At 41.5% G+C, this 111,043-nt stretch overlaps 10 protein-coding genes across 14 annotated transcripts; 9 read left to right on the plus strand and 1 right to left on the minus strand.

The window, feature by feature from the left end:
• Nucleotides 1–10,860: 10,860 nt before the first annotated feature.
• On the plus strand, nucleotides 10,861–18,707 carry samsn1b (SAM domain, SH3 domain and nuclear localisation signals 1b). The gene is made up of 17 exons (XM_026373196.1): nucleotides 10,861–10,864; nucleotides 10,962–11,055; nucleotides 11,487–11,511; nucleotides 11,781–11,915; nucleotides 12,359–12,402; nucleotides 12,514–12,554; nucleotides 12,882–12,962; nucleotides 13,157–13,242; nucleotides 13,758–13,884; nucleotides 13,977–14,371; nucleotides 15,689–15,769; nucleotides 15,920–16,039; nucleotides 16,670–16,802; nucleotides 17,085–17,236; nucleotides 17,567–17,755; nucleotides 17,860–18,010; nucleotides 18,340–18,707. Exons 1-17 carry the CDS (start codon nucleotides 10,861–10,863, stop codon nucleotides 18,519–18,521), a joined length of 2,040 nt encoding a protein of 679 aa, XP_026228981.1. The 3' UTR covers nucleotides 18,522–18,707.
• Nucleotides 18,708–18,861: 154 nt separating this feature from the next.
• Nucleotides 18,862–35,069, minus strand: gdpd5a (glycerophosphodiester phosphodiesterase domain containing 5a). 3 transcript variants are annotated; one of them, XM_026370015.1, is made up of 16 exons: nucleotides 34,769–35,069; nucleotides 29,891–30,065; nucleotides 27,100–27,203; nucleotides 26,890–26,983; nucleotides 26,737–26,796; nucleotides 26,540–26,638; nucleotides 26,292–26,385; nucleotides 25,393–25,538; nucleotides 24,552–24,634; nucleotides 24,102–24,252; nucleotides 23,295–23,516; nucleotides 22,910–23,055; nucleotides 22,122–22,269; nucleotides 21,693–21,775; nucleotides 20,866–20,978; nucleotides 18,862–20,375 (listed from the first exon to the last, which is right to left on the minus strand). In XM_026370015.1, the coding sequence occupies exons 2-16, from the start codon at nucleotides 30,005–30,007 to the stop codon at nucleotides 20,284–20,286; spliced, it is 1,752 nt and encodes a 583-aa protein (XP_026225800.1). In that variant the 5' UTR covers nucleotides 30,008–30,065; nucleotides 34,769–35,069; the 3' UTR covers nucleotides 18,862–20,283. The 3 variants fall into 3 exon arrangements, with proteins under 3 accessions (XP_026225800.1, XP_026225798.1, XP_026225799.1); XM_026370013.1 differs by having other exon boundaries at nucleotides 23,286–23,516; XM_026370014.1 differs by having other exon boundaries at nucleotides 23,286–23,516; nucleotides 34,764–35,069.
• Nucleotides 35,070–39,355: 4,286 nt separating this feature from the next.
• Nucleotides 39,356–42,853, plus strand: serpinh1a (serpin peptidase inhibitor, clade H (heat shock protein 47), member 1a). Its single transcript, XM_026369949.1, has 5 exons — nucleotides 39,356–39,540; nucleotides 40,676–41,291; nucleotides 41,378–41,476; nucleotides 41,745–41,977; nucleotides 42,074–42,853. The coding sequence occupies exons 2-5, from the start codon at nucleotides 40,694–40,696 to the stop codon at nucleotides 42,374–42,376; spliced, it is 1,233 nt and encodes a 410-aa protein (XP_026225734.1). The 5' UTR covers nucleotides 39,356–39,540; nucleotides 40,676–40,693; the 3' UTR covers nucleotides 42,377–42,853.
• A 1,610-nt stretch (nucleotides 42,854–44,463) lies between these two features.
• acer3 (alkaline ceramidase 3) lies at nucleotides 44,464–51,745 on the plus strand. Its single transcript, XM_026373326.2, has 11 exons — nucleotides 44,464–44,748; nucleotides 47,108–47,218; nucleotides 47,433–47,485; nucleotides 47,703–47,755; nucleotides 47,985–48,066; nucleotides 48,162–48,197; nucleotides 48,753–48,811; nucleotides 48,934–49,035; nucleotides 49,440–49,544; nucleotides 49,657–49,702; nucleotides 49,818–51,745. Exons 1-11 carry the CDS (start codon nucleotides 44,646–44,648, stop codon nucleotides 49,869–49,871), a joined length of 804 nt encoding a protein of 267 aa, XP_026229111.1. The 5' UTR covers nucleotides 44,464–44,645; the 3' UTR covers nucleotides 49,872–51,745.
• Nucleotides 51,746–55,517: 3,772 nt separating this feature from the next.
• On the plus strand, nucleotides 55,518–62,226 carry LOC113170590 (interstitial collagenase). The gene is given in 10 exon segments (XM_033326338.1): nucleotides 55,518–55,654; nucleotides 57,129–57,385; nucleotides 57,839–57,987; nucleotides 58,070–58,195; nucleotides 58,561–58,722; nucleotides 59,521–59,663; nucleotides 59,666–59,930; nucleotides 60,059–60,218; nucleotides 61,444–61,544; nucleotides 62,045–62,226. Coding segments are annotated over 10 exon segments (1,632 nt in total). The 5' UTR covers nucleotides 55,518–55,522; the 3' UTR covers nucleotides 62,182–62,226.
• Nucleotides 62,227–63,754: 1,528 nt separating this feature from the next.
• Nucleotides 63,755–66,466, plus strand: LOC113168900 (collagenase 3-like). Its single transcript, XM_026369963.1, has 10 exons — nucleotides 63,755–63,880; nucleotides 63,991–64,238; nucleotides 64,327–64,475; nucleotides 64,552–64,680; nucleotides 64,774–64,935; nucleotides 65,063–65,183; nucleotides 65,270–65,403; nucleotides 65,517–65,676; nucleotides 65,795–65,898; nucleotides 65,997–66,466. The coding sequence occupies exons 1-10, from the start codon at nucleotides 63,782–63,784 to the stop codon at nucleotides 66,098–66,100; spliced, it is 1,410 nt and encodes a 469-aa protein (XP_026225748.1). The 5' UTR covers nucleotides 63,755–63,781; the 3' UTR covers nucleotides 66,101–66,466.
• A 4,045-nt stretch (nucleotides 66,467–70,511) lies between these two features.
• Nucleotides 70,512–73,849, plus strand: LOC113169375 (collagenase 3-like). Of its 2 annotated transcripts, XM_026370739.1 has the most exons (11): nucleotides 70,512–70,620; nucleotides 70,731–70,760; nucleotides 71,449–71,663; nucleotides 71,752–71,900; nucleotides 71,978–72,106; nucleotides 72,201–72,362; nucleotides 72,490–72,610; nucleotides 72,687–72,820; nucleotides 72,934–73,093; nucleotides 73,212–73,315; nucleotides 73,414–73,849. In XM_026370739.1, the coding sequence occupies exons 1-11, from the start codon at nucleotides 70,522–70,524 to the stop codon at nucleotides 73,515–73,517; spliced, it is 1,407 nt and encodes a 468-aa protein (XP_026226524.1). In that variant the 5' UTR covers nucleotides 70,512–70,521; the 3' UTR covers nucleotides 73,518–73,849. The 2 variants fall into 2 exon arrangements, with proteins under 2 accessions (XP_026226524.1, XP_026226523.1); XM_026370738.1 differs by lacking the exons at nucleotides 70,512–70,620; nucleotides 70,731–70,760 and having other exon boundaries at nucleotides 71,341–71,663.
• On the plus strand, nucleotides 71,382–98,731 carry LOC113169373 (collagenase 3-like). Of its 2 annotated transcripts, none has more exons than XM_026370736.1 (10): nucleotides 71,382–71,448; nucleotides 96,485–96,699; nucleotides 96,788–96,936; nucleotides 97,014–97,142; nucleotides 97,236–97,397; nucleotides 97,525–97,645; nucleotides 97,732–97,865; nucleotides 97,979–98,138; nucleotides 98,257–98,360; nucleotides 98,459–98,731. In XM_026370736.1, exons 2-10 carry the CDS (start codon nucleotides 96,542–96,544, stop codon nucleotides 98,560–98,562), a joined length of 1,221 nt encoding a protein of 406 aa, XP_026226521.1. In that variant the 5' UTR covers nucleotides 71,382–71,448; nucleotides 96,485–96,541; the 3' UTR covers nucleotides 98,563–98,731. The 2 variants fall into 2 exon arrangements, with proteins under 2 accessions (XP_026226521.1, XP_026226520.1); XM_026370735.1 differs by lacking the exon at nucleotides 71,382–71,448 and adding an exon at nucleotides 96,212–96,341 and having other exon boundaries at nucleotides 96,452–96,699; nucleotides 98,459–98,730.
• On the plus strand, nucleotides 75,890–78,614 carry LOC113169372 (collagenase 3-like). Its single transcript, XM_026370734.1, has 10 exons — nucleotides 75,890–76,055; nucleotides 76,151–76,398; nucleotides 76,487–76,635; nucleotides 76,942–77,070; nucleotides 77,171–77,332; nucleotides 77,467–77,596; nucleotides 77,707–77,840; nucleotides 77,922–78,081; nucleotides 78,176–78,279; nucleotides 78,454–78,614. Exons 1-10 carry the CDS (start codon nucleotides 75,957–75,959, stop codon nucleotides 78,561–78,563), a joined length of 1,425 nt encoding a protein of 474 aa, XP_026226519.1. The 5' UTR covers nucleotides 75,890–75,956; the 3' UTR covers nucleotides 78,564–78,614.
• Nucleotides 98,732–100,957: 2,226 nt separating the features above from the next.
• On the plus strand, nucleotides 100,958–103,747 carry LOC113169370 (collagenase 3-like). The gene is made up of 10 exons (XM_026370730.1): nucleotides 100,958–101,123; nucleotides 101,222–101,469; nucleotides 101,558–101,706; nucleotides 102,013–102,141; nucleotides 102,242–102,403; nucleotides 102,538–102,667; nucleotides 102,778–102,911; nucleotides 102,993–103,152; nucleotides 103,247–103,350; nucleotides 103,543–103,747. Exons 1-10 carry the CDS (start codon nucleotides 101,025–101,027, stop codon nucleotides 103,650–103,652), a joined length of 1,425 nt encoding a protein of 474 aa, XP_026226515.1. The 5' UTR covers nucleotides 100,958–101,024; the 3' UTR covers nucleotides 103,653–103,747.
• Nucleotides 103,748–111,043: the final 7,296 nt, after the last annotated feature.

The following is a 111,043-nucleotide window of genomic DNA, read 5'->3' on the forward strand; positions in this document are numbered from 1 at the left end:
CAGGTCTCAGCACCCATGTTGTTTATGTATGGGGTCAATATGGGCCAGTCATTTCTGGTGGGGTTATCCATTTTGAGCTGCCCTCGTTCAGCTTTAATAGCTTGATTCGTTTGCATAGGAGCAGAGAAGAGGGTACTGCAGTGGTGAACTATGAAGTATATGAGGTTATGTTTTGGAAGAGAGTCAGCTTTTAATACACTTATCAGAAATGGTAAAATATTGCTTTGAGAAAAAGAATAAATATGCAGCAGTCAGTCTAAGAAGTGGGATGAAAAGGGCATTTAAAACAATCAAATGCAAATTCAGATACTGAATTTAAATGACATGCTATCAGATCTAACAATACTGGTTGTACCAGTACTGTTAAGAGGGTCATTCTGCAGATTAAAACATCAAGCCAACATTCCAGTTTCAAGCTAAGATACATATTCATTTGCAGGATAAGTCTGGCGGTTTTCTGTATTTTTCCAGCTTTTAGCAAATCCCATGACACTCTACCCAACAACAGTTTGAGTATTATGTAGAATCAAAGCATGATTCTTTACCAAGCAGCACTTCAGATTTACCTATAACACAGCAGGAACTGAGTGTGTGCAGAAGACATAGTACAACACCAGGTTGTTTATGACCTCTTGAAATGTACAGTAGGTGTTACATTTGACCTCTGAGTCACGCTTGACTCCAGTCTCCCCTATGACAACATATAATCTACCCTCAGACTCTGGATCCAGCAGGTAGCCATCAAACCATCTACTGGCCCAACGCTTTTCATTAGATGCCACTAATTGGCAATTTGGTTCTGACCTTGGGGTCCCCAAATGAATTCATCAATTCATGCTGAGCATACCACAAACATCTGAATCAAATTTCATGGCAATCTCACACATTCACCTAAAACCACCACTGTCCATGTAATAGTGGAAGGAAAGGGGAAAAGTCAGCAGGTTTCACCCTCTGGAAACCACATATAGAACATTTCACGGCAATCCATCTGATAGATAGTGTTATATATGAGTCTCAAGCAAAGTGGTTTACCAGGCAACAAATCAACATCTCCATCATTACATCCTACCACGATGAACTCGTGACCACAGACAGTTTTGTCCTCCTTGCCACAGACTAATGCACATCTTGGTCAGCCTCACTCAATTTAAGTAAGGAGTTTGCTTTGCTTTGATGGTAGTGAAGCTCCATTAAACCTGACATATATCAAAGCAAAGCACCATCTGCTGTGATGCTTTTTGTGAGCTTTGCGCTCTGCTCTGGCACCCCAGTGGAAAACATTCCCCCCTTCCATGAGGCTCTGATAACTTCTTCCTGTAAGAGCGTTCAGGGCAGGCGCACGTTCGTTCTCGGCTGTCAGCTCAGAGAGACTGGGCTAAACATGCTTCAGTCATGTCTAGTAAGAGTTTTGGGAGCTGCACAGCCCATAGCATAGTGTCAAGGCCGATTCACTGGGACGCTGACAGCAGAGAGTTTAGTCAGTGGCAGACTTTAGGTTTCTCCTTTAGCTTATAGGGAGAACATGTTCCTGAGTGGTGCAGGGTCACCCTGATCTCTGATGACTCTCCTCCTCCTCCTGCTCTCTTCCTCATTCTCCCTCTCCTTGTCTGTGTGTTTTTTTTTTGTGATGTTACCTTTTCACTCTCCTCCCACTCACTGCTGTTCCCTGAAGCTGTCTCAGGGATGAACGCCTCATTGTTTTTGTCCTTGCACTGCTTTCCAAAAGTGCATGGGATGTTGGACACACTCTGTTTGCCCTTTGTTTTGTTACTAAAAGAGGGCAGGTCATGTCTAGGCCAATTACACTTTATGTAATTATACATTTCCCTTTGTAAATGTCCAAATTCAGTTTCCTTAATGCTGTTGATCACTGGAGACTGTTACCAGTCCATAAACTGTTCACATGTGCTTGTTTGTCTTCTCTTTTCTCTGTGAAATCAAGACACACAGCAGCCATGTTTAGGTGTCTGGCTACATCTTGTACCCTTCTACCGCATCCAGTTGTCACGCAGTTATCTGTCACTGTACAAATGCTACTTTATGGGAACGTAGTGTATGTTTGTAAGGACGACTTACAAAGCACCATATTGTTTTAGACAACTTTTGACAACTGCCAAGTTACTAATCAGCTGCCTTCCAGTTGTTACGTGTTCTCAGAAGCCGTCTACCATCGCATGTTGAGGCGCTATCCATCTGTTTACCCAGGTTGTCTCTGTTTATTTTCTATTCTGATCATGCACGGCTCAGAGTTTCACACAAATCAAGTGCACCTTCAGATGCCGTTTCTCCACAGTGGGCTGAGTGATCGAGGAGGAGACGCGGTGCCTCCTCATGAGGGCTCTGAAATTGATGTGCCCTTTTGGCTCCAGTGAGGGTGACCTTAAAAATCAGAAACACTCGGCGAGCGGCACAGCCACTGTCTCACTGCTGATCAATCTCAATCCTCCACTTAGCTCTCCTCCACGCTATTCAGACTGCGGAGCAGTCAAATACCAAGAGCTCATGTGCTTAAATTCCTGTTATGTGCGGGCAGGTTGAAAGAATGCTATACAGCCGTGAAGTCAGATAGTGTGCGCTTTGTTGAATATTGAGTGAACGTCTTGTGCATAACTACATTATGTCAGATAGAGAGACAGCTGTGATGGAAAAGGTAAGCTATTAGAGAGGATGTATGAAGTAGCAGATGGTCACAGAATTCAAATGTGGCAGGCCCTGACTACGAGTGACACACTACAAGCATCTGACATTGTCTCCGACTTGGTGAGTTAGAACTTTGGGAGAAAAATCTCTTTTAATCTGAAGCAAAGGACGCAATCAAACCTCGTATCAGTGATAGGCCCGGGAATAATTATCGGCTTTGTGGTTAGTTATTTGATAATTACTGTTGTCCCGGGAGATTTCCCATTATGGTGTTGACCTTGGGGAGGTGCACGCATCAGTGACATCTTAACTAAAGCCTGAACATGCTTGCACAATGCACATGCAGGGACACTCTGATCGCATTGTCCGCTGAGGGCCAACTGGAGCGGAAAAGGCAGTGGAAGTTCAGGAAGCGTGGATAAAAAACTGAATGTGATGAAATGCTGCAAGGGCAAGACATCTTCAATGCCTACCCTCCCACTCCCTGCCACCCCACCCCAACAACAGCACACACGCACACACACAAGCGAGGACTTCAAACGCCAGGACTTGCACACATGCTCCCCATAGCCCATTACCTCAACCTGCCTCTGCAGCTCCCCCTGACCCTGTCATCTTGTCCTCCCCCGTCCGACTCATTACTCCCTCACCGCCTATCTACCGCCGCTCTCCAGCCCTCCACCTGTTCTCTCCCCTTGTCTCGTTCTCGCTCGCTCCCCGCAGGTCGGCTCTCTGATGATGTCAAGGTAGGCAACATGGTGAGTAATTCTCCCAGTGATACCGGGCTCCTGACCTTTCATTGCACCTTAAGGAAAGAGGGATTTTTCTCCAGCATCACTCCTCATCGGCTGTGACGGCTCCCGGTGCATTGTGGGGCTTCGGCGCGGCCCTGGACTGGGAGGAAAAAAGGGAGCGGGGAGGGAGGGATGCGGTTGGTGGGGAGAGCTTGTGCTGTCACGGCGCAGAGTGTCAGGCCTGACCCCCCCAGGTGGCCTGCAGGCTGACAGCAGACAGGCCTGCTATTTGTTGCCCGAAACACCTCTGAGGAAGATGTCAGGCAGCATCGTGGGCAGCACATCACCTGCCCCCGAGGCCTGTCTATACACTCCGCCTTCACTTTTATGAACAAGCGCCATCCAAACACTGTACAAGTGACACACGCATCACATCCACTGTGTCCATACAGCTGCCACCAGCTTTGAACAAGGCCCTTATTTGGCACTTGATCGAAAACCTTTTCCATTCTGCCGCAACCGATTTCTGTTTGAACGTCCCTTCCAGAAAGCCGAATGGCAAAATGATCACGCACGCCTCTTTTAGTACAGTCGGAAACCTGTGTTTCATCTGAGCTCACCTGACAGTCAGCACTGTTTCTTTTTTCCTGTGTTCTTTGGTTTGCCATGAGGGAAACTGTTTGATTTCCACCCGTACCACGAGCTGTAGAAAAGAAAAAAAAAAACACAAAGCCAGCACACACATTTGATAACACATCACGTGGGATGAGGACGAGAAGAGGATTCTCTTGCTGAAACATAGAGGTGTGCGGGGAGCATCAACAGCTGCAGCACAGTTCACACGGAGGTCAGGGGAATCGACAGTGCTCCAGTCTAAGTCACGCTAGTTATAAAATGAACCAGGGCTTAATTTGAGATCCCGTCTATGTCCTCCCCTCACTCCTGCAGCCTTCAAAGCCTCTTTTCTGCAGGCTTTTCCTAATTTACACCGAGCTGGAAGAAAGGCTAATTGCTGACCAGAAAACAGGTTTAGTTTTTCTATCCTATTAAAAACATACGTGGTGACAATGTCCTTCCTGTGCCGCCACGCGATCAGAGAGGCAGCACTAATGCTCTCGGCTTCGCACACTTCAATGCACAAGTTGGAGTGGGAATCTCAAAATTAGAAGTGGGATCACACCGGTGGTATAACAAGCGACAGCTCTCTCTTCTTTGGCTTTGAGGAGGGCGTTGGCTCTTGTACAAGCCTCATGCTCAGGAGGCCTAGCTCCTTCATGGTCTCACAGTAACAAACCGTTTGTCAGTGTCGGGGGCTTTGTAGATATTTACGTGCCCGGGGGAGAGAATTTATTTTATTATTATTATTCCAAACAATGGAGCTCACACAGGGACAGAAATGGGTCACAAATGGATTATCTCGTTTTGTGTTTGTATTTTGACACCACTTTCATTGCGTTCTATATTTAGATGTTGTAAGGAAGCGTTTCTTCTTTTTCTTTCTTTTTTTTTGGGGGGGGCTTTGATAAAGTGCTGGCTGAGTTGTGCAGCTGCAGCGCAAAAAGGACCGCTTCCAGTCGTGAAATATAAAAAACACAGAAACTCGTCTGAGCCGCAACAGAGTTTTAACTCACTCACTCAGTTGATGTTAGCCTACTTAGAGGAAGACACTGACTGACAAAAACATTACTGTGTACCTATGTGCATGTGATTAATAAGCTAACGTTCTGTCATAAACTGCACTGTGTTGCAAAGAGGTCATCTCTTCCATGGCCAGAGGCTTCATGTTTTTGGGTTGTCTATGTGTCCGTCCCCTTCCTGTGAATACAACACCGATAAAACCAACAATACAGGACTGTCTGGTTTCCAACATCATTTATAGACGTACTGTTATGTGTTTTTTCAGGTCTTAAATGTTATACTGTGTACTACTCATACAAAATCATATTACAGATAAGGTATGTCACTTTTTTTGAATATTTTTTTACTACAAATCTACAACACTATGAAATAAAAGCTGAAATGTTGATCTTTGGCCTCATACTCATTCGTTTTGAAGTCAAACCCTTCAAGTTTGTCAGTCTAAAACAAAAAACAAAACAAAAAAAAACAGTTCTCCCTGTTCCCATACTTTTGGAGGGGACTGTATTTTCTAATTCTGCATTAGTAATATTAAATACATATGCCATCATTGTGAACAGACTGTGTATCACATTCATGCATTCATAAATTTAAGACCACACTGTTTCCAAAGCAATTTTTCTCCCGGCAGTCGTGTATTGGACAAATACATTTCATTTACATTTACATTTACACGATGAACACTGAAGTTGTGCTGTTGCATGCTCACCGTGCCCAAACTGCTTCACAATGCACTGTCACTCTTGAGTGCTTCGCTACAATATTTCAAGCCCTCTACCCTGGCTACACTCTTATTGTTTTAGCTGATAAACAAGGCAACATCTCCTAACACCAGAAATACTAGTTTGAAACCTTGGTTCCACCAAAAATAATAGCAAGAAAGACGCTGGTGAAAGTAACATAGTAACAGACAAGTAACATCTGCACACACCGATGTCTGAACTGTGTTATTTTGTGTGCATGTGCATGTCCTTGTAACTGATCGGACAACCAACAGAGGTGGAATGGAAAAGTAAATGTGGAAACAATTGCTTAACCCAAATGGAATCTGATTTTCTTTTTTAAATCCCTCATTTAATTGTCCTTTTATAGGTTCAACAGCAGTCTTTAGTGGTGACTTCTTCAGTTTAACTGTCTCCAACCTACACCATCTGTTCAGTGATTCAATTCTAGATTCCTTCTAATGTGATTCACTTACTGATAGAATCAACATAATGATCTCGTGCTCTTTAACACTGTAATAAAACATCTCTTTATTTTGATATTAAGATATTACCTTTTTCTGGCTTCTACTATCTTGATGTGTTGCTTAACTTACACTGTATTCTTTAAAAACTGTAGAAGACACAAGCACCAGTGTCTCACTAAAGAGCAGCAAATTGTACTGTGTCATCCTACAGCCATAACTGGTTTTATGGCTCTCACGGGGAGACCGTGTGGGTAATAAGCCTGGCCGTCACCACACCACTGGGAATGAAAGGGCACTTCATGACCTCTGGGTCATATTGGATCAAAGGTCACTTTAGGGCCAAAGGTAAGACCAGTGAGCACACGTCAACAGTGCACATAAACACACAGCGCAGCTTTCACAGATCCACTGAGCCTCATTATGTTGCTCAGTGGATCTCTGAGTTTAACCACGTGCAGTGACACAATGGATTATGTAAAAGCGGAATAAACAGCGGCCGTAGAGAGCCGCAGACGAGGTCTGGCTGCCCTCTCCTCTTTGCTGCACTACTGTAAGGTTGAAGGGTGAATGTGGCCCCGGGGACGCGAGGCAGTGGATGGTGATGGGCTTAGTGACATTCAAGATAGAAATGACATCAAGTGTGGCACTGCTGTGCCCTGTGGCGAGCCGCCACACAGAGGCAATGTCAGCATGATCTGACTTCACCTCAAAATGCTGTGGATCCCCCGCTTCTCCGTGCGTGCACACACACACACACACACACACACACACACACACACACACACACACACACACACACACACACACACATACACACACACACATACATATCTCTTACACATGTCAAATGCATGTCATGTCAAGTGACAGTTAACAAGATCTGCCACCTTCCAGATGTGGATGTGCCATTTTCGCCTTGGGGCATATTTAGCTGCATGAGATTTATTTGAAATACACAATAAAATATTCCATGTTTTCTAGCCTTGGGAACATTAAAGCTAAATCCTTGTAACTGTGTTTTAGAAACATGTCTATATTCAGCTGTATTCAGCTCAATGTGAGCAGGAGACTTACTATACCAGGAGTGTTTTAAAAAACAGATTTCATAACACAGCTGTTGGGACGAGTAGCTGCATCATCACCCTGTAAGCTCTGACTATCAGCAAGCCACAAAACCCAATTATCTTAGTCATACATGGCACATTGACCTTTGACTTAACACTCAAATGGTCAATTTCAGTAGACTTCACTAAACCACAGGAGGCATGAAAAACTGTTTTTCCTTTTGCTGAGAGCTTATCTTGAACTGCGGCTCTATTTTATGAGAGATCAGCTTTGTGTCCTACATAAGTCATCAGAACTACAACTCCCAAAGATCATGAAGATCAGATAGGGAGGTCTGGCATCAAGGACAGGGAAGCCATTTAAAGGTGACACTTCAGTCAACGCAGCAGATGCTGCCAATCTATCTTTCCTGGCTTCTATGTGCTGCCCTCATTCTACATCCTCATCTCTTTCTCTCCTGCTGCCTCTAACATCTCTCTTTCTTTTTCTGGCTTTCTTTTGCTTTTCTCCTCTTTCTCATTTCGCTCACCCTCCCCGCCCTCCCCTGCTCTGTGATGTGCTGACGAGGCAACGGGGAGGAAGCGGTGTAATAAAAGGAAGCGCTAATGAAAGGTTGAGAGGGGTCAACATACTCACATACCTTTGCCGGACAAGGGCACCGGAGGTCATTTATTCCAAGGGAACAAACTGTTTCACTTTTTGACTCGGGGGTGTTAAAAGTTCAAAAGGTCGCAATAAAGGGTGCCAGGTCATAGCCTTCGGGCTGAGATTCTGTGCATCCTGGGGTCAGAGGTCAACACAGGAATGCTGGGTAAACGAGAGGTTGGGAGCGGGGTCAAAGGTGTAGTCTCCATCCCCCATTGAAGGACCATGTAGGAGGGAGTGAGAATTGTACTTTTACCTGAGACTGGAGGTCAAACTTTACCTACAGCAGCAGCAGATTTAGGCTGAAGCTGTAACTGTGATTTAATATTATAATTACACACAGTGGAAGGCTGTATAATGGGAATTGGTGGATTATATTACATTTAGACTGTCAAAAGAAGAATTATAGCATTTAATTAAACTTTTCAAGGATAACTGTTGCTGCATTGGGTAAAAAAAAATTATGCAAGTAATATAAAATCATAGTGTGCTGCATATTGTGACTTTATTAGACTGAAGGATATTCAAGAATTTAAATAAACACATGTAGAGAATTTAACATTCCAGGAGATAAAACTTTAAAATGTCAGTTTGCATAAATTCCTCCGACACCCTCTTATGACATTATTAATATGAAGTGCTCGTATACTGTAGCACTAAGCCGTAAAGACATGGGATGAGCTCAGAGCCACTTTAAAATCAGTAGGTGTGACACTGCCATCTACAGGATCGACGTCAAAAAGCTGGAGTTACGTCAGCAGTACAGTGTTTTTAGAGCACTACATTTCCAAGAAGAAATACAGTGGATTGTTTTTTTATTTCCAGTGCACTAAGGTGCAGTTTAATCAGTGCACACTGTGTATTACTGAATGGTGGCAGTCAGTGGGGACATAGAGTCAAACAGCTCGTGATGTGTGTGATGTTACACTGTGAGACTCATCTCATCTACTGCATGTGGGCACAAAAGACAACATTTATATTATTACTTTTCTCATTGTTGGTTATTAGGTTGGAACATTCAGGACTACTTAGTGTGTGAAGTCATAACCCTACATTCTCAACCAGTCCCAGTAGGGGGCAGTACCAACAGCATGACACTGGCTGAAAGTGACATTTTCTGCAGGTTTATGTTGTGTTATCTGCTTGTAGTGAAACTGCTCAACTTTAACACAGGGTGTTTAAATGTTGCAGTTTTATCTTTCAGGGCATATAAATTTATGCATTTGTCAGCAATCATCATGCTTTTGTCTCCATTTAAAGCTACAGTAGCTAAAATTCCACCGTGTAAAAATACAACATAAACATTTTGCATTAATTATTAAAAATATATAGAAAAAAATATAAAATATATATAATATAAAACAAAAATAATGGTCATATAAAAATGTCAAAACCATATGTCCAAGGACTGTATTAAAGCATCTTAAACTGCAAGGCTCAAAGGTTCTTTGAATGGTGGGGGCGCTTCACTCAAATACCTTTACCTTCTGAAATGACAGCAGCTTTAAATGAGCTCACCTGTGATTTGGTACAGTTTGGTGCAGATAGTTGTGTAGGTGAAGGTTGTGTTTGTTTTTCTATAAACTAGTGATTCTTGCACTCAACTTGTGCAATTATTATTTTCTGTTGACGTCAGTCCTGACATAATGCATGGGCTGGGGTGTGATGATCATCACTGTCATTGCAATGTGTATCTCTATGGATTTAAAAATAATATAATAAAAAAAAAAATTTGATTTAATATGAATCATGAAATTAAAAAGCATCTGAACCAGTTGAGCATTTTTTATGTGTGTGTCCCTGTACTGTACATCTTTCACTAACACTAAACTAAATCAACAAAACATGATTAACTTTACATGATTAACAATAAACTTGAGCCAAAAGTGATTTTTATGATGGAAAAAGTTCACTGACAAGGTGGAGTTCTGATGCAGCCCGGAGATGTTTTGGAGCTTGACATACATCATCAGCTGAGTTTTGGACATGGCTCAGTTGGGCTGAATTAAATATGATGAATTGTCAACATGTGAGACATGAACTACAATGAGCTGGTCGGCAGTGTTTAGCCCAGAGGCTGGAGGGTAAGTCACTGCCACTGCTGAGGTGCCTTTGAGCAAACCAGTTAATCCCCAACAGCACAGCACTTCATTCATTTGTGTCATCATAGAGAAAATGTCATGCATTTGCTCTCACTGCTAAATCCACATAATTTCCCCTAAAAACATTTCGAAATAATGGCACTATTAAAGTACTAATTGTATATTCCTGACACGCAGTAGATCATTCAACACATCTGCACGGATAATAGGAAAAATCTGTTTCTCTCTGTATTTGACCTGCCTTTATCATGATCATCATCAGACACATGCTAAACAAAGCCGGCCTGTGCTGGTTATTGTCGCTGCCTTGCTCCTGCCAGTGCTGGACAGTGATGGCTCACTGCATTTATTGGATTATGCGAGGGATTTGAAACTAGGATTAAGCCTCGGGCTGTGGACAGCATGGGGGCTGCATGAGCCTTCACATCATAGGGGTGCATCAGGGTGCATGAGTGTTCTTGAGTATTTGTGGGTGGCAGGATTGGCGCCCTGTAAGAGCGTGTTTGTGTGTCCCCCAGAGGCCACGGCGTGCGGCTCATCTCTGTTTGGCTCCACTGTCGCTGACGCGGACCTTTAAACATGAACCTTTTCTGCTTCACGCTGGTAAGATCCATCCTCTTCTCAAGTCGACCTGTGCATTTTAGGTTAGTCTTTCAGCAGCACTCGTTCTGTCGCCTGCAGCCTCAGAAGCAGAGGAGACGCACTGCGCTGCTGTGGGAGACTGGTGATACATGTGTTGTTGACAAGGATCTGAGGGAGCTCTCTGGGGAATGACACAAAGCTACAAACAACTGTCCTTCTTTCTGACATTCATTTGTTCCTTTGCTGAGCTTTTCTGAGCTACATGGGTTAGTTACAGCTGTAAATTTAACTTCTTACTGAATAATGGTTTAATGATCCTGTTACCATGACACTTAACTGTGTTCCTGTATTTTATCCTGACAGTTCATGACTTGTTTGTTACTGTACCTGTTAATGACAGTTCATGTGACTATGCGGGTATTTCGACTCCGTGCCTGATTCAGGGCGTTACTCTTAGGTAAAACAGAGCGAGATGTCAACATGCTTTTAATCTCAAAGGTATGATAACAAAAAAAAGTTATTTCCGTTGTGTGGTAAAGATCTGCAAATTATTAATATGGAGACATTCCAAAACAAAAAAGTCACAGTTGGGGGAAGAAATTTGTAACATGAGCATGAGGTTCTGGGTGCAGAGAGAACGCCACTCGAGAGTTAATAATAATAACCAGAGATTACACAGTGGCTGATACTACTACTACAGAACCTTCAGATTCGTATGGAAGAAGATCTGAGGTTGAGGAAGCCACGCACTACAAATATCAGTGACAAGCGAAGTTTGCTTTAAAAGTTCGACTCTTCTAACTTTCCAAGCACATACTGCACACATAACCTTACATAATCCAGCATTTGTTTAATTTTTATTTTGGCTGAGTCTGTGTGCCCATGCAGGCTGCTGACCTGCACTATTCTCAAAGTGAGAAAATGAAGCACAGAAATGCACATCAAAGTGTGATGGGCATTGATCAGAGCAGTTTGATTGACACACCGGACATGCAGAGTAATTAAACTATTGCAGAGGTCAAACTATTAGACTGCGGTACAGGTTTGGCTTCCTCTCATGCAGGGCTTGTCATTGATTTCAGGACGGATGGTTTGTTCCAGACAATTCCTCCTGCAAGGGAAAGTTCAAACAGAGTCAATCAGTGCTGTCACTATTCAAACTGAATATGTTTTTCTTTTCAGGAGGGCTCCACAGAAAGCATATATGAACCGGCCTGCAGCCAAACACTCAAGGAAGTTCTGCCTAAGTACCAGTGCAGCCCTGCCCTTCTGAGACAAAAGCCCGAGTGGGGGGGCTCAGATCCATCCATCAGTTCTGTGAGTTTATTGTCTTTCAGATCTAGAACAAATTAAACACTGGTGTTGGGTAAAAGGAGCAATTTCCAAACCAGTTTCAAAACGCTGAGCTAAGCGTCTGGAGACAGATCAATACCAGTCCACACAGAGAGTGTCAGAGTGGTACAGGATCAAAGTTTTATCCTGAGGGGAAACCGAAAAACATTTAACTCAAACCCCCCGATGTAAACATGATGGTGGTGTTGGGAGAAGCCATTACACAGTACATCCTCTGAGTACCATCAATATTCAGTGTACCAAATGTCGTACCAGTGCGTCTACTAGACGATGATGTGAAAATGTTGACCTGTTGACCTGTTGACCTGTTGACCTGTTGCTAAATGAAAAGTTGCTTATTTCCCAGACATCAGCAGACTTAGCTGTTTGCAGATCACTTGACCAACTTCTTTTGCTTTTTATTTCAGGATCGACCTCAGAATGGAATGAAATTCAAACGGAACAGCAAATGGTAGGTTACAGTATGTCGGCTCATATTGTTCAGCCGATGCATTTTAAACTTGAATGAAATCATTTTGCATTCGTAAATTAAAATGTGTGCCTCTTCTGTTTGTTATTTCAGGTTATGTGTATCGACCTCAACTCTGGATCATCAAAAGTCAGGTAGGTACAAATCAATCACAGTTACTGGTGTGTTTGATCTGACAGAGTCCTGACTGGCTACGCTTGCATTACACCTGGCGGTTTATTTATTTATAATTATATAACAAGAGGAACAAAATGAATTGGATTAACAACCTTTTATTCATTTGCTTGATTCCAAATGGGCCACCCTTCTAGGAGTGTGTGCCCCTGGGCCCCCGTTAAAGTGGTTCTAGAGCCGCCCCTGCTCCCGCTGCTGATCTTTGTCTTACATTACATGCTCAGCCCTCCTGTACACAGCTACAGTGTGACAGCTTGTCATCTGCTTCGGCGCCTTGTCTATTGCAGAAAAAAGCATTAATCACGCCTGCTGGATGTCATGTGCTGACAAAAAGGACCTATCTCATCAAAAGAAAACCCAGAACAGAGGTAAAGAAACATGTCTACGTGAGCAAAACCAAAGTACTTGTCCCAGCAAAGTATACCTGGGAGATGCTCAGAGTGAGTCAGACAGATGCAAAATAATGAAAGAAGCTGGTGCTATTTGCTTTATATTTAATATTTTATATGTGCATTAAGGAGGAAATACAGAATTATCTGACCTGTGTGTATTGATCCAACAGAGACGAGTAAAGGTCCCTGTCAGAACATCAAGATGACAAATAGAGAAAGGGAGCTGAACTCTGACAGGACAGATCTAACAGCTCAGGTAAAAAAATACAAAAAAATCACACTACTGTCACGTTACTAGTAGAATCTAGTGAAGAACCATCTCTAAAATATTAGATTTCATATGGTTTTTCCACACTTCATTTGAGAAGCTCCTGCCACTCACACGTGGCCACAATCACTTCAGCAGCACAAATGATAATTATTTGCAAAGCCGTGCAGATGGCGGAGTTTAGTCTTTTGTAATCCTGCTCCCACACGACTGCGTGACACACAGGAGTGTAGATGCCGTACCTGGCATACCTGGATGTTTGTGCACGTGCCGACACGCGTGACTGGGGTTGTTTGTCTTTGCTTCTTGTATTTCCACGCTCTGCTTGTGTAACAGGAGAAAACAGTGAGTAGATTAGATCAAGTCCGGTCAAGCTTTTATTTATTCAAAGTGCACAGATTTGTCTCAGTTAAGAACCTGACAAATGCCACATTAGGCCATTATAATCAGGTGATTTTTAAACATGTAAACTTAGAAATCTGTCTTTTGTTTCCTTATCACAGGACAGTGAAGCTGCAGCTGAGTCAATGCGAACAACAGAAGGACTAAAGAGGTTCCAGAGCCTGGTGCAGGCTGGGAAGGAACACTGGAGTGGAACTGGGAAACTGAAGAACACACCTGAGAACAACGGTGTGTTGTTGAGGTCGATGTTGTTCAGCCTGTCAGAGAAGGCGCTTTATTAGTTCCTGTGGTTATTGAAAGTCCTTTTTCTTTATCTTCAGATCATTTAGCAGATGTGTTGAGTAACAGCAACCCGGTGTTAACCTGCATCGGCCTCAGGAGGAGAACGAAGACGCCCTCTGAAAATGGCCCGTCGCCACGGCAGCAGCAGGCCACACACCATCAACAGTCAGAGGAGGAAGATGGCTGGAGCCCGTGTGTTGCAACTCACCTGTGGAGCCCATTTGAATTTCCACAGCCCTGGAGTCCCTTCTACCACACCTGCCACCAGGCTCGACCCGAGCTGTGGGTCTGTGGCGGAACCTTGTCGCTGCCGCGGGCCACAGAATGGGACCGCTTCGAGAGTTTGATACAGGAGCTGGACAACAAACAGTGCACTCCATCTCCACCGCAGATGATCCGCTCCATCACAGATCTGCACCTGTCCCAGAACATGGTAAGATATGTCTTATTATTACTAGTTGTCTGTAACTGAAACCAGATTGACTGTCTCCACTATATCATCCTTTTTCTGTTGAAGCATGTTGAAATACAACACACAGCATCTTTAAATAGGTTGGATTTTAGTTGTGTGGCATTTATGTTTGAATAGAAACTAACAATCTATGGTGTCTAAGTCTTTGTGATATTACAGTTTTTCTATGCAGCCCACTCCCAGATCTCCACGGTGTCATTAAATTGTGCTGTGCTGAGCCCGACTTTCTAATTGCACCTCTGAGCTTTTTAGGAACATTTAGATTAACTGAACTGTAATTCAAATTTGGAGCTAATATTTGTTTTCTAAATAGCTTTTATCGTATTCTGAATGAAAGCTCTTAAAGCTCAAAACAGCTAATGGCTCATAACCCTTCTCTTCTGTGGCTCCAGATGAGCTTTGTCAAGTCTGAGGAAATCCTTTAAGTTCAGTTCAGTCTCTCAGATTAGGCTTGGAGACCCTCACTAGGAGATTAATCCACAATATCTTAAACAGTCTACAGTCTAAATCACTGGTCTACAAATCATAGACTCAGCATTCAGTCAGTAACTCTTCTCTTTTTACTTTGCTACAGTAAAATAGTTCAGTGCATTTCTTATTGACCCCATGCTGCACATTAGAGGTGATGGAGAGAGAGAGCTCCCACAGTGAGTAATAGGTGAAGCTCCTCAGTGTGTGTGTGGGGGGGCTTTTCAGCAAATGGTCTGATCTTTGATCTGCTCCTTTTTCAAAAACATCACAATTATTGTTAATATGGATATAATTGTAAATCATCAAAATGCACCAGACACAGTAAAACCACCTATGATAGGAAATAGTTTTAAGTAGAATGGATCATGTTAAAAAGAAAAAGAGGGGCCACAAGTTGAAAATGATGTGAGACTCAGTGTAACAGATGTTCTGAGAGCAGCACTTGGTGACTGCTACACTGAAGCTAATGGCCAAACAGCGCTATCATCCTGTATACCTAGATCCAGAGGTAATAAGAACGACATCTGACCCTCCCCCCCACATGATACTGAATTCACGTTTTTAACATAACACAGTAGATAATAAAAGATCAACATTACAGTATTTTAAATCAGAATGGAAAACATATTGCCACAGAGCTGTACTGCTGCCAGGGTTTAACCTAATTTCAGAGCACAAGCAGGTAAAAAACACAAACTGTTTGTGTTGAGGTCAGAGGGAGAATCCACACACACACACACGCCTGCAGATAACATGCCCATCTGTCACTAGAAAACACACATTTTAATCTCTCTTTTACCCAAACAGTGGTCCAGATTTGGGAGATTTGACGCCTTCAGACAGCACCCGCCTTTAATGAAACCGCGGGATAATGAAAGCTGCTGTCTGGTAAGAAAACTGACATGCCCAATCTGCCAGATCCACCCAGGAACTGAGCTTTCTCAAACCTCCTCCACCAAATCCGACGCTCAGAACTAAATATGTACCACTCTATTTCTATTTATTCAACACGGCATGAACTGTGTTTTGTCTTTAAAGCAAAAGCAGGAGCGGAGTGGAGATTCACCCCGACCGGGCCAACAGGGAAGGCAAACAGAGGCTGCATCACGGAGTGACAGGAAGCACGGCAAGGCCTCGCCAGAGCTGACAGCCATCATCGTATGTCACGCACCCAATAAAGCTGATGTTAATCAACCAGCTCGAAGTTCACGGCACCATGGATTTGCTTGGTTTGCACATAATGAAATAACATCTGTTGCCAAGCAACACAGCTGTCAGCCAGGCACCTGCTCTGCTAGAAGCTGTAAACTATCAATCAAAGCAACATTTATTATTTTCCACAAAGAGCTTTACACAGAAGTTCAGATTAGTACTGAGGGTGGAGTAGGGACTGATGGACCCGACTCATAATATATCTGCTTAGTCAGGTTCAACAATCAGCATGGCTCTAAAACACAAGTTAAAGCGATAGTGTCACTATAGTGTGAGCAGCACACACATAAATACTGTGTATGAGAAGTTAAAAGGTGAACTCAGGTAGCATGGGATTATGTTTATCATGCACCGCCTGAGTCTATTAAAAGCAAGCTAACTCTTGCTGGATTAGGTGTTTTGTTTTTGCCAGGAGCTGCGTGTTGCAGCGTAAACAAGGATGCTGAGCTGCTCCTGGTTCAGCTCTGTGGTTGGTTCGTTTTGCCTTGTGTTGGCCTGTAGTGAGCGCTGCCAGGTGACCCAAAAGCACATAAGACGGAATCAAAATGTGACTCAAACTGTGTTTTTACTCTGTAGAATGGAAACAGAAAGATAAATGAAGCACCGAAACGGGAGATAGGCGATGGGCGACCGTTTACCAAAGGACACAGACTCCTCAGTAACTCTCTGGAAAGTCTCTACAGCCTCCACAGTGGACAAAGCTCCTCAAGTAAGCACCTTGAGGCACAGACCCAAGTGCACTCTTTACACCACCATCTGATGAATTATGCAACCCCTACTTGGAAGCTCAAGTATCATGTTACCACCCTACAAATGCACTAATTAGCAGAGCCACACTAACCTCCAACAAACCCAATCCTTCACTCAGACTCTGTCAGACTCGTGCTGTCTTGTTATTGACGTGTGAACAATCAGAATGTGGTAGAACTGAACACGGTGATTAGCTTATCCCGCACTGAACCCTGCTGTTTGTTTGTGTGCTATTTTCCAGGTGGAGTCACCAGTGGGTCAGACTACTCCAGTAACAGAGGCAGTCTGAGGCTGGAGGATGATCTATTGTACGCGAGACACTTCTGTGGCAGAGCTCGAGTCCACACAGATCATGTGCCGAGTCCATATGACACAGAGTCCCTCAAACTCAAGGTAAACAAGAAACAAATAAATAAATAAATACATTTACTTTATTGTACATGGGGGCTGCAATTAGCAAACCTTAGCATGCAAACACACTAAAGTGAGATGATTGTCATGGGCAGTGTGATACCTGCAGCACCTGAGCATTGTGCATGTGAGCATGTTGGCAATTTGTTTTGTTCTCTGCATTTTAAACTTGTTTTAGTATCATATGCATATTATGCATTGTCCATACATACTTGGTCAGGAACTGCCGATGGAAAGTAAAAACCAGCCCAATAACACTGGTTTGAAAGATTTATATCCCAAATAAATAAATATAATAGAGTTTTCATTTAGGTGGGAGATGTGATTGACATCATCTCTAAGCCCCCCATGGGAATATGGACAGGCATGCTGAACGGCAAAATAGGAAACTTCAAGTTCATTTACGTGGATGTGCTGACGGAGGAGAGTATCGAGACACACAGTCACAGAATGAGACACAAATCGACTGTCCAGGAAGTGTTGAGGCGCCTTAGTTTGGAGGTATTTAGTTCTTATTTGATCCAGACAGATTTAATGTATTAAGAATCATCTTCCAGGTGTGAGGGTGTTGTAAATTATGTTTTATTTTCTATTTACTTCCTCAGGAGTACTCCTCATCTCTGCAGCTTAACGGTTATCAAACAGTGGACGATTTGATAACTCTGAAGGAGCATCACCTGATGGAGCTGAATGTGACAGATCCGGAGCACAAGCATCGCCTGCTCGCTGCTGTCGACTGCCTGCGGCAGCTCCACCGTGAGTAACAGTGACACGAAATGTCATGGAGGACGGCATCATCATCACGCACATTTCTGTGACACCATAAAACCGGCAGGAAAAAAAGGTGACATTACACCTGGGAGGGTATCTGGGTCTTAAAAGGTGAGCTAAAGAGGTTGAGGATAACAGGATAACCCCGAAGAGTGTTTCTGAGAATAGAGCAGGACACACAAGGACAGCAGCGGACAGACAGGCCGTTCAGCCTTAACGCACAGGAATAATATCTGTGAAGGATTACTTTGTGCTCATCTATTCAACTCTCTAAAGGTACATCCAAGCCAGACCTTCCTCTTTCTGCTTTACAGCTGATAGTCAGTCGGAGAATGAGGTCAATCAGGAGGCCGAGACCCCCAGTGAGAGCACGAAGGCGCGTATGAATAACTACCCAAGAGATTTGAGCTGCCACACGCCATCTGACAGCCCCGACAAGAGCGCACTACACATGCACCATGAACACCCTCCACCAGCAGAGACAATGGTTTCTTGAGAATAATCCATTCTTTCTTGACGGCTGTTTTTTTCCTTACTGTGCTGTTGAGAACCTGATTTAAAAGCAGTTTTTTTATTTCTTGCTACTCTAGAAATTCTAATTACACACAATAAAATGTCCATGTCGAGGCTAACCCTGCTAACCCTCCAATCGCACCAGTGGACACTGACACTGTAAATGGCAAGTTACCTGGAACTGAAATAAAATTTCTGTAATTTGTTTCCTGAAATTAAACATTTTGTGAATTTATTCTTTTCAAAATGTACAAAATGAGGATGACTCCACTGTCAGTAACTCATGATTTATTGAAATCACACTTTTTAAAATAGCACACATGTCTAAAGATAAGTTACTTGCAATTATTCAGTCATTAGAAGATAAAATAAAGTGTAAAATAGTATACATGACATAAAAAATAGTAAAGCAGTATATGTACAAACAAATAAAGAGGAATGTACTATGCAGTTTTACTCAGCATGTAATAATGTAGTTATAATGATAGTAATAATAATAATGATAATGATTACTCTTTAACGGTATGCTGCTCTGGACATACCTTGAGACTAACACATAGTCTACTGCTGAAGTTGTGTGCTGTGCTAACATGTCAATGTTAACCAGGTCTTGTGTTTACCATGATTTTACAGTAATTTAGCATACACATCACAGCATTTACTGCACTACATTGTACAAAAAACACAAAACAGTACAGCTTTAGTGTAATCAGGCTAATGGGAATGTCATTTCAAATCCATCCAGCAGGAGAGATGTTTCAGTCTTCACCAAAGTAGTGGACCCAGCAGCTGACACTGCCGTCCACATAGGCTTTTTACAGTCTTACATTTGTAAGCACACTGACAGTGATGTACTGTAGTAGCACTTTTACATTTGTTTTTTTCTTTTTTTTTTAAATAAAAATGTATCCATAGAAGGCAACCAGTACATTTTTCAAAGACCTGTTTTATTGAGCAGGTGATGTCTGTCTGCAGCTACATAGTAATGATTAAAAGTGGAGTTGTAGCTTGAAACGTGTTCCCCTATAATTAAACTGAACGACAAAAAGCATTCTGCAATATCCCACCAATTCATTCATTTAACAAAAAGGCAGCCATGTGAAAGTTGTAATAACTGCTACAACTGTAAAGTAAATCAATCATGGCATGACAGAAGAGAGGCAGAAAATATACAGTACTCTCAGTCCCCCTAGAAACACCCTGATCCCACCAAACTGCCACAGTACCCTGACCAGTCTGTCATACAAAACACAATCATAATGAATGCAAAGAGAAAAAAATACAGTTCCAAACGGGTGACAATCCTCTCAGAGGGAAAAAGTAAAAATATGTAATCTGATATTTACATCATGTATCATACAGAACGCCACACAGCTCATCTGCCCTTTTATAAAGCAACAGTGAAGTAACAGTACAGCTTTGTCATCTGATCTGTTGAGGTCACTCAATATAATACCACAGAAATCCTTTTATGGTGTCATGGTTAGCGGGATTTTAGCTCAGTAACCACACACTTCACCAAGTTCAGCTAATAATGTGGACTGAGTGGATGTTACAGTTACAAACAGGAGGTTTCATTGAGTTTCTATGGTTGAATGTGGTGTGAAGACGTTCTAAAAGCCCAGTCTGGCATCTGTGCCACTCTCATCACTTCGAGCATGGGTTGACTTGAAGGTCAGTCTCCCTCGACGTTTCTTTTTCTTTCACTAACGTCAAGACTTTCCAGCTGTGGCTGTGTATTGCTTTCAGCGGCTGAGGCCTCCGTGAGAGTATCTCGCATAACCGTTCTCTGGATACAGTGAAAGCTCCTCTGTACTGCTGAGCCCATTGTTCAGTTCTGGAAAAGATGACAGAGAACATAGTAACTTGTAATATATTAAGTGCAAACTCAAAAGTCACAGTAATTTCTAAACAATACCATAGCATTATTATTCAGAACTGTTCACATTACTTAGGAGGAATAATGTGTTTTACTAGAGCTGCTGTGATGTGACTGTGAGTTCATTTTGAAGCAGGAGTGATGCTCTTGAAGTGATAAATCACATTTCATTTGGCATATTTGAGCCATATTTGTATGTAGGCCACTTCAAGTTGACATCCTCTTTGTCTAATCAAGGAGGAAGACCAGTAGTGCCACATCACACATTGCCAGAGGTGGCCCACATCTGTATGCTACGTGGGTTAGTGTCTCTTTTCAAAGTCTGACCTCTGAAGTAGGAGCTTAGAACCTCAAAGCTACCACGTGATTCACACGTTATACATGTTTGCTCTCTCTAGTCACAACCACACCTATGTGTTTCCTGGTGTGAATGTAGCCGGAGCTGCACCTGAGAATATGAGCTTCTCCTTCATGATGTTGACGTCCCGACTGGACTGTCGTGTCACAGCGCTCAGCATTATCTGTTCTGGGTTACAGTTCTGCATCCCGTTTATCCTCCACCTATTACAGCGCACACAGATATTTGCACCTTTTAATTCAGCAGTAACGACACATTAAATGTAGTTTTTAAAAAGAATTACATAGATGAACAAAGGGAAAGTGTTAGTTAAAAAAGGAAAGGATCCGCTTCGGGGTGTGGGGCAGAAAAAGCACAAGGAGGACAGACAGGAGGCGGAAACAAAGGCCAAAGCAGTCGTAGCAGTTACCTGATCATATGATAGCTGACAGATGCCAGGGGGCAGTGGAGGGAGGTTGCATGCAGATCAGGCAGAGCACAGGACAAAGTAAGAAGACAGGTTGTAGCACGGAGAAGAAACATGGAAACATTTAGAAGACAAAAGACACAAAGAAAGATAAAGGAAAGAGAAGAGAAGACGAGAATGAACAGTCAGTGTAGAAGCAGCACACTAGATAAGACCAATACTCTGCTCAGATACAACCACACTTTAAGTATTAAACACGGAAGGGCTGGTAACGTACTGTTTGTTCAGTATGAGCTGTTAGTCAACATTTAATATTTAATACACAAGCTGCAGAGAAACACATTTTCTGTGTGTGTTTCTACAGGACAATAAACCTGTGTTCACTCGAACATGATGATGCTTTATTAATTAACAGTGTTCAGCCATAACAGGAGACTTCTCCCTGCATGATGAAAAAACGTTCTGCACTGCCAGTGTATATGTGCACGGTCCCAGATCAACCTGTACTTACTTCTGAAAGCAGAAAATCCCAATGACTATGGAGAAGGACACCAGATCTGAAGTGATCCAGATGAACTTGTAAGCATTCTGGCTCTGCAAGACAAGAACAAGAGAAAAGCAGTTTCTAGCCAGTGCCACTGGAGGTCACTATCAACATGCACGTATCCAGACACTGACTGAGACAGAAAAGCTGCGAGACAGATTCAGATCTGTGCCCTTGTCTCTGACTCTTTCCCAGGGTCTTGTTGTTTTCTCTAACGCCACACTGAGCTCCCTCATATTTCCTCTACGTCCTTGCCCTCGAGTCTTGCTGGGCCCTCGTCAGTCTCTGTCCTCTCTCCTGCTGTCCTCTCGTCTCACTGCGTGACCTTGTCTGTGCCTGCTTATGTGTGTGTGTGTGTGTGTGTGAGATGCCAAATGAGAAAGTGGAGCTGTTTACCATGAGCCAGATGGGGTAAGGCACCTTTCGCAGGACTTGGGGGGCATCAGAGGACACAGAAGGCACCCCGCTACACCACAGAATGGAGTAGAGCCAAGGCTCATTCACTGGGTAGACAGTCACGCTCACATTATTGGCCAGATACTCCCTGGGGAAAGAAAAAAAAAAAACAAATGTCAGCGCTGAAAATAAAGGTTTTCTTCCCGTCGATCTTTAGCTCATTTTACTCTCCACTGTGAGACGTATAATATTTCAAGCATAAATGTTACAAAGGTTTGAGACACCCAGTGAAGGCAAAGGTGTGTGTTTAAAGCATCATAATTTGAAGTGCATGGATTTAAATATATGAATTAAAGACTCCGATTATCATTGATCTGAGGCTGTAGCTCCAAGCAGAAGCGATGTGAGGTGGATTATAGCAGTGTTGAGGTTTGACCATGCTTCTTGTGGAGGATGCTACCCTTGCTCTGGCCAGGCTTGGGAGTATGTGCAGGGTTTCTTTGTCTTTGTAGGAGATCTATACTTTACCCTTTTACCTTTACCATCCACACAGCTAGCTGAAGAACAAGTCAGAAGACAAGAGCACGTGCATGCTAGAGCATGGACGATACCTGGCATCAGTCCATGAACATGAAAAGGCTGGGTTGGATGAGAACATGAGGAACTGTTCACCAGAATCTGCCAGACTATGCTTAAAACTATGACTAAAGCTATTCATTATCTCATAATGTCATAATAGATAGATAGATCACAACACTTTTTGCCTAGCAGCAGATGTTTGATCTTACTGTATGTCGTTGTAGCTGGCCTTGCTGTAGTGGAGGGTCAGGCTTGTAATTCCCCTCCTACTTATCTCTTCCATTGACAGCTTCTCATTTGCGGCCTGCTGAAGCCCTCGCACTCTTCCCCTGTCGGTGTCGGGGGTCCACGTCACCTAGCAAAAACACATATGACATGCAAAAACCCTGGTCAGGCACAATGCAGCATATGCATGTGCATTTGTTTTTGTTTTTTTGCTTCTTGTAGAACTGAATAAATTAACTGGGATTTGTTGCACAATAACAGTAATCACAGGATAGGCAGTGACAGGTGTTAGTGACCTCACGATTAGGGTCAGGACACTGTACATTTAGGTAATCAAAGGGTTATTATGAAGGTACCTACAGTCCTCACCCTCTTCTGTGAAATCCCTGCTTTCTGCACAGCCCACAGTGTGTCCATGAACCAGCTCCGGTAGCGTGGGTGCTCTGACGGAGGTCTGCGGATATTAAGCAGTGCAGAGCTGTTGGCCCTTGCCGCCAGACGCAGCATCTCCACCAGGCTGCAAACCGTTTGGTTGCCTATTCTGCTCCTGTCCCTCGATGTCAGGGTTTGTACTGTCCAGTAGGGGTCACTCTGGAAACAGAAGAAAACCAACAGACACTGAGCTTTTGAAACTCTAAAGATGAACACCCCACTGTCCTGCACGATGGCTAATGCAAATATTTTGCACATTTTCAATAAATTTATATGCAGCCCACATATGCTATTCTTCATACTGTGATTATATCACAGATAGTAGATGTTCAGGTTGTTCATATATATCTTGTCATCACAATTTTACTAATAGCTTTTGCATGCAGTATTTATTTCCATTGCATTGAATTTGTATTTTGGAGTGGCAGCCCCTTAAAGGGAACAGCCGAAAAGAAAGAAGAAGAAGCTTGAGTTTGTATTATAAGAATTTGGAAAATGTGTTTATGTTTATATGTTTTTATGTTATATGTATATTTTACTACTGTTACTACTACTTGTACTTATACTAACACTAAAACTTTTTACACCAGATATTATTTACACCATATTAAAATAAACACTATTTCACCACTACATGTAAGGGAATAAAAGCGCATATGTGGTGTATTTCAGGGAGAAATCCATTTTAAAGCTGTGATGTGTGGACAAAATGTGAGTGAGATTAGGCAAAGTGCATTTCAGTACCTCCAAAAACCACTGGCCAGCATTTAGAGAGCGAATCTCTGTCCAGTTGAAGAGAGAGGCATCATCAAACTGTCTGGCTGGAAAAACCTTACTGACATCTGTGGTTCGCCTCAATGTGCGATCTCTCATGAGGAAAGGAACCCCATCCACACTGTGAAAGAAAGTAATGTACTTTAGAAATGCAGCTATCATTTCATCTTCAGCACAGCTGTTCCAACAAGGAGACCTAGACATTGCTGGTATCTCCACACAAGGTTGTCTAAGACTCATACTTTCTACTATTAATTCATGCATTTTGTTGTACAATGTGTTATTAAATGTATTCATGTCTACCAAACATGCTATATCTCAGTTGTGGGACCTATACTGTATGTGGAATTTCAGAGTGCACAGAATTGATTAAATATGAATAACCCTGGATTAAAATGTTATGAAAGTGTGATTAATAACCTGATAGCGACATCGGCCTCCAGGGAGTCGGCTCCCTGCTGCAGAGCCCTATTAAAGGAAACCATCGTGTTCTCTGGAGCCAACTGCAGAGAGAGAAGAATAGCTTTAATAAATACTGTGTTTACAGGACTGGTTAGTGATTTTACCAAATAAAACAGTATATATAATATAAAACTTAAAAACAGCCTGTCTTTTTTATGTCTGCACATTATTCAATGCGCCCGAGGTGATCCTATCATTATGAGGACATTTGTCTTCAAAGAACAGTTTGAAGGTAAAGACTGGGTTTTAGAGTGATGGTTGGAATTAGATTTAGGCCAGTGTTAGGGTAAAAGGTCTGAGTAAAGCGTTTCATAGTAATGGATACTGTACTGTAAGGGTTAAGGGGCTGGGGGATGCATTATGCATTGCAAACGGTCCGGCTGTGTGTATGTGGGTGTGTGTTCCTCACAGCACTGAGCTTCACTGTACATGTGTTCCTAGCTAGTCATCTGGAATAGTATGTGCCTGCCCAGCTGTGAAATGACAGTTCAGTGCGGTGCTGAGTCTCATGCTCTCAGAGCCTGACAACAGTGGGCTGCTGTACTACAGCTGCACACCATTGAGCTGTGGAAATTACACTGCTGAGTGAGACAGACATTCAGCTTATGAACTCAAGGATACATGAACTGATCTATCAACGTGGCATATTGGCATAAGATTTCATCCAAGGAAAAACACTCTCCTGGTTTTTGCATGTTTTACACTTCTCTCCCGTGCATCACCCTGACAGGTCTTGGCTATCATCCATTTGAACAAGTAACTGAACCGGACAGTGAGGTCTGGCAGAGCACCAACTTACCATAGGAGCTCCTCGTCGACCAATGATGTCTGGCCGAGGTTTGAGGCTGTCGCGGTCCATGATGCAGGGGCAGGTGAATGTGAGAGGTGCTAAATACACAGCAAGAAGGGTGACGATGTAGACCAGCAACACCATCACCTGGAAATCTAGAAAGAAGGTGTAGGAGCTGCTTAATTTGACTGTGAAAGCAAACTCATTTCAAATTCATCTGTGCTGGTCCATAGAACTGTCAGTCAGTGCTTAGGAAAACATCAGCACCTTGTACTGGAAACAGTGTTAATACTGTATTAGGTGGTGTGGTTTAGTTTAAAACAACACTTTTAATGAAATCTCTCGATATCTCTATCACCAGGCTATATTTCTGTTGAAGAAGAGATGAATGACAAACTGTTTATCAAAGAATCTAACAAAGTAATTGGATTGAGTGGCTGCAGTGCACAAATCTTTGCGCACTAGAATCATCTTAACAGTGACTCTGCAGAAAAGCAGTGCAGCTCGTGAAAGTTAAAGACATCATGATTCATCTCCTTTTCCCTGCAGTTCAGTGTTTTATACCTGTAGTATTTTTATTTTTATTCCACACATCTAGTCTGCTAGCTAGTTTTACCTTAGTTATGTGCTATTAATCGCATGACCTGACATTTTTATTTCATCCTAACATAAGATTAATTCTTATTTGAGAGCAGTTTGCTGTAGTCTGACAAACTTGCTCATTGTTTGTCTTGACAAAATTAACTCACTAAAATGTCAAGTAATCATCAAGAAACTTAAAAGTAAAACAATATTATTTAGGATTAAATAATGACTATTAGTTCCTTTTACTCATTGTGAGGCAGAGACATGGAAAGCACACACTGCACATAGATGATGAAGGGACTTTACTTGAATTGAACACTTACTGGTTCTGTCTCTGCGAACCACATATCCAGCGACCAGCCAGCTGACAGCGGTGACTGTGACCAGGACTCCAATGTGCAAGAAAGGTGCCGTGGACTGGCAACAAAAAGCAAATACAGAACACTGGTGGTTAAAGAGAGACAGAGACAACGTAGACAGGTAGCATCTGCCAGAAATATACTTAGTGACCAGAGCTTCTTCTCTGTGTGTTAAGTATGACACAGTCATATCATTCTGATTGGAAACCAACCTGCAGTGAAATGAGCAGGATGCCCCACTCATCTCCCCATATGTCATTAACAGAGACCACGCCAGAGATAGTGGTGAGCAGTGTAGCCAGCACACCAATCTGTAAAGATGGGAAGATGCACAGTGATGAACTCATAATTTCAAAAGTGTGTGTGGGAGCAAATGAGTTTCAGCAATTGAAGACATAAATCACACCACCTTGTGGAGCCAGTAGAGGTTCAGCTGCTGGCCCAGGGATATATGGAAAAGTGCTAAAATCTGTAAAAGAACCCAGATTTAGTGAGTCACAGCTACACTCAACACCCAACAAGCGAGTATGTAAACACGTAGTGGTTTGAACAAGGCTCTTACCAGTAAGAATGTAATGTAGCTGAAGCACACGATGGTGGATGCCAGGATGGGGATCGTCTCATCTCTCCATTCTCCAGAGCGGTTGTATACTGACCTGGTTAGGAGAATAAGTAAAAGTCTGACTTGTTTGCTTAGTTCCATGCAAGTGAAGCATGCTGGCCATAAACAGCATTAAACAGTGTGACAACAACGGCGGGAAAACCGACTCACAAGTTGAACTCATTGAAATCATTTTGAGCCACCAACCAGAAGTAGGCCCAAAAGAGAAGCAGAAGGAAAGAACTGCACAAGAGGATGAACCACGTACACACCCACTGCAAAAGAAAACACAAACAACAGTACGTCTTTCAGACGTCATACTCTTTAAGCCTGTATGGATCTAGTTTATCATCCACTATGAAGGGTTTGCTTCTTTACTCTGTACCAGGAATGAAAGAACAAGCTTAGAGAAACAGATTTAAGCCCCTATAATCAATATGTTTGTGTCAACAATGGATCAAGTAATAATGGAGTCTATTGCATTTAGTCAGATAATTACCACCCAACTGAGTTTAAACTGGACGTCACAGCAGGTCACTGACAGGTTAGAGTGCAGTTATTGAAACTTCACTCACTTCACTTCACAAATTGCACGTTTCGTTTGTGGTGGTTTCGCAGATAATTCACTAATGCAAATGCAACAACATAAGAAGTAAACATGGAGGATGCAGCTGTATTTAAATGAATCCAGGCTTGATAAATCTCAGATGGTAATCTCAAATGCTCAAATTTGTATATTTGTATTTTCTCCTCACTGTATTATGCAAACTTAGGAAGGCAAAGGCCTTCAGTGTGCACTAATTTGCTCGTTTGCAGTGCGAAGCCTTAGTAGATCCGCTCGTGTTGTATTTTGCACTTCTTGTACATGCAAACTTAATAAATAAATAAATCAGACTCTTATTGCTGTTTCCAGACGCAGCTGCTAACTGCAAATGCTCAAGCATCAAATGCACTGAGCTCTGTCTTTCAGCTTAACACGTGGGGTTAAAGTACACACAGGAGCATGTGCAGCACTCAAGGACTCTTCCTTTCAGTAGTTAATAGGTTTAGCAGCAAATGCCGTGTAAAGGGAGGTGTAGAGTATGATAGGCCGGTCCACACATCCTGCTGAGCATTGATCAGATTTGCACTACACCATGCCTGGACTCACCATTTCCAGAGACTTATATAAGAGGCCAGGGGATAATTAGATGTGTGTGCAGGTGAAGAGCAAAAGGCTCTACGGATGAATGTGGATGCAAATGCTTCAGGGCAGCTGCCTGGAGCCGTGAGGACTGTACAGTCACACAGATTCTCATTGTATATATACAACGTTGCTATATTACTATTTGTGGTATAGGTAGTTCCCTACATGTCTGTCAAATGTTCTAGTGTTTAACAGGCCCTGTTAAGGAGCCCTGTGTCTGACGCCTTCTCCTCCACACTACCAGGTTCCTCCATCACTTCAGAACGACTTCTACCCTTGTCCTGATAGCCCCATAGGACAAACCGGTCCATCCTTCTTTCTTCAGCTGGTTAATACAGAACGGCTCGTATCTGACAGTGTCGGTGTCAGCTGATCACACACACTGATAAGGCCAAAGCACATCAGGTTATTTCACCACTTGTATTATACGTTGCATTACATCCATTATTGATATTAAAGGTTCCTGCTGTTTTAAGTGGTCATGCACACATATTATGTATTTATATAATAATGTAAACTTTCTGGGGACCATTAGTGCTGTACACTGACTAAGTGTATGTAAGTTCCTGATGTATTGATGATTCGAAAAGAGCACTAAAACTGCAACACACAAAAGCCTGGAGGTTGAAATCCATCCTGGATTAACACACGGATTGTCCTTCATAATAAAACCAGTCATACATCACTGGACTGCAGCATCAACAGTTTTAGTGTATGAATGCTGGCCTCTCTGCTCATGTCTCTGTCTCACTGTGTGTGTGTTACTACATGGAGCTTTGTAAATGGAGACAGAGAGGGGATAGAGGCATCTGTGGGCTTGTATTTTTCCTCTTGGTCAGCACATCATCAGTTCACACATTCAGCAAATGGGTTAATTTATGGTCGAGCCACTGGCTCTTTGTGATAAGACATCCAGCAACAGTAGCTGTGACTGCACTGTGGGTTTCCAACCCAGCTGGGTGTCTGGCCCTGTTTAACACATCCAAACACTGCACTGCTTCTGTTGCTCGGTTTACTGCGGGGATCGTACTCCTCAGTTACCAGGACCCATTCAAAAAGTCCCTTCAGAATTTAGGAAAAACAAAAACAGGAAGACAGGGGGATGTCTAATGATTTGTTTTAGAAGCAGTCACTCTGGATTATTAAAGTGAAGCACAAGTCATGTAAAATATATTGAGTGGGGCTGTCACAGTGGCCAAGAGCCCTAAAACATGTCAAATAAAATGCTGTTCTCATCATTTAAACCGATGCTCTGGCAGCACTGCAACTTTTGATTTGTGCGGGAGTGTAAATGTTGGTTGGGTTGGACACACACACAGATGGTGGTGGAGCTGCCACGCAGACCATGGATCTCATCAGGAGCAACTTTCAGTGAGTCAGTGTTTTGCTCATGAACACTTTGACCAGAAGAGCTGAGGATCGACCTGCTGACCCTGCGATTACTGGACAAACCCATCTACCTCCTAAACTGCCCCATTTCACAGATGCACTGTAATTATTGTGGCTGCAGCATCTATGGTTAACTCCACACCCATGGTTATGATTCTGTGTAATGCCTGAGCCACTTTAGAGCTACAGTGATGGCTTATTTGACCACATTGGTGGAAGACAAATGAAGCATGACGGACACATAATGCTGTATATTAAAGGGAGAATGAAAACAGTCGTACACAACAATGGCTAATCTGGTATACAAGTAGAAGTAATAGCTATGTTTTTATTAGTATTGTATTTATTATCATTTAGTACTGATGGAGAACAGAGGTATTATCTTACCCTGGAACTGTTGTCTTGGGAACGCTGGTAGCGTTTCCAGCGGCAACCATAGATCCCAGTGACAAAGGACACAAAGACCTGCTTCTCATAGACCTGTAAGGGTTGGTGTTTCACCATGCTCCTTCAGCCTCAACGCACCACCAGTCCATGAACATCCCACACAGGACTGGGAACCCTGGAGAAGACCGACGTGTTACTACACAGGACAAACTTTCAAAAACACAGCTCATTCTTTGTACCTACAATTACATTTTACATCAACACGCCATGCCCAGTCATGTTGCTAAGGTATATTTTCCCAAAACAGCTCGAATATGTTGACGGCCCTGTGCCTTGTTTTCAGTAACAACATCAGTGAGAGGAAGTCAACAGACTATTCAATGGTGAGTCATGTCTGCGACAGACATAATAACATGGTATATGCTCTACAGACACTGAGCCTTTACCCATCCGTGGACTTGTGGCAGTGGAAAAGTGGCCAGTAGGGACTGGTAGGTACAGGTAGATGGCATCTATCTATGGATATGACCTGACCGTCACTACTAAAATAAATCAACTGGAGACAGCATGCTGCCCAATTTATTTCGGCCTCAGAGAAAAGCTTGTTGCCTTGGTGGCAGGCAAAAATGTCTTGGCACAGAAGGTGTTGTTTTTCATGGTCTCTCTGGTAGCGATGGTGCTTTCTCTTTTTTTTTTTTTTAGGCTCCTTTATTACTCCATGAGGTCTTGTGTCTTTTAGTTTTCTATATTCTGATTTGTAGCTTATTGAGAAAACTACGGAAACGTGTAATATTAGCTCATGTGACTGTAAAGTACAACATATACTGTCTGTGTGTCCTATTTACATAGCACTGTCCAAAGCTACAGCTGGATACTAGGAACCATGTGACCTTCAGGGCCTTTCTGTTTCTAAAACACATTGATGCTCTGGTGTGAGACTAATTTTCAAAAAAAAGGAGTACAGGGTTTCTCAGGTGGACAATACATAAAATATCTCGACAGGAAAATATCTACAAGTATTATTAGAGGGTTTGCTACAGATACTTGTCCTCCCCAGAGGACAAATCCAGCTGACCTTTCCTCTGGGGCAACTATAAGGTCGACAAATGCGATTCAAATAATTAGTTGTCATGTAAAAATGAAACACATTTCCATAATACTTAGTCAGTGCTAATAAGCATATTGTGTCTTCTCATGCATGTGCAGGAAGTACATGGTAGCTGCCTGTTGGCTCGAGTCTTTGTGGTGTATTTAGGTGCCATGTTTTGACCCAGAGGAAGGTGACGAGCTTTGTCCCCACTAGTTCTTTCACGTTGGCTTGGTGCGTCTCTGCTCTTATGGTTCGTATTCATTGATTTGAATCCATTGTTTTACTTCTTATCTGAGGTGAGTTCCACTGGTTCTGACGGTCACACTAAAAACTGATTTTAAGTATGTTTTTGGATAATCCGATACTCTGCAACTCTGTGTTTGGAGATCTCTATCCCCACCTATAATATAGATTACATGGCTCACTCCCAACACTATAGAGGGACTTCCTTAATTTTCTTTGTGTCGAACTGCAGTTGGACTGGCAGCTATACAGTTTTTTGCAGTTTGGATTTAATTAATGTAGCTTCAATTTCTTCCAGTTCTTGGTCACTGAGTATTGTATTCTGGAACCTAGCAGTAAATTAAATAAATAGAGGTCTAAATAAAAAAATGGGTGACTGTATGCTGGACAGCAGGCCATAAGAATGTTTTCAAGCAAAGTCATACTACGCCTGGTGCTCATTGGGTAAACAGCACTGTTTGAAGCAGCTGCAAGTGTCAGTGTTGACAACGGCTTGACTCCCTCAAGGTAGTGTTTTACCCACATGACAGAAGAGGATGGATGAACGCTTAATGCTACAGTCAGGACAACAATGGCACAGCATCAGGAAATCAAGGCTTCCTCCTTTCATTTCTCTGTGACCCCTGTGTCTGTACAGCATGACTGGAACTGATACTGAAGAGTCGTTGGGGCAATGCAACAAGCTCACCTCCTAAATTAAACACAATGGCCTCTGAAAACAAATGCTACAATCTTATTATATATTTCTTTCATGAAAGGCAGCAATGAAAGGCAATTTCCTCGTGAGATAAGAGAGAGTTTCCTGGTCAACACTCGTTAACAAACCTCACTGGTCCTTTGTACTTATCTCTGAGCAGAGAAAAAACGTGGCAGGGAGATCACGCTGAATCAGCGTCTGACTGTATCTGAGTGCAGCTCACACTATTTCCATAACATTTTCTATAAATGAAGAAACTGAAACAAACCTTAAGATTTGATCCATGCACAAATATCAAGTTATTCTACTGAATACCTGAAATCTTTCACCTGCTGCTGGTGTTAGGCAACAACGCACCAATTAAACTCATCAGAACTGATCCAGGTCCACCAAAAGATTTTTGAAACACAGAAGGACTGACGTCAACCTTTATGCTAGAGAAACCACGAGAGGGTCACTGAATTAAGGACCATGAATCTAAGACCACATCTCATATCGAGCCAGTCAATAATTCTAAACCAAAGTGTGTGTGTCTTAACCATTATTCTTATGACCTTGACAGCGAGGCTGGACATTTTGCCATGCTCTTATGCACAGATCTTCATCCTATCACTGTTGACTGGTCATTATAAGAGCACTCCCAGAGGGAGCCTCTCTATTCCAGCCAGGTTGGCCTTACTGTCTGTCTGCGGCTTCTACCATGGTCCTACCGTCACAGAGCTGTGGTCACCATGAGGTAAAATGTCCAGTCATGGTTGCCACACTTCAATCTCTGTTTGCTTTGTGATGTTAAGCTTCTTAACAGTGAACTGAAACAACTCCACATAAAAGATGTCTGGTGTCTATTGAGTAAATCAATGCAGTTATGATAGCTGATTTAGGCAGAGATTGCTCTCAGTGTTTTCAAGAGGTAGTGGTAAGTGACATCACAGCTAATACCTTGATAGATGCTTTAATGCAGCAAAGCTCCTTAGGGAACAAAGACAACAACGCTTGTTGCAACTCAAAAGACTAAACCATAAAAGAGACACAAGGAAAGAGGGATAGATCTGTAACTGGACACTTGACATCAACATGCTGTAAATGAGCGGTGGGTCTACAAATATTTTAATCTAATCTTGGGCCACACATGAATGAAATGAATTAAAGGGTGTTACGTTTAAATTTAGCCTCAGATATTATAAACTGTCACTTATATGTGTCATATAAAATAAAATGATTGTTCACTGTGGAAAATGCCAGATGCCCAATTTCTGAAATAATAAATAACTGTCTCTGTCCACCTCTGGTCATACTGGTCAACACAAACCCTATTTACAGCATAACCATTATGAGTAGCCGCTTATCAAATGAAAATACACTTTCGACATATTGTAATCGATTATTTCTCTGTTAGGAGTTTAATGTGCTTCATGTTGCTTCACTATATCTGCTGTTATGAGTCAGCAACTACTAATTGGCTCAGCTCTAAAGTCTGTATTAATTTTTAATGCAAATTCTATTGTATCTTATAGCTTATGTTACATACTGCGTGTAGTATAGGATCTCCACTGGTCAGGACAGGACCAAGAACTGCACATTTAAAATGGATTTCTGTGGCATTTACACCATGTGTTTAACAGCTCTCCATTACTTTAATTCAAACGTATGGCTTGTGGCCGTTTAGATGACTTCAGCCAAGTGTCCTCTCATCAACCTGAGAAGACCTCACTTCCTTGCCAGCCTCCTGAAGTTACTTGGTTAGAGCTGTCATGTACCTGAGGCTGCAGGAACCTCACAGTTAGAGTTAGAATTATGTGCTCATTGAGTAATAATACAATAATCCACTAAATCGCAGCCAACCAACTGCCACAAAGCCTCTGTCTCAGCCTATGTCTATTATTAGCCTTTTATCTCGGTCACTGTCGCCTCTTTCCAGGCTTCCATCATTCACTCCTTCATGAAATTTCTATATGCATGCATTAATAATATCTTTAATCTTTCATTGGATTGAGCCAAAAATAGAGTTTTCATTAATGGGACTTGCTCATTATCCCTCCACAGGGACGAGGTATGAGGGCACTGACTGAAAACAAAGCTGCTGTCAAAGCCAGTGAGCTTGTGTTCATCAGGTGGTCAGAAGACAGGGGCTTCTGCCGGCTACAGGGAGACGCTGCTCCTTTCTGCACTGCGCATCATCAGCCAGACGTCACCTGCCAGTTGTGATAAAGGCTGATTCATTAAAGATGGTTTAAGTCCAACAGATAACGTAAGTGGTGCTGCAGGAAGGCCGGGATGCAGAGATAAAAACTAGTCAGATATGTCTTGTACTAATCAGGTTTGGGAGGACACACGAGCAGAGCAATTGAATTAAAGCTTGATTCATTTGCTTCACAAAAATGGTGATGTTACCACTCAGATGTGACATAAAGTATCTATCTATATATCTGTCTATCCTCTGCAGGGTTAGATTGTAAAAATGCTGTAGGTCACGCTGCCTTCATCACAGTCAGTGAAGAAACTATACTGTAAGAAGTATAGAAGGATACTCATTAATAGTTGAATTAACCAAAGACAGTTCACTTTACCATGTGAGAAAATCTCCCTGACACAAATGTTGAGTGCATGATGGGAGATGGAGTAAGAGCTACATGTGTTAGTTAATAAGAAACTAGTTGTTTCTTTATCTCATATGAGAATTAAACTGTATGAGAGAAAGAAAAAAGGAAGCAGGCCTTCATAGAAAATAAAGGAAACACTGATATAGTACAGATCAGCTCATAATTCCACAAACAAAACACAGTCCTAAGACAGTTACACAGATTATATGAAGATAATCCGATAAAGTGCGCACAAACACTTACTGTACCTCCACGAGAGTGTGTTGTATGTCCCACAGCGCGCACCGACTGGAGCTGCTGCTCAATCAGTTATTTCCACGGATGTTGACATGACATCTCTTCATTGTTGGACTTCATATCTGGAAAGTTACTTTTCGCATCAAGTGTGAGACAAATCGAGACAGCAGACTGCTGTGTCCTCACAAAACGCTGCTTTTTACGCGCAGCGCAGCTGCAGCAAATAACGGATGTTTCACTAAATGAAATAGAAATAAATAAATATATATGTACATATATGTATGTATCGTGGCTCCTTGGATTAAAGGCACCTTCAGCGCTCACACAGCAGAGCTAAAAACTGCAATCCGGCAGACTGGGCGTGGGTGGAGCTGTGAGCCCCACTGCGCAAAATATCCAGTCTGGACAGGGTTTGGATTCACCACAGCACTAACGGGAGTTGGATTTGGATATTCTTTATAGTGTGCACACAGACAGTTAAATGGACTTCAGTGGCAACGCTGCAGTTTTACTACAGGTGGACGCTGAAGAGACAAGTTTATTCAGGTTGCTGTCTCTTTAGTGGTGTGACATGTGAGCTTTATTATTCCACTCAAAAGATAAAATAAAACTCCAATAAATAATTAATTAATCATTAATAAAACATTTAATTACAGCTGGCATAAAAGGAGACCTTTTTTTTTGGTAACATACTGCTACAACATGAAAATATCATCCCAACATTTCAGTATGTGTGTGTATGGGCAGAGGAAGCATCATGATTTGAGGTTGGCTTTACTGCCTCAGGGGCACAAACAGCTTCCAGTTGTGGAGGAGAAAATGAATTCCCAGGTTTATGAAGGTTTCTTGTGAGGGTGACTGTCTGCAAGCTGAAGCCCAGGAGAAGCTGAGTGATGCAGCAGAACAATCACCAAAACATCAGAATACAAGCTACAATATAATAGTTGATATGTGTGAAGATCAGGTCACATTTCATTATGCAGAAATCTTTTTTTTCTCTTATCAACTTACCTGCACAAAAAACCTAAAAGAAAGTGTGTATGTTAAAATGTAACATAACTGCTGTCATCTCTAAGCCATGTTTCACTAAAAACATGGTTTGATTAGAATGGAATTAAGATTTTTTAAGTAAGGCAATATTTATATTAGCTTAATGTTAGAAAATGCGCTTTTCCCCAAGTTCGGACAAGATTTTAAAACTGATTCAGCATCTGTAATGATGTTATTTACAGAGTTTGCCATAAACTCGTCAGTTTCAGATTAGCATTTTCCAGGTAGAACTTTTAGTTTGGTTGAGTTTGGAGGAAAACTCTGAAACCTACGCAAAATATGAACTCAACAACCGCTTTGTGTGACTTTTGGGTAGGGTGTGTGGAGATGTCAGGATGGTTTAAAGTGGGATGGAGATAATTTCATTAAACCTCTCACTGGGAGGCCTGAAGTCATCACGAAGGGTCGGCTGGCTTTGGTCCCATCAAGGAAATGTTAGTGTTAGTGTAGTTAGTGTTTCCAGGAATTGTCCAAGCAGACGTACAAGAGAGGCGGTAAGGAGGTTTACAGAGTACAACACTGTCAGGGACTTTCCACAAAACATGAGCTTGAAGCTCATACAACAGATGACATATACAGTAAGTGTGTGAAGAGGGGAGGAGATGTCACAAATCATGGAGTTGAATGAGATATGTACAGTACCTTTTATTTCCATGGATTCCTGTTTACTGCTACTACAGCTTGTAAAATGGTTCTCTATGTGCCACAAGCTGCATTTCAGGTTTCAACTGGTCCCATATGACTGGTCTTCATCTTACATTTCCCTGTGTTGCTTTATATTTCTTACAATATTTTGAAAGGGTTCAAAATCAGCGTAACAAGAAAGATGAGCAGGGATGTGCACAGACTGAAAGTTGAAAAATTCCAAATGTCTGTAAACTCAGAGGTTTGATGCACCACTAATAGAGCAAATGTGGCTAAGATCCCAGAGGATTAATTAATGTTGAGGCAACACTTTGATTAATTTGGGACAAGGGCTGGAGCTTGAGCCCCCCTCCTCCTGCACATGCCTGTTATATAACACTCAACTGTACATCACTACACCAGGTCCAGGAGGCCATGTGTTGCCAACACTTGCAAGAGGTAGAGCAGATGAGTACCATCTTGTACGAGAGCTATTCCAGGCCGAGCAGTCAGAGATTAACCCTTGGCTTAGGACAATTACGTCACACTTCTTTAATCCCAAACTAATTAATAGGGGCAGTAATGGTTCTGCAACCAGAACCTCTTCAACAGGGCAGTAGCATTTGGTAAACCTGTGAGAGCACACCTGTGAATTCATAAAATAGTTTAGTGAAATGTGGAGACAATTTTTGGAAATTTCCAGTCTTCATTACTAGTTTCAATTCATATTATAGTATTTACTCAACTCAAAATATCCCACTGTGACTAAAAACATTTCAGTCCATTGTTTTGCCCTCTTGCAGTGGTGGAAGTGAGACCAGCTCTAATGCTGACAGAATGGTATAGAGTATAGGAAAAGTTATTTACTGCTTCTGGACAGCTCCTTGACAACCTCTGGTGGTCATAGGAATTACTTCCACTGTTCAAATGACAGTTACAACTTCCTCCAGCAGAGGTCATGTGTTACTGGGCAGGAGAAACTTGAACTGAACTGAAACTAACTGGCAGCTGGGAAAAACAGAACAAAAGAAAACTGAAAAACCTGGTGTGTACATATTATTGTATTTGTATTTTTGTGTTCAGATACTTCTGCACTTATAGTACATGCATGTATTTACATTTGGCTCTTTGCTGAACGCTTTCTTCTAAACACGCTCAGACTCCATAGCCTACAGACCAAAGTAACAACCCTTCTCACTGTGCCAGGGGGCACTGATAACAACTAACATCAGCACTGTTGAAGATCAGCAAGACGCCGCTGCTTGTACTAACTATAGTGTCAATCGTGTCAGAGCTGATAGCTGAGACACAAAGTTCTGCTCTCTCAAGAATACAGAGAACCAGTTCATGTACACAACACGACTTATCCTAAAAATCACAGGAACAAAAGATCCTGGCTTTCTTCGAGAAATGAGGATTGAAAAGGTGGAGAACCATGGTTGCAGAGGGTTCCTCTGGGGATTTACAACAAAAGCAACAACAGCTAATTGTACTTCTGCATAAAAGCGGCTTCATAATTCCGTGTGGAAACAATTGAAATGAAAAGTATGATATACATGTTCTCATAGTTATGATCAAAAGCTCTACATGTAGGAAATATTGCTTTTTAATCAATTTCATAACAATACATTCAATTACAATAGGAACAGGAGCAGTGTCATACCGGACATGCATCCGTTCCTTCTGTAACTTCCTGCCGCCTGCTCCACTTCTCAACACAGAGCAACTCCCAAGAAAGGCGGGGGGGCATACACATGACACCATAAAGAAGAGAAGGCATTCATGGGAAAACATGCAACTAGAGCAGTCGTTCCCACAGTCCCTAAACACATGACATTCACCAAACTGAATTACTGTGGCTGATCTTTGTCACTGTAGACACTCCAGTGGCTGCTTTGACTACTGTAGAAGACTCTTAGATCAAATTCAAACAGCCCAAACATGGGCATGATGTCATTACGAGGAGGGATCAAGCAGAGGCTGTGTGTCATCTTGGCCGCTTCTTGAGTGTCTTCACAGTGTTCTTGGAACTGATTACAAAAAACATTATAACTCTGCAGAATTAATAACTAATAAAAACATAATATGTAAGTGATGCCTACACATTTAATTGTGGTCAAACCACTTCTCAGACCCAATCAGACCTGTGCGTTATGTAACACCGGTCTTGTTCATGTTACTGTCCATTCCACTGCGGCTAACAAAATGTGACCTGAATTCCTCTACAGAGGTCTTGTGTTTAAAGGGGCACTCCACTGATTTTACACATGACAGTAAATGTCATTTTAGTCACAACCAAACAACCTGTCCCCTAAGTATGTCCTGTTCTTAATGATGTCAGTGTGGATTTAGGGAAGACACGATTTAGACTTAAACACAGGGCACATGTATGCAACTAAAATCAAGGTCACTACCGCATGATATTTCATACTAAGTAGCATAATTCTAGGTAAAGAACTGTGTTATTATCATTACTCATGAGCACCAACATTTAGCTTGCACCCGAAATACCTCTGGGCTCAAAGAAGGGACAATGAACATTACATTTTCCTGACCCTCTTTAACATTTTGTATTAGTGCAGGAGTGACTCTACTACGATTAACAGGAATTTAAATGTGAAAATGTAGTGTCCACTGTCATCACTATAGCACTGATATATCTGATTACAGTACAAACGGTGCATATTCAAAAAATAATAATAACATAAAAAACTGTAGTACTGCAAAATGATAATTAAAGTGTCTTTAACGCTAAATGCTAAATCTTTGTTTCAGCACAAGGATGATCAGTCAGTAATGAAGGGTAACTGTATATCCTAGGTCACTGAGTGTCTGAGAGTCTGGATGCTCCAACTAAAGCTACATTTTCAGGCTTTAGGACCTGGAGGGGCAGGATATTCTTCCCCCACTGCCCTTGTATACTGGGTGGGCCTAGCCTGCAAGTAAGATTCCAGTGCACACTCGGAAAACTTAACAATTCCTGCAACTGTGTCACAGACTGCTCTTTCCACCAGATACATTCACTTCATATAGAGCAGATCGCTGCTGGGGGATAAACTGGTAAGCGGCTGAAGGACGACTTGCTGAAATACTGAAAGAACCTAAAAAGGTAAGATAAAAGTACTGGGAGTAAGGGGTGGGGAGGAGAGTGCTGTTCAACTGGTGTGAAATGCCCAGGCATGTGAAAAGAGACTACAAAGCCATATTTATGGTATGATGCAGGTCAAGATCCCACTGTGGGGTTAAACAGTGCAGGTCATGAAGCTGATGGAGAGATATGAAAAGTAGGAAAAAAGTAAAGCAAAGTGTATTTGTTCATTGAATGTTCATTCATTCATTTATGACAGACTATGAAGTAAAAGTCTAAACATACTGAAACTAGCAGGGTTCTTCAAACTGCTCTGAAGAATATGAATGAACAAAAAGAAAGAAACAATGCACTCAGATCGCGTCGTCAGCTTTTAATAAATGTGTTCATCCTCGTTCATTCAGCTCTGAAGTTACCAGCAGCACAGAAGCGAGGGCACAGATTACAGGACACTGAGTTAGGAATGGTGCAGCTTCCTCTGTAGACTTCGTGCCTGTTGAAGTCAGATATCTCTCCATCTCTCTTTGTTTGCTTTGTGTCTCATAAGCTTGTAAAAACACGTCTGGGAAGCTGCTGAAAAGATTGTTGATGAACTGTATATAGTCCTTCTGTGCAAAGCTGACTTTTTGTTCCTTAGTGAACTTCATTAAGAGGTTATGGTTCAGCTAGTTAGCAAATCACGTATCAGTAAATTCACATGTATGTTTCTGTATTTTGGTACTATACACATGACCTTCTCATCTTCAAGCACACATACAACTCTACAAGCTCATACTTCACGTGGACTATACTTATATACGTGGACTGGAATAAAACCCTGACATTGCCTGTGTGTGTCTGCACGTGGTCATTTTCTTCCACCAGAAGGAACCAATGAGCATCAGCCAGACTCCCACTATAAGAATAACTTTGAAACCTTACATTTTTTTTTGTTTTGCCAAGACATGAACCAATCAGATCTAGTTGGCCAATGTTTTGGCTTCGATACGTCGTGGAGCTGCCTACGTGGCTGTTATGTAACTCTTGCCTTGAGATCCACTGGGAGATATAGCCTACAGCCCTTTGAATTGTGTGATTTACCGCCTGCTCCTCCTGAATATGCAACTCTGCTTAGATCTGCAGCAATTTACTGATCATTTTTTATGTCTTTTTAAAGGTTGAATAACATTACATCATGTGGGTGACAAACCTGGCAGCCCTGGTCCTGCTGGCCATTTCTGCTTCAGCTGCCACCTCTGCCTCCAAAGACAAGGTTCTAAGTAACCATGCCACCATACTGGCTGATAACAGCGTCACGTTGGCTTTCAGTCTCTACCAAAACATGGCAAAGGAGAAAGACTTAGAGAACATCCTCATTTCCCCTGTAGTGGTGGCCTCAGCTCTAGGGCTGGTGGCTCTTGGGGGAAAGGCCTCCACTGCCTCTCAGGTGAAAACCATTCTGAATGCGGCTAAAGTTAAAGACGAGCAGCTGCACTCCGGCCTGGCTGAGCTCCTGACTGAGGTGAGCGACCCAAAGACCCGAAATGTCACCTGGAAGATTAGCAACCGCCTGTATGGACCCAGCTCTGTCAGCTTTGTGGATGAGTTTGTCAAGAGCAGCAAAAAGCACTATAACTTTGACCACTCCAAGATCAACTTCCGAGATAAGAAGAGTGCCGTGAACTCCATCAATGAGTGGGCAGCCAAGTCTACCGATGGCAAACTGTCCGAGGTCACCAAGGATGTAGAGAAGACTGATGGAGCGATGATCATCACTGCTATGTTTTTCAAACGTGAGTCTGTGTGAAGTCTGTTTATTTCCAGTGTTTTGTTTTTTCAAATGAAACTGAAGTGAAGGAAACTTTATTTCTGTGTACAGCTCGCTGGGATGAGCAGTTCCATCATAAGATGGTGGACAACCGTGGATTCCTGGTATCCCGAAGCTACACGGTTTCAGTACAGATGATGCACCGCACAGGTAGGTGGACACAGTCCTGTAGATTCTAGTAGAAACAAAATCATTAAAAATAATATTGATATTTGTAATAATCGCAACAAATCCACAAATCTACAAATTATGCAAAAGCTATAATGTTAGTTATTAAACTTTAGAGCCACTGTGAATTTTGGTCTATGATATTTTGGACAGAGCAAGCAAATATTATTTTTGACAATAAAGTGCTGTACCTAGTGATTGATGAGGAGAGTGTGGCTAATATTAGGAACACACTTCATTTATCTTTCAGGTCTCTTTGACTTCTATGATGACAAAAGTAATACATTATACATCCTGAGCATGCCTCTGGCTCATAAGAAGTCCAGTGTGGTATTCATCATGCCCTACCACGTGGAACCTCTGGAGAGACTGGAGAAGATGCTGACCAAGAAGCAGCTGGATACGTGGATGGGAAAGCTGCAGAAGACAGCTGTAGCCTTGTCTCTGCCCAAAGTCAGCATGGAAGTCAGTCACAACCTGCAGGTAAAAGATGCAAGACGTCTAGAAGCTTCTAAGTGAACACATTTTACCTCAGTCGTTGCTTCTAATACCTGCCTTGTCTTTTTTGTATCTCTTTAGAAACACCTTGGGGAGCTGGGTCTGACAGAGGCTGTGGACAAATCCAAAGCTGACTTGTCCAAAATCTCTGGAAAGAAGGACCTGTACCTGTCCGATGTGTTCCATTCCTCTGCCATCGAATGGGACACTGACGGAAACGAAATTGATACTAGCATCTTTGGCACAGACAAACTGAAAACCCCCAAACTGTTCTACGCTGACCACCCCTTCATCTTCCTTGTGAAGGATCAGAAGACAAACTCTATCCTGTTTATTGGCAGGGTGGTCAGACCGAAGGGCGAAAAGATGCGAGATGAATTGTAGTAATGTGTTGAGGCTGAGTGTCTAAGTTAAATGTCTGACTGTGTGTGTGAGTGTAGATTTTGTTCTGCAGTTTGCTCAGAGTGGTAAATGACATTGCACAAGTGTATTCCTTTACATCCCATGCTAAGGAAACGCACAGTTGTCATTAAGTCTTAAGTGTCCTTGTAAAACATGTACAGCATGTCACAGTTTGTCTAGCATTGGCTGCTTTTGTTTTTAATCTAAGACATTGCAAATATTTTGTCTATTTTTTACCCTGCTATTCCCTACAAACATCAGAACTTTCCACTGAATACCCTGACTACTCCAATCTCTAATCTACTCTGAATGCACTGGTCTACACTGGCATACAAAATGATGGCTTATTTAATGAGGACTATTGCTAGATCAGCGTGGTTTGAGACCACCAGAAATCAAATGTTTTTTGCTACAAATGACTTGTTTTTACAATAAAAATTTAAAAAAAGGTGTCATTTTAATTTCAGATATTTTCAGCCACTTGGCCTCTTAACCTGTCTGTTTGAATGCCACTTGGAATTTGTCTGTCTTTTAAAGTCAGCCCAGAAAGTATCCTGAACAGCCATACTTGAGCAAAGAATCTAAGAGAGCTGCAGCAGTATATGGTATACAATAAACCAACTTTCTCAATCAAAAAACTTCAGATGGCTGGTGCAGTTGTTCCAGTGTGAAAAGTTTACCTAAAGCAAAGAGTCTTTGGTTTTGGTCTAGATTTCAGAACAAAAAATTTAAGTAATAATAATTAGTTATTCAATGGAATGTGTGGATGTGTTTTGTGTTGCAGCCAATTTGTTTCAGTGTGTTCTCTACGGGGAATAATTTTTGAGTAGATCTCGCCCCCTAGGGGACATTTACATGTATGGCAGAACAGTAATTTGATGATTGTTTGTAGTAGACAAATTGCTTCATTTATTCAATCAAATCAAATCAATTAAACTTGACATTAAGTAATTCTGTTAATTAAAGGTTTCAGATTTTACAAAATTGCTTTATGTTAGTTATAAGTAAAATATTTGTATTGCGTCAAACTTTTTGGAATATAATAATTTCAGTTTATTATTATTATTAATTATTATTAATGATATGATCTGAGACATTCATTATGTTAGTTGTGCTGTTTAGTCAGAAGGTCATGTAATTCAAATAGTTATATGTAATTCTAAAATGTGAAAGAGGGTAAATGTGAACTTTTATATACATACTTTATATGACAAAAGCACAAAGAAAAGACTTGTAAATGTAAATTTAGAGTTGGATTTTGGCTCAATACACTAAAAAAAGCTTGGACTGAAATGCATACCGTTCGGGATATATGTATCCATGTATATGGAAAATTAAAGTCCCCAAAACAGACCCCTGTGGAACACCATACTAGTTCCATCCAGAATTAGAAAGATTGGAGATTGGATACATTAAGTCAATTTTGCTACAGAGGACTCAGGAACATGCAGTGTGAACTTCACAGTTCTGTATCTGACCTATTTAGAAAGAAGTACAGTAGTTCATCACTCACTTAGGAGCATGAAATGCAAGATTGCTTCATAGAGAAAACATCACATCATCAAGCTCTTGTTGTTCTGTTGTCCCTACAGTATCTTCTGATTGTTTCCTGAAACGCTGCTGTTTCACCACCAGTGTTCATCCTGTTCTTCTTGTAAGTGATTGTTTGTCTTGACTTGTGACGTTGATCTGATGTTTATGTCTGTGTTTTTCTTTTGTCTGAGCCCTCTGACAAATGTCTGTGAAACAGTAGGCATCAGATCGTTAATGATAGCTGGGACGCGTGTGTCTGTGAACATCAGGCAATCACTACATTTGAAACGGACAGATGATGTTGATGGGAAACACAGAGTCAACAAGTCACAAGTCATATATCTAAAAATAAAGTCTTATAAGATTAAATAGAATTGTCATAAAATAATGACGATGAATTTCAGTCGTCTCGCCTCTGAGGTGACGTGAACGCCTCGCCTTAACTAGTCTTCTGCTCTAAAGTCGATCTGCACTCAAAATAACAGAATAACCTACAATAAGTCTGTTGTACTTGCAGTATACTGCAGTCCGGTATCTGCGTGTTGTCCAGTACCTCTCTTGTTGCAGTAGTATGAGTACTGTGTACTGTGTACTGTGTACTTGAACTGTTCACTGCCGGGGCGCTCGTGGGGAGGAGGGCTCGCGCTGTGATGGGACTCGCGCTCGTGCTCCGTTAGTGTGCTCTTCCTCCTCCTCCTCCTCTTCCTCCTCTTCCATCATGGCTCCCTCGATAGACAGGCAGGGATACTGGGGGCAGCCGACCTCGACGCTGGACTGGTGTGAAGAAAATTATGTCGTCTCTTTTTACATCGCGGAATTTTGTAAGTAAACCGTAGCGGTTACGCTGAGTAGTGTCAACTTGGGGTTGGTTTAAGGCTTTTGTGCAGGACAGCCAGGCTGTCTACGTCCGGGCGCCTCTGGATAACGTAAACACGAACCGGGAGCAGCGGCTGTAATGACACACTGCTGGATATATGTTGTTGTGATAGGTTTGCTATCAGTCGGTCATTTAGTGTGAGCCGAATATGAGCTTACACGGTGTTTAAACAACTAGTTTCCGTTTTAGCTATAACGAGGAAAAAGACAAAGTGGGCGCTCACGTTATAGATAAAGTCTGTCTATTCTGTGGCGCTGTCTTGCTTTCCTCTAGCTTATTATTCGGTATAGTGCAGTAGCATGTCTTAGCTAACGCCGTTATCCCGATTTAATATTGCATCAAATTATGACTCATTTGTATTTCACGTCGCCACTGCTACGTGGTGTTTAATCGGTCCTATTCACAAAGTACAGTAGCGTAGCTTAGTCATTTTCAAGCATCACTTGAAACTACCCTAGATAAAAGATTATCTCAATACTATCAGGCGCCTTCCTGCTCTGTCGGACGATAACAAACTGGTTCCTCAGGAGCCATCATGTTAGATTACAGTGACAGCTCGAACAGCTGCTATGTCTGTAAACATACAATAATCAAGAAGACACATGAACAGCGTTCACTGACTCGACAGCCCATTCCCAAATTACTTATTGTTATGCATCTAATGTAAGCGTATTAACTATTTCAGCTATATTTACAGCACCTGTATTAATTGGTGATATGAAATGAAGTCTTTTTCAACTAATTCCTGTGACACAAACTTCACATTCAACTAGAAACCACATGTAGGATAGTCTGATGGGCATAATTCCTATCCTACAAATGCACTGCACATTGATTGCAGAATTGAAGATAAACCTGTAGGAGTACAACTCAGATGGATAAATCTCAATCCACCTTCCATTTGCTGTTGTCAGGATACTAAGTGATGAAACAGTTAGTCTAAGGTGAACTCAAGCCCACTGGGTCAGTGTAGTTGACCTACTCTTTTATCATATTCTTTGTATCTGCCCCATCCCAACAGGACTTGTGGTATACTGTTCACTTTATTGTATTGTGTTACAAAGTCTAAAATCCCACTGTAAGCTGCTAGTTGTGGTGTACAAATTGCAGGCCTGCTGTATTCAGTCATTTCATTGAAACGTTTCTAAGCTTTGACACTTGAATGCAGCATATCTAGGATCCTGGCAGTTGAAGCGTTTGTTTGCACAGATGACACACAGTGGCCTATCTACATAGTTCATCCACAGGAGAATTGTTTGGCATTTAAACTGTGATTCAGGTTACAATAGTTGGAATGTAGAATTGTTCGTGTGGAAAAGAGACACCGGCCTCTTTGCTTTTGTGCATTGTCTTTATTGTTAAAACACCAGCATATGGTGACAGTGGAAGACAGACACAGAGAGGGAGGTTAGAAAGAGTCTCTCACACAGGGAACAGGTGCCATCATATTCAGATGTTTGCAGTTGTCACTGAGTAACGTGAATGCAAAATACTCACACGCAGCAGTGCTCCTGGCCTGTGTGTATTTATTATCAGTAGCCAAAGTCCACACATTTTAAAATGGTCACTCCAAGGACTCGCCTTAGCTTTTATCAGGCGCAGATAAAAGGCAAGTGTCATGCTGGTTATGAAAATATTACTAAGCAATATTTGTTTTCACCTCTTTACATCCTGGTAAGCCTGATTTTCTTACACACCTGAGTTTGTACATCACCACACCCAGAAAGGACCAGCTTAATAATGTGGCAATAGCCTGGAGGAGGGAGGTTAACTTACAGTATATAAACACTGACACTAGTTCAGCTGTAGGCCGCCTTCAAAAAGAGTTGAACACTTTACTTTTAAGAGAACGGTTCAGGTTTTGTTACAATATTGACATCTTTCTTTATCTTTCATAATGTGATTACGCTGTGAGAAATCAGAGCCAAAATAAACAAGTTCAGCTGAGGGTTATATGAAACTTCAGGATTCCCACTTAGCTAAACTGTGTCATGTCTGTCAAAGTTACAGTGTATTTATGACAGATTTCTCTCTTTCTGTTCACCTGAGCTGCAGTGCAGGGTTGTCTACTATTGGCTTTTTACTCACTTTACAACAGTGTAGGACAAAAACTGATTTGTCAGACCTAACATGTCGGGATTTTGCATTATATGTGGGACATTTACGTCTTGTTAGAGTTGCGCCTTGTTATTCTCCAATATTCAGGTTTTCTCAGCTGTTTCCAGTTTCAGCATTCATATCATTACATTACATCCATTTCTGCCCTTCTCTCAATGTGTTTACTTATATTTCTTTTTGAACAGGGAACACTGTCAGCAACCTGATTATGATTCTTCCTCCTATTTGTGGGGCCATTCAGACGTTTCGCGATGGCCTCGAGTTGCGCTACATCTGCTCATTTCTCGGACTAGCAGGTTAGTCTGTTGAAAGAACAAATGGCCTGACTCTACATTACAGACACTATTTAGGCAGACGCTGCTCTTGTTTGTATATTGTAGTTATTACCAGCAGCCTTTGCAGTTGTACAGTGTTCACTGCTGATGTATTCACATTATGATGCATATGCATGAGAATGTTTTGACTTTGACTGGTTTTAATGTTGTATTGGATTGTCTTTGTGTCAAACAGCTGTTGGCATTGGCTCCTGGTGCTTCCACATGACGCTGCTATACGAGATGCAGGTATGCTACTGTGTTACAGTGAAATCTGAATGTGGGAACATGGAGAGTTATCTTTTATCTTTCTTTATTATTTGTTTAAACAACACAAATCAGACTCAAGTTCAAGCTTGAATAGAAATGTGAGGTCAAATACCTGAAACACCTGCCTGACCATTGACATTCAGACAATCTTAAAGTGATGTAATCATTTGTGCTTTCTCCGTATTCTCATTTGCAGCTACTGGACGAGTTGCCAATGATTTACAGTACATGTGTCTTTGTCTACTGTCTGTAAGTGGCTCAGTATTTTAGATTTATTACTTTCAATTTTGGTTCTCTTCTCTATTTGGAATCAGTGAATCTGCTACTGACCTTATGACTCATGAATTTAGAGTGTAATGTATATAATGGAACCACTGATTCTCTCTTTCCACTTGAGCTCAGCCTGTTAGTGCGTTTATTATTGGTTATGATTATCCAAGCTGAACATGTAAGATAAACACATACATTTCTTATTCAGATACGAGTGTTTCAAACAAGAGAACAGCGTCAATTTATTTCCCATTGTGATATTATTCATCTTCAGTGTCTCTGTCACTTTGGTGAGTATCCACTTTCACTATAACCGGACCATTGACTTTGAACTGTATTGTGGCACAGCAACCTCTTAAGTAGCTTGTGTGTTTATATTTTGTAGGTATACTTACAATGGAAGGAGCCAGTGTTTCACCAGGTAGGGGAAGTACTCTTTGTTACCTTCACTTAGCTCAAGTAGCTGATTGTTTACTATGACAGAGGTCTCACTATGCCTTAGTTCGTTTTTACTTTGAGTAAAACGTCTAGACCTAAGCTCAGCACTTAACTCTGAGATCAAACTACAGTTAACATTTGCTGCTAAAAGGAAGAATAATCCAACTCAGATCTTTTGAGTAACCACATCAACCTTTATAAAACAACATCTGTTATACCCAGAGTGTGTCTGTGTGTTAATTTACAACAATAAGGATGATGACAAAGCCGCCTTTGTTTACTCTTTGCAGCTGACTTTGTTTACTAATCACACTGTTGTATGATGGTTCAGAAAAATGGTGGTGATGGTGGTAGAGTAAAAAGAATTTCCTGAACTGTGTTCCTTTACCTGCTGTTCAGACCTCTACAAATGAAGCTGCCACTCTGAGATGTGGCAAATTGATGAACATTTGTGAATAGTTAGTAGACAAATGTTTAATCTGCGTTGTCCCACAGTTTCGTGCAATACTCAATGCCAAACATTTTCCCCTTCTTTCAGGTTATGTATGGTGCTCTAGTAGCTTGCCTAGTGATGCGATCTGTCTTCATTGTTACATGGTAAGTTTGCCAAGAGGAATTATACATATACATTATAGAATAATATAGTAGCTGCTCATTAATAGCCAAAGGAGTAGACACTAACTAAAGAGTTTTCTTTGTTGTTTTTGGTTCAATTATAGGGTGTACCCATGGCTCCGAGCGCTGTGTTACACCTCCTTAGGTGTCTTTATGTTAGGGTTCTTACTGTGGAACATTGATAATGTCTTCTGTGACTCGTTAAGGTGAGTGGAGAACGTGGATCTTGTTTTTATGTATGAACATATTGTTGGAATTCTGAGAGCAGAGTTAATTATCCTCCTTTTAACAGCAGTGGTGTGGAAAACGGTCAAGGACAGGTCAGGCAAATTCAGAATAATGTCAGTGCCTGCAAATGTCCAAGCCTAGTTAGTGTGGAATAAAAAACTTGCACTGTATTCATTTAATCTAAACCTCTTGAGACATGTTTAGGTTTTGATAAGAAGAAGCAGATATATATATATATATATATTTAAAACATTATAAAACAAGATGTGCATAAAGTAGGATAAATACCTTTTGGGCAATTTATGAGAATCATCTTCTGGAAAATCTCTGTAGTAGAGAGTGTTTTTGTTTTGTCATTAATTCAAGTCTGTGTGTATTTCAGAGCCAGCAGACAATCACTGCCTCCTGGTGTTGGAGTAGTGACACAGTTCCATGCCTGGTGGCATATCCTCACAGGTCTGGGATCCTACCTGCACATACTTCTCAGGTGAGCTCATATTACATAAACAGGAAATTACAGCTGCAATTATTTTTGTTGTTGTTGTTGTTGTTAGACATATTTTCATGTGCATTAAGATCAAATGCTCATTTCCTTCTAGCCTGCAGATCAGGTCGACCTACCTCAAGTATAGACCAAAAGTAAAGGTATGTTTTGCATATTTTGACATACTTTTACTAAATTGTTGCTTTGATTTAATGTTAGTAATTTATTTACTCATTTCTTTGTTTGTTTGTCCTATCTAATCCTAACTCTGGTTAGTTTCTGTGTGGAGTTTGGCCCACATTGCACATTGAACCACAGAAGACAAGCTGAATTGAAACGATGGGGACCAACTGAAGGCTGGTAACTGCCATATCCGAACAACATCGGCACAGAGACCTGCCAGCGCCCACTGCTGGGAACTCAGTCCACAGCCAGAGGGCAGGTGGATCCCAACAAGCTACCCCAGGGACTCTTCAGTTCTGCGCTGTGGGAATTTACTAAGTACAGTATAGCACTGAGTCTGGTTTTATTAAATGGAATCATAATGTATTAGACTAGCCTTTCTGTAATTTTATTGATTTTTAATAATTTTATTTTCAATGCAAATATGATGTTATAGTCCACTGCAGCGGTAACTGTTGAAGGGATTATGATTGTTATTTTGATTGGGGTTTGGAACAAGGTAAAACTATGTCATTAGTTCAGTATTCACATTAGCATATCTATCATTCATCATTACCATTCATCTATATGTTTGATTCTGTGGATGAGTGAGCCTCATATAAATAGATCCCTATACGAAGCTAGCAGGAAGACTATTGTGTGTAGTTTTACAAGTTGCTGAGGGAGCTCTGCTCTACAACACATGTCTCATATCCTTTTTCACAGAATATCATATTGTTTTGTAGTTGCTCGTGTGACACTGTGTTGTTGTAGCTTGGGCTTGTCTTGACTAATAGTTTTTTTTTCCATTAGTTGGAAACTTACTTAAATTTGTTTTTTTTTTTTCCCCCAACACAAGTCAGGACTGGATTCATTCCTTTGTTACTGTTACTGTTGCCAAAGTTTGTCTGATCAGGCACATGGAAACCTGTAGAAACACTAGTAAAAATGCATTATCTCAATATTTCATAATTACATGCATTTTATCATAGACCGGATGTTTCCTACTGAAGTGTCTGGCTTGCATGAAGGCCACTGAATGACTGCAAGATACTTAAAACAGCCAGTATTGTCTCCTGCTTCATTACACTACTGAGAGTTTTGAAATTCCTCTACCTGCAGGTACATAACACTTAACATCTCTCCAATGCTACTACTTTTTATTTATTAGTCTACTATTTATTAATGGTTTCAAGTTGAAGAGTCAAATGGCACATACACAGCTTGTAGACTATTATTTCAGTGAAACAGCTCACCATATAACCACTAGGTGGCAGACATTTCCAGCTTCTTGTTTTTCCAGACATTGCCAAACATGTCATAGTGCATTGAAGAACCACCTACCTACTGTAAAACACTTAGGACGTTTGCCTCTGATTTCATGTACTGGATCTGTGGTGTTAAATGAAGGGCTTTTTTACTTACAATGTTTGTTTTGCTTACTGTGAAATTGTGAATACGCGATGGTAACGATACAACCTGGAGCTTGAACTAACTGGTAAACTGGAAGATGTACAGCGTTATTGTTGTACGTACGCATTTGTATTTGTGTGCCCTCGTAAACTGCTGTCTGCTGGATCATTTGCTGAGACGGCACTTCTTTTTGCATTCTGCATAACTCTTGTTCTGCTTGAGTATAACAACTGCTTATACCCAGTGTTACAAATATTCATAAGCACAATATCTGACAGATAAGTATTAATACAGTTCAAATGTCTGTGTGGAACTTTCAGTGTGTTTTTTTGTCTCTGCTCACCAGTAGAGCAGTGACCAGTCGTCAAAGAGGGTGCCTTATTAAAATCCTTGCAGTGTAATCCAAGTTGCCTTGATGTTTGTGATAAACCATTGAACTAGCCCCTTGTGTCCTGCAGTGTGCCATTCCCCTGTTAATTAGCAGTTAAAGCAGCTTCTAATGTAAAGTCTGTGCCTGATTCTTTGGACTTCTGTTTTCTTCATGTGTCTAACCACTCACTCACACGTGGCTCTAATGATGCTAACTGTAGCTTGGACTGATAAATAAATAAAAGAAAATGTGTCATACAGCTTGTCTACAGGACTTTTATTTAGTCTTACTCCGCTCTACAACTCCAAAGGCTGCAGTGTTATCAGCCATTGGAATACGAACAGGTGATTCTCCAGTTCTTGATCTTTGTGCTTGTTATCGTACGTAATACTAGGTTTGCTTCGAATTCACTCTGAACTTGAAGGTGTGGTCGCGATTTACGGACTGTGACACAAACACACTGTGAGATACAGGCACTGGCAGATTTTCAAAGCACTCCCTTTGACTCATGGATGAAGGTACCTCTCCAGCATTAGAACTGGAAAGGGGGCAGAGTTGCCTTGGTTGCACCACAGTCAAAGTGTGTGTCCAACTGTGTAAATAAAACATCCTTACATGGAAGAAGTAGAGCTGACAGTGTTTGTGTCATCTGGTTGTGTGACCAAACATTACATACTAGATTGCTAAGCAAACCACTTTGTGCAGAGGCTGAGCTAATTTGAGGAAGTATTGTGTTTTGCATCAGTGTGCTGACCACAAACTTTAACACCACAGTGCGCTGAAGGTAGTTACCAAGCGAAACTATTAGTATGTTTTGTTCTCAGCTGAGGAATGTGCGTCACCTGTGCTTCTGAATGAAAAATGTAGTCATTCATTTATTTGTAGTCACTCGGCCCTTCATCAGATGGTCACAAGGAACTACCCACAGCTTCCCGAGAAGATGTAGATGTGTAAATGATTAAGATAAGATAAGATAAGGTGCCACCTCATTTATTCAGAAGAAAATTGTTATGCCAACATCCTCTAGGTTATGTTGTATATAAAAAGAAAGACGCTGGTTAAATGAATGTCTGATTCAAAGTTCCATTCATCTAAATACTGATCTACATACCGCTGGCATTAACAAACATCTTGTGTGTGTGTGTGTTTGTGTGTGTGTGTGTGCATTTTCAGTTTTCTTTTTCTTTTTTACTGTCTTAAAAAGTCCACCACTACAAATAAGTACAACCATCAAATAACTTTAATAAAAGCAGTAAAAAGTAAAATCCCACTGAGTTGGTAGGACCAACAGCTGCAGTCCTGGGGCCTAGGATACCTACAGAGGAAAAGGAAATGTATCTGTGGTCTTTTGTCCTTTTCTAATAGTTGTGGAGTAAAGAGTGGAATAGCAAATACTGGAGTATAATGGAACATTTGGGAATTGGATTTTTGATGCCTCAAAACTTCAAACTTAATCCTTTGAGCGTCTACAGGGACAGTGAGTATGAGTCACTGTCAACTTGTGTCTAACTGAGTCATTATGATTACCATCAACAGGTTTTCCCCCGTGTACCCACTTGCTGCACTATGACTCGGTGTTGTCTGTAACTCAGCTACAGCTGCTGATTGAAATGTCTTCAGGCACACAGGCTCTGGTCCTGGTCCAGGTGGACGTCACAGCTATAAAACAGGCTTTATGTGGGTGATGCCTTGTCACTGCTGAGATGACTAATGTTGGGAATGGCCGGGCTGATGAAGAGCCTGCGTAAACACTTGGCAAATGTTTTGTTGTCAGTTTTACAGTATCATCAGCTGAGCCTTATTGGCTTAATGTTAATAAATGAATTATTAATTAGAAATTAATATTCATTAATAATAAAAACATAAAAGCCTCCTTATTGTCCAGATACTTCTTGACTAACTAACTCTGTGTATACAGAGCATATACGTCTCCTGCAAAACTGAGTATTGCAAAAAAACTGATAGTATTGCATTATACTGTACTTGTGCCAGTTGCACACACCTACCAGCATAATCTACTTCCTTTATTATTCTAAAGCAGACAGCTGTGTTCGGGCTCTGCACGTTTTCATTCTGAAAAAACGTGTAGACCACAGTGAGCGGTAATAAATTATTGGTTTCACCAGTTTTTCTCCCTCTGCTCACTCACCTCAATCACTGGGTCAGTTTCACCTCTGCACCAGGCCACCTTTATAAGCTCCACTCTGTCAACACCACCTCTCCAGGTCGTTCGTTCGTTCGTTGGTTAGTCTCACAGGCAGTTTGTCAGTTAGTGTTGGTTTGTTTGTTTTTGCCAACTCATTATTCTTACAGTTTGTGTTTCAGTTTGTTCCTCTAGTTAGTCTTCCAGTTCATTTGTTCTCCGGTTTGTTTGTTTCGCCCCTTGGACTATGGACTTTACCTTCTACCTTGTAAGTTTTGAGCCTGCACTTAAGCAGTGATTTAAGTGCAGGTTCAATTGCACAATTAAGCACAATTGCACCCCTGGCAAAATGGCACAGATCCTTGTCAGTTCTTCATTTCAGTGTTACCCAAAGTGACTTACAAGTGAGGCCCAGGGCAATTAAAACATCAAAGTCAGATAAGAAATCTTAAAAGCAGCCACGAGAAGACTGTTTCAGGTTGGTTACACATAAGTGGGAGATTTTAGACTTTATGTTTTTATGTGTCTATGTTTGTGTGCATGCACAGAGGCAGCTGCAGAGTTACAGTGTACGTGATGGACATGATTTGGAAAGAAATATGCCTTTCTATATATGTGTATCCCACAGTTAACAATGTATGTCATAGCACAAACCAAACCATGAAGTCCAAGGAAATGTCTGTAAACCTCTGAGACAGGATTTTATTGAGGCACAGATCTGAGGAAGGGTACAGAAAAAGTTCTGCGGTGTCAAAGGCATTAATGAGCACAGTGGCCTCCATCATCTGTAAAAGGAAGAAGTTTGGAACCACCAGGAGTCTTCTTAGAGCGGGCCGCCCAGCACAAACTGGGACTAAGAGCCTAATGTTCACTATTAAGGAGCTCCAGCATTTCTCTGTGAAGAGAGGAGAACCTTCCAGAAAGACAACCATCTCTGCAGCACTCCATCAATCAGGCCTGTATGGTAGAGTGGCCAGATTAAAACCACTACTCAGTAAAAGTTTACCAAAAGGTATCTGAAGAACTCTAAGACCCTGAGAAACAAGATTCTCTGGTCTGATGAAACAAAGATTTAATTTTTTGCCCTAAACGCCAAACATCATGTCTGGAGTGTCCAGCCACAATTTCCCCAAAAGGTGATTCAACAGCAAACACTGTGAATAATTATGTACATGAGATTTTTCTGTTTTTTATTTTTACAATACATTTTCAAAACTAACTTTTTCCCTTTGTCATAATGAGCATTTGTTTGTTGATTTTTTAAGGAAAATCATGATGTTAATCTATTTTGATATAAGGCTGTAACCTTTTAAAATGTGGAAAAAGTTAAGTGCTGTAAATACTTTGGAGATAGTAGCACTGTACCTTTTTTTAACATTGGGAGTGAGTCACTATAGATTTTTGTTTCAATTTGAAAACAGTGTGCATGTGATGTGTTTCAGTTTTCACACTCACGTAGATTCCAAAAGAATTCAGAATTTTATCTTAGCAGCATTTTTGATGTTAGTTTAAATCAAACCTCCTGCGTGCATGATAAGTTTTGTGGACATTGTCCTTACAGGATAAGGCAGCTCAGTAGTTCCCATGAACCCTTTCTTACAATAGTTTAGGAATGCTGATAAAATGTTTTAGCTCCTACATATGAATTTCGGGCCAGTAAGGACATACATCCTACACTGACGAGCTTTATAAATAAGGGACCGTGTGTTACTTTTAGGAGACATTAAAGACCCTGTTATGCACAGAGCCACTGTGCTATTCTTGTTGGGACACGAGCACTTACGCATAATTAACAGGTGGCCCCCACTGCTTTGTACAGAGCTCTGCACATCAACAGCTGCAATTCTCAAACACAGACTGACTTGCTGAGACTCCTGCCAGTCAAATATGAGGATGCTTTGGCTGAGTCTTCTGACCCTGCTGACGCCCGGCCTGAATCTTATGCTGGCCTTTCCTCTTCAAACGCCAGCCACACATGCACAACGCCATGCTGGACTATCTGATGCTGACCAGGAGTTTGCAGAGGTATTTATCATTTTGTTCACAGGATTTGAGCTTGTAAGAAAGTACGAAACAAAGCCTGCTAAATGTCCAAGTCTCTGTGCTGTAGTGTTGTTTTGTAGTGTAGCCTCAGGCCTCTGAGTCTGGTAATGTATAGTAGTAATTTGTCATTTCAGTTAAGTGCAGGATTTCTCTAAAAGCCTCTTCTTCTGATTCCATATTGTTATTATATGGAATATGACCCAAGAGATACTTTTCCACAGATTTACACATGTATGGTAAAATGACGTTTGTAGAATTATTTACAAGGTGACATATTTGAACATACTGTGTAGGAGAAATATTGTAAACGTTTGTTCTGTTTCGTGGCTTGTTACCATGAACAGGTGGTAAAGTTAGTAACTAAGTACATTTACTACTTTTATTTATTTATTTATTCATTAGAATAGTGGCATTTATTACTAGGTAAATACTTGTTTGTATACTTTTACCACCTTCACAGTCAAATATTTTCAGCAGCATAGACAACTCTTTTTTTTTTTCTTCATTGCATTTATATTATTGCTTATCTTGCATGGAAGTTGTGATTTTTTAACTGCTACCCTACCAAAACATGAACTCAAGTTACATGACTTCTTGTATCAGCAGTGTTAACTGATCAAGGACAGCCACCAGAATACTAACACTGTATATTACAAGCTGACTGGCTGTATAGTTATCGTTCTATATCACTATTCTCAAAATATACAAAATAGGTTTATTTAATAATATAATAAGTGTATTTAACTCAACAGAAGAACTCATCATATGACATCTTCATTAGATAACTAATGCATTTCTGCGGCCTGCCCTTGTCAAACCTCATATGGAATGCACTGATAATGACTCCCTCTGGATGTCTGCCACATAACTCCACTTTTTATATGACTAGACCCACTTCTTGTGAAGGCAGCAACAGCAGAAGCCATTACGTCTAGAAAACTTGCAATATCTTGTCTTAACAGACAAGATAACAGCGATTGAAATATGTGAGCAACTGCAGCCACACACAGTTTGTCTAAGATCTGTCAGGTGAAATGTATTGAACTGCTGCCAACTGTGTGTGTTTAGATATCAGCTTCTAGTTGAAATGCCTTTTAACTTAGTTTAGCATTGTGCAATAAAAAGGTAACAGTTTAGTATTACTTCAAGTCAGAGTCAGAATGTGTTATTGACCCACTTACAGAAGCAGAAAAACAAATCTGTACCATACTATTAAAGGTCTGAGGAAATGTTTGGAATGTAGTCATTTCATGTGCATTTGAACATTTGCATCACTCTTCAGCCAGCGTGACATTTGCCAGAAGGAAAATTGGTGGTTTACCTTCTACAAAATATTTTCAAACTGCTTCAGCATGTGTTTTTTTTTTCTGTATAGGCAATAACTTGTTAATTCTCAGCACATCTCAGCGACTATAGTCATTCACTGTTTTGCATACTTATGGGACTGTGTCTTCAGGAATATCTGCAGAACTTCTATGGATACAAACCCAGGTCAGAGAGACAAAAGAGGAGTGCAGGCACAGGCGAAGATGCTGATTGGACCACTGGTCTTTGTGAAAAGCTCAAGACAATGCAGCAATTCTTCGGTTTACCTCCAAGCGGAGAACTGACCAAAGAGACTCTGGCAGTTATGAAGAGGCCACGCTGTGGTCTGTCAGATGTGGAACAATTTGGAAACACAATGCGCTGGACGAAGAACACTCTCAGCTACAGGTTTGAAGTGACTGAGAAGAAGTTCAGAAAAGATAATGCTGGAATGATTTTTAGTTAAGAAAGGAAAGATGGCCTATCTATAGGAGGATGTGAATGTCTGAACCAAATATCATGGCACTGAACTGAAAGAAAATGTTCTGATGGTATAGTATGAAAGGTCAGAGAATCACCATACTTAATAGGGCTCATCCTCTGGGTACCAGGAATCTGTAAACAAACTGTAATTACAATTCATGTAATAATTGTTGAGCTGTGACAATGGAACAACTGACAGACTACAGTTGACATTCATATAGCGAGGCCACTAGCATGCCAAAATCCCACAAACATTACTCTATTTTTCATTGCAACAACTGGAAAAAAGCATGAGTATTGATTAATTATGAGGAAATCTTTAAAAATCATCACACAGCCATATTCTATATACTATATAAACAGTATTCTATTCCATAGGATTGCTGGATCCAACATCCCCGCGTCAGCCTCAAGGGTTAAAAAATACTTCAGGGCTGCATGGGAGCATTGGTCCAACGCTGCAGCCATGAAGTTTCGCAAGAGGGACCGGAAAGAGGCTGACATTGTTATCTCATTCCACGATGGTGGTGAGACATCTCCTCACTGCAGAGCAGTCATCACCCACATGCATATCATAAAGTATCTAACAAATGCAATGGTTTGTTGCAGACCATAAGGACGGCTCACCATTTGATGGCAAAGGAGGAGTCCTTGCTCATGCCTTCCTGCCTGGATCTGGCATTGGTGGAGACGTGCACTTTGATGCTGATGAAGACTGGAGCTTTAATTCTACAGGCTCAGGTGGTCTGAAGTGGAAACATATCACATTTAAAAAAAAAAGTCCTGTTCTGTACTGTGCAAAAGTCTAAGGCCTCCACCATTAGATTTTTTGTGGTTTGGCAATGCTATTATAACCACAAACATACATAAGACTATTGCTTAGTCTGTTTATTAGAATACAAATATGCCTCAAGCTCAAATGAATTGGGGAACTAACCACATTTTGGGATGAAAAGCAGTAACTCAGGTCAGATTTTTTATGTGGTGAAGCATTTTGCTTCTCAGTGAACTTTTGTTTATACTTTTATATAATCTTGCTGTGCGGCTTTGCAACTTTTCTTTGCCATTAAACCTTCACCACATTTTCACCCCTGGTTTAGGTTTCAACTTGCTTGCTGTGGCAGTCCATGAATTTGGCCACGCACTAGGCCTGCCTCACTCCTCTGACCCCGGAGCTGTCATGTACCCAGCATACAACTTTGCCCCCAGGTCTGAGCTGCAGCTCTCCTTCCGCGATGTTAAAGACATCCAGCACCTATATGGTGAGTTCTGCCGGCTTCACCAGGTGAAAAGTGGTTTCAGTGCTTGGAGTCAGAAAGGTTGCTGTTTCATTTGCAAAGCAGACATGCCATATACTCTGACTACATTGTGACAACTACTGTATGTCTCCTAGCTTCAAAATAACCTTAAAATAACCTAACCTTTGCATTTGCAAAAGTTTTTAATATGAATACTGAATAAGATATATTAGATCATTATTGTAGCAAAATATTCCTGTTAGTTTAGTCAGATGACCATTAATACACCGGAAAACAATGTGTTTGTTCAAAAACAAAACCAGACCAAAAAGAAACAAACCACAACATCCTCTTTTCTAATGTGTCATTATCGGACTGCTGAAATTACTTCAGCGACAGTGAAGACATTCGTCATTTTTTTCGTCACATATGACTCAGTTTTTTTTTTCTCTTAGCTTCTGAGAGCCTTTGTATCATTGCACACTGTGTATGCTGTAAGAAGAACAAAAAACAAAGGCAACTGCGACCTATAGTAATTGCATAGTTGAAAAACAATATACAATACATATATATTGTACAATATACTTAATAACTTAATTCAGTCAGATTGGGATGTAGAATTACATACAGGCTGATAAGTTATAAATGTCCAGGTACTAGCACATTACTCACAACTCTTTGTGCTTATGTTGAAAATGTATCAGTTTTATTTGATTGTTTACAGATTTGTTTAGTTGCATGATTGACTTTTCTTTAAAAGCTAAATTCTCCTTTCTAAAGACAGCATCTTCATCTTAAACTGCTTTCTGCATTTGTCTGAAGGTGTCAGTCCCAAATTTGCGTCATTATCATCAACAAAGCCTCCTCCAAAGACACCTGACAAGTGTGATCCAGACTTGTCCTTTGATGCTGTAACAGCATTACAACAGGAAGTCCTGTTTTTCAAAGACAGGTACGTAAACTGTCTTGGTGTGTCTTTAACACGAGGGGTGACAGCCAGACTTGATTCTCACCTTGTGTCTTCTTGACGAATGATTACTCCAATGAAAAAATAATAATTAAAACTGTCCTTGAGATAATATTCTTCTGTTACAGATTTATGTGGCGCAAACATTCTCAGTTTGATGAAACAGGAATCACCCTCATTAGCAGCCTCTGGCCAGACAGTGTACCTCCATACTTGGATGCTGTCTATGAGAATGTGATCGAGAATTTTATTTTATTTTTCAAAGGTAAAGTAACACAATTAAAGAGCATTGTGGGGTCTGTGAAATCATCTTGATCTACCTTTGATAGACGTGCTGCCTGGATGGCAGTGAATATGAAATGTAAATGTGTGACAGTAATGGTTTTCTTTCAGGACATCAGTACTGGATGCTGAGGCAGTTACAACTTCAGGAAGGTTTTCCTAAAAACATCTCGGACTTTGGATTCCCACCCAGAATAAAATCTGTAGATGCGGCTGTTTACTTCAGAGATGATCACTACACTGTGTTCTTTACTGGCCATGAGTGTTGGAGGTATTTATGATCCTTTCCAGCTAAGCTACGCTAAATGGTACAGAATATGTTATCGAACACTATTCAAGGCAGCAAATAAGCATATTATTGTTGGCATGTTATAGTTAGGGCAAAATTAATTAGGGCACAGAATACATACATATACAACATTGTGAGTTGACCAATTCACTTATGTATGTTGCATTTAACATGCCAAAAAAATAACTTCAGCTAAACTAAATTAACTAATGGGAACTGTGTGCTGAGTTTAGACTGTCGTGAGACAGGTTAGATTTACTCTTCTGATGATGCGTTGTTGCAATAGTAATTTAGCTTTACTGATACTTGATGTTGATCTCTGGTGCATATTCACGGTCTTTATCGATTTTATTAAATAACTAGACAAGATGTAGGCTTTTCTTGTGTGGTTGCAGCCATGTACTGACAGGTATTGTGCAATTTTGGTTTTGGTATTGTGGCTCTAAGACACTCAATATACACTGGCTATACATTACATAACATCCATAATTCATTTTGCATCTACAGTCATTTTTGTGCATGTGTCTGACACGCTTGTAACACAAGCTTTTAACGTAGTACTGTCCAATGCTTATAGATATTGAGAATTAGTCTTCTAGCATATTTTATCATGTTAACAAATGACAATGTGACAATTTTTGACAATTATTGTGATATTGTAAGGGTAATAAGCTAGTTTTAAGCACATCATAGCATGTTTTCATTGTCATTTGACTAGGATTGGAAATGTGTCATACTGTTGTAGATATTTAAATGTACTTTAAACAAGTATACCTGTATATATATATTTTTAAATATCATTGATTCTCCATACATTTAAATATGTATATAGCATTAGCTATACTGAATATGCTGCAGTTTTTTATAGTGTTGAAAGACTCATCTTGTAATAACCTGCTGTGTTGTGTTAGAGGAAACCAGAGTAGACCAGAACAGACGTCTTCCTACCCAGGTATTGCTGTAATGGCAACTTATACATTTCCTGTATGAGCAAAGCTAAATGACTTGCTGTCACTGAATTAGAGTCTTTTCATTCAACATAGTTTCAAAAGGGATTAATCAAGATTGCTTTGCTGATGACACAGTAGGCACTGTAATTTATGCTTTCCAAAATGATTCACTGTTTGGTGAGGCATTGTAGCACATGCATGGGAACATTTAGAAACAAAGTGTAACCAGTGTTTTCTTTGTGTAATACCTACTGTAGGTACAACGAGCATCTGAAGACAATGGAGGGATCATATACACTCATGGACCAGGAGTGGCCTGGGATTCCAACTCCCATAGATGCAGCTGCCTTCTATGAAGGTTACAGAATAGCACCTTTCTTTTTTACCTTAGTCTTTTAAGTACTACACATAACACATTAACAATATGCCTTCAGTAATTTAAATATAATAAAATATTTTTATTATTTTGTAAATTGCTTTGTGGCATAAATAAGTGATATAAGTAAGTACTAATCTGGTGGGAAATGTTACTTGCATACAAGAGTGACAATTGACACAGGCAGCTGAGGTGTGTGGTGTAAAACAACTTTATGAGAATGACTAAGATCAGGATTGAATGCAAATTGTCATTTCTGGATGATATCTGATACATTTCAAAAGGTCCTTTATGTTTTTTGTGACATTACAAATTTAAATATACTGTATTTTTTAATTTTTTGCAAGCATGGGATAAAACATGGAATAACACCAGTAATATTTAAAGCCATACAGCATTTCCAGCATATGATTTTATAAGTTGCAAGCCCCTCATACATTTATTATTGTACATTACAATAACAACCTCTGATTCCACAACAGGGTTTGTGCACTTCTTCAAGGGAAACATCCACTACAAATATGACTTCAAATCCAGACAAGTTGTCTCCACCAGCCCTGTTAACAACCTGCTGGAATGCAAGAAGAATGAAAATGAAGTACAATCAAAGAAGAGATGATTGAAGGAAAGCAGCATGTTTTATTGCTGGCTGTGTGAGTTTGTATATTCAGTAACAGCCATGGTGTACTGTATCCAACTACAAAATCAGGAACTGATGAATAATCCAAGGAAGTGGTTAAAAGTGTTACATCAGTGTGTAATACCATGTTGTAATAATGGCATGTTTACCTTATATCAAAGTACAGTTTTTATGTTTATATTTTTGATTCTAAAGTTAATCTTCCAGTTGTTATTATTATTAAATGTACATTTGTTTAAAATGTTGGTGTTTCAAAGTTGTTGTTTTTTTAGTCTTAATATGTGGTGCATGATGTCTACTTTTTTACATAGCACAAAATACTAAATCTTTTTTTTCTTTTTTCTCTGTTTTTATTTTTAGGATTTAGATTTCTTTTAAGTATTTTGATTAGAAAATAAAAATTCATTGATTTTTATTGCAACATACCTTTAAGGTGTCTGCATTTAATAGTGTTGTGAAATTCATCTGAGACAAAACATTGCACAACCAAATCACTACTGTTCCTCCTCACGTACGATATTGGGTAATACTAACCAAAAATCTTTGCATTAACATTGACAGACAAATGATTGGGTTATTACTGTTGAAATTAATGTAGTGTTTACACTGAATTTATTAAATGTAAAAATCTGTTGTTTTCTTGTTGTCTACTGTTCTGTTCTCTCTTCGTCCCCTCCCTCCAACCGGTTGAAGCAGATGACCGCCCACCCTGAGTCTGGTTCTGCTGGAGGTTTCTTCCGTTAAAGGAAGATTTTCCTCTCCACTGTCACCTAGTGCTTGTTAAAGTGCAGTTGTTGGGTTTTCCATATACTTTTGTATTTGTGGTTTGTTGTTATATAACAAACTGATTTGATTTGAATTGAATTGAACTATAAATGACTTATCTGACAGCTTCCCCTGATCTGTTTCATCTAGAAATACCTGCCTGTGTGCAAATCAAATACAAAAATTCTTCTTCAATAATTGTTGTATATTATACTGTTTTTATTTTACTCACCACTTATAGGCCCCATGACCCTCTCAATACATCTGTAGAATAAGGCTAAAGGTTGACCAAACCATATCACCATAACATTAGTGGCTTTCCTGGAGTTTTTGATCATACTGCATGAACTTCATTAGTAGACAAAATGTGATTGACTTTGTTGAAAATTTACATTTTAACATCAACAACTGCAGTTTGTTTAACTGTGTCTATACCATGTACCTTAAGAATCACTGTTTCCAGTATTCAGATAATGCAGATGTATAAATTCATACATATTTTGATATGTACACAGTAAAACATTTTCCCCACATTCAATAAAACGGGGACATGCTGAAGACCAAATAGATACAATCTTCTCAAGCAACATCTGTTGCGTGTAAGACACCTAGACGTGACGTGACGTCATAATTGCAGCGTCTTTTGGGAAAACCTTTACTGGGTGGGCAATGAAAACTCTACTTCCTCTCTTCTCCATAAAAGGACATTTCCCTGAGTCAGAGACAGAGAGGTAGTTGCTCAACACACCTGGAGCCCACAATATAAACCAGCTGCCTCTAGCCCAGACAAACAAGTTTCCAGAAGAGAGGAAACATGAAGACCTTCAAACTGAGCATTCTACTGAGCCTGGCAGTCGCAGTTTACTGCCTACCAGTATCAAAGGTGACTGTGAAAGATGAACATTTTGCAGAGGTATGTAAGATTCATTTGCCATCTTTATCCATGTGTTTCCACTACTTGAATTCTGAATGCTGTGCAGCTGCTGCATGTGTAAGAATCAAACACTGTTTCCTCTCTGACAGAGCTACCTGAAGAAATTCTTCAACCTAACAGAGGTAACTGGTGCAGCTGTCAGACGGGGGATCAGCCCGGTGACCAAGAAGCTCACTGAGATGCAGACATTCTTTGGTCTCAAGATCACTGGGACACTGGATGCAGACACCTTAGCCTTGATGAAGAAACCTCGCTGTGGTGTTCCAGATGGAAAAGTTGCTCGTTTCTCCACCTTTGGAAACAACCTCAAGTGGGAGAAAAACAGCCTGACCTACAGGTGAGTGATCTGAAGAGTGTTTGAGGGACTAACTGGAGGAAAAGTATGTGACAGACATAAATCTAATTTGTGTTTTTCTGTCCCACAGGATTGAGAACTACACTCCTGACATGTCCAGGGCAGAGGTGGATGACTCCATAGATAAAGCCCTGCAGGTTTGGGCCAAAGTCACTCCTCTGAGATTCACAAAAATCAACAGTGGCACTGCTGACATCATGGTCTCCTTTGGGCGCCAAGGTGAGTACAAAATAACTACTGAGAATAACTAACTATTTGTTGAGCAAAATCTGATATCAAATGTTCTTGTTACTAGAACATGGTGATTTTTATCCATTCGATGGCCCTGATGGCACGCTTGCCCATGCCTTCGCCCCGGGTCCTGGCATTGGAGGAGATGCTCATTTTGATGATGATGAGACCTTCACTTTCCGCTCAACTACAAGTCAGAATTTTATACAAGATATTCAGAAAACGTCACGACTTGATTTAACAAGGGAGAGAGATAAATGACCTGTGTCTGTGTTTTCTGCTGCAGGCTACGTCCTCTTCATGGTGGCGGCCCATGAGTTCGGCCACTCTCTGGGTCTGTCTCACTCTGATGATCCTGGTGCTCTCATGTACCCCGTGTACTCTTACAGAAACCCTGACACCTTCATTCTGCCCCGTGATGACGTCAATGGCATCCAGTCTCTCTATGGTCAGTATTAACTGAATGGATCAGTGCTCTTGGATCTTGCAAAGTGAACTTAAGCAAACTCTCTGAACAGCTTCTACATCTATGGCATCACATGACTCAGGCATAATTCAATTTATTTAACCTGCAGGTCCAAATCCTGACAAGGTGCCTGGCCCCACAGCCCCCACCACCCCCGATGCCTGTGACTCAACCATGGTCTTGGATGCTGTTGCCACCCTGAGAGGAGAGATGCTCTTCTTCAAAGACAGGTATTGTAGACACTAGATGCTCACAGTTTTCTTCACAGTGTAGCTGGCTGGAATAATTGATTCATTTCTAATGTGTGTGTTTGCAGCTTCTTCTGGCGCAGCTACCCCCAACGAAGTACACCTGAGCAAACTCTCATCAGAAGCTTCTGGCCCGAAGCCCCCATCAATATTGACGCTGCTTACGAGAGCCAAGAGTTAGACAGTGTGATGCTCTTTAAAGGTAAGTGGTTCATATCTATGTATGTCTGTATACAAAGCTTCTAGTGTTGTATTATCCAATCTACATCATTTCCCTCTTTATACGTTCTGAGAAGTCTTTTTATTTCTCTGCAGATAGTAAAGTGTGGGCTTTCAGCGGCTACGATCTTCTGCGTGGCTATCCTAAACAAATTTCCAGTTTTGGTCTGCCCAAAACCGTGAAGAAAATCGATGCAGCTCTCTATGACTCGGACACTGGCAAGACTTTATTCTTTGTAGGCACCAGTTACTACAGGTGTGTTCAACTGGCATGATTAATTTATATGTAGATGACTGATTTAGCTCTCATCTTGGTTTACAACATGATTATTAGTGTATGATTCATTCTAATTACTGCCTGTATATTTCTTCAGTTATGATGAGGCCAAGAAGACTATGGACCCAGGATTTCCCAAAAGGGTGGATGAAACCTTCTTTGGACTAACCAGACAGGTGACAGCAGCTTTACAGCACAGAGGTGAGTGGCAATCAAGGCAGATTTTAGTCGAGACTCCAGCAGGAAATGGCAAGATCTTTACAGTTTACATGATCTAATATGTAATGTGTGTCCTGCAGGTTTTACTTACCTCTACACTGGAGCTTACATGCAGGAGTACAGTGGTGGGAGGTTGCTGCGTGTGCTGAGGAACAACTACTTCTTGCCCTGCACCAGGTTCTAGATCACTTCACCGCGGATTGACAATGAAGGCACCAACGTTAAAAAGTTTTCATAATATGCATGAATGTATTTTATAATATGTAATTAAATTGTTGTACTGCACTGTTTACTGTGTACTAATACTGCCAATGTTAATTTAATTTTGTTGTTTTATTAACAAAACACACTGGATAACTAACCTTTTTTTTTTTTTTCTGCTGAAATCTAACAGTGGATTTTTGGAATATGTTACATTAATTAGATTTTACACTGTTACAACTGTACATGTCAACATAAATGTATTCTACACTGTGACTAAACATATGAATGTATACAAACAGTTTAAAATCTGACAGTGAAATAAAAATGGCCTAGTGAGTTAAATTAACTATCTTGTTGGGTTTAATCTTACTTATACATTGGGTTATTATTTGACCAAACCTAGTCAGTTAGATTAACTATATTGCTGGATTCAAGTCATTCATACAACAGGTTGTTTTATTACCCTATTTAGCCGAATTAGATATTATACATATTTAAATACTACTTCTTCTACTACTACTACCACCAATAACAACAATAACAATAATAATAATAATACAAATTAAACACTTCTTTGCACAATCAGACACACTCATTATATGAGAGTATTTAATTACATTCTACAAATTCTTTGCAAAAACTTTGAATAATGCAAGAGTAGAAAAAAACACCACTTAATAAATGAAATCTGTGAAACAATGCATTATGTAAAGGTATAGTACCACTAGAACCAGGTTTCTGTCACTGTGACAGTGATCTTTGATCAACATATTCTATATAGTTGATTCTTTTCTAGATACAACAAAATTTAAAAAGGCACTGCTTAGTAGGAACATGTGCAAAAGTATGAGCATTCAAAAATCCAAACATTGTTGTGCATGTTTTTGACATTCTGATTATTGCCTGGATGACTAAAATGACATGAAAGACTCTAAGACTGTGTAAGACACTAATTCAAACTTTGTAATACAAGGCTAAATGCTAAGCTAACAAGTTTTGACTCCAATTTTTAATTTTAATGATATACTTTTTTTTTATTTTATTTTGTTGTTAGTCCCAAAACATTTTTTAAACTTACTGCTATGGCAGATATAAAATTTATCATCAGTCTTTGAGAATAGAGAAAAAATGTCCTTCTATGACAAATGTTGTAGACAGAGTATAGTAAGGGCTTCAGCTGTACAAGACTGTATCAACTGCGTAAAATGTGATATAAAGAGATACATGGGTCTATGTTGGACTAATACTGATGTTAACTTACTGATAGGAAACAGAGGGACACAGAACCCTGTGGTACGCCTGGTAATTCTTACATGGTAGTATGATCCTTGACCCTCAGAACAGATTTCATGAAACTATTTTGGAGCATTACAACATAAGTATATTTTGTTTAGTCAAGTGAAAAAATCAATAGTCTCAAATGAATGAATAAATGCACAAATAGGGGGGCTTTAAATGCAACTGTCTGTCTAAATTTCCCCGAGGGATTGTTAAGTATCCGTTATTAATACATTAAATATGTTTAACAGTGGAGATGAATTTAGTATTTATATTTTCTTTATTAGTTTTGCAATAATGCTAAACATTTCTTAAAATAGTACTATCTAATGCTTGCATTCATTTAACATATTTTATTATGTTAACAAATGAGAATTTGACAAATTTTGACAATTACTGTGACATTATAAGTTATAAGAAAACATAAAGAGACATAAAACTGCATGTTTTTTGTTCAAATATAACAGTTTTGGAACATGTGTACTTTAAATGATGACTTTGGACTAGGGGCGTTTCTAGGATTTCATCCTTGGGGGGCTTAGCACTCACTACTGTATCTCTGTTAGCGTGTTAATGGGGAATTCCATTACATGTTAGCATCGAGCTAATAAGCTAGTTTTAAGCACATCATAGCACACTTTCATTGTCATTTGACTAGAATTGGAAATGTGTCATACTGTTGTAGATGTTTAAATTTGCTGTCAATTTTGATATGGTTATTTATATATCTTTTCTTTTTTACAGTGTTTTTGAGTCAAATATACGGCCTGGAATAGCAACTCTTGTCTTTTATTTGGGAGAATGTTTACCTATCTGACAAGCTGTCAATTTTGATAGTTACAGGGGGGCTTCAGTCCCCCTAAAAAGGCTCTAGAATCACCTCTGCTTTGGAGTCTTATATCTCAATCAGAAATCTCTTGTTAGTAGAGAAAGCAAAATTAAATCCAGGATTTAAGTCAACAGTAATTAAAATATATACTGTATATATATTTCAAATATCATTGATTTTACATACATTTGAATATGCATATAGCATTAGCTATAATGAATATGCCACAGTTTTTATAGTGTTGAAAGACTAATGACCAGTAATATGCCTTCATTAATTAAAATTCCCTGTAAGTACTGGGAAATGTTACTTGCATACAAAAGTGACAATTGACACAGGCAGCTGAGGTGTGTGGTGTAAAACAACTTCATGAGAAAAACTAAGAAGCAGGATTGAATGCAAATTGTCATTTCTGGATGATATCTGATACATTTCAAAAGGTCCTTTATGTTTTTTGTGACATTACAATTTTAAATATCCTGTATTTTTAATTTTTTGCAAGCATGGGATAAAACATGGAATAACACCAGTAATATTTAAAGCCATACAGCATTTCCAGCATATGATTTTGTAAGTTGCAAGCCCCTCATACATTTATTATTGTATATTACAATAACAACCTCTGATTCCACAACAGGGTTTGTGCACTTCTTCAAGGGAAACATCCACTACAAATATGACTTCAAATCCAGACAAGTTGTCTCCACCAGCCCTGTTAACAACCTGCTGGAATGCAAGAAGAATGAAAATGAAGTACAATCAAAGAAGAGATGACAGAAGGAAAGCAGCATGTTTTATTGCTGGGTGTGTGAGTTTGTATATTCAGTAACAGCCATGGTGTACTGTATCCAACTACAAAATCAGGAACTGATGAATAATCCAAGGAAGTGGTTAAAAGTGTTACATGTTTACCTTATATCAAAGTACAGTTTTTATGTTTATATTTTTGATTCTAAAGTTAATCTTCCAGTTGTTATTATTATTAAATGTACATTTGTTTAAAATGTTGGTGTTTCAAAGTTGTTGTTTTTTTAGTCTTAATATGTGGTGGATGATGTCTAAATTTTTTACATAGCACAAAATACTAAATCTTTTTTTTCTTTTTTCTCTGTTTTTATTTTTAGGATTTAGATTTTTTTTATGTATTTTCATTAGAAAATTAAAATTCATTGATTTTTATTACAACATACCTTTAAGGTGTCTGCATTTAATAGTGTTGTGAAATTCATCTGAGACAAAACATTGCACAACCAAATCACTACTGTTCCTCCTCACGTACGATATTGGGTAATACTAACCACAAATCTTTGCATTAACATTGACAGACAAATGATTTGGTTATTACTGTTGAAATAAATGTAATGTTTACACTGAATTTATTAAATTTAAAAACCTGTTGTTCTTTTGTTGTCTACTGTTCTGTTCTCTCTTCGTCCACTCACTCCAACCGGTTGAAGCAGATGACCGCCCACCCTGAGTCTGGTTCTGCTGGAGGTTTCTTCCGTTAAAGTGCAGTTGTTGGGTTTTCCATATACTTTTGTATTTGTGGTTTGTTGTTATATAACAAACTGATTTGATTTGAATTGAATTGAACTATAAATGACTTATCTGACAGCTTCTCCTGATCTGTTTCATCTAGAAATACCTGCCTGTGTGCAAATCAAATACAAAAATTCTTCTTCAATAATTGTTGTATATTATACTGTTTTTATTTTACTCACCACTTATAGGCCCCATGACCCTCTGAATACATCTGTAGAATAAGGCTAAAGGTTGACCAAACTATATCACCATAACATTTGTGGCTTTCCTGGAGTTTTTGATCATACTGCATGAACTTCATTAGTAGACCAAATGTGATTGACTTTGTTGAACATTTACATTTTAACATCACCAACTGCAGTTTCTTGACTGTATCTATAACATGTACCTTAAGAATCACTGTTTCCAGTATTCAGATAATGCAGATGTATAAATTCATACATATTTTGATATGTACACAGTAAAACATTTTCACATTCAATAAAACGGGGACATGCTGAAGACCAAATAGATACAATCTTCTTAAGCAACATCTGTTGTGTGTAAGACACCTAGACGTGACGTCACAATTGCAGCGTCTTTTGGGAAAACCTTTACTGGGTGGGCAATGAAAACTCTACTTACTCTCTTCTCCATAAAAGGACATTTCCCTGAGTCAGAGACAGAGAGGTAGTTGCTCAACACACCTGGAGCCCACAATATAAACCAGCTGCGTCTAGCCCAGACAAACAAGTTGCCAGAAGAGAGGAAACATGAAGACCTTCAAACTGAGCATTCTACTGAGCCTGGCAGTCGCAGTTTACTGCCTACCAGTATCAAAGGTGACTGTGAAAGATGAACATTTTGCAGAGGTATGTAAGATTCATTTGCCATCTTTATCCATGTGTTTTCACTACTTGAATTCTGAATGCTGTGCAGCTGCTGCATGTGTAAGAATCAAACACTGTTTCCTCTCTGACAGAGCTACCTGAAGAAATTCTTCAACCTAACAGTGTGAAGGACTGGACTGACGGGGACCAAACGGGTACAAACAAAAGTATATTTATTTACAAACAAAGGAAGGGACACGGGGAAACCAAACAAACACTAACAAAGTATCAACACAAAAAGACCCAAAACCACGGTGGATAAGAACTAACAAAAAACCAGGAACAGACAGACCAAGAATCAACCTAAAACAATGCGGGAATGCAGGTAAAATATAAAATAACTAAACACACAACTAACTACCTTAACACAGGACTACACAAAACAAAACCGACAGACTATAAAAATACAAAGTAACAACAGAAAGCTACTGCCGAGGGCAAGGCAACACAGGAGCAAATGCCAAAACCAAAAAATACAAAGTAACAACACAAAATCACTGCAATCGCAGGCAAACAAAACTCACATGTGGGGCAACAGTCCAACAAACAAAAGAGGAACCTGACGGACGAACGAGAGTTGCTGACGACACTACACAGCATGACACACAACACAACGTGACGAACCAGCAGAGAACAAAGGACTGAGGGAAGCTTATAAAACAAAAGGGGAACACAGGTGAAATTAATCAGTCAATTAGGAGTCCATGGGTTGAGTGGAGGTGGAGGTGCAGGAAGGGAGAAAACAAACAGAAGGGGGAGACAAAAACGTCCAAACAGGCAGGTATGAGGCCTGAATCCTGACAAACAGAGGTAACTGGTGCAGCTGTCAGACGGGGGATCAGCCCGGTGACCAAGAAGCTCACTGAGATGCAGACATTCTTTGGTCTCAAGATCACTGGGACGCTGGATGCAGACACCTTAGCCTTGATGAAGAAACCTCGCTGTGGTGTTCCAGATGGAAAAGTTGCTCGTTTCTCCACCTTTGGAAACAACCTCAAGTGGGAGAAAAACAGCCTGACCTACAGGTGAGTGATCGGAAGAGTGTTTGAGGGACTAACTGGAGGAAAAGTATGTGACAGACATAAATCTAATTTGTGTTTTTCTGTCCCACAGGATTGAGAACTACACTCCTGACATGTCCAGGGCAGAGGTGGAGGACTCCATAGATAAAGCGCTGCAGGTCTGGGCCAAAGTCACTCCTCTGAGATTCACAAAAATCAACAATGGTACTGCTGACATCATGATCTCCTTTGGGCGCCAAGGTGAGTACAAAATAACTACTGAGAATAACTAACTATTTGTTGAGCAAAATCTGATATCAAAATGTTCTTGTTACTAGAACATGGTGATTTTTATCCATTCGATGGCCCTGATGGCACGCTTGCCCATGCCTTCGCCCCGGGTCCTGGCATTGGAGGAGATGCTCATTTTGATGATGATGAGACCTTCACTTTCCGCTCAACTACAAGTCAGAATTTTATACAAGATATTCAGAAAACGTCACGACTTGATTTAACCAGGAGAGAGAGATAAATGACCTGTGTCTGTGTTTTCTGCTGCAGGCTACGTCCTCTTCATGGTGGCGGCCCATGAGTTCGGCCACTCTCTGGGTCTGTCTCACTCTGATGATCCTGGTGCTCTCATGTACCCCGTGTACTCTTACAGAAACCCTGACACCTTCATTCTGCCCCTTGATGACGTCAATGGCATCCAGTCTCTCTATGGTCAGTATTAACTGAATGGATCAGTGTGGTTGGTTATTGCAAAGTGAACTTAAGCAAACTCTCTGAACAGCTTCTACATCTATGGCATCACATGACTCAGGCATAATTCAATTTATTTAACCTGCAGGTCCAAATCCTGACAAGGTGCCTGGCCCCACAGCCCCCACCAACCCCGATGCCTGTGACTCAACCATGGTCTTGGATGCTGTTGCCACCCTGAGAGGAGAGATGCTCTTCTTCAAAGACAGGTATTGTAGACACTAGATGCTCGGTTTTCTTCACAGTGTAGCTGGCTGGAACAATTTCTAATGTGTGTGTTTGCAGCTTCTTCTGGCGCAGCTACCCCCAACGAAGTACACCTGAGCAAACTCTCATCAGAAGCTTCTGGCCCGAAGCCCCCATCAATATTGACGCTGCTTACGAGAGCCAAGAGTTAGACAGTGTGATGCTCTTTAAAGGTATGTGGTTCATATCTATGTATGTCTGTATACAAAGCTTCTAGTGTTGTATTATCCAATCTACATCATTTCCCTCTTTATACGTTCTGAGAAGTCTTTTTATTTCTCTGCAGATCGTAAAGTGTGGGCTTTCAGCGGCTACGATCTTCTGCGTGGCTATCCTAAACAAATTTCCAGTTTTGGTCTGCCCAAAACCGTGAAGAAAATCGATGCAGCTCTCTATGACTCAGACACTGGCAAGACTCTATTCTTTGTAGGCACCAGTTACTACAGGTGTGTTCAAATCGCATGACTAATTTATATGTAGATGACTGATTTAGCTCTCATCTTGGTTTACAACAAGATTATTAGTGTATGATTCATTGTAATTACTGCCTGTATATTTCTTCAGTTATGATGAGGCCAAGAAGACTATGGACCCAGGATTTCCCAAAAGGGTGGATGAAACCTTCTCTGGACTAACCAGACAGGTGACAGCAGCTTTACAGCACAGAGGTGAGTGGCAATCAAGGCAGATATTAGTCGAGACTCCAGCAGGAAGTGGCAAGATCTTTACAGTTTACATGATCTAATATGTAATGTGTGTCCTGCAGGTTTTACTTACCTCTACACTGGAGCTTACATGCAGGAGTACAGTGGTGGGAGGTTGCTGCGTGTGCTGAGGAACAACTACTTCTTGCCCTGCACCAGGTTCTAGATCACTTTACCACTGAATGACAATGAAGGCACCAAAATTAAAAAGTTTTCATAATGGGCATAAATGTATTTTATAATATGTAATGAAATTGTTGTACTGCACTGTTTACTGTGTACTAATACTGCCAATGTTAACTTAACTCTCACTATTTTGTTCTGTTATATTTATGTAATACACTGTAACTTAATTCTTTTTTATTTTGATTTTTTTTTTGCTGCTTAAATTTAACTGTGGATTTTTGGAATGTGTTACATTAGTTAGATTTACAGTGTTAAACTGTACATGTCAACATAAATTCAAATTGTGTGTAAAATAAACTGTTCTGTTCTATATTTTAAGTATATTTTAGATTATGTCAATTCTTAAGTGATACTTCTACTTGTACATATACCTCAAAAAACAGCTGGGTTAAAAAATAACCCAACCTTAACCCTGGTTAAGCTGCTAAGATGCTGGTTCACTATAGGACAGAACACACATTGGGTTGATTTGACCCAAGTTCTGGGTTTTACTTTTTAACCCAGAATGCTGGGTTGTTTTCATGACCCAACCTAGTGAGTTAGATTAACTGCTGAGTTCAATCTCACTCATACAACTGGTTATTTTATCACCGTATTTGGCTGGATTAAATATTATACATTTAAATACTACTACTACTACTACCACCAATAACAACAATAACAATAATAAAAGTGAGAACTTCACTGAACAATCAGACAATAATGTAAACATTTGTCTTGTTACAGTTGTTCTCAAGTCAGACAGAAAGAAAAAAAAAACACAACCAGAAAAGATCCAACAACAACACAAACACAGAATAACATCAATGCAGAGAACTCTTTATATAAACAGAATATGTAAGATGGATGAAAATAGGTCAAAAAAAGGTTAAATTTGGGTTATATTACACTTACTCATTTACTCACTCACTGGACTCACTTCCAGACACATGCACAGGTTATCAAGCTCTTTCACAGAGTTCAGTCATTGTATTCAATCATTTTAGTTCAGACAGTCAGTAGCACAGCAGGTATTTCACCAGTTTACAGAGAAAACCTCACTGTGAGCTGCTGATACAGAAATATATAAACATGATAAATACTGGAAAGTGAATTTAGCATAAGAAAAAAGACATTTTTTAATATAGGCCACATGCGGAGCAAATTATTGCAGCTCATATTTTTAATGTAACCAGTTGGCAGTGTGTGTGTGTTTGTAAGGATATCACTGGGAGGACCTTGGATTTTTAACTCTGGAATGAGGACATTTTTAAAAAGTGAGGACATCTTCACAATGGGAAGGGCGTTTAAAGAGCGATTTCAGGGTTAAGATTAGGTTTTTGTTAGGGTAACGTTTAGCATGAGGCAGACTACGTGATAAATACAAAATTGAAACGGAGTCGATTAGCATGGCCTACGTGACAGTAGGTGGCAAGGGATGCATTATGTCAATGAGTGTCCTCACACTGACTGCCATACAAAAATGCGTGCGTGTGTGTGTGCATCTGACAATAACCACATTACGTTCAATAATCAATAGTCCCTGATGAATGATAAAGGGAGGTAGTAAAAAGTGTCATGTCAGCATGAAATGCAGTATGTAATACAGTGAAGCAATCATTTCCCCAAATGATGTTTCTCACTGTGAATCCATTCAACTGTCCTGGAAACACACACAGCTTGTTGTTTTGACTTTATTAAGTTGCACCTTTTTGTTTTTTCCATTTGATACAAAAACACAGGAAACAATTTCGTTACAGATATAAGGTTTTCCAAATTGATCAATGTGTGAAATGTGTTTATTTAAAAGAAAATATATTTTATAGTAGTAAAATTTCAGATCAATTATGCTTTCTTTCTTTATCCTCACTGACTTGGTGGAGCTACTTAAGACGTCAGTTCTGTTTAAAAAGTTCATCAGGCCAGAAAAATGTTGTTTCCTCAGGTTGCTCTGAATCTGATTAATTATTTTACTACAGTAAATGAGGAATGATTGATGTGTGATCATAACACAGTTCCTTAAGGAGCCTGGTGCAATATCAGAATACAACCTTAGATAACAGATAAAGAAATGAATGAATGTGACAAAACAATCAAGGTGCCTTCACTAATCCTGTTTAAATCATGAATGATGAGTATGAAGCACTGACAATAGACACATCATCCAGAGAAAACGGAAGAAGAATGTTTCAAATGTATATATTAATATTTTTCCCAGAAAGGTTAAAAGTTATTTCTTCATTGTCAAATTGTCGACCTCATCTTGTGTTATTTTGGGATATGTTTTCAGTCAATCTTCAGCTGCTGTCATCCATTATTGGAATATACTCTGAGTCATAAATGAAGTTGGTCAACACACCCACTCCTCAACAGATCCACTCCTCAGTGTATATAACAGCTGACTCCAGTACAGACACACACACAACATTCAATAGGAAACATGAGGTCTTTCAGTGTGGTCGTTCTGCTGATGCTGGTTGGTGCCGTTTACTGCATGCCAGTGGCAGACGTGACTGTGGACGATGAACATTTTGCAGAGGTTAGTGTCTTTACTTTGTCTTCTTCTATTCTTCATGTATTCTTAATATTTTGTATTGAAGACGAGCACACGTTGTGCATTTTTCTTTTTTTCAGAGCTACCTGAAGAAATTCTTCAACCTAACAGAGCAAAAAGGTCCATCTGTCAGAGGGAGAATCAGCCAGGAGACAGAGAAGCTGAGTGAGATGCAGAGATTCTTTGGTCTCCAGGTCACCGGGATGTTGGATTCTGAAACCTTGGCAGTTATGAAGAAACCTCGCTGCGGTGTTCCAGATGTCAACATGGCTCGTTTCTCCACGTTCGGAAGCAACTTCAAGTGGCAGAAGAACAGCCTGACCTACAGGTGGATGATCTGCACAGAGAATGTGTGAGAAAGATCAAGTGATGTGACTCTTTCTGATCATGTTGTTGACTGTTTTTCTGTCCCACAGGATTTTGAACTACACTCCTGACATGTCCAGAGCAGAGGTGGATGACTCCATAGATAAAGCGCTGCAGGTCTGGGCCAAAGTCACTCCTCTGAAGTTCACAAAGATCTACAGTGGCACTGCTGACATCATGATCTCCTTTGGGGGTGGAGGTGAGTACAAATGAACTTTGATAACATGGAGAGGCAGAAAGGAAGCATGGAGAGGGAGAGCATTACATGCAATGAAGGGAAGCTGGACTAATTGGCATAGGGGCAACTTTTCCAGAGTGCTGTATGGGTTCGTAGGTTAACTTAGCTCAGATGTGTGGTTGTGAAGTCCCACAAAGCATCCTAGCTATGCCTAATGCATATGGTTGTGTTTTATGAAGAACTGGGCACTGGAGTGAAAATAACACTAGAAAGTACATATTTCTTCTTGTTTTGAAAATCTGACATGAATTGGCTCTTATCAAACAGAACATGGTGATTTTTACCCATTCGATGGCATCGGTGGGACTCTGGCTCATGCCTTTCCCCCGGGTCCTCAAATCGGAGGTGATGCTCATTTTGATGAGGATGAGTACTTCACCTTCCGCTCCAGCAGAGGTGGGTTTGTTTCTAATGCTCTGCATTTAACATTTACTGCATGGTGGTGTCTCTTTACACATGCTGTCACTGACTTGTCGTTCTGTGTTTTCTGCTGCAGGCAACGTCCTCTTCGTGGTGGCTGCCCATGAGTTCGGCCACTCTCTGGGTCTGGGTCACTCTGATGATCCTGGTGCTCTCATGTACCCTTTGTACTCTTACAGAAACCCTGACACCTTTGTTCTGCCTCGTGATGACGTCAACGGCATCCAGTCTCTCTATGGTTAGCACTAACTGGCTGGTTCATCTCTGCTTGTGCTTAAATCTGACAGATCTCGTCAGTGATGCTTCTCAGATGTTTGGGCTTTGCTTTAATGATGCAGTGATGTAGGCCTTTACAATACTTTTAACCAACAGGTCAAAACCCTGATAAGGACCCCTCTGTAGCTGAACCTCAGCCACCCACCACCCCTGATGCCTGTGATTCAAACCTGGTACTGGATGCCGTCGCCAACCTCAGAGGAGAGATGCTCTTCTTCAAGGACAGGTGTGGACACTAAATGATCGCACATCTGAAAGCTAGAGTCTTGCTGCAGTTTTTCCACACAGTATTGGTTGAAATCATTCATGTTTTTTTACATGTCTCTGTGTTCTTAGCTTCTTGTGGCGCAGGAACCCAGAGGACTTTAGAAGTGAGCAAACTCTCATCACAACCATCTGGCCCGAAGGTCCTACAAGGATTGATGCTGCTTATGAGAACGAGCAGTCAGACAGGCTGTTTATGTTTAAAGGTATGTTTTTTCATAGCTACCAGAGCTTCAAAACTGACTCCATATCAGTGTTGACTTCATCAAATCTTTTCCTGCCTATAGGTCAGAAGGTGTGGGCCTTCAGCGGCTACGATCTAGTACCAGGCTATCCTAAAACACTGGAAAGCTTTGGTCTGCCAACAAAAGTGAAGAAGGTCGATGCTGCACTCTATGATGCAAAGTCTCACAAAACTCTATTTTTTGTAGGCAACAATTACTACAGGTGTGTTCAAAGTATATGTGAATTTCTGATTTTAAAATGAGCCTTCACCCTCACAGAGAGGATCTAATTACTGTGGATGTTTATGTTCCTTCAGTTACGATGAGGCCAGAGAGGCTATGGACAGAGGATTCCCCATACGTGTTCAGAAGCACTTCCCCCAGGTTACCAAAAAGGTGACTGCAGCTTTCCAGCACAGCGGTGAGTACTGAGATAATGTTTATGACCATTAATGTATTCAGTATTTTAGGAAATGAATGAATGCCACTTTCATGTCTGTACATGATGGTATTTGATTTCTTGGTTTGCTTAATGCTAAGTTAACCCCTGCCTCATATACTGTACACAAACTAACAGTGAACCTCTGTTTTGCAGGTTTTACTTATCTCTACAGTGGAACCTCCGTCTATGAGTATAACCTGAGCTCGAGGTGGTTTTTCCGTGTGCTGAACAACAACTACTTCTTGCCCTGCAACAACTTCTAGACCAGATTACCATATTATTGCTTGTGTAGCCCCTTATATACAGTAAAATGTACAAACAACAGCACTAAAATAGTACTTGAATTGTTCTGAATAAATTGTCTTAAATGATTGTAAAGTACAGTAAATTTGCAGTAAAGAGTATCTAAAGTTTGATATTTTATATTTTTCCAAATTTCTATTTATTGTATTTTGCAGTACATATGCTATGTGTACACTGTCAATTATTTTTTTCCTCCTTAGTTTTTGTTAATTTTAAGTGGATTAATTTTCTAGTTTTGTGTCCTGCTGAATGACTGAAATAAAACAGAACTCAAATATTCCGTCCCTGCAGATACATGCTACAATTTAAATAAAGCCAAGATGATTTGAATATGTGAGACTTTGTCTTTGAGTTTCGGATGGTGGTTGCATGTGTGCTCCAGTGTTGTCAGCGGGTCCAAAAGTTCATTTTTATGGTTTTTATTAATCAATATCAAACATTAAGAATTGTTGTCATTTTTAAAGAATTGACCTGAACATACTGAACATGTTTATTTGCAAATGTAACAGACAACAGTTATCATTTACTACACTTTGATTTATGCGTAGTACTGGGCTCAAATGAAGTATATTCTCCTTTCAGTGCATATTGAGAATACACTGGGTAAGTACTGATTTCCAAAAAACAGCCGTATGCTGGGAAACGGGACACTCATTGGAGTGCATTGTGAAAAAGTCTGGATTTAAGCAATGCATTAGGTGAATGACTATGACTATTTTAGCTGAGTGTGCTGGTTGCAGACACCAAATGAATAAAGTTGCCTTTATCCAGTCATCGTGAACTAATATGTCAGCAATTTCATGAGGGAATTTCTTCCAATTTGCCACAACTGTCCAACTTAATGAATCAATTTCTTGTGAATGCCAAATGAGGTACTAGAGCACTTGTTGAAAAGATGAACTGGTGCTCAAAGATCATTGTAACCTCATGTGTGTCCCTTTCTCGTCAGTGCTATATCACTTATAGCTGGAGGAAATTACAATACATCAAAAGCGTCTGGACAGACATGCATGTACAACCACAACTTGGTTGGCAGACATACAACCACAAGACAATAACTCCCTTTTTTTTCTGAAATGCAAAATAATAATAGCGTCACAATCGTGTTTATTACCAACACAAAAAATACAGAGGCTTTAAATGTAGACTTGCACATATGCAGACATGAGAATCATAAGCTGTTTAATATAAAGAGAGATCCATGGAAACCCATAAATCAGGGAGAACCAGAGGCCAAAAACTAACCTATACAGACAACAGTTAAAACCTAGATTTCTTGTACCGTATTTTCCGCACTATAAGGCGCACATAAAACCCTTCTATTTTCTCAAAAGCCGACAGTGCGCCTTATAATCCGGTGCGCCTTATATATGGATCAATATTGAGTCAGTCTCCCAGTAGAACACGGGAATAGACGTTTGACATTAACGAATCAATGGTGCGGAAGTGGAGGCAGCAACAAGATGGCTAAGTAAAGAAGACTAAACAGAGTTTCCGAGGGAACAAAGCGAGATGGCCACAGTTGGAGGACAAACTCCTTTCTTTTCTTTATGTAACTGAAAGAAACAGAAAGAAACTAAATTAACAATAATACACATCGTTACACATTTGGTGTGTTACACTCGCACACGCTAGCTTGACTTGAATAAAGCTAATTACAAGAAATTAGTATTTGTGTTGTGTATTTTATTTTACTAATTATTATTAGTAAAATAAAATACACAACTCTCACTCTGATAAATTTTTAAGAACAATACTATAATACTTTTTAGCTGCCTTTGTCACAACTTATTGTTATTCATTTATCACTTGAACTGAAAGGCATGATGGCAATCTATTTATAAAGTTTGACGACCTCTCTGTGTGAGTATCCGCCGACTACCTTTCAGGCTGACCTCTTATTTTGAAGGTCCCGTTTCCGGGCGGAATGGTGTTCATGCAGCAGCTTGACATTCGTTAAGCCGATTGATTGCACCTGTTGTGCACCGGACAAACTCATGACAAACTAGTATGGAGGACTTAAAGTACTCGACGGCTGAGGATTGTGCTACATGGATTATTGCTTTGGAGTATGGACTGTGATACTTTTTCCCGGTTTGTGTTTTGTTGAATGCCTGTGTTTTTCATTGGATTATCTGTTGAATTATTTTGGATTTCCTATTGGAGCAACAGGTTTGGATTATCTATGTTTCAAGGACTGTGTTTTCACCAAGTGTTAATATTGACTCCTTTTGTGTTTTTCTAAAGAAGAGACTGCTCAGCTGATGCTTGCGCTGTAGTTTTGTTTGTGTGCCGCAATAAACACACTGAACAGAGTAGATTGCTTCGGCCTTATTATTGGTCCTACTAACTCCTGACACTCTGTTTTGTAGACGTTTCCTTTAGCACAGCTCCATCTAATGTTGCATAACGTAACGCCAGCCTCTACTGAAGCGTCTATTCTATGTGCCTTATAATGCGGTGCGCCTTATAGATGAAAAAAGTTTTTTAAAGTAGGCAATTCATTAAAGGTGCGCCTTATCGTGCGGAAAATACGGTACTTGGTCTTTAAAAAAAAAAAAACAAAGGCCAAGAGTGAATTCAAATCAGCGATCAACAATTGTCTTTGCGTTTTCTTAGAATTTTTGAAGCCTTCAGGCCTTTAAGAACTTAAAACAAGTCCAATTGCCACTAAACAGCTATGTAGAAAGCTCCTGATAAATTTTTGAAGAGGCTTCAAAGAAAAACAAATCCAGGTTAGTGCAGAATCATCATCGTTCTCATGACAAGGTGCCTGGCCCCACAGCCCCCACCACCCCCGATGCCTGTGACTCAACCATGGTCTTGGATGCTGTTGCCACCCTGAGAGGAGAGATGCTCTTCTTCAAAGACAGGTATGTTAGACACTAGATGCTCGGTTTTCTTCACAGTGTAGCTGGCTGGAACAATTTCTAATGTGTGTGTTTGCAGCTTCTTCTGGCGCAGCTACCCCCAACGAAGTACACCTGAGCAAACTCTCATCAGAAGCTTCTGGCCCGAAGCGCCCATCAATATTGACGCTGCTTACGAGAGCCAAGAGTTAGACAGTGTGATGCTCTTTAAAGGTATGTGGTTCATATCTATGTATGTCTGTATACAAAGCTTCTAGTGTTGTATTATCCAATCTACATCATTTCCCTCTTTATACGTTCTGAGAAGTCTTTTTATTTCTCTGCAGATCGTAAAGTGTGGGCTTTCAGCGGCTACGATCTTCTGCGTGGCTATCCTAAACAAATTTCCAGTTTTGGTCTGCCCAAAACCGTGAAGAAAATCGATGCAGCTCTCTATGACTCAGACACTGGCAAGACTTTATTCTTTGTAGGCACCAGTTACTACAGGTGTGTTCAAATCGCATGACTAATTTATATGTAGATGACTGATTTAGCTCTCATCTTGGTTTACAACAAGATTATTAGTGTATTATTCATTGTAATTACTGCCTGTATATTTCTTCAGTTATGATGAGGCCAAGAAGACTATGGACCCAGGATTTCCCAAAAGGGTGAATGAAACCTTCTCTGGACTAACCCGACAGGTGACAGCAGCTTTACAGCACAGAGGTGAGTGGCAATCAAGGCAGATTTTAGTCAAGACTCCAGGAGGAAGTGGCAAGATCTTTACAGTTTACATGATCTAATATGTAATGTGTGTCCTGCAGGTTTTACTTACCTCTACACTGGAGCTTACATGCAGGAGTACAGTGGTGGGAGGTTGCTGCGTGTGCTGTGGAACAACTACTTCTTGCCCTGCACAAGGTTCTAGATCACTTTATCACTGAATGACAATGAAGGCACCAACATTAAAAAGTTTTCATAATATGCATAAATGTATTTTATAATATGTAATTAAATTGTTGTACTGCACTGTTTACTGTGTACTAATACTGCCAATGTTAATTTAATTTTGTTGTTTTATTAACAAAACACACTGGATAACTAACTTTTTTTTTTTTTTTTTTTTTTTTTTTCTGCTGAAATCTAACTGTGGATTTTTGGAATATGTTACATTAACTAGATTTTACACTGTTACAACTGTACATGTCAACATAAATGTATTCTACACTGTGACTAAACATATGAATGTATACAAACAGTTTAAAATCTGACAGTGAAATAAAAATGGCCTAGTGAGTTAAATTAACTATCTTGTTGGGTTTAATCTTACTTATACATTAGGTTATTATTTGACCAAACCTAGTCAGTTAGATTAACTATATTTGTCATGGTTCCAGCCTCGTTGCTACCAGTGCTTCCTGCCGTGCTTTTATTTTGGCAGCCTTCTGTTTCCCTTTCCTGGTATGGTCACATGCACTCACCTGATTGGTTACACCTGCTTTCCCCTGGAGTATAAATACCGGCCTGCTCACCTGTTTCCGCTGCCAGATAGTTTGTTCTCCATACCCGGACTCTATCCAGCGTTTCTCGTGGACTGATTGTTTGGATTTCTCGGACTCTGCCTGATCTGGACCCTGTCTCTTGCCTGACCCCCTGTTGCTGTGAGTTCTGTTCATTCCCTGTCCCTTTCCCCTGCTCACAGTACCAGACCTGTACCTGTGCCTGCTTGATTCCCTTTCCCGGACCTGTACCCCTTCTACCCTGTCTACTCTGGATTACCCCCCACTGGACCAGCCTGACCTGACTCTGCCTCCCGTCTCCCCCTTTGGTTCAGTGAGTGTTTTCCCTGTTCTATGTTCTCCCTCGTTGTTCCCTTCCCCGCTCTGTTTCCGTTTGGATCTCCCTGTGCATCGACCTGGATTGTCTTCCGTTGTGGATTTTGCCTGCCGGACTTAACTTTGAACTGCCTGCCTGTGTATGACCCGGATTGCCCTCGACCTCCGAGCTAGCTCTGTAGATACTGTTTGGACTATTTTCTCGTTGTGCTTGTGTGACTCTGGTGTCTCTGTCCATGTGCTCTCTGTCAGTCGGCCATTTTGGTTTTGACGTTGTCTTCCATTTTGCCCATGTGCTCTCTGTTGGTCGGCCATCTTGGATTTAAATTACTTCCGGTTTCCAACCAGACCACCATACGCACCCTACCTCATCTCCTCCCACCTGGTGACTGTTCCATTGATTTACTGTGTTCTGTCACTTCTAAATAAACATTGTTCGCTCAGTTCTGTCCTGTCTGCTCTCTGACCATGGAGTCCATCCGGCAGCTCATGACAGAACTATCTGGCCACAAAATGGACTCCGTCAGAGACCTGGCCTGGGGGGGACTTACCTACCCGCCCAGCTACCAGGAGGAGTACTCGTACCTGGACGAGGATGATTACCTGGATTCTCCATATTACGGTACACGTCTGGCCATTGCCCCAAAACCAGTCAGTTACATTAAATCCCGATACCTGCGGCGTTTCCGCCAGAAGCGGCGGAATCTCCAGGCCACAGCTCCAGCTTCAGTACCTGCCTCCGCAGCTGCGCCAGCCACAGCTCCAGCTTCAGTACCTGCCTCCGCAGCTGCGCCAGCGTCAGCTTCAGTACCTGCCTCCGCAGCTGCGCCAGCGTCAGCTTCAGTACCTGCCTCCGCAGCTGCGCCAGCGTCAGCTTCAGTACCTGCCTCCGCAGCTGCGCCAGCGTCAGCTTCAGTACCTGCCTCCGCAGCTGCGTCAGCTTCAGTTCCTGTCACGGCGGCTGCACCAGCTTCAGCTTCAGCTTCAGTTCCGGCCACCGCGGCTGCACCAGCTTCAGCTTCAGCTTCAGTTCCGGCCCCCGCAGCTGCTCCTGCAACAGTCACAGTTCCTGTCACGGCGGCTGCACCAGCTTCAGTTCCTGTCACGGCGGCTGCACCAGCTTCAGCTTCAGTTCCGGCCACGGCGGCTGCACCAGCTTCAGCTTCAGTTCCGGCCACCGCGGCTGCACCAGCTTCAGCTTCAGCTTCAGTTCCGGCCCCCGCAGCTGCTCCTGCATCAGCCTCAGTTCCTGTCGCCGCAGCTGCTCCTGCATCAGCCTCAGTTCCTGTCGCCGCAGCTGCTCCTGCATCAGCCTCAGTTCCCGTCGCCGCAGCTGCTCCTGCCTCAGCCTCAGTTCCTGTCGCCGCAGCTGCCTCAGCCTCAGTTCCTGTCGCCGCAGCTGCCTCAGCCTCAGTTCCTGTCGCCGCAGCTGCCTCAGCCTCAGTTCCTGTCGCCGCAGCTGCCTCAGCCTCAGTTCCTGTCGCCGCAGCTGCCTCAGCCTCAGTTCCTGTCGCCGCAGCTGCCTCAGCCTCAGTTCCAGTCGCCGCAGCGGCTCCCGCAACAGCTCCAGTTCCGGCCTCCACCACCGCAGCTGTTCCAGTCACAGTCTCGGTTCCTGTCATCTTGGCGGACGTCGCTCCCGCTCCTGTCATCATGGCGGACGTCGCTCCCGCTCCTATCATGGCTACTGTGTCTGCTGATCCTGCGGTCTGTGTTGCGGCCACCGCCTTGACACCTGTCCAATCCCCGGGCTTGCCTAGATCAAGAGGATTGACACTGTTCCTCCCGGCTCCTGCTCCTGCTCACGTCGCCCCAGCGGCTCCTGCTCCTGCTCACGTCGCCCCAGCGGCTCCTGCTCCTGCTCACGTCGCCCCAGCGGCTCCTGCTCCTGCTCACGTCGCCCCAGCGGCTCCTGCTCCTGCTCACGTCGCCCCAGCGGCTCCTGCTCCTGCTCACGTCGCCCCAGCGGCTCCTGCTCCTGCTCACGTCGCCCCAGCGGCTCCTGCTCCTGCTCACGTCGCCCCAGCGGCTCCTGCTCCTGCTCACGTCGCCCCAGCGGCTCCTGCTCCTGTCGCCCCAGCGGCTCCTGCTCCTGCTCACGTCGCCCCAGCGGCTCCTGCTCATCCTGCAGCAGTTCATGATCTGGTTCTGCTTGCCACGGCTGCTTCTGCTGTCCCAGCTGCCATCATCGCTCCGACAACCGTAGCCACCACAGCTACGGTTCCTGTCACGGCTCCATCTCCTGGGACCGCAGTCGTGCTGGCTCATGCCCTAGCTCCAGCTGCTGCAGTCATCCCGGCTCCTGGCTCTGTTCCTGTTCGTGCTGTCACCACAGTCGCAGCTACCCTGGTTGCTGCAGTCACGGCTGCCCTGGTCACGGCAACTAATCCAGTCCGGTACCCAGACGCGTCAACACAGAGGTCAGCTTCACCATCTGTCCTTTCTCCAGGCGGGTCGACGCAGAGGTCGTCGTTACCGTCTCACCTGTCTCCGGGCAGCACGACGCAGAGGATGTCGTCGTTGCCGCCTACCCAGCCTGTTCCTGTCACGGATCCGGCTCCTGTTCCTGTCACGGATCCGGCTCCTGTTCCTGTCACGGATCCGGCTCCTGTTCCTGTCACGGATCCGGCTCCTGTTCCTGTCACGGATCCGGCTCCTGTTCCTGTCACGGATCCGGCTCCTGTTCCTGTCACGGATCCGGCTCCTGTTCCTGTCACGGATCCGGCTTCTGTTCCTGGTCCTTCAGCTGTCGCCGCAGTTGCAGCCACCTTGCTTTCTGCAGTCACTGCTGCTCTGGTGTCAGCTGCTGCTCCGGTCCCTGCAGCCGCCAGGTTCCCAGGCGGGTCGACGCAGAGGTCGCCGTCGTCGCCGTCTCTTCAGTCTTCAGACGGGTCGACGCAGAGGCCGTCGCTGCCGTCTCTTAACTTTGAACTTTGTTTGTCACCCCAGGAGATGTGGTGGGATGACAATGAGGACACCACCACCCTGCTCCTGTCTCCTTGGGGGGCCCCTGAGAACTGTGCTCCTGTCCTGGCCCCTCAGCTCCAGCTGGCTCAAAGTTCGTCGCCGCCGGGCAGTCCGCCCGGGGCTCTCCAGCCTTGTTCGTCGCCGCCGGGCAGTCCGCCTGGGAGTCCTCAGCCGTCTTGCTGTTCCCCGGCTCACTGCTCGCCATCCGGCAGTCCGCCTGCGGGTCTCCTGCCCCGTGGGTCGTATCCTGGCCCCCGGCCTGGGGGTCCTCGGCCTGCTCTCCGGCTGGCTTTCCGGTCCCCGGTTCTCCAGCTGGCTCAAGGGTCTCGGGCTCTGTCTTCTGGTTCGTCGCCTCCCGGCCGTCCGCCCGGGGCTCTCCTGTCCTCCAGCCTGGCGCCTCCGGGCCGTCCGCCCGGGGCTCTCCTGTCCTCCAGCCTGGCGCCTCCGGGCCGTCCGCCCGGGGCTCTCCTGTCCTCCAGCCTGGCGCCTCCGGGCCGTCCGCCCGGGGCTCTCCTGTCCTCCAGCCTGGCGCCTCCGGTCCGTCCGCCCGGGGCTCTCCTGTCCTCCAGCCTGGCGCCTCCGGGCCGTCCGCCCGGGGCTCTCCTGTCCTCCAGCCTGGCGCCTCCGGGCCGTCCGCCCGGGGCTCTCCTGGTCTGTTTGCCGCCTCCTGGGCGTCCGCCTGAGTCTCCCCTGGTCTGCTGCGCCTGGTCCCTCCTCCTGGCCTCCCTCCTCCCGCCCGGCCTGGTCTGGTTTCGGGCCCTCCTCCGGGCCCCCTCCTCCCGCCCGGCCTGGTCTGGTTTCGGGCCCTCCTCCGGGCCCCCTCCTCCCGCCCGGCCTGGTCTGGTTTTTGGCCGTCTGGAATCCGGCCCTTGCGGGGGGGGTTCTGTCATGGTTCCAGCCTCGTTGCTACCAGTGCTTCCTGCCGTGCTTTTATTTTGGCAGCCTTCTGTTTCCCTTTCCTGGTATGGTCACATGCACTCACCTGATTGGTTACACCTGCTTTCCCCTGGAGTATAAATACCGGCCTGCTCACCTGTTTCCGCTGCCAGATAGTTTGTTCTCCATACCCGGACTCTATCCAGCGTTTCTCGTGGACTGATTGTTTGGATTTCTCGGACTCTGCCTGATCTGGACCCTGTCTCTTGCCTGACCCCCTGTTGCTGTGAGTTCTGTTCATTCCCTGTCCCTTTCCCCTGCTCACAGTACCAGACCTGTACCTGTGCCTGCTTGATTCCCTTTCCCGGACCTGTACCCCTTCTACCCTGTCTACTCTGGATTACCCCCCACTGGACCAGCCTGACCTGACTCTGCCTCCCGTCTCCCCCTTTGGTTCAGTGAGTGTTTTCCCTGTTCTATGTTCTCCCTCGTTGTTCCCTTCCCCGCTCTGTTTCCGTTTGGATCTCCCTGTGCATCGACCTGGATTGTCTTCCGTTGTGGATTTTGCCTGCCGGACTTAACTTTGAACTGCCTGCCTGTGTATGACCCGGATTGCCCTCGACCTCCGAGCTAGCTCTGTAGATACTGTTTGGACTATTTTCTCGTTGTGCTTGTGTGACTCTGGTGTCTCTGTCCATGTGCTCTCTGTCAGTCGGCCATTTTGGTTTTGACGTTGTCTTCCATTTTGCCCATGTGCTCTCTGTTGGTCGGCCATCTTGGATTTGAATTACTTCCGGTTTCCAACCAGACCACCATACGCACCCTACCTCATCTCCTCCCACCTGGTGACTGTTCCATTGATTTACTGTGTTCTGTCACTTCTAAATAAACATTGTTCGCTCAGTTCTGTCCTGTCTGCTCTCTGACCATGGAGTCCATCCGGCAGCTCATGACAATATTGCTGGCTTCAAGTCACTCATACAACAGGTTGTTTTATTACCCTATTTAGCCGAATTAGATATTATAAATATTTAAATACTACTTCTACTACTACCAATAACAATAATAATAATACAAATTAAAAACTTCTTTGCACAATCAGACACACTCATTATATGAGAGTATTTAATTACATTCTACAAATTCTTTGCAAAAACTTTGAATAATGCAAGAGTAGAAAAAAACACCACTTAATAAATGAAATCTGTGAAACAATGCATTATGTAAAGGTATAGTACCACTAGAACCAGGTTTCTGTCACTGTGACAGTGATCTTTGATCAACATATTCTATATAGTTGATTCTTTTCTAGATACAATAACATTAAAAAAGGCACTGCTTAGTAGGAACACGTGCAAAAGTATGAGCATTCAAAAATCCAAACCTTGTTGTGCATGTTTTTGACATTCTGATTATTGCCTGGATGACTAAAATGACATGAAAGACTCTAAGACTGTGTAAGACACTAATTCAAACTTTGTAACACAAGGCTAAATGCTAAGCTAACAAGTTTTGACTCCAATTTTTAATTTTAATAATATACTTTTTTTTGTTGTTGTTGTTGTTAGTCCCAAAAAATTTTTTAAACCTACTGCTATGGCAGATATAAAATTTATCATCAGTCTTTGAGAATAGAGAAAAAATTTCCTTCTATGACAAATGTTGTAGACAGAGTATAGTAAGGGCTTCAGCTGTACAAGACTGTATCAACTGCGTAAAATGTGATATAAAGAGATACATGGGTCTATGTTGGACTAATACTGATGTTAACTTACTGATAGGAAACAGAGGGACACAGAACCCTGTGGTACGCCTGGTAATTCTTACATGGTAGTATGATCCTTGACCCTCAGAACAGATTTCATGAAGCTATTTTGGAGCATTACAACATAAGTATATTTTGTTTAGTCAAGTGAAAAAATCAATAGTCTCAAATGAATGAATAAATGCACAAATAGGGGGGCTTTAAATGCAACTGTCTGTCTAAATTTCCCCGAGGGATTGTTAAGTATCCGTTATTAATACATTAAATATGTTTAACAGTGGAGATGAATTTAGTATTTATATTTTCTTTATTAGTTTTGCAATAATGCTAAACATTTCTTAAAATAGTACTATCTAATGCTTGCATTCATTTAACATATTTTATTATGTTAACAAATGAGAATTTGACAAATTTTGACAATTACTGTGACATTATAAGTTATAAGAAAACATAAAGAGACATAAAACTGCATGTTCTTTGTTCAAATATAACATAGTTTTGGAACATGTGTACTTTAAATGATGACTTTGGAGCAGAGGCGTTTCTAGGATTTCATCCTTGGTGGTGTCATGGTTCCAGCCTCGTTGCTGCCAGTGCTTCCTGCCGTGCTTTTATTTTGGCAGCCTTCTGTTTCCCTTGCCCGGTCTGGTCACATGCACTCACCTGATTGGTTACACCTGCTTTCCCCTGGAGTATAAATACCGGCCTGCTCACCTGTTTCCCCTGCCAGATAGTCTGTTTTCCACTCCTGAACACTATCCCGCATTTATCTAGGACTGACTTATTTTGGATTTCTTGGACTCTGCCTGATCTGGATCCCGTCTCTTGCCTGACCCCCTGGTGCTGTGAGTTCTGTCTTTTCCCCCCTGCTCACCTGTACCTGGACCTGCCTGATTCCCTTTCCCGGACCTGTCCCCTTTCTACTCTGTCTACCCTGGATTCACCCTCATTGGACCATCCTGACCTGACCCTGCTTCCCCTCTGGTTCAGTGAGTTCTCCCTCTGTTCTGTTTCGCTCCCTTGTCGTCCCCTTTCCTGCTCTGACTGTTTGGACTGCTTTTATGTTTCGACTTGGATTGTCTTCTGTTGTGGTTTTTGCCTGCCGGACTTAACTTTGAACTGCCTGCCTGTGTATGACCCGGATTACCCTCGACCTTTGAGCTAGCTCTGTGGATAGTGTTTGGACTACATTCTCGTTGTGCTTGTGTGACTCTTGTGTCTCTGTCAGTCGGCCATTTTGGTTTTGACATTGTCCTCCATTTTGCCCATGTGCTCTCTGTTGGTCGGCCATCTTGGATTTGACATTACTTCCGGTTTCCTACCAGACCACCATATGCACCCTACCTCATCTCCTCCCACCTGGCGACTGTTTCATTGCTTTACTGTGTTCTGTCACTTATAAATAAACTTTGTTTGGTCAGTTCTGTCCTGTCTGCTCTCTGACCATGGAGTCCATCCGGCAGCTCATGACAGGTGGGCTTAGCACTCACTACTGTATCTCTGTTAGCGTGTTAATGGGGAATTCCATTACATGTTAGCATCGAGCTAATAAGCTAGTTTTAAGCACATCATAGCACACTTTCATTGTCATTTGACTAGAATTGGAAATGTGTCATACTGTTGTAGATGTTTAAATTTGCTGTCAATTTTGATATGGTTATTTATATATCTTTTCTTTTTTACAGTGTTTTTGAGGCAAATATACGGCCTGGAATAGCAACTCTTGTCTTTTATTTGGGAGAATGTTTACCTATCTGACAAGCTGTCAATTTTGATAGTTACAGGGGGTTTTCAGTCCCCCTAAAAAGGCTCTAGAATCACCTCTGCTTTGGAGTCTTATATCTCAATCAGAAATCTCTTGTTAGTAGAGAAAGCAAAATTAAATCCAGGATTTAAGTCAACAGTAATTAAAATATATATACTGTATATATATTTCAAATATCATTGATTTTACATACATTTGAATATGCATATAGCATTAGCTATAATGAATATGCCACAGTTTTTATAGTGTTGAAAGACTAATGACCAGTAATATGCCTTCATTAATTAAAATTCCCTGTAAGTACTAATCTGGTGGGAAATGTTACTTGCATACAAAAGTGACAATTGACACAGGCAGCTGAGGTGTGTGGTGTAAAACAACTTTATGAGAAAAACTAAGAAGCAGGATTGAATGCAAATTGTCATTTCTGGATGATATCTGATACATTTAAAAAGGTCCTTTATGTTTTTTGTGACATTACAATTTTAAATATACTGTATTTTTAATTTTTTGCAAGCATGGGATAAAACATGGAATAACACCAGTAATATTTAAAGCCATACAGCATTTCCAGCATATGATTTTGTAAGTTGCAAGCCCCTCATACATTTATTATTGTATATTACAATAACAACCTCTGATTCCACAACAGGGTTTGTGCACTTCTTCAAGGGAAACATCCACTACAAATATGACTTCAAATCCAGACAAGTTGTCTCCACCAGCCCTGTTAACAACCTGCTGGAATGCAAGAAGAATGAAAATGAAGTACAATCAAAGAAGAGATGATAGAAGGAAAGCAGCATGTTTTATTGCTGGGTGTGTGAGTTTGTATATTCAGTAACAGCCATGGTGTACTGTATCCAACTACAAAATCAGGAACTGATGAATAATCCAAGGAAGTGGTTAAAAGTGTTACATCAGTGTGTAATACCATGTTGTAATAATGGCATGTTTACCTTATTTCAAAGTACAGTTTTTATGTTTATATTTTTGATTCTAAAGTTAATCTTCCAGTTATTATTTTTAAATGTACATTTGTTTAAAATGTTGGTGTTTCAAAGTTGTTGTTTTTTTAGTCTTAATATGTGGTGCATGATGTCTACTTTTTTACATAGCACAAAATATTAAATATATATTTTTTCTTTTTTCTCTGTTTTTATTTTTAGGATTTCGATTTTTTTATGTATTTTGATTAGAAAATAAAAATTCATTGATTTTTATTACAACATACCTTTAAGGTGTCTGCATTTAATAGTGTTGTGAAATTCATCTGAGACAAAACATTGCACAACCAAATCACTACTGTTCCTCCTCACGTACGATATTGGGTAATACTAACCACAAATCTTTGCATTAACATTGACAGACAAATGATTGGGTTATTACTGTTGAAATAAATGTAATGTTTACACTGAATTTATTAAATTTAAAAACCTGTTGTTCTTTTGTTGTCTACTGTTCTGTTCTCTCTTCGTCCACTCACTCCAACCGGTTGAAGCAGATGACCGCCCACCCTGAGTCTGGTTCTGCTGGAGGTTTCTTCCGTTAAAGGAAGATTTTCCTCTCCACTGTCACCTAGTGCTTGTTAAAGTGCAGTTGTTGGGTTTTCCATATACTTTTGTATTTGTGGTTTGTTGTTATATAACAAACTGATTTGATTTGAATTGAACTATAAATGACTTATCTGACAGCTTCTCCTGATCTGTTTCATCTAGAAATACCTGCCTGTGTGCAAATCAAATACAAAAATTCCATCCATCCATTCTCATCCGCTTATCCGGGGCCGGGTCGCGGGGGGAGCAGCTTAAGCAGAGATGCCCAGACTTCCCTCTCCCTAGACACCTCCTCCAGCTCTTCCAGGGGGACACTGAGGCGTTCCCAGGCCAGCCGAGAGACATAGTCCCTCCAACGTGTCCTGGGTCTTCCCCGGGGCCTCCTCCCGGTGGGACAGGACCGGAAAACCTCCCCTACGAGGCGTCCCGGGGGCATCCGTAACAGATGCCCAAGCCACCTCAACTGGCCCCTCTCGATGCAGAGGAGCAGCGGCTCTACTCCGAGCTCCTCCCGGGTGACTGAGCTCCTCACCCTGTCACTAAGGGTGCGCCCAGCCACTCTACGGAGGAAACTCATTTCGGCCGCTTGTATCCGTGACCTTGTCCTTTCGGTCATGACCCAAAGCTCATGACCATAGGTGAGGGTGGGAACGTAGACTGACTGGTAAATCGAGAGCTTTGCCTTTCGGCTCAGCTCCTTTTTCACCACGACGGACCGGTACACCGACCGCATTACTGCTGCCGATGCACCAATCCGTCTGTCAATCTCACGCTCCCTATTTCCCTCACTCGTGAACAAGACCCCAAGATACTTAAACTCCTCCACTTGAGGGAGGATCTCCCCCCCAACCTGGAGGGTGCAAGCCACCTTTTTCCGGTTGAGAACCATGGCCTCGGACTTGGAGGTGCTGATTCTTATCCCAGCCCCTTCACACTCGGCTGCAAACCGCCCCAGTGCCTGCTGGAGGTCCCGGTCTGATGAGGCCAACAGGACAACATCATCTGCAAAAAGCAGAGATGAAATCCTGTGATTCCCAAACCGGATTCCCTCCGACCCCTGGCTGCGCCTAGAAATCCTGTCCATAAAGGTAATGAACAGGATCGGTGACAAAGGGCAGCCCTGTCGGAGTCCAACATGCACCGGGAAAAAGTCTGACTTACTACCGGCAATGCGAACCAAGCTCCTACTCCGGTCATACAAGGACCGAATGGCCCTTAACAAAGGGTCCCGAATCCCGTATTCCCGGAGTACCCCCCACAGGATGCCACGAGGGACACGGTCGAACGCCTTCTCCAAGTCCACAAAACACATGTAGACTGGATGGGCGAACTCCCATGAACCCTCGAGCACCCTAGCGAGAGTATGGAGCTGGTCCAGTGTTCCACGGCCAGGACGAAAACCGCATTGTTCCTCCTGGATCCGAGGTTCGACTAGCGGCCTAACTCTCCTCTCCAGCACTCTGGAATAGACTTTCCCAGGGAGGCTGAGGAGTGTGATCCCCCTATAGTTGGAACACACCCTCCGGTCCCCCTTTTTAAAAAGAGGAACCACCACCCCGGTCTGCCAGTCCAGAGGTACTGTCCCCGATCTCCACGCGATGCTGCAAAGGCGTGTCAACCAAGACAGCCCTACAACATCCAGAGACTTAAGGTACTCGGGGCGAATTTCATCCACCCCTGGTGCCTTGCCACCGAGGAGCTTACTGACTACCTCGGTGACTTCGACCAGGGAAATGGATGAATCAACCTCCGAGTCCCCAGTCTCTGCTTCCTCAACAGAAGGCGTGACGACGGGGTTGAGGAGATCCTCAAAGTATTCCTTCCACCGTCCTACAACGTCCCCAGTCGAAGTCAGCAACTCCCCACCTCCACTGTAAACAGTATTGGCAGGAATCTGCTTTCCCCTTCTGAGGCGCCGGACGGTTTGCCAGAATTTCCTAGAGGCAGACCGATAGTCCTCCTCCATGGCCGCGCCGAACTTTTCCCAGGTCCGAGTTTTTGCCTCTGCGACCGCGCGGGCTGCGGCACGTTTGGCCTGCCGATACCCATCAGCTGCATCAGGAGTCCCACAGGCCAACCAGGCCTGATAAGACTCCTTCTTCAGCTTGACGGCTTCCCTTACTTCCGGTGTCCACCACCGGGTTCGGGGATTGCCGCCACGATAGGCACCAGAGACCCTACGGCCACAGCTCCGAACAGCCGCATTGACAATGGAGGTGGAAAACATAGTCCACTCGGACTCAATGTCTCCAGACTCCCTCGGAACCTGATTATAGCTCTCCCGGAGGTGGGAGTTGAAGACCTCTCTGACAGAGGGTTCCGCCAGACGTTCCCAACAGACCCTCACAATACGTTTGGGTCTGCCAGGTCTATCCAGCTCCCTCCTCCGCCATCGGATCCAACTTACCACCAGGTGGTGATCAGTTGACAGCTCAGCCCCTCTCTTCACCCGAGTGTCCAAGACATATGGTCGGAGGTCAGATGACACAACCACAAAGTCGATCATAGACCTCCGACCTAGGGTGTCCTGGTGCCGCGTGCACTAATGGACACCCTTAAGCTTGAACATGGTGTTCGTTATGGACAAACTGTGACTAGCACAGAAGTCCAATAACAAAACACCACTCGGGTTCAGATCAGGGAGGCCGTTCCTCCCAATCACGCCCCTCCAGGTATCACTGTCATTGCCCACGTGGGCGTTGAAATCCCCCAGTAGGACGACAGAGTCCCCAGTCGGAGCACCTTCCAGTACCCCTTCCAGAGACCCTATGAAAGCTGGGTACTCTACACCGCTATTTGGCCCGTAGGCACAAACAACGGTGAGAGACCTCTCCCCTACCCGAAGGCGCAGGGAAACAACTCTCTCGTCCACCGGGGGAAACTCCAACACATGGCAGCTGAGCTGGGGGGCTATAAGCAAGCCCATCCCTGCCCGCCGCCTCTCACCATGGGCAACTCCAGAGTAGAAGAGAGTCCAACCTCTCTCAAGGAGTTGTGTTCCAGAGCCCAGACTATGTGTGGAAGTGAGCCCGACTATCTCTAGCCGGTACCGCTCAACCTCCAGCACAAGTTCAGGCTCCTTTCCACCCAGTGAGGTGACATTCCATGTCCCAATTGCCAGATTCTTTGTCCAGGGATTGGGTTGTCGAGGCACCTCCACACGGCTGCCACCCAATCCACACTGCACCGACCCCTTATGCGCCTTCCTGCGGGTGGTGGGCCTACGGGAAGGCGGTCCCACGTCGCTCCTTCGGGCTGCGCCCGGCCGGGTCCCATGGGAGAGATCCCAGCCACCAGGCGCTCGTCTACGTGCCCCAACCCCAGGCCTGGCTCCAGGGTGGGGCCCCGGTGACGCCAATCCGGGCGACGTACCCGACCTTGATTTTTTTCTCGTCAATACAAAAATTCTTCTTCAATAATTGTTGTATATTATACTGTTTTTATTTTACTCACCACTTATAGGCCCCATGACCCTCTGAATACATCTGTAGAATAAGGCTAAAGGTTGACCAAACTATATCACCATAACATTAGTGGCTTTCCTGGAGTTTTTGATCATACTGCATGAACTTCATTAGTAGACTAAATGTGATTGACTTTGTTGAAAATTTACATTTTTACATCACCAACTGCAGTTTCTTGACTGTATCTATAACATGTACCTTAAGAATCACTGTTTCCAGTATTCAGATAATGCAGATGTATAAATTCATACATATTTTGATATGTACACAGTAAAACATTTTCACATTCAATAAAACGGGGACATGCTGAAGACCAAATAGATACAATCTTCTCAAGCAACATCTCTTGTGTGTAAGACACCTAGACGTGATGTGACGTCACAATTGCAGCGTCTTTTGGGAAAACCTTTACTGGGTGGGCAATGAAAACTCTACATCTCCATAAAAGGACATTTCCCTGAGTCAGAGACAGAGAGGTAGTTGCTCAACACACCTGGAGCCCACAATATAAACCAGCTGCGTCTAGCCCAGACAAACACGTTGCCAGAAGAGAGGAAACATGAAGACCTTCAAACTGAGCATTCTACTGAGCCTGGCAGTCGCAGTTTACTGCCTACCAGTATCAAAGGTGACTGTGAAAGATGAACATTTTGCAGAGGTATGTAAGATTCATTTGCCATCTTTATCCATGTGTTTTCACTACTTGAATTCTGAATGCTGTGCAGCTGCTGCATGTGTAAGAATCAAACACTGTTTCCTCTCTGACAGAGCTACCTGAAGAAATTCTTCAACCTAACAGAGGTAACTGGTGCAGCTGTCAGACGGGGGATCAGCCCGGTGACCAAGAAGCTCACTGAGATGCAGACATTCTTTGGTCTCAAGATCACTGGGACACTGGATGCAGACACCTTAGCCTTGATGAAGAAACCTCGCTGTGGTGTTCCAGATGGAAAAGTTGCTCGTTTCTCCACCTTTGGAAACAACCTCAAGTGGGAGAAAAACAGCCTGACCTACAGGTGAGTGATCTGAAGAGTGTTTGAGGGACTAACTGGAGGAAAAGTATGTGACAGACATAAATCTAATTTGTGTTTTTCTGTCCCACAGGATTGAGAACTACACTCCTGACATGTCCAGGGCAGAGGTGGATGACTCCATAGATAAAGCCCTGCAGGTTTGGGCCAAAGTCACTCCTCTGAGATTCACAAAAATCAACAGTGGCACTGCTGACATCATGGTCTCCTTTGGGCGCCAAGGTGAGTACAAAATAACTACTGAGAATAACTAACTATTTGTTGAGCAAAATCTGATATCAAAATGTTCTTGTTACTAGAACATGGTGATTTTTATCCATTCGATGGCCCTGATGGCACGCTTGCCCATGCCTTCGCCCCGGGTCCTGGCATTGGAGGAGATGCTCATTTTGATGATGATGAGACCTTCACTTTCCGCTCAACTACAAGTCAGAATTTTATACAAGATATTCAGAAAACGTCACGACTTGATTTAACCAGGGAGAGAGATAAATGACCTGTGTCTGTGTTTTCTGCTGCAGGCTACGTCCTCTTCATGGTGGCGGCCCATGAGTTCGGCCACTCTCTGGGTCTGTCTCACTCTGATGATCCTGGTGCTCTCATGTACCCCGTGTACTCTTACAGAAACCCTGACACCTTCATTCTGCCCCGTGATGACGTCAATGGCATCCAGTCTCTCTATGGTCAGTATTAACTGAATGGATCAGTGTGGTTGGTTATTGCAAAGTGAACTTAAGCAAACTCTCTGAACAGCTTCTACATCTATGGCATCACATGACTCAGGCATAATTCAATTTATTTAACCTGCAGGTCCAAACCCTGACAAGGTGCCTGGCCCCACAGCCCCCACCACCCCCGATGCCTGTGACTCAACCATGGTCTTGGATGCTGTTGCCACCCTGAGAGGAGAGATGCTCTTCTTCAAAGACAGGTATTGTAGACACTAGATGCTCACAGTTTTCTTCACAGTGTAGCTGGCTGGAATAATTGATTCATTTCTAATGTGTGTGTTTGCAGCTTCTTCTGGCGCAGCTACCCCCAACGAAGTACACCTGAGCAAACTCTCATCAGAAGCTTCTGGCCCGAAGCGCCCATCAATATTGACGCTGCTTACGAGAGCCAAGAGTTAGACAGTGTGATGCTCTTTAAAGGTATGTGGTTCATATCTATGTATGTCTGTATACAAAGCTTCTAGTGTTGTATTATCCAATCTACATCATTTCCCTCTTTATACGTTCTGAGAAGTCTTTTTATTTCTCTGCAGATCGTAAAGTGTGGGCTTTCAGCGGCTACGTTCTTCTGCGTGGCTATCCTAAACAAATTTCCAGTTTTGGTCTGCCCAAAACCGTGAAGAAAATCGATGCAGCTCTCTATGACTCAGACACTGGCAAGACTTTATTCTTTGTAGGCACCAGTTACTACAGGTGTGTTCAAATGGCATGATTAATTTATATGTAGATGACTGATTTAGCTCTCATCTTGGTTTACAACAAGATTATTAGTGTATGATTCATTCTAATTACTGCCTGTATATTTCTTCAGTTATGATGAGGCCAAGAAGACTATGGACCCAGGATTTCCCAAAAGGGTGGATGAAACCTTCTCTGGACTAACCAGACAGGTGACAGCAGCTTTACAGCACAGAGGTGAGTGGCAATCAAGGCAGATATTAGTCGAGACTCCAGCAGGAAGTGGCAAGATCTTTACAGTTTACATGATCTAATATGTAATGTGTGTCCTGCAGGTTTTACTTACCTCTACACTGGAGCTTACATGCAGGAGTACAGTGGTGGGAGGTTGCTGCGTGTGCTGAGGAACAACTACTTCTTGCCCTGCACCAGGTTCTAGATCACTTTACCACTGAATGACAATGAAGGCACCAAAATTAAAAAGTTTTCATAATAGGCATAAATGTATTTTATAATATGTAATGAAATTGTTGTACTGCACTGTTTACTGTGTACTAATACTGCCAATGTTAATTTAACTCTCACTATTTTGTTCTGTTATATTTATGTAATACACTGTAACTTAATTATTTTTTATTTTGATTTTTTTTTTGCTGCATAAATTTAACTGTGGATTTTTGGAATATGTTACATTAGTTAGATTTACACTGTTAAACTGTACATGTCAACATAAATTCAAATTGTGTGTAAAATAAACTGTTCTGTTCTATATTTTAAGTATATTTTAGATTATGTCAATTCTTAAGTGATACTTCTACTTGTACATATACCTCAAAAAACAGCTGGGTTAAAAAATAACCCAACCTTAACCCTGGTTAAGCTGCTAAGCTGCTGGTTCACTATAGGACAGAACACACATTGGGTTGATTTGACCCAAGTTCTGGGTTTTACTTTTTAATCCAGAATGCTGGTTTGTTTTCATGACCCAACCTAGTGAGTTAGATTAACTATATTGCTGAGTTCAATCTCACTCATACAACTGGTTATTTTATCACCGTATTTGGCTGGATTAAATATTATACATTTAAATACTACTACTACTACTACCACCAATAACAACAATAACAATAATAAAAGTGAGAACTTCACTGAACAATCAGACAATAATGTAAACATTTGTCTTGTTACAGTTGTTCTCAAGTCAGACAGAAAGAAAAAAAAAAACACAACCAGAAAAGATCCAACAACAACACAAACACAGAATAACATCAATGCAGAGAACTCTTTATATAAACAGAATATGTAAGATGGATGAAAATAGGTCAAAAAAAGGTTAAATTTGGGTTATATTACACTTACTCATTTACTCACTCACTGGACTCAATTCCAGACACATGCACAGGTTATCAAGCTCTTTCACAGAGTTCAGTCATTGTATTCAATCATTTTAGTTCAGACAATCAGTAGCACAGCAGGTATTTCACCAGTTTACAGAGAAAACCTCACTGTGAGCTGCTGATACAGAAATATATAAACATGATAAATACTGGAAAGTGAATTTAGCATAAGAAAAAAGACATTTTTTAATATAGGCCACATGCGGAGCAAATTATTGCAGCTCATATTTTTAATGTAACCAGTTGGCAGTGTGTGTGTGTTTGTAAGGATATCACTGGGAGGACCTTGGATTTTTAACTCTGGAATGAGGACATTTTTACAAAGTGAGGACATCTTTGCAATGGGAAGGGTGTTTAAAGAGCGATTTCAGGGTTAAGATTAGGTTTTTGTTAGGGTAACGTTTAGCATGAGGCAGACTACGTGATAAATACAAAATTGAAACGGAGTCGATTAGCATGGCCTACGTGACAGTAGGTGGCAAGGGATGCATTATGTCAATGAGTGTCCTCACACTGACTGCCATACAAAAATGCGTGCGTGTGTGTGTGCATCTGACAATAACCACATTACGTTCAATAATCAATAGTCCCTGATGAATAATAAAGGGAGGTAGTAAAAAGTGTCATGTCAGCATGAAATGCAGTATGTAATACAGTGAAGCAATCATTTCCCCAAATGATGTTTCTCACTGTGAATCCATTCATCACTGGATTAACTGTCCTGGAAACACACACAGCTTGTTGTTTTGACTTTATTAAGTTGCACCTTTTTGTTTTTTCCATTTGATACAAAAACACAGGAAACAATTTCGTTACAGATATAAGGTTTTCCAAATTGATCAATGTGTGAAATGTGTTTATTTAAAAGAAAATATATTTTATAGTAGTAAAAAATATATTTCAGATCAATTATGCTTTCTTTCTTTATCCTCACTGACTTGGTGGAGCTACTTAAGACGTCAGTTCTGTTTAAAAAGTTCATCAGGCCAGAAAAATGTTGTTTCCTCAGGTTGCTCTGAATCTGATTAATTATTTTACTACAGTAAATGAGGAATGATTGATGTGTGATCATAACACAGTTCCTTAAGGACCCTGGTGCAATATCAGAATACAACCTTAGATAACAGATAAAGAAATTACTGAATGTGACAAAACAATCAAGGTGCCTTCACTCATCCTGTTTAAATCATGAATGATGAGTATGAAGCACTGACAATAGACACATCATCCAGAGAAAACGGAAGAAGAATGTTTCAAATGTATATATTAATATTTTTCCCAGAAAGGTTAAAAGTTATTTCTTCACTGTCAAATTGTCAACCTCATCTTGTGTTATTTTGGGATATGTTTTCAGTCAATCTTCAGCTGCTGTCATCCATTATTGGAATATACTCTGAGTCATAAATGAAGTTGGTCAACACACCCACTCCTCAACAGATCCACTCCTCAGTGTATATAACAGCTGACTCCAGTACAGACACACACACAACATTCAATAGGAAACATGAGGTCTTTCAGTGTGGTCGTTCTGCTGATGCTGGTTGGTGCCGTTTACTGCAGGCCAGTGGCAGACGAGACTGTGGACGATGAACATTTTGCAAAGGTTAGTGTCTTTATTTTGTCTTCTTCTATTCTTCATGTATTCTTAATATTTTGTATTGAAGACGAGCACACGTTGTGCATTTTTCTTTTTTTTTTTAGGGCTACCTGAAGAAATTCTTCAACCTAACAGAGCAAAAAGGTCCATCTGTCAGAGGGGGGATCAGCCAGGAGACAGAGAAGCTGAGTGAGATGCAGAGATTCTTTGGTCTCCAGGTCACCGGGGCCATGAATAATGAAACCCTGGCAGTTATGAAGAAACCTCGCTGCGGTGTTCCAGATGTCAACATGGCTCGTTTCTCCACATTCGGAAGCAACTTCAAGTGGCAGAAGAACAGCCTGACCTACAGGTGGATGATCTGCACAGAGAATGTGTGAGAAAGATCAAGTGATGTGACTCTTTCTGATCATGTTGTTGACTGTTTTTCTGTCCCACAGGATTTTGAACTACACTCCTGACATGTCCAGAGCAGAGGTGGATGACTCCATAGATAAAGCGCTGCAGGTCTGGGCCAAAGTCACTCCTCTGAGGTTCACAAAGATCTACAGTGGCACTGCTGACATCATGATCTCCTTTGGGGGTGGAGGTGAGTACAAATGAACTTTGATAACATGGAGAGGCAGAAAGGAAGCATGGAGAGGGAGAGCATTACATGCAGTGAAGGGAAGCTGGACTAATTGGCATAGGGGCAACGTTTCCAGAGTGCTGTATTGGTTCGTAGGTTAACTTAGCTCAGACGCGTGGTTGTGAAGTCCCACAAAGCATCCTAGCTATGCTTAATGCATATGGTTGTGTTTTATGAAGAACTGGGCACTGGAGTGAAAATAACACTAGAAAGTACATATTTCTTCTTGTTTTGAAAATCTGACATGAATTGGCTCTTATCAAACAGAACATGGTGATTTTTACCCATTCGACGGCAGCGGTGGTACTCTGGCTCATGCCTTTCCCCCGGGTCCTCAAATCGGAGGTGATGCTCATTTTGATGAGGATGAGTACTTCACCTTCCGCTCCAGCAGAGGTGGGTTTGTTTCTAATGCTCTGCATTTAACATTTACTGCATGGTGGTGTCTCTTTACACATGCTGTCACTGACTTGTCGTTCTGTGTTTTCTGCTGCAGGCAACGTCCTCTTCGTGGTGGCTGCCCATGAGTTCGGCCACTCTCTGGGTCTGTCTCACTCTGATGATCCTGGTGCTCTCATGTACCCTTTGTACTCTTACAGAAACCCTGACACCTTCGTTCTGCCTCGTGATGACGTCAACGGCATCCAGTCTCTCTATGGTTAGCACTAACTGGCTGGTTCATCTCTGCTTGTGCTTAAATCTGACAGATCTCTTCAGTGATGCTTCTCAGATGTTTGGGCTTTGCTTTAATGATGCAGTGATGTAGGCCTTTACAATACTTTTAACCAACAGGTCAAAACCCTGATAAGGACCCCTCTGTAGCTGAACCTCAGCCACCCACCACCCCTGATGCCTGTGATTCAAACCTGGTACTGGATGCCGTCGCCAACCTCAGAGGAGAGATGCTCTTCTTCAAGGACAGGTGTGGACACTAAATGATCGCACATCTGAAAGCTAGAGTCTTGCTGCAGTTTTTCTGCACAGTATTGGTTGAAATCATTCATGTTTTTTTACATGTCTCTGTGTTCTTAGCTTCTTGTGGCGCAGGAACCCAGAGGACTATAGAAGTGAGCAAACTCTCATCACAACCATCTGGCCCGAAGGTCCTACAAGGATTGATGCTGCTTATGAGAACGAGCAGTCAGACAGGCTGTTTATGTTTAAAGGTATGTTTTTTCATAGCTACCAGAGCTTCAAAACTGACTCCATATCAGAGTTGACTTCATCAAATCTTTTCCTGCCTATAGGTCAGAAGGTGTGGGCCTTCAGCGGCTACGATCTAGTACCAGGCTATCCTAAAACACTGGAAAGCTTTGGTCTGCCAACAAAAGTGAAGAAGGTCGATGCTGCACTCTATGATGCAAAGTCTCACAAAACTCTTTTTTTTGTAGGCAACAATTACTACAGGTGTGTTCAAAGTATATGTGAATTTCTGATTTTAAAATGAGCCTTCACCCTCACAGAGAGGATCTAATTACTGTGGATGTTTATGTTCCTTCAGTTACGATGAGGCCAGAGAGGCTATGGACAGAGGATTCCCCATACGTGTTCAGAAGCACTTCCCCCAGGTTACCAAAAAGGTGACTGCAGCTTTCCAGCACAGCGGTGAGTACTGAGATAATGTTTATGACCATTAATGTATTCAGTATTTTAGGAAATCTACTTGAATGGTTGGATGGATGAATGCCACTTTCATGTCTGTACATGATGGTATTTGATTTCTTGGTTTGCTTAATGCTAAGTTAACCCCTGCCTCATATACTGTACACAAACTAACAGTGAACCTCTGTTTTGCAGGTTTTACTTATCTCTACAGTGGAACCTCCGTCTATGAGTATAACCTGAGCTCGAGGTGGTTTTTCCGTGTGCTGAACAACAACTACTTCTTGCCCTGCAACAACTTCTAGACCAGATTACCATATTATTGCTTGTGTAGCCCCTCATATACAGTAAAATCTACAAGCAACAGCACTAAAATAGTACTTGAATTGTTCTGAATAAATTGTCTTAAATTATTGTAAAGTACAGTAAATTTGCAGTAAAGAGTATCTAAAGTTTGATATTTAATATTTTTCCAAATTTCTATTTATTGTATTTTGTAACACATATGCTATGTGTACACTATAAATTATTTTTTTCCTCCTTAGTTTTTGTTAATTTTAAGTGGATTAATTTTCTAGTTTTGTGTCCTACTGAATGACTGAAATAAAACAGAACTCAAATATTCCGTCCCTGCAGATACATGCTACAATTTAAATAAAGCCAAGATGATTTGAATATGTGAGCCTTTGTCTTTGAGTTTTGGATGGTGGTTGCATGTGTGCTCCAGTGTTGTCAGCGGGTCCAAAAGTTCATTTTTATGGTTTTTAATAATCAATATCAAACATTAAGAATTGTTGTCATTTTTAAAGAATTGACCTGAACATACTGAACATGTTTATTTGCAAATGTAACAGACAACAGTTATCATTTACTACACTTTGATTTATGCGTAGTACTGGGCTCAAATGAAGTATATTCTCCTTTCAGTGCATACTGAGAATACACTGGTAAGTACTGATTTCCAAAAAACAGCCGTATGCTGTGAAACGGGACACTCATTGGAGTGCATTGTGAAAAAGTCTGGATTTAAGCAATGCAGCAGGTGAATGACTATGACTATTTTAGCTGAGTGTGCTGGTTGCAGACACCAAATGAAAAAAGTCGCCTTTATCCAGTCATCGTGAACTAATATGTCAGCAATTTGTTGAGGGAATTTCTTCCAATTTGCCACAACTGTCCAACTTAATGAATCAATTTCTTGTGAATGCCAAATGAGGTACTAGAGCACTTGTTCAAAAGATGAACTGGTGCTCAAAGATCATTGTAACCTCATGTGTGTCCCATTCTCGTCAGTGCTATATCACTTATAGCTGGAGGAAATTTCAGTACATCAAAAGCATCTGGACAGACATGCATGTACAACCACAACTTGGTTGGCAGACATACAACCACAAGACAATAACTCCCTTTTTTTTCTGAAATGCAAAATAATAATAGCGTCACAATCGTGTTTATTACCAACACAAAAAAATACAGAGGCTTTACATGTAGACTTGCACATATGCAGACATGAGAATCATAAGCTGTTTAATATAGAGAGAGATCCATGGAAACCCATAAATCAGGGAGAACCAGAGGCCAAAAACTAATCTATACAGACAACAGTTAAAACCTAGATTTCTTGTCCGGTTTTTCCGCACAATAAGGCGCACATAAAACCCTTCAATTTTCTCAAAAGCCTTATAATCCGGTGCGCCTTATATATGGATCAATATTGAGTCAGTCACGCAGTAGAGCACGGGAATAGACGTTTAACATTAACGAATCAATGGTGCAGAAGTGGAGGCAGCAACAAGATGGCTAAGTAAAGAAGACTAAACAGAGTTTCTGAGGGAACAAAGCGAGATGGCTACAGTTGGAGGACAAACTCCTATCTTTTCTTTATGTAACTGAAAGAAACAGAAAGAAACTAAATTAACAATAATACACATCGTTACACATTTCGTATGTTACTCTCGCACACGCTAGCTTGACTTGAATGAAGCCAATTACAATAACGCACGTAATTTATCAGATGTAACAGGGAACAACTAACAAACTTCTAATGACAAACATGTTAATACTTACAAAGACAAATGCTTTCCAAGGCACAAACGTATAAAACGTATAAAGCACACTCAGTATATACATGAACCAGTTGGTTTTACTGTGGAAACTAAACTAGTTTAATTTACCGACGGAGAAGATACGTCAAAGCTGTTCTATTGAACAGAGAGTGGAAAGAGCGCTCACTCTGCAACTACTTATCTTAACTAAGATCAACTAAAATACACAACTCTCACTCTGATAAATTTTTAAGAGCAATACTATAATACTTTTTAGCTGCCTTTGTCACAACTTATTGTTATTCATTTATCACTTGAACTGAAAGGCATGATGACGACATCTGTTAATAAAGTTTGACGACCTCTCTGTGTGAGGATGCGCCGACTACCTTTCAGGCTCTTATTTTGAAGGTCCCGTTTCCGGGCGGAATGGTGTCCATGCAGCAGCTTGACATTCGTTAAACCGGTTGATTGCACCTGTTGACGAACTCATGACAAACTAGTGTGGAGGAGTTAAAGTAGTCGATGGCTGAGGATTCTGCTACATGGATTATTGCTTTGGAGTTTGGACTGTGATACTTTTTCCCAGTTTGTGTTTTGTTGAATGCCGGTGTTTTTCGTTGGATTATCTGTTGAATTATTTTGGATTTCCTATTGGAGCAACAGGTTTGGATTATCTATGTTTCAAGGACTTTGATTTCACCAGGTATTAATATTGACTCCTTTTGTGTTTTTCTAAAGAAAAGACTGCTCAGCTGATGCTTGTGCTGTAGTTTTGTTTGTGTGCCGCAATAAACACACTGAACAGAGTAGATTGCTTTGGCCTTATTATTGGTCCTACTAACTCCTGACACTCTGTTTTGTAGACGTTTCCTTTAGCGCAGCTGCATCTAATGTTGCATAACGTAACGCCAGCCTCTACTGTAGCGTCTATTCTATGCGCCTTATAATGCGGTGCGCCTTATATATGAAAAAAGTTTTAAAGTAGGCAATTCATTAAAGGTGCGCCTTATAATGCGGTGCGCCTTATCGTGCGGAAAATACGGTACTTGGTTTTTAAAAAAAAAAAAAAAAAAAAAAAAAAAAAACAACGGCCAAGAGTGAATTCAAATCAGCGATCAGCAATTGTGTTAACCATGCACAAAGTGAGTTGAGAACTAATTATTTCAATATTAATTGTGTTTTTCTCCAACTCTGGAGGTATTCTTTTTAGTTTTAGCACACTTTTATTCAGTTTTCTATGATATCATGTATGAGTATGCAATTCAATTGGGATCGTTAAACCATGATGATGATTAAAGGACTGAAACAAGGCAAGACTTTGGTACATTTCCCTTCCTGTGCAGATACATGCTACAATTTAAATAAAACCAAGACGATTTGGACGTCTGAGTCTGTGTCTTTGTGTTTTCTTAGAATTTTTGAAGCCTTCATGTCTTTAAGAACTTAAAACAAGTCCAGTTGCCACTAAACAGCTATGCAGAAAGCTCCTGATAAATTTTGAAGAGGCTTCAAAGAAAAACAAATCCAGGTTAGTGCAGAATCATCATTGTTCTAATGACAAGGTGCCTGGCCCCACAGCCCCCACCACCCCCGATGCCTGTGACTCAACCATGGTCTTGGATGCTGTTGCCACCCTGAGAGGAGAGATGCTCTTCTTCAAAGACAGGTATTGTAGACACTAGATGCTCACAGTTTTCTTCAGTGTAGCTGGCTGGAATAATTGATTCATTTCTAATGTGTGTGTTTGCAGCTTCTTCTGGCGCAGCTACCCCCAACGAAGTACACCTGAGCAAACTCTCATCAGAAGCTTCTGGCCAGAAGCCCCCATCAATATTGACGCTGCTTACGAGAGCCAAGAGTTAGACAGTGTGATGCTCTTTAAAGGTATGTGGTCCATATCTATGTATGTCTGTATACAAAGCTTCTAGTGTTGTATTATCCAATCTACATCATTTCCCTCTTTATACGTTCTGAGAAGTCTTTTTATTTCTCTGCAGATAGTAAAGTGTGGGCTTTCAGCGGCTACGATCTTCTGCGTGGCTATCCTAAACAAATTTCCAGTTTTGGTCTGCCCAAAACCGTGAAGAAAATCGATGCAGCTCTCTATGACTCGGACACTGGCAAGACTTTATTCTTTGTAGGCACCAGTTACTACAGGTGTGTTCAACTGGCATGATTAATTTATATGTAGATGACTGATTTAGCTCTCATCTTGGTTTACAACAAGATTATTAGTGTATTATTCATTGTAATTACTGCCTGTATATTTCTTCAGTTATGATGAGGCCAAGAAGACTATGGACCCAGGATTTCCCAAAAGGGTGGATGAAACCTTCTCTGGACTAACCAGACAGCTGACAGCAGCTTTACAGCACAGAGGTGAGTGGCAATCAAGGCAGATTTTAGTCGAGAGTCCAGCAGGAAGTGGCAAGATCTTTACAGTTTACATGATCTAATATGTAATGTGTGTCCTGCAGGTTTTACTTACCTCTACACTGGAGCTTACATGCAGGAGTACAGTGGTGGGAGGTTGCTGCGTGTGCTGAGGAACAACTACTTCTTGCCCTGCACCAGGTTCTAGATCACTTCACCGCGGATTGACAATGAAGGCACCAACGTTAAAAAGGTTTTAAAATGTATTTTGTAATATTTAATAAAAAATGTTGCACTGCATCTTTTACTGTGTTCCAATACTTCCAGTGTTAATTTTATTTAACTCGCACTATTTTGTTGAGTTTTATTTATGTAATACACTGTAACCTTTTTTTCTTTTTCTTTTTTCTTTTTTTGCTTCTTTAATTTAACTGTGTTGAACTGTACATGTCAACATAAATTTAAATTGGTTTTAAAATAAACTATTTAAATTGATTACTTTTGCACTAAGTATATTTTAGATCATGTCAAATCTTAAGTGATACTTAAGTGGTACTTCTACTTGTGTATATATACCTCAAAAAATAGCTGAGTTAAAAATAACCCAACCTTAACCCAGCTGCTGCCTCACTATAGGACAGAACACACATCGGGTTAATTTGACCCAAGTTCTGGGTTTTACTTTTTAACCCTAATGCTGGGTTGTTTTCATGACCCAACCTAGTGAGATTGATTTACTGTATTGCTTGGGTCCATTTAGCTGGATTTAATATTGTATACATTTAAACGCTACTACCACCAATAACAACAATAACAGTAATAACACAAATCAAAAACTTTTTTGCACGATCACACACAAATTATACAAGCATTTAATTACATTCTACAAATCTTTGTGAAAACATTGAATAATGTAAGAACTGAAAGCTTTCTGTCACTCTAAATAAAGAGTCTATCAGGTTGCTAAGCGCCATTCATTCCATGTCTATTTTACATCAGCCATCAGTCCAGTAACATACTTATATATTTATTATATAAATGAAATTGCAGATTAAGAAAATGAAATCACATTTTCCACAGTACATGTTCACATGGTAGATCAAAGAAACTGTTGCATTGTTACATCTGCAAATTACAGATATGTGGTTTATGTTCTTCTGTTCAGTAAATGACCTTTGATCTTGCTTGTTGAGCATGTTGTCATAAACATTTAGCTAATTTGCTATTAACCTGCAGGTTAGTTAGTCCACCCCGTGCCGGCTTCAGTAAAATGGGCATATTATTTAATTCAAGATTCAAACTTGTTCTTAACACAGACAATAAGAAAGGGAACCACCAACTCTCCACCCCAAGATCAGAGCAGACACTAACAGGCTGATCCGTTTGTTTAGTCTGTTAGTGTCACCTACACCTACATGTTGTGGCCCCAGCAGACAACAGCAGAGAAGATGACACTGGAACCACTGACTTATAAAACATCTGCACCATGGTGCTGCAGATGTTCAGGATGTGTTGGAGAGCAAATTATAATCACATCATATAATCAACCTTTAAAAATGATTCACATCACTTTAATCCATGAATCCTGACGGGGTACTTATCATTATAAGGTTGATTGAAACTGATTAGGAGGAAAATGACCAGTAAACGCCGATCATTGATCTCTTTTCCTTCCTTTTCTACCATGGCAGAGCTGGCAAGCTAGTGAGTTACTCTGTGTGCTGCACTGGCTTTAACTGAAAGAAGAAGTGTACACTGTATTCACTGTTGTTCTATGGTTACGTCAGTGGCAAAAGTGTCATCACAACACAAAAAGCACAATATGACCCGTTAAAGTAACCACCTGTGAAGTAAGAACAGTGGGCCAGAACAAGAGCCAAACAAAGGGTTTCACACACCCAACACTTTAGCACACCCCATGTCTATTTATTTATTTATTTATGGAGAATCGAAGGTGAAAATTAAGTCATATCACACTTACTCATTTAGATTTTTTGCTAGTATAAAAATACTGACTGACTAATAACATCAAATATATTATGAGGAAAGGAAGTCTTTGGGGAGTTGGGGGACTTCCAGACACATCATGTCCTGTATGACCATCTTCTCCTGTACACCTGGAAACTTACTTCAGCAAACATTAGTGGTGATTCATGCACAGGTTATCAAGCTCTTTCACAGAGTTCGGTCATTGTATTCAATCATTTTAGTTCAGACAGTCAGTAGCACAGCAGGTATTTCACCAGTTTACAGAGAAAACCTGACTGTGAGCTGCTGATACAGAAATATATAAACATGATAAATACTGGAAAGTGAATTTAGCATAAGAAAAAAGACATTTTTTAATATAGGCCACATACGGAGCAAATTATTGCAGCTCATATGTTTAATGTAGCCAGTTGGCTGTGTGTGTGTGTTTGTATAGCTATCATTGGGAGGACCTTGGATTTTTAACTCTGGAATGAGGAGATTTTACAAAGTGAGGACATCTTCACAATGGGAAGAGTGTTTAAAGAGCGATTTCGGGGTTAAGATTAGGTTTTTGTTAGGGTAACGTTTAGCATGAGGCAGACTACGTGATAAATACAAAATTGAAACGGAGTCAATTAGCATGGCCTACGTGACAGTAGGTGGCAAGGGATGCATTATGTCAATGAGTGTCCTCACACTGACTGCCATACAAAAATGTGTGTATGTGTGCATCTGACATTAACCACATTACGTTCAATAATCAATAGTCCCTGATGAACAATAAGGGGAGGTGGTAAAAAGTTTTAATATCAGCATGAAATGCAGTGTGTAATACAGTGAAGCAATCATTTTCCCAAATGATGTTTCTGACTGTGAATCCATTCATCACTGGATTAACTGTCCTGGAAACACACACAGCTTGTTGTTTTGACTTTATTAAGTTGCACCTTTTTGTTTTTTCCATTTGATACAAAAACACAGGAAACAATTTCGTTACAGATATAAGGTTTTCCAAATTGATCAATGTGTGAAATGTGTTTATTTAAAAGAAAAAACACAAATTCTGAAGATCCATCAATGTGATTGTTGAGTTCTGGGTTTGACCATCTATAGGAGTCTTGGTGGTTCACAATTGTTCCGAACTTTTAAAGGAGTGGCCATGAAACACTCCAGGCCTTGGAAATGGTTTTACCCCTGTCCTCTGATCGATGCCTCACCAGAATTTCGTCACACAGATCTCCAGTGAATTCCTCAAACTTCATTGTTTGTTTTTTGTTCTGACGTCCACTGTGAATTGTGGGACA

The sequence above is a fragment of the Anabas testudineus genome, chromosome 14 (genome assembly GCF_900324465.2).
Source record: "Anabas testudineus chromosome 14, fAnaTes1.2, whole genome shotgun sequence".
Classification (NCBI taxonomy): domain Eukaryota; kingdom Metazoa; phylum Chordata; class Actinopteri; order Anabantiformes; family Anabantidae; genus Anabas; species Anabas testudineus.

What these genes read in the sequence shown, in the direction of transcription:
- LOC113169375 (XM_026370739.1), top strand. Translation starts at nt 70,522, where the DNA reads ATGAAGACCTTCAAACTGAGCATTCTACTGAGCCTGGCAGTCGCAGTT. An exon ending in CAGTGTGATGCTCTTTAAAG is followed by an intron (nt 72,821 to 72,933) that starts GTATGTGGTTCA and finishes ATTTCTCTGCAG; the next exon opens with ATCGTAAAGTGTGGGCTTTC. An exon ending in GTAGGCACCAGTTACTACAG is followed by an intron (nt 73,094 to 73,211) that starts GTGTGTTCAAAT and finishes ATATTTCTTCAG; the next exon opens with TTATGATGAGGCCAAGAAGA.
- samsn1b (XM_026373196.1), top strand. An exon ending in ATTCAGGGCGTTACTCTTAG is followed by an intron (nt 11,056 to 11,486) that starts GTAAAACAGAGC and finishes GTGCCCATGCAG; the next exon opens with GCTGCTGACCTGCACTATTC. An exon ending in CAGTGGACAAAGCTCCTCAA is followed by an intron (nt 16,803 to 17,084) that starts GTAAGCACCTTG and finishes GCTATTTTCCAG; the next exon opens with GTGGAGTCACCAGTGGGTCA.
- LOC113168900 (XM_026369963.1), top strand. Translation starts at nt 63,782, where the DNA reads ATGAAGACCTTCAAACTGAGCATTCTACTGAGCCTGGCAGTCGCAGTT. An exon ending in ATGCTCTTCTTCAAAGACAG is followed by an intron (nt 65,184 to 65,269) that starts GTATTGTAGACA and finishes GTGTGTTTGCAG; the next exon opens with CTTCTTCTGGCGCAGCTACC. An exon ending in CAGTGTGATGCTCTTTAAAG is followed by an intron (nt 65,404 to 65,516) that starts GTAAGTGGTTCA and finishes ATTTCTCTGCAG; the next exon opens with ATAGTAAAGTGTGGGCTTTC.
- serpinh1a (XM_026369949.1), top strand. Translation starts at nt 40,694, where the DNA reads ATGTGGGTGACAAACCTGGCAGCCCTGGTCCTGCTGGCCATTTCTGCT. An exon ending in CACTGCTATGTTTTTCAAAC is followed by an intron (nt 41,292 to 41,377) that starts GTGAGTCTGTGT and finishes TTCTGTGTACAG; the next exon opens with CTCGCTGGGATGAGCAGTTC. An exon ending in AAGTCAGTCACAACCTGCAG is followed by an intron (nt 41,978 to 42,073) that starts GTAAAAGATGCA and finishes GTATCTCTTTAG; the next exon opens with AAACACCTTGGGGAGCTGGG.
- LOC113169373 (XM_026370735.1), top strand. Translation starts at nt 96,243, where the DNA reads ATGAAGACCTTCAAACTGAGCATTCTACTGAGCCTGGCAGTCGCAGTT. An exon ending in AAAAACAGCCTGACCTACAG is followed by an intron (nt 96,700 to 96,787) that starts GTGAGTGATCTG and finishes TCTGTCCCACAG; the next exon opens with GATTGAGAACTACACTCCTG. An exon ending in GTAGGCACCAGTTACTACAG is followed by an intron (nt 98,139 to 98,256) that starts GTGTGTTCAAAT and finishes ATATTTCTTCAG; the next exon opens with TTATGATGAGGCCAAGAAGA.
- LOC113169372 (XM_026370734.1), top strand. Translation starts at nt 75,957, where the DNA reads ATGAGGTCTTTCAGTGTGGTCGTTCTGCTGATGCTGGTTGGTGCCGTT. An exon ending in GTAGGCAACAATTACTACAG is followed by an intron (nt 78,082 to 78,175) that starts GTGTGTTCAAAG and finishes ATGTTCCTTCAG; the next exon opens with TTACGATGAGGCCAGAGAGG. An exon ending in TGCAGCTTTCCAGCACAGCG is followed by an intron (nt 78,280 to 78,453) that starts GTGAGTACTGAG and finishes TCTGTTTTGCAG; the next exon opens with GTTTTACTTATCTCTACAGT.
- acer3 (XM_026373326.2), top strand. Translation starts at nt 44,646, where the DNA reads ATGGCTCCCTCGATAGACAGGCAGGGATACTGGGGGCAGCCGACCTCG. An exon ending in CGCTGCTATACGAGATGCAG is followed by an intron (nt 47,486 to 47,702) that starts GTATGCTACTGT and finishes TCTCATTTGCAG; the next exon opens with CTACTGGACGAGTTGCCAAT. An exon ending in AGGAGCCAGTGTTTCACCAG is followed by an intron (nt 48,198 to 48,752) that starts GTAGGGGAAGTA and finishes CCCTTCTTTCAG; the next exon opens with GTTATGTATGGTGCTCTAGT.
- gdpd5a (XM_026370013.1), bottom strand. Translation starts at nt 30,007, where the DNA reads ATGGTGAAACACCAACCCTTACAGGTCTATGAGAAGCAGGTCTTTGTG. An exon ending in GCCAGCTACAACGACATACA is followed by an intron (nt 22,270 to 22,909) that starts GTAAGATCAAAC and finishes TTCTTTCCCCAG; the next exon opens with GGAGTATCTGGCCAATAATG. An exon ending in GGAGAAGCTCATATTCTCAG is followed by an intron (nt 20,376 to 20,865) that starts GTGCAGCTCCGG and finishes CATCTTTTCCAG; the next exon opens with AACTGAACAATGGGCTCAGC.
- LOC113169370 (XM_026370730.1), top strand. Translation starts at nt 101,025, where the DNA reads ATGAGGTCTTTCAGTGTGGTCGTTCTGCTGATGCTGGTTGGTGCCGTT. An exon ending in ACGATGAACATTTTGCAAAG is followed by an intron (nt 101,124 to 101,221) that starts GTTAGTGTCTTT and finishes TTTTTTTTTTAG; the next exon opens with GGCTACCTGAAGAAATTCTT. An exon ending in GTAGGCAACAATTACTACAG is followed by an intron (nt 103,153 to 103,246) that starts GTGTGTTCAAAG and finishes ATGTTCCTTCAG; the next exon opens with TTACGATGAGGCCAGAGAGG.